The sequence below is a fragment of the Oncorhynchus mykiss genome, chromosome 21 (genome assembly GCF_013265735.2).
Source record: "Oncorhynchus mykiss isolate Arlee chromosome 21, USDA_OmykA_1.1, whole genome shotgun sequence".
Lineage (NCBI taxonomy): Eukaryota > Metazoa > Chordata > Actinopteri > Salmoniformes > Salmonidae > Oncorhynchus > Oncorhynchus mykiss.
This window is the reverse complement of record NC_048585.1, coordinates 28,971,585-29,115,763: the sequence shown is the minus strand read 5'-3', so window position 1 is coordinate 29,115,763 and position 144,179 is coordinate 28,971,585. Positions and strand designations below refer to the sequence as shown.

Sequence of the window (144,179 nt, the reverse complement as noted above, 5' to 3'; positions counted from 1 at the left end):
ACAGTCCATCATTACTTTAAGACATGAAGGTCAGTCAATCCGGAAAATGTCAAGAACTTTGAAAGTTTCTTCAAGTGCTGTCGCAAAAACCACCAAGCGCTATGATGAAACTGGCTCTCATGAGGACCGTCACAGGAAAGGAAGGGTGGGGGGGAACCTCACTGGCAAAACATTTATGTATGCCAACCCCCCCATCCCACAACCAAATATCGCCTAGGACCCCCAAAATGCTAGGGTCGGCCCAGGCAGCCCCTCAGATAACCATACCCTTCCGAGGGGCTAAGGGTATGGTTAAGAATTCTCATTTGTTGTAGAGAAATGCTGGTTAGAAAAACACTACTTCAATCCTTTCTAGCTTGGCCACTGGCCAGGTAGTGACGGCTAGCAAGGTCCTCTTTGGCATTGGCATGGCACTGCTGGCACCATGATGTGCATGTTGGTGGCTTCTTGCGGTGCCTCTACACTGGGCCCTCGGTCTGTGTTGTGCCATTGCGCTGGGAATCGGTTACTGATTCAACATCAATCAGCCTGCCTCATCGTCGGCCATATTTATCTGCACTGAGCAGACCCGTCTAAACCACAGCCTGGGAAACGGGAGGCATTACACTGAAAACAACTCCAACTGTGACCTTGGAAACACAATTTAGTCATTACAAGGTACAAGGGAAGAAAGGGACTTCTGATGAGAAACATTAGCCATGACTCAATATGGCCGACTGGAAGCTCTCTAGGACGGGAGAGGACGCTGAAATGATTTCACAAAACATGCAATTCACTTCACAGCTGATAAGGAGGAGGAGGCAACAAATAGAGAGAGAGATTGTTATTGTCCAGAGGGCCAAGCCTCCGTCTTAAAATTAGAAAGGAGAGATGAGAACGAGAGAAAGCGAGAGAGAGGGGGGGGGGGGGGCAATTTCTTGGGATAGCCTTCCAAATAAGCTTTCTAAATTCCCTTCTGCTATATGTGCCTCAGCTCTCTGGCTCCATCAATATGTGAACATCTTAAAAGGTCTTCACAGGAACACAATACAGCTAGAGCAATGGTGAATCCGCGTTTCACTTTCAAAAGGGGAAAGGAGAAAGCCTGCGAGTAACATCCATCGCAACGAGGGCGAATTCTGCAGAGATTGTGTGAAATTACGTTTGAACGGTCCACATTTCCAGAGTAAATGCAACCATCTAGGACACCATAGTGTCACAGTGAATGTATAAGCTACTACTAAAGTACTACAGGTGTGAAAGCCATTTAGAGAGTCAATGTTACGATAAAGCATCCAGTAAAATGTTAGTGTGGATGGCTGGTAAAGACAATCACAGCACACAGTTTTTAGTGTGTACATAAAGCTGAAGAGAATCGCTCGAACCCTGGCGCAGTCAGAGTCATTATTGTGACAATGACATACCTCACTCAGACAGGAGCACTATTGAATAAAAAAACAACATTTTTCCTTATGTAACCCAGAGGCGGGGTTAAAACTAGTGCACTGTTCAGGGACCAGAGACGTATTATCATTGTTGTCTCAGCCTGCGATTGGACAGACTGTAACAACTGTACCATGAGTTCTCATTGGTTCCATACACCGAGCTTCCCTTCTATTGTCTGTCTGTCAGATGGACGAGAGGATAGAGAATGTGTTTGTAAGTCATTGGGCCGGGAGCGCCAAAAATCCACACACAAGGGGACACGAGGATTAGCGGAGAGAATGAGCAGAGAGAGACTAGACAGGGACTGGGTACAGTAGGAGTCAGCCTCTCTCCTAATGTTTATTTTTTTAACCCAGGTTTCTGAGAACCAGTTTCAGAGTGGAGGGCTAAAATAGCTCTGTAGTCATTATATCTGGACACCAGGGACACAGGGGCGACATAGGACCCGTTTCCACACTTGTTTGTGTGTAACTGCTAACATAAACCTGTGAATTTGCTGCCAAAGCCGAGATGTGAAATAAACAAAGAGGAATCAGATAAGCTCGAGAGATGTTAAAATGTTTATTTGCCAAGCAGAGCACGTGTTTGTTTGTGTGTGTGTGTGTGTGTGTGTGTATAACCTCCGCGCTGCTTGAAGGTCACCCCTAGTGTTTATTGGCACTCAGTCCTTTCCCAGGCCTTCCCAACACCTCTCATACAGCAACACATAAGCATATGCTCCTTCCACAGCAACAAGGAGTGTGTGTGTGTGTGTGTGTGTGTGTGTGAGAGAGAGAGAGAGAGTGAGAGAGGGGTGGCTTGCACACCCTCCCAGTGGGACAGTGAACAACAGGAAGAGACGAGCTCCAGCTCCATGGTCCACAGAGGGGCCTAGTGCACAAAATACAACCCCAGGAGAGAACACTGTATGGGGGAGACAGGGCTAACCTTCCTCCCTAGAGACTAGATGGTGTTTACAACAATGATGGCTCTGGAATTATCATCAAATCTCATCAGCCAGTTTATCACACTGTCCCCATGTTTTATTAAGAGGGAAATAAACAGCTATGTTTCATAGGTCTTTCAGTGAAGAAATGTCAACTGTGTTCACCTTGGCCAAATATATGCACGTACGGAGACATAGCCAGCCAGCTGCAGTTCTTCCTGGGTTGCACTCAGCCTGCTACAGGATGACCCCTGAACTCAGATGACCACTGACCGCACGCAGAATACACTAAAATCATCTCTCTCAGTATAGGGCTATGAGTGAGGGGGAGAAGAGAGGGATGAAATGGAGGAGAGAAAAGACACTCAAGAGGTCAAAGGGACATGAGGTACTGTGATTAACACATAGTGACATAATCTAAGAACACTCTGCTATCCTGTCTGTCATCACTAAACAGGCAGACTGGGTGAGGTCATCAAAGAGGGTCAGTCAATGAAGTCATCACAGAGAGCCCAGAAGGTCATCCGTGTTGTTATCAGTGATGTGACCTCAGTGAGGTTTAATGATTCAGAATGGAGTAACGCTGGTGTGTGTGTGTGTGTGTGTGTGTGTGTGTGTGTGTGTGTGTGTGTGTGTGTGTGTGTGTGTGTGTGTGTGTGTGTGTGTGTGTGTGTGTGTGTCTGTCAAAAAGGAAGGCGTAGCAGGTGGCGTGGTGGCAATGGGGTGGTTTTTAAGCCAATTTCCTGCAATTCCACAAATTTGAGCTGAGAGACATTTCTGCAGTTTCAGAGCAAATTTCCTGCAATTCTACACATTTTGTCATGGCCCTGAGATAAATATATTCTGCCATGGAGCTGAGAGAAAATGTTGCCGTTTTAAAACAAATATCCTACAATACTATGTATTTTGCCATGGCTAATGTGTTATTTTTCTCAAACATTATAACAAAATCAATACTGCTGAATTCATTGTTTTTGGAATTTTAAATTATCCCAGATTGCCTAGCCTAGCTTGTATTTTGGTGATTGTTAGTTCTCAAAGATTACATTATTAAAAAAAGATATATAGGTCAATTATCTTTTCTACATACATTTTATCTGCTTTTAGTTGTTGAAGTTTACACTGAAAGCATTTTGATTATGATAATTGTTTTACCGTTTGTTCCCGCCCAAGTATTTTCTATGCAGAAAAAAAAAAATCCCTGACTGTCTGAAATCTTTATCAGTTACAGGAGTTTGATCAGGTTCCAGCCACTGTCTGCTCAGTCACCTCATCCCTCCCTCACTCTCTCTTTCTCCTCCAGTTGCAGACTACACAATCAGCCCTGACAGGCTGTTTCTGCCCCATTAGCTCTTGCCATGGGGCACTGATCTACAGCCACAACACAGATAGTCAATATGGCTGGAGCTGGGCAGACACCCACAGCGAGTGCAGTGGACTCGTCAGCAGTGACAGGCTCTGGCACGGCGACTCTTTCATCCCACTCGCTCTCTCTTCCCTCTCGCTCTTCCCACTCGCTCTCTCTTCCCTCTCGCTCTTCCCACTCGCTCTCTCTTCCCTCTCCCTTTCCAACGCACGCACACTCTTCGCACACACACACACAAAGTTGAAATGGGGAAAAGGTAGAGAAAACCAAGCAAACAGCAACCTGTAGGGGCATCAGGGGACAGGGTTGGATATGGGATTGCAATATTAATACCAGCATCAAACATTTATGGGCATTCTCTCCTCCAAGCAGAGAAGTAGAAAATGATTTGTGTGTGTGTGCGTGTGTGTGTGTTAGGGCTGCACAATTAATCGAATTCACATAAAGATCGCAAGAGATCCATGATGCATGTTATATTTTGAAACGTCACTCAGAACACTCATGCAATGTCCGCTTTTATAGTTTACTCCGTTTGTCAGTTTGCATGCTGCTCTGTTAGGACAAATGCAGTCAACAGATTGTACCAAACAGGAACGATGCTGCTTTTCACTTTGTTTCTTAATATACACTTAGAAATGTCATCGTTTTTTTTTTTAAGAAAATATTATTTTTTTGTCCATTAAAATAACATCAAATTGATCAGAAATACAGTGTAGGCACTGTTAATGTCACTCCTGTGTTCCAATGATCATTGAGCCTTTTAAAATGATAAACTTGGATTAGCTAACACAACGTGCCATTGGAACACAGGAGTGATGTTTGCTTATAATGGGCCTCTGTACGCCTATGTAGATATTCCATTAAAAATCTGCCGTTTCCAGCAACAGTAGTCATTTACAACATTAACATTGTCTATACTGTATTTCTGATCAATTTGATGTTATTTTAATGAACCCCAAAAAATTGTTTTTCTTTAAAAAAATAACGACATTTCTAAGTGACCTCAAACTTTTGAACTGTATTTTTTTATGATTCCAACAGTTGTCCCAAGTGTTTTGATCTATATTGCAAACACAATATTTGGCAAAAAAACTATTTGCAATTAGATTTTTTGCGCATATCGTGCAGCTCTAGCATGTGTGTTTGCATTGTACAGTTTACCAGTTCTACAGGAATGACAATGACTCCCTCTAAAGCAAAGCATAGCAACAAAATATGCCTATTGAGAACTGCCATAGCTCTGTATTTACAGTGCATTCGGAAAGCATTCAACCCCTGAACTCTTTCCACATTTTGTTATTCTAAAAGTGATTATATTAAATTGTCAAACACAATGACAAAGCAAAAACTGTTTTTTAGAAATGTTTGCTAATTAATATATATATATTTTTAAAGGCAAATAATCACAAGTATTCAGACCCTTTACTCTACTTTGTTGAAGCACCATTGGCAGCGATTACAGCCTCGAGTCTTCTTAGGTATGATGCTACAAGCTTGGCACACCTGTATTTGGGGCATTTCTCCCATTCTTCTCTGCAGATCCTCTCAAGCTCTATCAGGTTGGATGGGGAGCATCGCTGCACAGCTATTTTCAGGTCTCTGATGTTAGATCAGGTTCAAGTCCGGGCTCTAGCTGGGCCACTCAAGGACATTCAGAGACTTGTCCCGAAGCCACTCTTGTGTTGTCCTGGCTGTGTGCTTAGGGTCGTTTTCTTGTTGAAAGGTGAACCGGAGGTCCTGAGCGCTCTGGAGCAGGTTTTCATCAAGGATCTCTCTGTACTTTGCTCTGTTCATCTTTCCCTCGATCCTGACTAGTCTCCTAGTCCCTGCCGCTGAAAAACATCCCCACAGCATGCTGCTGCTGTCACCACGCTTCACCGTAGGGATGACGGCAGGTTTCTTCCAGATGTGACATCGGCTGTTACTGTGACCGTATTACCGCCAGACCAGCAGTCACGAGTCATGATAGCAGTCAAATTCCACGTGACCGTTTAGTCACTGTAATTAGGCTTCTATCAAGCTCTGATGCTGCTGATGGTCATTAGTAACCTACAAAACGTGCTAATTGCCTGGTACTCAACACTATATTGTCCCTCTAATCACTCTGACATTAATGCGCAAATCTAATCAGAAATCTAATCAAACACTTCATGAGAGCCCATGAGCTCATGTTGCTAGTGGTTGTATTAATTTGGGATCTATCCCATCCCAGAACTGCCCCAGACTATGTTTGTAATATTTCCTTCTCGCACAGAATATAATAGGTTGACTTTTATACTATGGGGGATAGTAGATTGACAAAGGCTAGAAGTTTTGCTGTTCGTTAGGCAAACACATCTTGTTGGCTGATGAAAAGTAAAATGTGGACAGTTCTTCCAATATCTTCAATATGTACCTCGGAATTGGATAAGGCGCGTGCAGATGCGTCCCCGATGTGTCTGTCTTCACTTGTAGCCTGTAAGAAAGACCAGATCACGTGACGGAGAGCCATTTCAGTGAGAGGTGTTGTGTCTTTGGCTATGCCGGATTAAGTGATATGACATGCTATTCTATAAAATAATTTCTCTGTAATTAATATTACCTGATTAAGCTAATCAGGTAAATGTAATTAACTAGAAAGTCGGGGCACCACAAAATAATGTTTATAGAGCTGTTATCTTCCAAATAAACTCAAAGACCTGGTAATATTTTACCTCAATAGCAGTCAATTTTTAATCGTCACTTTATTTAGTCTCATCTGAAAGTTGTAAATTCTTGGTTCACAAAACCTGGCTAACAAGTTGAATCAGCAATACAAAATTTGGTTTAATTATTTATTTACTAAATAATCACAGAATGGTCCACAGAATGGATCATACATTGATTATAAAATGTCAAAGGAAAACGTCCCTAGCGGACAGAACAGATGCTACTTAATATAATGTTTACATACCCTACATTATCCATCTCATATGGATATGTATATACTGTACTCTATCATCTACTGCATCTTTATGTAATACGTGTATCACTAGCCACTTTAAACTATGCCACTTTGTTTACATACCCTACACTACTCATCTCATATGCATATACTGTACTCGATACCATCTACTGCATCTTGCCTATGCCATTCTGTACCATCACTCATTCATATCTTTATGTACATATTCTTTATCCGTTTACACTTGTGTGTATAAGGCAGTAGTTTTGGAATTGTTAGGTTAGATTACTCATTGGTTATTACTGCATTGTTGGAACTAGAAGCACAAGCATTTCGCTACACTCGCATTAACATCTGCTAACCATGTGTCTGTGACAGATACATTTGATTTGACGGCTGGTTACACAAAGTAAGGGGGTTGGGTTTTGAATGAAAGAGCGGGAAGACTGAGGAACAAAAAGATTTTGTCTCTCTATCGTAGGCAGCTATGCTATCGTAAATACAGTATCTTATGCATTCTAAATAACCGCCCATTTAAAAAAGGAAAATGCAATAAATATTTACTATGAGCTGCGCTTCGGTAGATTGGTCGTAGATAGAAGGCGGGGTGGTCCAGCATGGATCTCTGAAGAATGTCTAGTGGTGAACTGGAACGTGGTAGAATGGATACTCTGTCCGTCCTCTCCTAGCCCACGTTTAGCGGGTGGAGAGGGTATCACTTCTTTAGTGAATAAAAGTTCAAAGTTCATACCAAGTTGCCATACTTTTATGCTCATGCTATATTCTGGCTGGTATCGTCGAAATTCATCCTGCTGGCGTGTAGGTTGTCACCTTCACGTTGCGATTCAATGCTGATTTGGTTGCGATTCAGTGCTAGGTTCGTTCAACCAGAGCCCACGCTGAGGTTGGCTTAGCTCTGTAGGTGATCTTGTCCTTTCAACGTGGGGACCGCAAGTCTGCACGTCCTTGGAACAGAAAGTTGAATTTTCGTCAACGGGTTTATATAGTGGTGAAAGAAGGGCGTGTTTCATAGTTTACAGCCAAAGTCTGTTCCCTAGGGCGGGGCCTCTGAGTGAGTAGAGTTTCTCTATGACAAACCTTTCTCTCATTTAAGAAGCTAAAATTACATTGAATCTTCACAGTTTCATATTTAAACATTTAAATTGCACAACAATTCCACGTGAATCACGTGAACTAGAATGTGTAGACTTTCCAACATACTACTAATGACAGGATGACAAACTGTAATGTCTCAGACAACAACTGATCTGAGATAATATTCATTAAGTACCCATGCATATGTTCAACTGGTGGATTACCAAAATATGGTTCCGTTTCCCACCTTTCGATGTTACCAGACTCTCTATGTTACAAAAGGCTTTACAAGAGTCAACTCCATAAAGTAGAGAGAGAAAAGGGGAAAGGTATTTATGGGGGTCATAAATCTCCCCCAACAGGCCAACATCATGACAGTGGTGCTTTGGGGCATGCAGCCGGGAGAGTAGAATAGTAATGATAATATTCAGCCCAAGGGCACAACGGTCACTGGCCGCAAGAGGCATGGTTTTTCAGGGGGGCATTACGGCCACACAAAGGGATGCCGCGGGGAAATTGGAAGCATTATCAAGTGCTTATCAAATTGCGATTGAGAAACTAATGCAGTGTGTACAGCCTGTGCAAAAAAAAACAAGCGGAGCTCATACCTTTCATGCAACTTTTTTAAAATCATCATTAGAGTCACATCAAGCAGCCTTACAATGTATTAAAAATCAAAACATATATCCAAACGTTTTTTTTAGAACAACTAAAGTTACTTTAATAACTCTAAATTAAGAATATAGGAATAGCTATTTTTTTGTTAACTGCTCAACACAGAATAGCCGTATGTGCGCACTCAAATCTTTTGGAGAAAATATCCTTCCTATTTTATTCAGCTATGTTCAATTATATTCTTCATACTATAAAATAATGCCATGAAATAGTTAAGCAAATCCTGTCTGCTAAATGAACTAGTGTAGCTCACAGCCATATGGCATAGCCACATCAGGACCTAACATAAGGACAACTCAGTATGCTATTCTGTTCTTCTGAAATAGACCACATTTTCTTTGTATAATGTTTCTTAGGACCTGTCTAAAATAAATCATGGATTTATTGTGATGGTGTAAGCTATACTAAATTGATTTATTATACTTTTTTAAAATGTAGATGTTCCAAAGGTCTGCATCAGTGGCTTGTAGGCTATGCGTGCAAGACAGGAGATGCTACATGTGTTTGTTAATTAACAGTCAATTACCATGACAGTTATTTGCTTGACAATCACCGGCTGACTACATTTCATGACCACCACAGCCCTAGATGTGATGCTTGGCATTCAGGCCAAAGAGTTTAATCTTGGTTTCATCAGACCATCAGAGAATCTTGTTCCTCATGGTCTGAGAGTCCTTTTGGAAGCCTTTTGGCAAACTCTGTCATGTGCCTTGTGGCATCCCTCTGGCCACTCTACCATAAAGGCCTGATTGGTGGAGTGCTGCAGAGATGGTTTCCCTTCTAGAGGGTTCTCCCATCTCCACAGAAGAACTCTGGAGCTCTGTCAGAGTCACCATCAGGTTCTTGGTCACCTCCCTGACCAAGGCTCTTCTGCCCCGATTGCTCAGTTTGTTATTTAATAATTTTTGGAATAAGGCTGTAACGTGGCAAAATGTGGAAAAAGTCAAGGGGTCTGAATACTTTGTGAATGCACTGTATATTCCCTACAGGCTGCATCTAATCTAACCTGGTCATGTTGCCAGATATTCTTCATGAATGAGCAAACTCCTTTGTCATTCAAAGTGTCATTAAAATCAACAAAAGAGTAAGATAAAACAAGCAAATCTGGCAACCAGGCTAGTGTGACTAATGGATTGAGGGCAATTATGTCTGTCCTATCAGACAGGTGTATAATACCTGATGATTGGCCAAAATCCCCTAGGGTTCACCTACCATTACCATAGGCACATTTGCCGAGTTCGGTCTTCAAGAGAGTGCAAACACACAGACTGGCATGGTGACAAAGAGAGGGAGAAAGACACAAAAAGGGAGAGTGTGTGTGTGTGAGTGAGAGAGAGGGCGACAGAGAGAATTTTGAATTTAAAAATCGACCTTTGGCACAATTCCGAGATGTCTTCCATCAATGCAGTGACACTGGCACCAGCGGAAAACACCCTCCGAAGAAAACCATATGTGCTCTGATGCCTCGAAGTTGAGAGAGACAGCTCCTCTTTCATTTAGCCATTTCCTGGCAAAATATAACATCATTATCCTCTGCCTGACATTGACATCCCAATTTCAGTACTGAAATCTAGCCAATCTGTGGAATGTGAATCCTAATGACTGTGTTCCAGAGCTTATGTGGAGGAAATAGCCATTACTGAACACAGGCTTGAAAGCTGCATCTTGATGGTGTCATGTCGATCTGTGGAGCTAGTGCCACTTAGGCTACAGACACACTAGAGCAGTGGGCTACAGGCCTACCAAAACCGGCCCGCGAGTGATTTTTTGGGGGGGGTAAAAAAAAAGAAAGAAAATACTGCAAAATCACCAGGAATTCAGCAAAAAAAAAACAAAAAAAAAATTACTGAAAGAATAAACATTTTGTTTTCGAAATGATCGTTTCCGGATTTGACCATATTAATGACCCAAGGCTCGTATTTCTGTGTGTTATTATAATTAAGTCTATGATTTGATATAGCAGTCTGACTGAGCGGTGGTAGGCAGCAGCAGGCTCGTAAGCATTCATTCAAACAGCACTTTACTGCGTTTGCCAGCAGCTCTTCGCAATGCTTCAAGCATTGCGCTGTTTATGACTTCAAACCTATCAACTCTCCTCTCGAGATTAGGCTGGCAATACTAAAGTATCTATTAGAACATCCAATAGTCAAAGGTATATGAAATACAAATGGTATAGCGAGAAATAGTCCTATAATAACTACATCCTAAAACTTCTTACCTGGAAATATTGAAGACTCATGTTAAAAGGAACCACCAGCTTTCAAATGTTATCATGTTCTGAGCAAGGAACTGAAACGTTAGCTTTCTTACATGGCACATATTGCACTTTTACTTTCTTCTCCAACACTTTGTTTTTGCATTATTTAAACCAAATTGAACATGTTTCATTATTTATTTGAGACACATTTTATTTTATTGATGTATTATATTAAGTTAAAAGTGTTCATTGTTCATTCAGTATTGTTGTAATTGGCATTATTACAAATATATATATAAAAATCTGCCGATTAATTGGTATTGGCTTTTTTTGGTCCTCCAATAATTGGTATCGGTGTCGGAAAATCTTAATCGGTCGACCTCTAAAAGAGAGGGGTTGATAGAGAGAATGTTGAGAGAGAAAGGTGGATACAGAGAGAAATAGAAAGTGTTAGAGCCATGCAGCCAGAGAAGAGGGAGGGAGGGTGGGCGAGGTGAGTAGGAAGGGCTATTAGTGCTCAGAGACGGAGCGAGTGAGAGTGGGAGAGGGAAAGAGGCGAGAGAGCGCAGCACAGCCAGAGAGCAGAACAGTGGTCTCTCTACTCCAGCCTGGATCCTTACACACTTCTCATTGAGACCAGTCCCGGGAAACAGACCCTGAGGACTTAACTACACCATCTTACCCATCACACACAGCCAGAGACCGACTCAGCAGCTTCTGGTCCTTTCCTCTCTCTATCTCTTCCTCCGTCACTCTACCTGGGAGAGAGTGTTCCACCTGGCTATCTATGCTGACAGTGCTATGAGGTAGAGGACGGACACACGACTACCTCAAGAGGACAAGGTAAACATCTATCACTGCACTGATTCCTCCATTCTCTGTTACAATTGCACGCTTGATATCGAATGTCAGTCTGTACACTGACGCAAATAAATGCATTTCAGATGCGTTCAAAAACAAACTCAAAATGACAACAGTAATGACTTCATTTCTTGACAAAACCACTCTCATTTTCTACCTCTGCTTAACCGTGAGGAACGGCTGTCAAAATGCCACCATACTGTACAGTATGTGCACACTAATCAGCAGAGTTCAAAAGAACAACTGGAGCAAAAAGCCTGCAGTCTTCTCACTTGCATTGTACCAACAGACAAAGAACCACCAGCCGTGTGCGCTCACTGCATGTACAGTACCATAGCGCTCTAGCACAGTCTCTGCCTGTCTGCTCCTCCAGCCTACAGTCAAACAGTAGAGAGATAACTTGACCAACAGAGCACAGTCTCATCCAAAGGGATTATATTTCCGCTCCCTCTCCTGCCTGCCCACTTACTCAACGCTCTGCTGCTAATGTTAAGCATCACTTATGAGCGCGGCGTCTCTGAAGCCTTGCTCTTAGCGCGGTGCAAACACACCGCTCTCATAACAGCCTGAGCCTTCCACTCATCTCCCACACGTAGAGACACACACGTAGACACACACACCAAATACACCTTCTCAGAGTGCTCTGTGAGCTGTCATGCGTGCAAGTGAATAACTGAAAGCCAGGGGCTTAACCTCTGTGTGCAGTGCCACGGTGTGAAATTACAGAAACCAAACCACATGCTCGGTGTCATACGGATCCCACACTGTCGTGTTCCGTGTCATACGGATCCTACACTGTCATGTTCCGTGTCATACAGATCCTACACTGTCATGTTCCGTGTCATAACGATCATACACTGTCATGTTCCGTGTCATAACGATCATACACTGTCATGTTCCATGTCATACGGATCATGCAGTGTTATATAGCACTACCACACTCGGGCCCTCTCGAGCTTCTGTTCACACACAGCCAAACAGCCACAGCAAGAGATGAAGACAGAGATGAAGACAGAGAGATGAAGAGCAAGAGAGAGAGCGAGCAAGAGGGAGAGAGCGAGCAAGAGGGAGAGAGCGAGCAAGAGGGAGAGAGCGAGCAAGAGAGAGAGAGCGAGCAAGTGAGTGAGATGACAGAGGAGGGAGGAAGCCTGCACAAAGGACCAGTTCAAAGACTGAGGGCTCATTTGTCAAACAAACGCATGACAGAGACTTCAGTATCAAGAACAGCAGATGGCCTTGAATAGCCAACGGTATAATAAGTAAGACATCCACTATGAATCAAACAAGAGATAGAACACCTCTCTCTTTATGTCTCTTCATCCCTCTCCAACCCCTTTTCTTGGGGGGGAAGATAATTTAGTCAATAAAAACCTGATTAGGGGTTATTAACAAAACACACTATAACAGACAGGCAGATCTATCACTGGGTTAACTTAACGTACAGTTACTGTTACTGATACAGCTCAACAGACTGTCTGGATAATGATCATTTGGGTCTGATATGTCATGACACACTTTCTTCTCATTCATTATCCTCCTATCATTTACGTCTCTTCCTCTCTCCATCTTTTCTTTTTGTTCTCCAGGGCGACGATTGAGGGAGGAAAAATAAACAGAAGGATGATGACGTCGTCCCCTGATTTGTCCCCCTCTCTGACTATGATAGAAAGAGAGAGAGAACGCACCAAATGCCACATAGGTGGCGGCCCAGTGTTCTAATATATTCTCCTCTATCTCTCCAAAGTAGCTAATGACCTTCCTCCCAGCCTGGTCTGAATTTGTACAAGGTGCCGCAGCACTGAGGTGATCCTGCCTCACTCCAGTGGAATTACAAGGTGTGAGGAGAAGGAAAAGGCCATTGACCTTTGCTCCGCTCTCTGGAAGGTGATGGAGGGGTGTTTCTGAAGGGTGGGGGGGGGATAAGTACAGAAGGAAGAGGGGAGGACAGTTGAGTATCAGCCAGGCACTGCTCTGCCTCTGTTAAGATCCAAGGAGGACTACAGATCAAATAACAAAGAACAACGAGCAGCTGCCTAAAAGAAACCATTCATTTAGTAAAACACGTGGATGGACGCTACAATGCACATCCTCTCCCTACCCACTGCGGACGATCAGTGAATGTGTTTCTGCGTTTAATGAATCCTCAGTGCTTCTCCCTAACCGGAATACAGTGTTTTGATTGGATGTACGAGAGCACAGACCCGTCCTCTGTGATCCATCACTGTTGTTTGCAGCCTCTGGGGTAAAACAAAATCGAGAAATGTTTTGAAGGTGGACTGCTTTTTCTCTCTCATGGTGGAGCTGAATTTGAAATAGAAAAAGGAAGGATTCAAGAAACACAGTTTCAGCTTGCTCCAACTGCACTCATCGGCACCATAATCTCTCCGTTATTTTGACAAAGGGCTGCACCGTTAGGATTAAACCTGCGCCAAGTGGAGATTCCTGCTGCTACTACATAGGTATTATGATTACCACTACTACTACAGAACTATGGTTGGAGCTTTATGATTTCCTATTGAGGCCTCAGCAAGTCGGCTCTGGCTGGTTCATGGACTCTTGAAGGGGAGACGGCACACGAGGGAGGGGTGAGTACAGTGCGTCTGCAATATGATTGCTTACGGAGCCACAAAAGGACAGTCTTTTTCGACAGTCCTTCTCTGGACAGAAAACGGTTATATCTAGACATAAAAGCAAAGCAAGGACATGAATTACTGAAATACCTAAGGACATGGACACATTTGATCAAAGTAGCCACAAAACACAACTCTAAACCTAATGTAACAACAAAACACTGACATGACTATTAGTTCCAGTCAGCAAAGAATTTAACACTTGATAAAGGTGTCAGCAATGAAGTAATAAAGGCAGAATAAAGAGTACTCATTTGTCATTCTCTTTCCACAAAGAGAAAAACTTATCATGCACAGCAGAAAAACATTTTGTTTAAAAGCACAACGGAAAGCTGCGGAAGTTGGCTCTTTGACTTATAATTGACACCTTTTGAAAGATTCCATCAAGATGACAAAACGAGTTTGTGATTGAAACTTCCACACTCGAAAAGGTTCACACGTCGGCCACATTTCACACTGAATGGAATCGCAGTGAGGTAAAAATACACTCAGACGAAGTCCCAGACACCAAAACAGACAGATGGACAGTTAAAAAGAATAGAAATAGCCTATTCTTCACTGTTGTATGCTCCCATATAACCTAGTTTCAACTTCCTGAAGATACAGGAGATGACAATGAGACACATAAGACATAGATGAGAGGAAGTCAAGAGTCATGTATGCTATACACTTTTGTGGTGAAACACAACACCTTTATCCCCCCCATATATATGTTAATGCAATCAGTCCCGGTTCTGATCTCTCTCCTTTCCCTCCGCTCTCTGTGTCACCACGTCTCTCTAGGATAATGCATACCCCTCCTGTGCTGAACTCAGAAGCCGCCATGAGCAACGTTACTGTCCTCGACACCTCGGAACCCTCTGACCTTGATATGACCCAGTCTGCCGCCCCCTACCCCGTCAGCTTCCAGGTACACCCTCACATCACGTCTATTTTCTTTACAACTTAGTTCCACGTCAGTTATCGTGATTAAAGCAGTTAGCACAGAAAATCTATTTTCACGATAAAAGCAGATTTCACGATTAAAGTCTACAGTTGAAGTGGGAAGTTTACATACACCTTAGCCAAATACATTTAATCTCAGTTTCACAATTCCTGACATATTATCCTAGTAAAAATTACATTTTAGGTAAGTTAGGATCACCACTTTATTTTAAGAATGTGAAATGTCAGAATAATAGTAGAGAGAATGATTTATTTCAGCTTGTATTTCTTTCATCACATTCCCAGTGGGTCAGAAGTTTACATACACTCAATTAGTATTTGGTAGCATTGCCTTTATATTGTTTAACTTCAAACGTTTCAGGTAGCCTTCCACAAGCTTCCCACAATAAGTTGGGTGAATTTTGGCCCATTCCTCCTGACAGAGCTGGTGTAACCGAGTCAGGTTTGTAGGCCTCCTTGCTTGCACACACTTTTTCCAGTTCTGCCCAACAAATTATCTATGGGATTGAGGTCAGGGCTTTGTGATGGCCACTCCAATACCTCGACTTTGTTGTCCTTAAGCCATTTTCCCACAACTTTGGAAGTATGCTTGGGGTTATTGTCCATTTGGAAGACCCATTTGAGACCAAGCTTTAACTTCCTGACTGATGTCTTGAGATGTTGTTCAATATATCCACATAATTCTCTTTCCTCATGATGCCATCTATTTTGTGAAGTGTTCCAGTCCCTCTTGCAGCAAAGCACCCCCACAACATGATGCTGCCACCCCCGTGCTTCACGGTTCGGATGGTGTTCTTCAGCTTGCAAATTCTTCCTCCAAACATAACGATGGTCATTAATGGCCAAACAGTTCTATTTTTGTTTCATCAGAGGACATTTCTCCAAAAAGTACCATCTTTGTCACCATGTGCAGTTGCAAACCGTAGTCTGGCTTTTTTTATGGCGGTTTTGGAGCAGTGGCTTCTTCCTTGCTGAGCGGCCTTTCAGGTTATGTCGGTATAGGACTTGTTTTACTGTGGATATAGATACTTTTGTACCTGTTTCCTCCAGCATCTTCACAAAGTCCTTTGCTGTTGTTCTGGGATTGATTTGCACTTTTCACAACAAAGTACGTTAATCTCGAAGAGACAGAACGCGTTTTCTTTTTGAGCGGTATGACAGCTGCTTGGTCCCATGGTGTTTATACTTGCGTAATATTGTTTGTACAGATGAACGTGGTATCTTCAGGCGCTTGGAAATTGCTCCCAAGGATGAACCAGACTAGTGGAGGTCTACAATTGTTTTTCTGAGGTCTTGGCTGATTTCTTTTGATTTTCCCATGATGTCAAGCCAAGAGGCACTGAGTTTGAAGGTAAGCCTTGAAATACATCCACAGGTACACCTCCAATTTACTCAAATGATGTCAATAAGCCTATCAGAAGCTTCTAAAGCCATTACATCATTTTCTGGAATTTTCCAAGCTGTTTAAAGGCACAGTCAACTTAGCGTATGTAAACCCCTGACACACTGAAATTATAAGTGAAATAATCGGTCTGTAAACAATTGTTGGAAAAATGACTTTTGTCATTCAAAGTAGATGTCCTAACCGACTTGCCAAAACTCTAGTTTGTTAACAAGAAATTTGTGGAGTGGTTGAAAAACGAGTTTCAATGACTCCAACTTAAGTGTATGTAAACTTCCGACTTAACCAATTTCATTGCGATATACAGTTTATCATGATACAAGCAGATATTACAATACTATTATTGTGATAGCATTTAGTTTTATGATAATTATACTATTATCCTCCAGGTGTCGCTGACAGGGTTCCTGCTGCTGGAGATCGTGCTGGGCCTAAGCAGTAACCTGACAGTGCTGGTCCTCTACTGCATGAAGCAGAACCTCATCACCTCCGTGTCCAACATCGTTACCATGAATCTCCACGTCCTAGACGTACTAGTGAGTGTCAGTATTTGATGTTTCCATTAGGCACGGGCCTCGGATCAGTGAAAATACAAACTTTAACCATTGGGAGGGAGAACACAAAACTGACCTGAGATCAATGTGTGGGGAAAATTCCAGTGAGTGTCTAAGATGAGATGATTGCAGTGCAATTGGTCTGTGACAAATTTCAAGATCATTCAGGAAGCAGGCCATATCTTCTGTAGAAGGAGACAAATTTAACTAATAATAATAATAATCTTTATCCGTATTTATCTCTCTGGTTCCAGGTGTGTGTGTCTTGCATCCCTCTGACTGCCGTGGTAATACTCCTCCCCCTAGAGGCTGATACAGCGCTGGTCTGCTGCTTCCACGAGGCCTGTGTCTCCTTCGCTAGCGTAGCCACTGCCTCGAACGTGCTAGCCATCACTGTCGACCGCTACGACATCTCAGTGCGTCCAGCCAACCGCATGCTAACAATGGGCCGCGCCGTGGCTCTGCTGGGCTTCATTTGGGCTATGTCCTTCTTCAGTTTCCTGGTCCCCTTCATGGAGGTGGGCTTCTTCAGCGATTTTGGCTCCGAGTTCGTCAACCAGACTGCAGTTGCCTCTGTGGTCCATACTAATGAGTACTACACAGAGCTGGGGCTGTACTACCACCTCTTGGCTCAGATCCCCATCTTCTTCTTCACAGCCGTAGTCATGCTGGTGACCTACTACAAGATACTCCAGGCACTGAACATCCGCATCGGGACGCGCTTCCAACACAACCAGCCCAAGAAGAAGCCCCGCAAGAAGAAGACCATCTCCTTGACCACCGCAACGCAGGTGGAATCTACAGATGCGTCCCAGGGCAGCGGGGCGGTCAGAGGGGGCGGAAACCCACCTGCTGTCCTGTCCATGCGGACCTCCGTCTCTGTCCTCATGGCTCTGCGCAGGGCCGTTAAACGCCACCGGGAACGGCGGGAGAGGCAGAAACGCGTCTTCAGGATGTCCCTACTCATCATCTCCACCTTCCTGCTCTGCTGGACTCCCATCACAGTCCTCAACACGGTCATCCTCAGCGCAGGGCCCTCAGACTTCACGGTCAAGTTGCGGTTGGGTTTCCTGGTCATGGCCTACGGGACAACCATCTTCCACCCGCTGCTCTACGCCTTCACCAGGCAGAAGTTCCAGAAGGTGTTGAAGAGCAAGATGAAGAGGGTGGTGTCCGTGGTGGAGGCTGAGCCCATGCCCAACAACGTGGTCATTCACAACTCCTGGATCGACCCCAAGAGGAACAACAAAAAAGTCACCTTTGAGGAGACTGAGGTCAGGCAGAAGTGTCTATCTTCCCAGGATCTGGAATCAAACAACATCGTCTGTCTTCCATGATAAGGCTATAGTGCATTGTGAAGATTGGCGCGGCTTGGGGGCAGTTAAGTCGAAAGACATACCTCTCAACAGAGGTGGCAGAGTGGGATAACTTGGAATAAGCTATTGTCCATCTTCAGAGAAAGTGGAATAAAGAGAATTTCTGAGAAGCCATTGAATATCTGCATGGCTAGAGGGAGTTGGTAGACATGAGTCTGAGCCAAGGTCAAGATAGAAAAGCTTCGGTTCAGAAGATGCAGAATAAGACCATGTGGATTATGAGGACGTGAAATAAGAATAAAATGGAATAAGCAACGGACACATACAGGGTGACAAAACATTATCAGAAACCGACTCATTTTAAAAAGGGAAACCACTTATCCAAAGCAGCAATGTAAATGAAAGTGTTTCACCTGTATAGTTACCCTAAAGGGGATAATTTATTACTATTTATTGGAAGAGGTTGATGCGGTGTCAAGGACAATTTAAACAAAGTACTGTACCTACTGCATGGTGGTGTTATAGCCCGTAACATAATTATTGTGTATAGTCAGTCATGTACAGTGTATAGAATAAATATATGTTTACAACACAAAGGAAAGATTCACCCATTTTGAATGTTATATCGTATTGTGCATCTCTGAGCTATGAACAATGATGCAAAATGCGTCATACTGTATCTCTGCCTGCTTGAATAGCCTTTTAGCTCAGATACACATGAAAACAAGTGACCCCTGGAATCGATAGAACATAGACAAATATGATATAACATTTAAAATAGGTGACTTTTTCTTTTAAGCACTAAGTATTTGTCCTTTTATAATAAATAACGTGAAAAAAAGTTTAGAGGCCATTCTGTTGGGTATTCTGGTTAAAGGGCCTTCTGTCACATATTCCCCACTTCACTATGCTTTTGTAAACTTGGCCACTAAGGCACAGATGACATCAAGTCAGTGTAGCGCCACAAATATTTACAGGTGAAATTCCACTTCCCCCTTTCCTGTCCTCTGAGAGTCTCTTTCCATGTGCCTGTTATATGTGTGATTTAGTGGAAGATAGAGGGACAGAAACAGAGGCAAGCAGCACTTTACAACCTAAGCGAGAGGCTGCAATCTGAATCACAATCACAGCATTACTAAGACATGACCTTATGATTTCAACACATAATCAGCGCCTGTAGCCTAACCATCCTGAGATGACTCCAGCTGCTCTACCGGCCGTAACACAGCTGTTATGCTACTTCTCTTATTATCTAGCCACAGGCCGGGGTGAAGAGAACAGCATGGCTGCCAAAACTGAAGCCTGCTTCCTTTCATAATCACACTGAGGCCAACCAGCAAATCAATCTGTATTTTCTGGTTGGAGTTGGAGGACACAGAGTGAGCGAGTGACTGAGGACTCGGACCTACTGCAGTCCATAGCGCTTAGCAAAGCTGGGGCAAGTGGGCGGGGAGAATTCTGAAGTGGTCTAGTCACGGGCTATGTGGTGTTGATACAACACTCGCCACAACACTTGCCCTTGCCTCTCTCCCACGCTTGATGCCTTGTGATTACCAAGGCTAGGACTGCTAGCTAAATCATAAAGGCTGACTGTGGCAGGCGATGCATCACAATCACTCTCCCTCCCCGCCGCCATCATGACACGGGAAGGTCAAGGTGGTTTACCCTATTCTATTCTGTGTCAGAGATACGGTCACGCACGCACGCACGCACGCACGCACACACACACACACCAATGCACTGTACCTAGCAATCTCTTCAGCTGAGAGAGGGCATCTAGATGCTAGGAAGGGGAGGGGATGTGAGCGAGGGGAGAAATGTCTGGACACTTAAAGAATGACTCATATTCTGTAAAGCATTCAAGGTTAAAAACATTTAGTCTAAACTGCCATTCAAGATGTCCTTGCAATGTTTGTATTGGGCAAGTGTGTGTAAAATGTACATCCCTCTCATATCTCTCGGCCGATGAGATGATAGGGTACATTTCCTTTGAGGAATTCTTTTTTTGACCTACAGTGTGTGGGGTGTGGTCATATGCCATATCAGTCAAGGCACCATGTGAGGTCAGGAAGAGAAAGGCGTAAAAAAAACTAAAAAAAATAATTAAAAAAACTCTGTGGAACATTTTGGCTGGGCGTCAACCGCCCCACTCTGTAGAGGTCAGAGTGGCTCTATGCTTTGGGTATGGTATGCAGCCAAGCTTTCTGTTTTAGAACCCTCATCGAATGGCCCTCTGAGTCTCCTAAAAATCACTCTGTCTCCATGAGCATTTTAAGAGCTGGGGCACTTTGCTGACTGTTTGCCAGCAAGCAGCACTAAAGACTAACTAAAGTTGATTGAAGATCCATCTAACTGTTCATTACAGGTTGGCTCGCTCCTCAGGCGCCATTACCAAATGAACGCAAGAACCACTTGTCTCCATTAAGTAAATGAGTAATGCATAGACAAACCAACACTTTAACACAATCTTCACAACTTGACTGATTGACTATGCCTACATAGAGGATGTGCACACTGCACAGGTTCACGAAAGTTAGATTCCAGGCTACATTTCATTGGTCGAAAACATCAAGCCTATTCTTTATATAGGCCTCGGCTATCGGTCTCTACATGAGTAGAGTGCCGAGGAGGATACATTGAACCGCTGTCCTCTCTGAAGTAGCAGAGTAATCTCGCCTGTCTAAGCGTTCAGTCTCACAGAACTCTGAGTCATCAGACCGGAGTGGAGCAGAAATCTATTCTAGAACGAAATGAAGAAAGATGAGCCTAGACAGAGGATGTCAAAACCACCAAACATTCTTCAGGAAATATAGACCTATCAGCATTGCCAGCTGGGGAGCCAAATGGAACTTACTGATAAGATTGGAACAGTTGGTTCAACCTCTCATGAATACTTCCTAGGGTGTTTGGTGACATCATCTTAATCCTGTATGTCATCCCGGGCGCTACCTGGAAAACTACTCAGAGTAGGCCTATCTGACTGAAATATCCGCCTCTGGTCCTCTGGACCACACCATTCCCCACCCTCTTAGCTCACTTACTGCACACCAGGCCCCCCTCTCTCTCTTCCATCTCTCACTCTCTCTCCTTACCTTTCCATCTATACAGTATCTCTCTCCTCTGTTCCCTCTAACAACACTCAGCCCAGGGTCGCACGTGGCTGATAAGAGGAGTGCTTTTGATCCCGGAGGCCCTGCGTTTTCTAGTGTTCTGGAGTGTTCTGTGTGACAGGGTTGTTATGTAAAAGGTTGTTGTGCATTTGTTATGTATGACCAAAAAAGGTCTAGCTCATATGAGGAGAGGTGTTTTGTGGTGCTGGGCCTCTCAATGGCTTAGCCAACTGCCAACTATACTTTGTCAATAAATTGAACACAATGAATTGTATTTCCATCCTTGTCCCCCTTTCTTCAATCTTCCCTCTCTTCTCTGTTATCCCTTCTTCCTTTCCTCCACTCCCATGTGAGTAGCCTCTGTCTGACTGACAGTCAGGACCATTGTGTCATTATAGCTGGTCTCTCGGGCTGGCTGCTGTGACTGACGGTTACCACAGTGACTGACACTTCATCCGCTCTGACTGACAGCCAGGGCTGTGGTCCCACAGCAGCGGAAACCAATAAAGCCGAGATATTAGAGGAAGACGACAGACACGACTGGATTAAAATTTGCCAAAGATAACAAATGAGACAATGCAATACCACCAAATTATTGCTCGATGACGTCATATGCAGTCACATTGAAAATACAATGAACAAACATATAAACACAACATGTAAAGTGTTGGTCCCATGTTTCATGAGCTGAAATAAAATATCCCTGAAATGTTCCATACGCACAAAAAGCTTTTCTCTCAAATGTTGTGCACACATTTGTTTACATCCCTGTTGGTGAGCATGTCTCCTTTGCCAAGATAATTAATCCACCTGACAGGTGTGGCATATCAAGAAGCTGACTAAACAGCATGATCACTACACATGTGCACCTTGTGCTGGGGACAATAAAAGGCCACTCTAAAATGGTCAGTTTTGTCACACAACACAATGCCATAGATGTCTTAAGTTTTGAGGGGGCGTGCAATAGGCATGCTGACAGCAGGAATGTCCACCAGAGCTGTTGCCAGATCATTTAATGTTAATTTCTCTACCATAAGCAACCTCAAACTTCGTTTTTAGAATTTGGCAGTACGTCCAACCGGCCTCACAACCGCAGACCACATGTATAACATCGTGTGGGCCAGCAGTATGCTGATGTCAACGTTGGTGGCGGTGGGGTTATGGTATGGGCAGGCATAAGCTACGGACAACAAACACAACTGCATTTTATCGATGGCAATTTGAATGCACAGAGATACCTTGACAGAAACCTTGAGGTCCATTCATCTGCCACCATCACTTAATGCTTCAGCATGATAATGCACGGCCAAATGTCGCAAGGATCTGTACACAATTCCTGGAAGCTGAAAATGTCCCAGTTCTGCCATGGCCTGCATACTCACCAGACACATCACCCATTGAGCATGTTTGGGATGCTCTGGATCGACATGTATGACAGAGTGTCCAGTTCCTGCCAATATCCAGCAACTTCACACAGCCATTGAAGAGGATTAGGACAACATTCCACAGGCCACAATCAACAGCCTGATCAACTCGAAGCGAAGGAGATGTGTCATACTGCATGAGGCAAATGGTGGTCACACCAGATACTGACTGGTTGTCTGATCCACACCCCTACTTTTTTTTTAAAGGTATCTGTGACTTATAGATGAATATCTGTATTCCCAGTCGTGAAATCCATAGAATTGGCGCTAATTAATTTATTTCAATTTATTGACTTCCTTCCTTATAGGATCTGTAACTCAGCCAAATCTTTGAAATTGTTGCATGTTGCGTTTACATTTTTGTTCAGTATAGTTTGTTTTCTATTATAAGTAGCAGATATCGAACGTTGTAGTAAATTTGGTCCAAGCCAAAGCCAATCCTACAACAGACGGCTACGCTACGCAGTCCAACATCAGTGCAAATAAAGGGAATAGGGATGTGGCTTTTGATTCCCTCCTCAACAACAGCAGGCTGCTCTCTCTGTGTCCCCTCCATCCCGCCACAGCATCCACTTCAATCACTTTATTACATTCGGCAGGTGGCTCTCCCCCCAGTCACCCCCCTTCTGCAGCCATCCATCCCTTGTTTACTCACTCTTGTTCTTTCTCCACCACCCATCCCCCATCGGATCACCTCGCCCTCTCCTCCTATTCAGTCTCTCCCTCTCCTCCCTCTCTCCTACCTGTTCAGTGTTCTCATCCCTGCCCAATGCTACAGGCTGACAGAAGAAAGCACTCCAAATCACATTAGGCTGGCTGTGCTGTGTGATTGTATTAGGCCAGCAGCAGTATCAAGCCTGCAATTCAGGCCTATTATAATGTCCTGGCAGTTGAAGAAAGGGGGCTGAGAGTGGATTGAAGACCGAACGGCCGGTGCGGAAAATTACTGGCTGGAGATTGATTTCTGGCTCCGTTGAAAAGCTTGCTAAAAACAGGGAAAACAACCAGGGAGGTGTCTTGAGAGTCAAGAAAGAGGGAGAGGAGGAGGTTGAGAGGAGGAGAGACAGCATTATGCCAACGAGAGAGCTTTCGTGTTCCATTCAGGCGGCAGTTCGAGCCGAGGTGGCCATTCGTTGTGTTTTGCCAGTCTCATTGTACCTACAGTAGATAATTGTATATTCAACAGGTAGGCCTAAAGTTAGCCTACCGCCTACTCTCACCCTTAAAAACAATTGTATAGTTGTAACCAGATTGGACAGGATTGGTCCTGAAACTCTCCACAATAACAATTTCTGGTATTGGCGGAGTTGGGAAATTCCCACCAACATGATCATGTGAAACCCCACATGAAGTGAACTCAACACTGAACACACTGTGTGTGTGTGTGTGTGTGTGTGTGTGTAAAAGCCATATCTTACTCTGAGCCCCTGGCGTCAGTGGTTCTTTGCTGTGTGTGTGTGTGGGCTGGCACAAAAAAAAAACCTGCCATAACCGTAAAAATAAACACAAATAATCTGGAACGAACAGCTGACTGAAGACAGGACAGCCGTGCATTCGTAACATGACAAAACTTTGTTGCTCCTTGCTGAAAAAAACAATGTGTTGTAGCAAACAAGGCAACACCCCTGACAATGCAGCAGTATCACCTCTAACCTTGGCAATTTGACTGGTATACTCATGGGTACACTCGCAATGGCTGCCTGTTATTGTGATGCAATAATTTCCATGGTAATGTAGAATGCTAATGCAAATTATGTTAACTGATGTGGTTCATACAATGGAATGTATATTTTGTGTGTCAAAAAAAAAATCACAGCACATATTGATGGTTAGACTCCTTGATTTTGCTTCCTGCTTCGCTCCTAAGGGTACACTCACAATGTTGTTGTTGCTGTCATTTAGCAGACACTTATCCAGAGTGACTTACAGTTGTGAGCACATACTTTTTTCACTCATATTGGTCCCCCGTCGTAATCAAACTCACAACCCATGCAGTCATGGGTGGAGGAGAGGAGAAAATGGGCATAAAATGAACTTTTTATTTATTTTTGCTATTCAAAAAGTTTTACAGAGACCGCGGTCATTTGGCTGACCAATTACCGTCAGCCAAAATTCCATGACAGCCACAGCCCTAGTGTGTGTGTGTGTACTAGCTCTTATAAAAGCCACATGATCCACATGCATGGAGAAACAGGAGTAGAACTAATAAATATGTACAATGTGATTTCTGAAGAGGACATTGATTTTCTCTACCACCTCTCTTTCCCTGCATTGGTTCAATGCAAAATGCAATGAGACTCTTCCTGAGAAATTCACTGGAACCCCTGTCAGGGTACTGCAGTATAATGAAGACTACTGTTAATGTTAAAAGTCCCTCCAACCACAGCATATAAATACATTTGCATGGTACTTTGCTCTGCACTTGGCAGACAGAGTACTAGATTCACCGTTCAGTCACCAGCACAGAGTGCAGAAAACAGGGACCGAATGCATCATTGTTCTCTGTTAGCCTACTTGGCTTGCGTTTGGTACAATCTGTGAGGAATGATAACGAAGGCTACATTCCAAATGGCACCCTATTCCCTGTGTAGTGCACAACTTTTGACAAGGGCCCCTAGGGAGCTGGTCAAATGTGGTGTGCTATAGGGAATAGGGTGCCATTTGGGAGACGGACAGAGATCATCACACTGCTCAACATTAAAAAACAAGATCTTATTTTGTGGTTCATTGCATACCATTCAATAGCAATCTATACATAGACTATACAATGGCCTGGTGTTCCTACTATACACAATCCCTTATCCATACATTGAATGGTAAATTGCATCCCTGAATTACTTTATAGCTCACTAGCTAAATGTAGAATATTGAGCACAACAACATCAACCCTAAGCTCTCGAAAACCCTTCTTCTCCGTATGTAAGGTTTTCAGCCATTACATTTGTCCACATTTGGCTCCATGTAAACTACAATTCTGACCATGTGTTTTAACGTTTAGAAACTTGAATAATCATCGCTTTCGCAACATTTTCCTGAAACGCATGCTAATACGCCCCTTATCTTTCATGTCAGCGAGAAATAACCTTTCAAATAATAAAAGATACACTTCCTGTTGCAGTTTTGCACAGATCCATACACTGACGAACTACACTTCCTCCACAGTTAGCTTACACAAATTAAGAGCATGCTAGACAGCTAATTAGCACAGGTGGTGGCCTGTCATCTGTGAACGAGCGCTGTAACATGGAGATATGGCCATGCGGAAACACTAACCCTAAACCCAATAAAAAGGTGGCCCAGTACATCACTGGTGCCAAGCTCCCTGCCATCCAGGACCTCTATACCAAGCAGCGTCAGAGGAAGGCCCTAAAAATTGTCAAAGACTCCAGCCACCCTAGTCATAGACTGTTCTCTCTGCTATCGCAAGGCAAGCGGTACCAGAGCGCCAAGTCTAGGTCCAAGAGGCTTCTAAACAGCTTCTACCCCCAAGCCATAAGACTCCTGAACACCTAATCAAATGGCTACCCAGACTATTTGCATTGTCCCCTCTCTTTTACACCGCTGCTACTCTCTGTTGTTATCATCTATGCATAGTCACTTTAATAACTCTACCAGTGCCCCCGCACATTGACTCTGTACTGGTACCCCCCCTTATATAGTGTCACTATTGTTACTTTACTGCTGCTCTTTAATTACTTGTTACTTTCATTTCTTATCCATATTTTTTTTAATAACATTTTTTAACTGCATTGTTGGTTAGGGGCTCGTAAGTAAGCATTTCACTGTAACGTCTACACCTGTTGTATTCGGCGCATGTGACTAATACAATTTGATTTGATTATTAGTAGTTAAAATGTGCTGTTTCTTTATATAATCAAGGACATTTGATTTGAACTCTGTCTGCCAATCATTGGTTTGATTGAAGCCAAATCCAACCGGAGTGACCTTACATACAGTGACCTTCAAGTGACTACACCAATCAGTGAAGACTATGCCAGCATTTACCAACCTAGCGTGTTAGCAGAGGCTATAGTGGGACGTAAGCAGTGTCCGAGTCAAGTCAGACAGTTCTCAAAAAACAAGGACGACCCAGGCACTATTCATATAATTAAAATGCCTTTATTACAAAACAACATGTTCAATAGAACAAAATCTTTCCAAAAATATCAAGATAAAGGCATTTTAATTATATGAAGAGCACTCATTTTTTGATTACCCTTAACCAAAAAGCTCTTTCCACCTACAGAACAAACATCTACTAACTAGTGTGTCCTTGCAGTGCTTCCTATCCTCCCTTTTATTCTATAAGTCACTCACCCAGCTCTTTGAGGCTCTGAGTGATCTCAACACCACCTACACCTTCTACAGTAGGCCTAAATGAGGGGAGTTTCACCTTAGTGTCAGTAGAATTATAGTGAATGAGCAGGGTCAATCACCCAGTTTGTTGAGGCTGATCTGGGCAGCCTTGGGGATCTCATCACCATCTACACCAGGGTTAGGCAACCCTGTTCCTGGAGTGCCGCATGTACTGGAGGATTTTGTTCCAACTACACCTGATCAACTGAGCAAACTGATCAGTTCAATGATTGCCTAAATTCAACACACCTGGCCTTCCAGGTCAGCTAAATCAAAAACATGAAGTGCCTGCGGCACTCCAGGACCAGCGTTGCCTATCCCTGATCTACACTCTCTTTACAGTAGGCCCAAATGAGGGGAGTTAACCATGTCAGTGCTACAGTACCCAGTTCGTTGAGGCTTTGAGCAGCCTTGTCAGTAGTACAGGTGAACAGGCAGTGGTCACTCACCCAGTTCGTTGAGGCTCTGGGCAGCCTTGGTGATCTCCCTGCTTCCTCCCTGGAGCTGGCCCTGCAGACGCTTGGACAGGTACAGGATCCTGATGATCCTTCGCAGCAGATCACACGCCACCTGGGAAAAATAGGAAAATATATAACCAAACAAAATATAACCCCCTCTGAACCAGTCTTTCTGAATCTCTATGAGAAGATGTGAGTGAACGTCAAAACTAATATGGAAGGACCCTCTTTTTTCGTCATAATTGATTGAAGATCACTTATTGAAAATGATCTCGAATCAATCACTGTCGACATAACCAAGTATTTATTTTCCTATTGTAGCCTATACTGTAACAATAACACCAACCATGGGCATATCAATAGTGGTAATAATAACAGTGTGTCTAGCAGCATTGTGGAGCTGTGTCTGGGGCTGAAGGACACAGAGGTCAGCAGTGTGTTTGGGCTTAGTAGTGTGTTGGATGCAGCTGAGAGCTGGGGGTCTGTCCATTCAGCCTCTGTGTGTCTGTGTCTGTGATGTCTGTGTGTCCGTCCCAAGTGTCTGTGTGTCAGACTGATTGCTTTATCTGTGGGTGGCTGAGAAGCTTCCATTTTGTGAGCGAACACTAGACTAAAAGATAAACAAAGCACTCTCCTATTCCCCCTGGATTTATAGTCTGATCATTACCGGTCTCCTTCAGACCCACCTACCCCAGTCCCACAGAGACGGACAGAATATACACACACACCCTAACACCAAGGACATGACAGTCCCTGGGAGTGAAAAGTTAAAAAAGAGGAGGCTCAGATATTGGTCCCACAGCACCACTGTCTGTCTGTCTGTATAAAATAATATTAAACATTGCAACTATTCTATTCAGAAATCACAGCACCCTCTCCTTTCACAAACCAGGCCCGTGTTAAGATCCTACCAGCCTGGCATGCCTGCCTGCTAGTAGTATCTTCTCTGCAGGATGAATGTCTGAGGTGTAGTTAACAACAATAACACTCCACACACACGACAAAGCTGAGACAGAGCATCAGAAGACAGACAGAGCGAACAAAGAGACAGAGCCATGTCAGAGGAAAGAGCCAGTTAGAATCACAGTAACCTTTCTGACTGAAGCCATATTCCATCAATATTTAATAAGCCTTCCCCTCGACTCCACAGACAACGGACCTGCAGTGTGTGGGCAGTGTGCGTAAGTTGACAGAGCCTGTAAACGCAGAGAGTCTCTATTTCGCTCTCTAATCAGGCCGCGGTTACCCAGCCTCGGACAGGACTGGGTCAGGTTGATCACAAGAACAGGTCTTATTTTAAATCACCCGATTGCTTTTTACTGATTAAAAACCACAACAGTGATGTCACGGGTTAAGATAGCATCTGCAATCGGAGAACAGGATCAAAGTAATGCTGTTTGAAAGGTTGAGAAAACGTTGTAAACCTTTAACATGGCCTTTATGTATTAAAATAGTGGAGGATTTACCAAGAAAAACAGATGAATTTTACATAACAGCTAGGATTCCTGGTTTGAAGATCGCTCAGCCTCCATAAGCACAGTTCTATAAATCATCTATATAAATATACCTTTCTCCAAAGTGGTGGTGAGTGATTCCATAACGGCAGGCATGTGCAACAAGAGTAAAAGGGGTCATATACAGTGCCTTGCAAAAGTATTCACCCCCTTCGCTACGAAGCCCCTAAATAAGATCTTGTGCAACCAATTACCTTCAAAAGTCAAATAATTACTGAAATTAAATCCAACAATATATATATATATATATATATATATATATATATATATATATATATATGGGCAACACGGACTTTCAACTCCCTCCAAAAACTTATTTTCCCACATAATTTGCAAATAAATTCATTAAAAAAGCTACAATGTGATTTTCTGGATTTTTTCCCCCTCATTTTGTCTGTCATAGTTGAAGTGTACCTATGATGAAAATTACAGGCCTCTCTCATCTTTTTAAGTGGGAGAACTTGCACAATTGGTGGCTGACTAAATACTTTTTTGCCCCACTGTATGTATGTATGTATGTATGTATGTATGTATGTATATACATACATACATACATACATACATACATATATATACATACATACATATACACACACACACGCCTATACACATTCCCATATAAAAAAGAAAATAAATGAAACTTTGAACATCCCACAGAGCAGCATTAAATCCATTCTAAAAAAAAATGAAAGAATATGGCACCAAGAGAGGGCCGCCCACCAAAACTCACAGACCAGGCAAGGAGGGCATTAATCAGAGAGGCAACAAAGAGACCAAAGATAACTCTGGAGGAGCTGCAATGCTCCACAGTGGATGTTGGAGTATCTGTCCATAGAACTACTAAGCCATACACTCCACAGAGCTGGGCTTTACAGAAGAGTGGTCAGAAAAAAGCCATTGCTTGAAGAAAAAAATAAACAAACATGTTTGGTGTTCGCCAAAAGGCATGTGGGAGACTCCCCAAACATATGGAAGAAGGCATCTGACCAGATGAGACTAAAAATGGTCATCAAGGAAAACGCTACGTCTGGCACAAACCCAACCTCTCTCACATGACCCCGAGAACACCAGCCACAGTGAAGCATGGTGGTGGCAGCATCATGCTATGGGGGTGTTTTTCATCTGCAAGGACTGGGAAACTGGTCAGAATTGAAGGAATAATGGATGGCGCTAAATACAGGGAAATTCTTGAGGGAAACCTGTTTCAGTCTTCCAGAGATTTGAGACTGGGATGGAGGTTAACCTTCCAGCAGGACAATGACCCAAGCATACTGCTAAAGCAACACTTGAGTGGTTTAAAGGGAAACATGTAAATGTCTTGGAATGGCCTAGTCAAAGCCCAGACCTCAATCGAATTGAGAATCTGTGGTGTGACTTAAAGATTGCTGTAAACCAGCAGAACCCATCCAACTTGAAGGAGCTGGAGCAGGTTTGCCTTGAAGAATGGGCAAAAATCCCAGTGGCTAAATGTGCCAAGCTTATAGAGACATACCCCAAGAGACTTGCAGCTGTAATTGTTGCAAAGGTGGCTCTACAAAGTATTGACTTGGGGGGGGTGAATAGTTATGCACGTTTTAGTTTTCCGTTTTTTTGTCTTAGTTCTTGTTTGTTTCACAATAAAAAATGTGTTGCATCTTCAAAGTGGTAGGCATGTTGTGTAAATCAAATGATACAAACCCCACAAAAACCAATTTTAATTCCAGGTTGCAAGGCAACAAAATAGGAAAAATGCCCAAGGGGGTGAATACTTTCGCAAGCCACTGTAATATTTGTGGTATTTAACGGTCAAATAAATGTCAATGGGTAGATCGAAGCTTGCATAAAAACATATCATTGTTGTAAACCATTGAGTACAGGGCACTCATATCATTACAGCATGATAGACACTGACACCGGCTATAGCTACATTGTATTGACAGGTTAGAAGAGGACACCCCCAGAGCCATATACAGCTATATAGATCTCTATATGGCTCTGGGTTATTGTCATCTTTACAATTTAAAACAGGAGGATCCTGGAAACTGTCCAAGATGCATTAGGCGACCTTGACAATATGTACAGCACCTAACTTGACGTACCTATCTTGAAAATGGGGAGTGAGACAATAAAAACCCAAGCAAATACTGTCTATACATTTCACTACCTCAGAAACATGGAAATAAAGTCCAGTGCAGAAGTAGAGATAATGCCAGAGTGCTGATAACAATAGAGAGGAAATCTTCCCCCCTGCTATTGAGCCTCAGTCCACAGCCATACAACAATACAAAACCCATCAACACAACAGATAGTATTATGCCTCTCAAACACAAGGAGATGGATGGATACCTGCAATCTGGCGAGCTGGGCAGTCCTGGCTACAATCTTATTGTAGGGGTCAACGATCTTTGTCCTTATCCTACGAGAGAAAACAAATAGAAGGTTGAGTGCTGTTATTAGAGGTCTGATTTTTGAGGGTCTCTGAACACAAGGGTCATATTTTGCCTTGATCATTCCCTGTGATGATGTGTTATGGTCTGTTATAGGTTTGGAGTAGGTAGATAATGCACCTAACCACTAGGTAAGATGTTGCTTCATCACCATAATGGTTGAGATTGGGGTTATGTTAATCTGGTCCGAGATCAGTTGTTAACCTACCTGTCCACAGCACCCTGCAGAGCAGCAATCCTGGTCTGCATCATCTGCAGGACCCCTGAGAAACAACACACAAACATCTCACTCAATTTATTGACATAAAAATTATATGATTGGCTTTTATGTAATGATGGAAGAGTATAAGATGCTTTGTGAACTTTCTAAATGTATGCACTCAGCTGACTGTATCCTTGGTATTAAACACTTGAAACTTCTCTTGAGCTTTTGGTCTCAATTCCTTATTGCAAAGAGGTTGCAATAGCATTTGTCTTTTTAACAATAATACAACATTATTCTCTGTTCAAATAGAACACAATCACTTCAAAACTGAGACACTCGCTGACATTTTTTACAATCGTGTGACAGCAGCGCCCCTTATGGAATGTCAACAGCACTACAATGACAGCATATATTCCAGCATAGGGGTTCTCAAACCTTTTGGGGCTGGGGACCCCTTTTGTGATAGCAAATTGATCAGGAACCCCCTCATAATCAGAACACAAAAAAATGGTCTACACTGAGTTTAACTGTGACGTCTGCAGTGCATAGCCAGACTAATCTAGTCTTGTGCCAGGGGAAAGAACATTTAAAAGGGCCGCCATGGGGCAGAGATTTTTTGTTGCAGCTTTCAAGCTAAATACTGCAATTTAATACATTATGCCACAAACTTTAAATTACATTTACGTAAAAAAACTATATACAGTACCAGTCAAAAGTTAGGGTTTTCTTTACTTTAACTATTTTCTACATTGTAGAACAACAGTGAAGACATCAAAACTATGAAATAACACATATGGAATCATGTATTAACCAAATAAGTGTTAAGCAAATCAAAATATATTTTATATTTCATATTCTTCAAATTAGCGACCCATTGCATTGATGACAGCTTTGCACACTCTTGGCATTCTCTCAACCAGATTCATGAGGTAGTCACCTGGAATGGTTTTCAATTAACAGGTGTGCCTTATTAAAAGTTTGTTTGTGGAATTTCTTTCCTTAATGCGTTTGAGCCAATCAGTTGTTTTGTGACAAGGATAGACCACAATCAGAAGATAGCCCTATTTGGTAAAAGGCCAAGTCCATATTATGGCAAGCTCAAATAAGAGAAACGACAAGTGCAGTTGCAAAAACCATCAAGTGCTATGATGAAACTGGCTCTCACAAGGACCGCCACAGGAAAGGAAGACCCAGAGTTACATCTGCTGCAGAGGATACATTCATTAGAGTTACCAGCCTCAGAAATTGCAGCCCAAATAAATGCTTCACAGAGTTCAAGTAACAGACACATCTCAACATCAACTGTTCAGAGGAGACTGTGTGAATCAGGCCTTCATGGTTGAATTTCTGCAAAGAAACCACTACTAAAGGACACCATTAAGAAGAAGAGACTTGCTTGGGCCAAGAAGCATGAGCAATGGACATTAGACTGATGGAAATCTGTCCTTTGGTCTGATAAGTAAAAATTTGAGATTTTTGGTTCCAACCGCTGTGGCTTTGTGAAACACAGAGTAGGTGAAAGGATGATCTCCGCATGTGTGGTTCGCACCGTGAAGCATGCTGGAGGTGTTTTGCTGGTGACACTGTCTGTGATTTATTTAGAGTTCAAGGTATTACTTAACAAGCATGGCTACCACAGCATTCCGAAGCGATACGCCATCCCATCTGGTTTGCTCTTAGTGGGACTATCATTTGTTTTTCAACAGGACAATAATCCAACACACCTCCAGACTGTGTAAGGGCTATTTGAACAAGAAGGAGAGTGATGGAGTGCTGCATCAGATGACCTGGCCTTCACAATCACCCAACCTCAACCTATTTGAGATGGTTTGGGATGAGTTGGATCGCAGAGTGAAGGAAAAGCAGCCAACAAGTGCTCAGCATATGTGGGAACTCCTTCAAGACTGTTGGAAAAGCATTCCAGGTGAAGATGGTTGAGAGAATGGTTCAGAGAATGCCAAAGCTGCCATCAAGGCAGCATACCACCCTGCATCCCACTGCTGGCTTACTTCTGAAGATAAGCAGGGTTGGTCCTGGGCAGTCCCTGGATGGGAGACCAGGTGGTGTTGGAGGGCCAAAAAAATATGGCAGTGATTGGGGACATAACCCTGTGTAGGGTGCTGTCTTTCGGATGGGACGTTAAACGAGTGTCCTGACTCTCTGTGGTCACTAAAGATTCCCAATCTGTCCCTCGTATGGTTACCTAATCATCCCTAGTTTACAATTGGCTCATTCCTCTCCCCAGGTCGTTGCTGTAAATGAGAATGTGTTCTCAGTCAACTTACCTGGTAAAATAAGGGTTAATAAATAAAAGACAAAGGGTGGCTTCTTTGATGAATATAAAATATATTTTGATTTGTTTAACACTTTTTTGTTACTACACGATTCCATGTGTTATTTCATTGTTTTGATGTTTTCACTATTATTCTACAATGTAGTAAATCTTTTTTTTTTATAAAAAAAATTGAATGAGTAGGTTTGTCCAAACTTTTGACTGGTACTGTATATACTTGGTGGAGTACTGTGGATATCAATATCCCTGTGAGCCTCCCAGGCCCATGTTGTCCAGGATTACATTTTAGATGAATAATATTATATTTTATCCACAGTACTTGTATTGTATTACACAGGGATCAGTGGCTTTTGGACATGGATCCCTTGGCCAAAAGCCCCTAGGGGCCCGCAGACCCCAGTTGAAAACCCCTGTTCCAAAAAGTCAGAAGTGCCATGATGATGACAAAAACAAATATGTGCTAAAGGTGTGTTACCTTCCAAAGACTCAATCCCAGTAGCTTGAGCAAGTAACTCCTCATGCCTGGCTACAACCTGACAGGAGAAATAAATACCACAGTCAGGAAGTCATTCAACACATAAAGGAAAAGTGTCTTTCCTACAGAAAATGTATACATACCAGCCATCAGTATAGAACAAACTGACTGGCTGATTAAACTAATAATCTATATAGATATGTCACTATGGGTCTCACATGTGTGAGATACAGTTGTGTGTGACAGATGATAGGTGTCACGTATACCTGGCTGTGGAGCTCCTTGTCCAGCTGACTGATGCCCTGAGCCAGCTTGGCCAGCTGTTCTGCGATGACAGCATGGTGGATGGCCTGGGCTGTGTACGTCTTCACGTCAAAGTCCTCTATGAGAAAATCAGCATAGCATTCTGGAGAAGAGGTGGATAAAAAGGAACAATTTATTAGCCATCCACTTCCTGGATTATGTATTACCCATGGTAAAGCAACAATATGGCCACACACATTAAACTACAAACGTATTTCCAAAGACACTTTTATCACAAGTAAAGAATATTGAAAAACATAAACGATTATGACGCCTTGATGTCAGTCAATGATGGACTGCCCCGTCAACTCGGTAGCTTTCATTCCTGAACGACTACGGAGCTGATACACCTAGCTGAATAAAACAAACCATACACCTACATGAAGTAGAACTGATTGACAGAAAAGTATTGAAAATACATGTTAGAATACAGAATTTTACCATCACTTAACAGCAAATTCGTTGAAGCTCCTCCACTACCCTCCATGTTTTCCACGTCATCACACGATGACGTATAATTTCAGCGACAGGAAATGAACCAAACCAAACATTTTATTCTTCAAAAGAAAATATCAAACGATCTGTATTTGGTACCAAAGTTCATTGTGATAACGTTATTTATTTATACTTATTAGGTTCAAAGTTCAAAAATGAAAAGTTGTTCGGTGGACACGCCCACTAACGATACTGCGTGTTATTGTTTGCATTCGGGTGTTTGTGAACTTTATCTTGCTATCTTAATTACATAAAATATGAACGTTATCGAGTCACATCAACGTTAGAATAGGCCATAAACTGTATGCACCAAACTATTTCGACTGTGGAAAGAAAAGCATTTCCATGGCTAATAAGCTAGCCAACTGGTTAACTAACTTCAGTGATTAAAAACATATGGTCTATGAAAAGGACGACCACCAACATGATGGACATGTTTGAGTAAGGGAAGTTCTGAAAATCTGTGCTCCTATGGTCCGGTAATAAAAGTAAGATGATCTGATCTTTGGACATTTTCAATTACTTGTTCAGCGGTTGGGATTTGTGCGGATAGCTGAAGTAGGTTGAGCAATAGCTATATCTCATCGTTTATTTTCCTGCTTTTCCAGGCTGGCATTCAGGTCACTGGTGAGGAAATTTGACTGTGACATTTGCTTCACTCCAATGATAGTTGCTCCTGACTTTATGTGTTCTGTCAAAGCCAGAGACAGTTAATTTACAAACAATGAAGGTAATATGAGATCACTTTTTTTCTAAAAGGAAATATTAGATGCCTCTCGAAATATAGGGACTTGGTGTCTGCAGTCATTGGATGTGTGAAGACTGTCAATTTTGGTGTCAATTAAATCCAACTTTATTGCTCAATGTATCTCTCAGCTGACCATCCTCTGATCGTGCAGTTTGCTGCCAGTGATGCCCAGACCCTGGCTGATGCAGCCTGTGTGGTCTCACCCTTCTCTGATGGAGTGGACCTCAACTGTGGCTGTCCCCAGCGGTGGGCCATGTCGGAAGGCTACGGTGCATGCCTTCTCAACAAACCTGAGCCTGTCAAAGACATGGTTTGACATGTCAGGAACCAAGTAGACAATCCTAACTACACAGCCTCCATCAAAATAAGGTAAGAGTGATCATATCACCAAATATAATTGTTTCACTTTTGCTTCCAAGACAAAAGAGCCTGTAACAGCTGTATTTTGCAAGCAACCTAAGTGTCATCAGAAGTTCCTTTTCCAGTCGTTGTTTCCGCTCTCTTTTCCCAGAATTCACAAGGACCTGTGATGTACGGTGGACCTGTGTCAGAAGGCAGAGGCGGCAGGGGTGTCCTGGATAACGGTCCATGGTCGTACCACCACCAGCGGTCCACTTTGACGCTATCAAGACCATCAAGGACAGCCTGTCAGTCCCTGTCATCGCCAACAGAGACATAAAGACCCACCGAGATGTGGAGACCACACATCAGCTCACTTGAGTTGATGGTCAGTTCAATTAGTGCAAATTTCAATTGATCCCTATTCCCAATGTTGTGCACTACTTTTGACCAGACTCCAAAGGCAGTCACACAGGGCTCTGGTCAAAAGTAGTGCACTGTGTATGGGAATAGGGTGTCATATGAGAGTTATTTCCTTGGGAAAGATGCTCTTGAAATGGCTTCATATTAAATCAATTTATATAGGCCAAAGTGATCCACAATGACAGGCTGTGCAGTTCTATGAAAATAAACCACAACATGGGGGGGGTTCTGGGAGGCACTATCATGGCTTATTTTTATAGAACTGCATAGCCCACTGTTTACTCCTTATCATAAACACTATCTTCTTTTCATCTGCATTTATTCTGTAACCTCTCATTCCCTCCAGGGAAATCATTCTCTGTTTATTGTGTCATCTTAACATATATTAATGGTAAATACTTAGAAGGGTAGCTAGAGGTTCCATGCAAATAAATAATTAGAGAAAATATAGAATATCTCTACAGGATCTGTATAGTTATATGGCTCACTCAAGACACTTCCCCTCCCACCCCACATGTCCTGTCTTGTAGGTGTGATGGCAGGCCGGGGGCTGTTGTCCAACCCGGCCATGTTCACTGGCTACAATGAGACCCCTCTTGAGTGTGTGTGGGACTGGGTGGACCTCACCACAAACCAGGGGACCCCCTTCACCTGCTTCCACCAGCACCTCATCTACATGCTGGAGAGGGTCAGCTCCCAGCCCGAGAGGAAGGTGATCAACTCCCTGCAAAGCAGCGCCGCAGTCATAGACTACCTCCACAACACATATGGCTCCAAAGACAGAAGGCCTATCATAAACACAGGCTAGGTATATTTTAATGTGTATGTTATTAATTTTATTTTCTATGGAATAAAATATTTTATTTACTATATTACCTTTTATTTTTTTATTCTGATAGTCCAGGTGTGCAGTGTGCATGCACATAATGTGTTTACCTGCAAAAAAAAAATGAAGGTCACATCAGATTCACTTCAACATGTCCAGTCAGACACGACTAGAACGTACAAACAAAACCAAACACATTACACCTAATTTCATCATATTTGAACTGTCCATGATGTGTACAGTATGGGATTTACAACATATGGCAGAACCTTATTGGTTCTCCTCAGTAGAGAATAAGCCAGTAAGCGAACAGATAAAACCTTCTGTATAACGTCATTCAAATGGGACCCAAAAAAAGTGACAGCAAAAAAAGAAGCGTAAAACAACTGTCTCCAAATTTAAGTTTGCCTTTCATCCTCCAGTTTCTTTGTTCGGATGCCGTAAAGTAAGTTACATACTTTGCATAATTATTAAGAGGCTGAACTTGGCTCCTCGTATGTGTAGTTACTTACTATGTATTTCACAAAAGTGCTAACGTTAGCTAGTAACGTTACCAGTTAACTAAATAGCTATCGTGTCCTGCCTTAAAATATTGCCAGCTACCTGGCTGATGTCACCGCATGAGGCAAAGTCTTTAGCAATACCGTTAAACTTAGCTAGCTACTATTTCTATTAGGCGTAGCTACTATTTCTATGATATAAGGACATGTTACACACTGAATGAAACAGCATACACTTAGTGCTGCTGGGTGTTATTAACCAAGCATGGGAACATAGTAACGTTACGTATCTTGCTAGGATAAGAGGCTTATCTCTGAAACAGGAACTACATTGTTGTTCTTAATACATTTGCATTGGTGGTTTCACAGTTAGCTGAAATATGTCCAGAGGAAACTAGCTAGCTACGTAGCAAGTTGAATCTTTCTCTTGTTGACATCAACAATTACACCAGTCCTTTTCCATTCTGGCAAAACAACCTAACGTTACTGCCAGACTGTGAAAATAACCTTCGTTGCTAAGAATGTTTCATATTTTACAGACTGTATTGTTAGAGATGACGTTGCAATGGACTGCAGTTGCCCTCTTCCTCTATGTGGAAATAGGTGTACTCCTCATCCTCTGTCTACCCTTCGTCTCAGCCACCAGGTAGGAATGAGCCCTAACCAATCCTGATACTGCAACAACCCAGTAAGCGAAATTATGTTGACATTTTGTCTAAAATACGTATTTTCCAGACATTGAAGTCGGGTTGATTTTCAGTTCTGAATGAAAGTTGAAAATACGTAATTTGCAGATGTTAAAAATACATGTTTTTTTGGTCACGGTCCGAATACCAGGACGCATACTCAGAGCATTCGCCGACCAGCTGGCAAGTGTCAAACTGACATTTTCAACCATACCCACATGTTTCAAGCAGACCACCATAGTCCCTGTGCCCATGAACGCCAAGGTAACCTGCCTAAATGACTTCCGCCACAGTAGCACTCACATCTGTAGCCAATGTTAGGTTCTAGTTATTAGAGTAAGAACCAGACGGACACTGTGAAAGCTTAAAGCTTAAACCAAGTTTATTCCTGCCAAAGGATCTAACAGCTGAATTGACAGAAACATGTTTACAATAGTGGTGATATTTGTACAACCGTTTGGGTGGAGTCTCCTCCTTCTCGCAAAACATAGTTTCCTGCCTAGCAATAAAGATACAAAGTGATATGGGCAATAAATGGTTCCTCTTCCCTTAACATGACCTGACCCCCTTCACCACTAATCCATGGCTCGCTCACCTTATTAATGTTGCCACATGTGATCGTTTTCCCTGCACTCAGCACATTCCAAGCTTAATTGCACACACCATACACCTTCCTCCTACAGATAACCATTAACTTCTGGTGTAGACCCTCTAAACCTAAGCACTCAATATTTCAATAGGATACCTGATAATTAACCCTATCCCAAGTTAAGGAGTTAGGAGCCAGAATCCATCACCATGAACATCTTGAAAAAGCTGGTCATGGCTCAAATCAACACCATCATCCCAGAAACCTTGGACCCACTCTAATTTGCATACCGCCCCAACAGATCCACAGGTGATGCAATCTCTATTGAACTCCACACTGCCCTTTCCCACCTGGACAAAAGGAACACCTAGGTGAGAATACAACAATATTACCTTACAGTGTAATGCTTATTTACGAGCCCCTGACCAACAGTTCAGTGTTAAAAAATACGGATAAGAATAAGAGAAGTTTAAAAATAAAAAAAAGTAATTAAAGAGCAGCAGTAAAAAATAACAATATATACAGGGGGGTGCCAGTACAGAGTCAATGTGCAGGGACACCGGTTAGTTGAGGTAGTTTGTACATGTAGGTAGAGTTAATTAAAGTGACTGCATAGATGACAACAGAGAGTGGCCGTGGTGTGGAGGGGGGGGGGGGCAATGCAAATAGTCTGGCTAGCCATTTGACTAGATGTACAGGAGTCTTATGGCTTGGGGTAGAAGCTGTTTAGAAGCCTCTTGGACCTAGACTTAGCGCTCCGGTACTGCTTGCCGTGTGGTAGCAGAGAGAACCGTCTACGACTAGGGTGGCTGGAGTCTTTGACAAGTTTTAGGGCCTTCCTCTGACACCGCCTGGTATAAAGGTCCTGGATGGCAGGGAGCTTGGCCCCAGTGATGTACTGGGCCGTACGCACTACCCTCTGTAGTGTCTTGCGGTCGGATCCCGAGCAGTTGCCATACCAGGCAGTGAGATAACCAGTCAGGATGCTCTCGATGGCGCAGCTGTAGAGCCTTTTGAGGATCTGAGGACCCATGCCAAATCTTTTCAGTCTCCTGAGGGGGAATAGGTTTTGTCGTGCCTGCTTCACGACTCTCATGGTGTGCTTGGATCATGTTAGTTCGTTGGCGATGTGGACACCAAGGAACTTGAAGTTTTCAACCTTCTCCACTGCAGCCCTGTCGATGAGAATGGGGGCGTGCTCGCTCATCTTGATCACGTTGAGGGAGAGGTCGTTGTCCTGGCACCACACGGCCAGGTCTCTGACCACCTCCCTATAGGCTGTCTTGTTGTCGGTGATCAGGCCGACCGACCAGTGCTATGGGTCGGTAGTCATTTAGGCAGGTTACCTTAGTGTTCTTGGGCACAGGCACTATGCTAGTCTGCTCAGACAGGGAGATGTTGTAAATGTCAGTGAAGATACTTGCTAGGTCAGCACATTCTCGCCGTACACGTCCTGGTAATCTGTCTGGCCCTGCGGCCTTGTGAATGTATTTTATTACCCCTTTTTTTCTCCTCAATTTCGTGGTATCCAATTGGTAGTAGTTGGAGTCTTGTCTCATCGCTGCAACTCCCATACGGACTCGGGAGAGGCGACGGTTAAGAGCCATGCGTCCTACAAAACACAACCAAACCTAGCTGCCAGTACACCTTCTTGACACAACGCACATCCAACCCAGAAGCCAGCCACACCAATGTGTCGTACACCTGGCAACCTGGCCCTCCACAGAAGTCGCTAGTGCGCGATGAGACAAAGATATCCCTGCCGGCCAAACCCTCCCTAACCCGGAAGATGCTGGGCCAATTGTGCATCGCTGGCTGCGACAGAGCCTGGGCTCGAACCCAGAGTCTCTGGTGGCACAGTGCGATGCAGTGCCTTAGACCACTGCGCCACCCAGGAGGCATTGTTCTTGTGAATGTTGACCTGTTAAAGGGTCTTACATCAGCTGCGGCTGCGTGATCAGACAGTCTTCCAGTACAGCTGGTGCTCTCATGCATGTTTCAGTGTTATTTGCCTCAAAGTGAGCATAGAAGTAGTTTAGCTCATCTGGTAGGCTCGTGTCACTGGGCAGCTCTCGGCTGTGCTTCCCTTTGTAGTCTGTAATGGTTTGCAGGCCCTGACACATCCGACGATGTGGATGTCAGAGCCGGTGTAGTATATCTTGATCTTAGTCCTGTATTGACGCTTTGCCTGTTTGACTTTGCTTTATAAATACATTTGATTTGATTTGACGGTTCGTAGGGATTTCTTATAAGCTTCCGGGCTAGAGTCCCGCTCCTTGAAAGCGGCAGCTCTAGCCTTTAGTTCAGTGTGGATGCTGCCTGTAAGCCATGGCTTCTGGCTGGGGTATGGTCACTGTGGGGACGACGTCATCGATGCACTTATTGATGAAGCCAATGACAGATGTGGTGTACTCCTCACTGCCATTGGAGGAGTCCCGGAACATAGTCCAGTCTGTGCTAGCAAAACATTCCTGTAGTTTAGCATCTGCTTCATCTGACTACTTTTTTATTGATCTAGTCACTGGTGCTTCCTGCTTTAATTTTTGCTTCTAAGCAGGAATCAGGAGGATGGATTTATGGTCAGATTTGCCAAATGTAGGGCGAGGGAGATTTTTGTATGCGTGTCTGTGTGTGGAGTATAGGTGGTCCAGAGTTCTTTTCCCTCTGGTTGCACATTTAACATGTGATAGAAATTTGGTAAAACTCAGCCTCCTCTTCACGCATATCACAGGGCTCGTTCCCCAGGGAGCTGTATATCCTCGGGCTCATCAGAGTCGTGAAAGGAAAAAAAGGATTCTGCTAGTCTGTGGTGAGTAATCGCAGTCCTGATGTCTAGAAGTTATTTTCGGTCATAAGAGACGGTAGCGGCAACATTATGTACCCTCTGCAACTGGATCCTGGACTTCTTGACGGGCTGCCCCTCAACACAGGGGCCCCTCAGGAGTGTGTGCTTATTCCCCTCCTGTACTCTCTGTTAACCTACAACTGCGTGGCCACGACTCCGACATCGAGTTTGCAGACGGCACGACGGTGGTAGGCCTGATCAACAACGACAATGAGACCACCTATAGGGAGGAGGTCAGAGACCTGGCAGTGTGTTGCCAGGACAACAACCTCTTCCTCAAGGTGAGCAAGACAAAGGAGATGATCGTGGACTATAGGATAATGAGGGCCAAGCACGCCCCCATTCAACGCTGTAGTGGAACGGGTCGAGAACTTCAAGTTCCTTGGTGTCTACAACACTTAAGAACCTATCATGGTCCAAACACACCAACACAGTCGTGAAGAAGGTACGACAACAACTCTTCCCCCTCAGGAGGCTGAAAAGATTTGGCATGGGTCCCTCAGATCCTCAAAGTTCTACAGCTGCACCATTGAGAGCATCCTGACTTGTTGCATCACCACTTGGTATGGCAACGGCTCTGCATCCGACCGCAAGGTGCTACAAAAGGTAGTGCGTACAGCACTTCACTGGGGCCAAGCTTTCTGCCATCCAGGACCTATATACCAGGTGGTGTCGGAGGAAGGCCCTAAAAATTGTTAAAGACGCCAGCCACCCAAGTCAGACTGTCCTCTATGCTACCGCACGGCAAGTGGTACGGTAAGTCTGGGACCAAAAGGCTCCTTAACAGGTTCTACCCCAAAGCCACAAGACTGCTAAACAGTTAATCAAATGCCAACCTGACTATTTGCACTGACCCCCATATTTTATTCTTATTTGTGCTTTTTGCTAGGACTCTCTTGCACAGGCTCAATGCACACTCACTGGACTCTAACCACACACTCACACATGCTACACTGACACCCCAACACGGACACACAGACAAAACATACACATGCATATTACAACACACACACACACACACATTCATATTCCTTCACACTCTTCACATACGCTGCTGCTACTCTCTGTTTATTATCTATGCATAGTCACTTTACCCCTACCTACATGTACATATTACTTCAACTAATCCGTACCCCTGCACATTGACTCGGTACCGGTACCCCTTGTATATAGCCTCGTTATTGTTATTTTGTTACTTTTTTTCATTTAGTTTATTTAGCAAATGTCTTACTTTTTAAAACTCTGCATTGTTGGTTAAGCATTTCACGGTAAGGTCTACCTACACCTGTTCATCCCAAATGTGTTTGATGGGGTTGAGGTCAGGGATCTGTGCAGGCCAGTCAAATTATTCCACACCAATCGCGACAAACAATTTATGTTTGTACCTCGCTTTGTGCATTGGGGCATTGTCATGCTGAAACAGGAAAGGGCCTTCCCCAAACTGTTGCCACAGAGTTGGAAGCACGGATTGTCATTGTATGCTGTAGTGTTAAGATTTAACAAGAATAGACTGACGAGTTTCAGGAGGAAGGTCTTTGTTTCTGGCCATTTTGAGCCAGTAATCGAACTCACAAATACTGATGCTCCAGATACTCAACTAGTCTAAAGAGGGACAGTTTTATTGCTTCTTTAATTAGAACACAGTTTTTAGCTGTGCTAACATAATTGCAAAAGGGTTTTCTAATGATCAATTAGACTTTTAAAATTATAAACTTGGATTAGCTAACACAACGTGCCATTGGAACACAGTGATGGTTGCTGATAATGGGCCTCTGTAGAAATTCCATAAAAAACCTGCCACAATAGTCATTTACAACATTAGCAATGTCTACACTGTATTTCTGATCAATTTGATGATATTTTAATGGACAAAAAATGTCCTTTAAAAAAACAAGGACATTTCGAAGTGACCCCAAACTTTTGAACGGTAGTGTAGAACATTTACCGTTAATTCCTATAATTTCTAATCTATAATGTTTGTTTGGTAATGGTAATTTCTGTTAATTCATTCGATCTATTATTGTTCTAGTTTTACCGTTCTCACTGTCAAAGTGGACACGTTTGCAGAGCGCACAACCTATGCTACTATTGTGATAACTCATAATAAACTCATTTGTTTTTGTCAATTAAGACTTTGTCTTTTGTTTGGAGTGCTACTGTCAATGTTGAGTAAGGACGGTCACGCGTCATGAAGGCAGTCAAATTCCATTTGACCATTTGGTCACGGTAATTAGGCTACTCCAAGCTCTGATGCTGCTGATGGTCATTCGTAGTCTAACAAACATGCTAACTGTTTCAAAACAGGTGCATAATAATGTTTCACTCTAAATGAAAACAAAATTGCACACTAAATTTAGTATATGTAAAGACAAGATTAAATCAAGAATACTCTGACAATTTTAGCTGCTTATCACTTGTGAATTATCACTTGTGAATGATGCCCAGCTTAAGGCAAGAAAAAAATACCTTTTTTATTTATTTTTTATCATAGTTGCAAACCTCATGTAGCCTTGGTCATATGTTTTGATAAGGTTTGTATCACAACTAAAGGGGCCAAATAATTTTTAATCAAGCACATTAATCTGCTTCACAAGGGGTGCAGAGCCTAACTGCCATACATAAGCAGCGCTTGAGTTTCAAGTTTGGGGAAGATAATTTTTTTTTTAAATGGTGGAAATTATAATAATTGCCCTAACCCGTACAGCGCTAGACAAATTGTGCGCCGCCCTATGGGACTCCCGGTCACGGCCGGTTGTGATAAAGCCCGGGATTGAACCTGGGTCTGTAGTGATGCTCCTAACACTGCAATGCAGTGCCTTAGACCGCTGCACCACTCGGGAGCCAATGCCACAGAGTTCTTAGCAAATCTTGTCTGCTAAATGAACTAGTGTAGCCCACAGAGACATGGCATAGCCAGATCAGGACCTCCCTTTTGATAACCACGCAGCGTGAAGGGAAAATGTAATGCTTTGATCGAGTGGAAACGTCATAAAATAGGCCTACCTGGTGAGTTCTTAGCAAATCTTGTCTGCTAAATGAACTAGTGTAGCCCACAGAGACATGGCATAGCCAGATCAGGACCTCCCTTTTGATAACCACGCAGCGTGAAGGGAAAATGTAATGCTTTGATCGAGTGGAAACGTCATAAAATAGGCCTACCTGGTGAGCTCTTATCCCTTGCGCAAATAGTCTACAGATGTCTGTCACGAGCTCACTGGCATGGCGAACTCTAAGAATATTTTAGTTTGCTAGTGTGAGAACTTCTGGTTGAACCCAAGTTGATAGTTGATACAATGTTTCAAGTTCATTGCAGACAGGCCATGCGTAGCCAATGTGATTTATTGGATATTTATTTTTGTCAGGATATTTTCTACCTACAGGTTGCCATGTTTTATTTGTTGACTTTATGTAGGCTAATTTTACAAAGTTGATAATGGCAATACAGTTACTTTTTTTGGTTTGTATCATTTTCATTTAGATTTTGATAGAATTTTGATTCACCACATGTCAATGATTGAGATACGAAGACATTATTATAAATTAAATAAAACCGTTCAACTAAAATGTGCATCTGAAAACCATAACCCGGCACACAGATCAGTAAAATTGTAAGAAATTGGCATTCCACTCGTGTTGCATATTACCGGCAACTTCAGGAAAGTAGAAACCCAGCAGGAGAAGGAGGAGGATGGTCGGGTCACGTTAATAAGTTTTAATTATCTTGATCTCTGGCTCCATCTTGAGTCATTTGTGTCTTATTTAATTAAATAGTTTGCTTGAAGCGTCAGACAAGCATCTAGATTTTTATTAAAACACACAGGGTGTGTCTATAAATGGAAAATACACGTTTTTAAATTTCTACCAATTGATTGGTAGAAAGAACGGAGGACTTTCGGTCGACAAGTTGTTTTTATTTTTGTCGGGGACAGCCCTAAGCTGCATCCAGGGATTTTTTATTAGACATTGATTTGCTTTTGCAGTGTTCTGAGTCTCAGCATTATGTTTTTGTGCTCTTTTGCAGATGGCAGAGTATCTTCCAGCTAAGAATATGGAACAAAATGGCCAGGTTTTGGAATAAATTCTTCCTCGCCATGATCATAATCCTTATAGTCCTCTTCCTCGGTAAGATGATGCCAGAAAGTGTCATGGTTTAATTTACTCACAGATCATAATCACTCTCAATAATGACAATCTCATACAATGCTTTTGCAATCTCCATGTCTTACCATGTTTAACCATGTCGTACCACACCTGCACACCCTTCTGTCCTCCTATAGATGCTGTGCGTGAGGTGAGGAAGTATTCGGGGGCGGGAAACAGCAAGGATGCTAATCTGCATCCCAACATGTTTGACAACCTCCACATGAAGCTGTTCAGAGCCCAGAGGAACCTCTACATCTCTGGCTTTACCCTCTTCCTCTGGCTGTAAGTCCTGGATCGGTCTGTCCATCACTCACCCATTGACATACTGAATCTTCACTGTGTCGTCTTCACATTGGGATGGATACTGGTGAAAACCAGCCAGTGCATGGATTGTCATAATCTTAGAGATGTCTTTATTCATTACAATGACCATAACACCCTGGTCGTATTCAGGAGGGCACATCGTAGCAAAATGTTTAAGCAACAGAAATCAAAAAAATATGTTCAGATGGACAAGTTCAGGTGGCAGCTCTGTTGGATTTTTTAAAAATCAGTATTGAACACAATCTATGTCTGTTTCCCTACAGAGTGCTGAGGCGGGTGATCACTCTGATCAACCAGCTGGCGACGGCGTCTAGCACCACGGCCTCTCTGCAGACCAAGGCAGAGAGTGATAACCAAACTGCCAAGAAATACATGGAGGACAACGAGCTACTGAAACAGGTGAAGTCATACCCAGTATCACTGCCCTTTCTGCACCTGAGCCCATATTTAAAAGGGTCTCAAAAAGAAGAGGAGCGCTGATCTAAGATAAGGCTCCCCTTGTCCACAGAAACAAATTCATTTAGATGTAAGGCGAAATGGATGTTATATCAGAACTACTACTCAGAGATATGGGTCTTCATCCACACTAAAAGTAACTAAAATAATTTTTGGTATTACATAAGGTTGAGAGGTGTGATTAATGGTTAATGTGTTTTCTTTCAGACTCTGATGGATGGGAAGGGGAACAAGGCCACAGCAGAGGGAAACGAGCTGCTGAAAAAAGAGATGGAGAAACTGAGAGGAGAACTGAAGGGCTCAGGGGAAGGTGAGGAAGATACACAGACAATACTTTTGTGACAGACTGAATAATAGAATCAAAAATCCAATAATACTGAAATCATTTTAAAATGTACAACTACAATACAATAACCAACCAAATGAAATCAGACCATAATGAAAGTAAAACAAACATGGGCTTCAATTACTGTTCAAGAATGTGCACTTTGACCCATAGCATGTCACCTTTTAGAGAGATTGGATGATATGCATGGGAATTGGATGATAATGGGAATGCTTTGGGTTAATGTTTTACCTAGCCTTGAAAAAGTCCCAATCCGAGATGGAAGCTATGAAGAAACAATCCGATGGACTGACCAAAGAATACGACCGACTGCTGAAAGAACACCAGGTAACCCCAGACCAGCTCGCATACAGTATCTACAATTAGCCTACAGTGCCTTCAGAAAGTATTCACACCCCTTGACTTTTTCCAAATGTTGTTGTGTTACATTTTGCCAATGGCCTACACACAATACCCCATAATGTCAAAGTGGAAACATGTTTTTTTGAAATTTGTACAAATTAATGAAAAATAAAAAGCTGAAATGTCTTGAGTCAATATGTATTCAACCCCTAATAAGTTCAGGGATGAACATTTGCTTAACAAATCGCATAATAAGTTGCATGGACTCTGTGCAATAAGTGTTTAACATGATTTTGAAGGACTACCTCCTCTCTGTACCGCACAAATACAAATAATTGTAAGATCCCTCCGTTGAGCAGTGAATTTCTAACACAGATTCAACCACAAAAACCAGGAAGGTTTTCCAATGCCTTGCAAAGAAGGGCACCTATTGGTAGATAGGTAAAATTACAATAAAAAAAGCAGACATTGAATATCCCTTTGAGCATGGTGAAGTTATTAATTACACTTTGGATGGTTTATCAATACACCGTCACTACAAAGGTTCAGGCGTCCTTCCTAGCTCCGTTGCCAGAGAGTGAGGAAACTGCTCTGGGACCGCCATGAGGCCAATAGTGACTTTAAAACAGTTTAAGTTTAATGGCTGTGACAGGGTAACTGAGGATGGATCATTAACATTCTAGTTACTCCACAATATTAACCTAATTGACATAGTGAAAAGATGGAAGCATGAACATATTTTTTTTTTTCAATATCCCAAAACATGCATCCTGTTTGCAATAAGGCACTAAAGTAATACTGCAAAAAATGTGGCAAAGCAAATATATTTTTGTCCTGGATGCAAAGTGTTATGTTTGGGGAAAATCCAATGCAACACATGACTGAGTACCACTCTCCATATTTTGGGGCATTGTGGTGGCTGCATCATGTTATGGGTATGCTAGTAATTTTTAAAGACTGGAGTTTTTCATCATAAAAAATAAATGGGATGGAGCTAAGCACTGGCAAAATATTACAGGAAAACCTAGTTCAGTCTCCTTTCCACCAGATACTGGGAGAATTCACCTTTCAGCAGGACAATAACCTAAAACAAAAGGCCACATCTTCACTGGAGTTGTTTACCAAGACGATAGTGAATGGTCCTAAGTGGCCGAGTTACAGTTTTGACTTAAATCTACTTGAAAATCTATGGCAAGACCTGAAAATTGTCTAGCAATGATCAACAAAATTTGACAGAGCTTTAAGAGTTTTGAAAAGCATAATGGGCAAATACTTCTCAATCCAGGTGTGGAAAGCTCTTAGATTCTTAGATTCACAGCTGTAATCTCTACCAAAGGCTCTTACAAAGTATTGACTCAGGGGTGTGAGTACTCATGAAAATGAGATTTCTGTATTTAATTTTCAACAAATTGTGCAAAAAAATTCTAAAAACACGTTTTCACTTTGTCGGAATCGTGTATAGATAAGTGAGACTTTTTTTATTTAATCCATTTTGAATTCAGGCTGTGACAACATGTAGAATAAATCAAGAGGGATGAATAATTTCTGAAGGCACTGTACATGTTTGATTTGATATTACTGCTCACCCTGCCTTGTTCAAAGCTGTCATGACTTAGATGCTGTATATTACTACCCTGCTCAAATGTAGACGGAATATTTCAGCTCTGACTTTAGTACTACTACTGTACATTTAACTCTACCACTTTACACATATACTGTATATATTGTTTTTTACAGAATCTTCAAGAGTGTGGAGACAAAAAGGATGATTGATCGGGGTTATGACTACAGCTGTCAGAACGTTTACAGATTGTACCAAGGAACCAGAAAATAACACTGTCACGCACGCTATCATTTTCCTTTGACATACTGAAGCACTCTGCATGACGTCACCAAAATAACCCTCCAAAGCACCACTGAGCTGGCAAACATTAGATAAAAAGCACCTGAGCACGTTTGTAATAGAATAGCTACTACACCAGCATAGAAATAGTATTTGCTGACATTTGGAGAATTTCACAGTTGTGAATGAATGCCTGCATGCATGGGTGTACAAGCTTCAGATTACAGTGGTCTTCTACTGTGAATGTATTTTTGATGTAATGGGCTTGCTATGCTGTTTTTTCCCTGTATATGGCAAGAGTACCACCGTTGCGTTCTTATCCATTTTGTTTCACCTTAGCAGTTAGGCGTATTACAGATTGAGTTGTATGTATTTTGTAAAACAAAATTAGCATTGAATTAGTGGTAGAGAAGCTATATTGAGTTATTGAATATTTGATATCAATGGTGACGTTCTGTTTTCATTCCTCTTAGATGTGAAGGGTTTGTGAATATTACACAGGGTCTTGATTTTCTGTTTTGTAATAAGGATACTGAAACGGAAAAGTCTGAGCAAATTCATCTTTCCTCTTCTCACTCAGACTCTCTGTATTGACTATCCCAGCCCAGGGGTTGGGTTGGGTAGACCGGGTCAGCACTTGGAATGGGTAATTGACCAACAAACTTCCTCCAGCCCCCATCCCCTAAGTACTTATCTCCTATAGGGCCCCAGTACTGTACTGACTGAATAAGTGCCTTTCAGACCACTGTAGAGATTTTCTCATTGCGAGTACAAAAATCTGCTTTGAGTAAGAAAGTGTTGCAATATTCCAGTATTGCTCACTATTAGTTGTTTTTGTTGCGAAATAAAAAAAAAATAGTTTGGAAAAATTGTCTCCACATACCAACATGTTATCCCATATTAAAAATGTTTTACTGTTGTAAATGTAACACAAGTTATTCTGTTTTAAACGAAGAAATGCAACTATTTTTTTAATCGAGTGAGAAATGCCATCCATTTCATTAGCTTCACAAAACAAAGTGATTCATATACGTTTTTTTCCTTGGTATCGCTTGCAAAATCAACAAACTCAGCCAGCAAAAAAAGAAACGTCCTCTTTGTCAACTGTGTATATTTTCAGCAAACTTAACATGTGTAAGTATTTGTATGAACAAAAAGATTCAACAACTGAGACATAAACTGAACAAGTTCCACAGACATGTGACTAACAGAAATTGAATAATGTGTCCCTAAACAAAGGAGGGGTCAAAATCAAAAGTTAGTCCGTATCGGGTGTGACCACCAGCTGCATTAAGTACTGCAGTGCATCTCCTCATGGACTGCACCAGATTTGCCAGTTCTTGCTGTGAGATGTTACCCTACTCTTCCACCAAGACGTCTGCAAGTTCCCGGACATTTCGTTGGGGGAATGGGCCTAGCCCACCCTCTGATCCAACAGGTCCCAGACGTGCTCAATGGGATTGAGATCCGGGCTCTTCGCTGGCCATGGCAGAACACTGACATTCCTGTCTTGTAGGAAATCATGGACAGAATGAGCAGTATGGCTGGTGGCATTGTCATGCTGGAGGGTCATGTCAGGATGAGCCTGCAGGAAGGGAACCACATGAGGGAGGAGGATGTCTTCCCTGTAACGCACAGGGTTGAGATTGCCTGCAATGACAACAAGCTCAGTTAGATGATGCTGTGACACATCGCGCCAGACCATGACAGATCCTCCAAATCAATCCCGCTCCAGAGTACAGTCCTCGGTGTAACACTCATTCCTTCGACGATAAACGCAAAACCGACGATCTCCCCTGGTGAGACAACCACAACTCGCCAGTGAAGAGCACTTTTTAACCAGTCCTGTCTGGTCCAGCGACGGTGGGTTTGTGGCCATAGGTGACGTTGTTGCCGGTGAGGTTCTGCCTTACAACAGGCCTACAAGCCCTCAGTCCATCTTCTCAGCCTATTGTGGACAGTCTGAGTACTGATGGAGGGATTGTGCGTTCCTAGTGTAACTCGGGCAGTTGTTGCCATCCTGTACCTGTCCTTCGGATGTACCGATCCTTTGCAGGTGTTTACACGTGGTCTGCCGCTGCGAGGACGATCAGCTGTCCGTCCTGTCTTCCCTGTAGCGCTGTCTTAGGCGTCTCACAGTACGGCCATTGCAATTTATTGTCCTGGCCACATCTGCAGACCTCATGCCTCCTTGCAGCATGCCTAAAGCACGTTCACGCAGATAAGCAGGGACCCTGGGCATCTTTCTTTTGGTGTCAGTAGAAAGGCCTCTTTAGTGTCCTGAGTTTTCATAACTGTGAACTTAATTGCCTTCCATCTGTAAGCTGTTAGTGTCTTAATGACCGTTCCACAGGTGCATATCCATGAATTGTTTATGGTTCATTGAACACGCATGAGAAAGTGTTTAAACCCTTTACAATGAAGATCTGTGAAGTTATTTAGATTTTTACAAATTATCTTTGAAAGACTGTCCTGAAAAAGAGATTTCTTTTTTTGCTGAGTTTATAAATTTGGCCCACCAACCCCAGTGATTGAAATTGGATTTATTACCAGTATGCAATACTGCCACCTATTGGATTTGATCAGAACTGAAATAAGAAAGCTCCTGCTACACACCAAAGGCAGAGAACAGCTATGATAAGCTGGCACAGTGGCATCTCCTGTGGTACAACAGTCACACAGACATGAACAGTAGCCCCGTTTATACCTGCTGCCAACATGTAATTTGCCCTGATCTTATTCTGATTGTGCCCTTAGTTTTAGACAGGTTTAAACGATTAAAAGGCGCATTATGATCAGATTTTACGCAGCGAATTCTCCAGTGTTAAATCAATAGTGTTAACTGTAACAATGGACAAATCAAATTGTATTTGTCACATGCACCCAATACAATACCGTGAAATGCTTACTTACAAATTCCTAACCAACAATGCAGTTCAAGAAATAGTTAAGAAAATATTGACTAAATAAATTAAAGTAAAAAATAAAATCAAAGTTAACACAATAACAAGGCTATATACTGGGGGTACCAGTACTGAGTCAATGTACAGGGGTGCAGGTTAGTCAAGGTCATTTGTACATGTAGGTAGGGATAAAGTGACAATGCATAGATAATAACAGCAAGTAGCAGCAGTGTAAAAACAAAGGAGGGGGGTTGGCCATTTGTAGTCCATGTGGCCATTTGATTAATTGTTCAGCACTCTTATGGCTTGGAGTAGAAGCTGTTAAGGAGCCTTTTGGACCTAGACTTGGTGCTCCGATACCGCCTACAGTGCGGTCGCAGAGAGAACAGTCTATGACTTGGGTGACTGGAGTCTTTGACAATTTTTCGGGCATTCCTGACACCGTCTAGTATATACAGTGCCTTGCGAAAGTATTCGGCCCCATTGACTTTGCGACCTTTTGCCACATTTCAGGCTTCAAACATAAAGATATACAACTGTATTTTTTTGTGAAGAATCAACAACAAGTGGGACACAATCATGAAGTGGAACGACATTTATTGGATATTTCAAACTTTTTTAACAAATCAAAAACTGAAAAATTGGGCGTGCAAAATTATTCAGCCCCTTTACTTTCAGTGCAGCAAACTCTCTCCAGAAGTTCAGTGAGGATCTCTGAATGATCCAATGTTGACCTAAATGACTAATGATGATAAATACAATCCACCTGTGTGTAATCAAGTCTCCGTATAAATGCACCTGCACTGTGATAGTCTCAGAGGTCCGTTAAAAGCGCAGAGAGCATCATGAAGAACAAGGAACACACCAGGCAGGTCCGAGATACTGTTGTGAAGAAGTTTAAAGCCGGATTTGGATACAAAAAGATTTCCCAAGCTTTAAACATCCCAAGGAGCACTGTGCAAGCGATAATATCGAAATGGAAGGAGTATCAGACCACTGCAAATCTACCAAGACCTGGCCGTCCCTCTAAACTTTCAGCTCATACAAGGAGAAGACTGATCAGAGATGCAGCCAAGAGGCCCATGATCACTCTGGATGAACTGCAGAGATCTACAGCTGAGGTGGGAGACTCTGTCCATAGGACAACAATCAGTCGTATATTGCACAAATCTGGCCTTTATGGAAGAGTGGCAAGAAGAAAGCCATTTCTTAAAGATATCCATAAAAGGTGTTGTTTAAAGTTTGCCACAAGACACCTGGGAGACACACCAAACAAGTGGAAGAAGGTGCTCTGGTCAGATGAAACCAAAATTGAACTTTTTGGCAACAATGCAAAACGTTATGTTTGGCGTAAAAGCAACACAGCTCATCACCCTGACCACACCATCCCCACTGTCAAACATGGTGGTGGCAGCATCATGGTTTGGGCCTGCCTTTCTTCAGCAGCGACAGGGAAGATGGTTTAAAATTGATGGGAAGATGGATGGAGCCAAATACAGGACCACTCTGGAAGAAAACCTGATGGAGTCTGCAAAAGACCTGAGACTGGGACGGAGATTTGTCTTCCAACAAGACAATGATCCAAAACATAAAGAAAAATCTACAATGGAATGGTTCAAAAATAAACATATCCAGGTGTTAGAATGGCCAAGTCAAAGTCCAGACCTGAATCCAATCGAGAATCTGTGGAAAGAACTGAAAACTGCTGTTCACAAATGCTCTCCATCCAACCTCACTGAGCTCGAGCTGTTTTGCAAGGAGGAATGGGAAAACATTTCAGTCTCTCGATGTGCAAAACTGATAGAGACATACCCCAAGCGACTTACAGCTGTAATCGCAGCAAAAGGTGGCGCTACAAAGTATTAACTTAAGGGGGCTGAATAATTTTGCACGCCCAATTTTTCAGTTTTTGATTTGTTAAAAAAGTTTGAAATATCCAATAAATGTCGTTCCACTTCATGATTGTGTCCCACTTGTTGTTGATTCTTCACAAAAAAATACAGTTTTATATCTTTATGTTTGAAGCCTGAAATGTGGCAAAAGGTCGCAAAGTTCAAGGGGGCCAAATACTTTCGCAAGGCACTGTAGGTCCTGGATGGCAGGAAGCTTGGCCCCAGTAATGTACTGAGCCATACACACTACTAGAGGTCGACCGATTATGATTTTTCAACGCCGATACAGATTATTGGAGGACCAAAAAAAGCTGATACCAGTTAATCGGCCGATTTTCTCTTCTTTTTTCCCTTTTTTGTTTGTAATAATGACAATTACAACAATACTGAATGAACACTTATTTTAACTTAATATAATACATCAATAAAATCAATTTAGCCTCAAATAAATAATGAAATGTTCAATTTGGTTTAAATAATGCAAAAACAAAATGTTGGAGCAGAAAGTAAAAGTGCGATGTGTGCCATGTAAGAAAGCTAAAGTCTAAGTTCCTTGCTCAGAACATGAGAAAGCTGGTGGTTCCTTTTAACATGAGTCTTCAATATTCCCAGGTAAGAAGTTTTAGGCTGTAGTTATTATAGGAATTATAGGACTATTTCTCTCTATACCATTTGTATTTCATTAACCTTTGACTATTGGATGTTCTTATAGGCACTTTAGTATTGCCAGTGTAAGTATAGCTTCCGTCCCTCTCCTCGCTCCTACCTGGGCTCGAACCAGGAACACAATGACAACAGCCACCCTCGAAGCAGCGTTACCCATGCAGAGCAAGGGGAACAACTACTCCAAGTCTCAGAGCGAGTGATGTTTGAAACGCTATTAGCGCGCACCCCGCTAACTAGCTAACCATTTCACATCGGTTACACGAGCCTAATCTCAGGAGTTGAAAGGCTTGAAGTCATAAACAGCTGCTGGCAAACGCACGAAAGTGCTGTTTGAATGAATGCTTACGAGTCTGCTGCTGCCTACCATCGCTCAGTTACACTGCTCTATCAAATCATAGACTTAGTCATAACATGATAACACACAGAAATACCATTAATAATATGGTCAGATCTGGAAACTATCATCTCGAAAACAAGACGTTTATTCTTTCAGTGAAATACGGAACCGTTCCGTATTTTATCTAACAGGTGGCATCCATAAGTCTAAATATTCCTGTTACATTGCACAACCTTCAATGTTATGTCATAAATTCTGGCAAATTAGGCGGCCCAAACTGTTGCATATACACTGACTCTGCGTTCTATGAACGCAAGAGAAGTGACACAATTTCACCTGGTTAATATTGCCTGCTAACCTGGATTTCTTTTAGCGATTAATCGGTCAACCTCCGCCTTACGGTTGGATGCCGAGCGATTTCCATACCAGGCGGTGATGCAACCGGTCAGAATGCTCTTGCTGGTGCAGCTGTTGAACTTTTTGAGGATCTGGGGGACCCATGGCAAATCTTTTCAGTCTCCTCTTCACAATTGTATTGGTGTGTTTGGACCATGATAGTTTGTTGGTGATGTGGAAACCTAGGAACTTGAATCTCTCGACCCGCTCTGCTGCAGCCCCATCGATGTTAATGGGGGCCTGTTTGGCCCTCCTTTTCCTGTAGTCCACGATCAGCTCCTTTGTCTTGCTAACATTGAGGGAGAGGTTGTTGTCCTGGCACCACACTGCTAGGTCTCTGACCTCCTCACTATAGGCTATCTCATCGTTGTCGCTGATCAGGCCTACCACTGTCAAACTTAATGAGAGTGTTGGAGTCGTGCTTGGCCACACAGTCGTGGATGAACAGAAAATATAGGAGAGGACTAAGCATGCACCCCTGAGTGGCCCCAGTGTTCAGCGTGGCAGATGTGTTGTTGCCTACCCTTACCACCTGGGGGCTCCAGTTGCAGAGGGAGGTGTTTAGACCCAGGGTCCTTAGCTTAGTGATGAGCTTTGTGGGCATTATGGTGTTGAACGCTGAGCTGTAGTCAATGAACAGCATTCTCACATAGGTGTTCCTTTTGTCCAGGTGGGAAAGGGCAGTGTGGAGTGCAATAGAGATTGCATCATCTGTGGATCTGTTGGGGCGGTATGCAAATTGGAATGGGTCTAGGGTTTCTGGGATGATGGTGTTGATATGAGCCATGACAAGCCTTTGAAAGCACTTCATGGCTACTGGCGTGAGTGCTACGGAGTGGTAGTCATTTAGGAAGGTTACCTTCGCTTTCTTGGGCACAGGGACTATGGTGATCTGATTGGTTGAAAATGTCAGTGAAGACACTTGCCAGTTGATCAGCGCATGCTCTAAGTACACGTTCTGGTAATCCGTCTGGCCCCATGGACTCATGGTTTAAAGGTTAAATCAGGCCCGCAGGTTACATTATGCTGGCTTGCAAAATGATGTGTAATTCCAATTGGAATCTACCAGGTGATAACGGTCCATGGTCGGACTGCAGAGGAGTGCCACAGAGGTCATTGCCAACTGAGACGTAAAGAGCATTCGAGATGTGGAAACCACTCACCAGCTCACTGGAGTTCATTTTCAGTTACATTTGTGCAAATCACAATTGATTCCTTTTCCCAATATTGTGTACGGCTTGTGACCACAGACTCCAAAGGCAGTCACACAGGAATCTGGTCAAAAATAGTGCACTCTGTATGGGAATAGGGTGTCATATGAGACAGATACTTAGTAACTAGAGATGTGTAGTTATTTCCTTGGGAAAGATGCTCTTGAAATGGCTTCATATTTATTTCCTTTATATAGGCCAAAGTGATCAACAATGACCAGCTGTGCAGTTCTATGAAAATAAACTACAACATGGGGGGTTTCCTGGGAGCCACTGTCATTATTCATTTTCACAGAACTTCATAGCCGTCTTTATTATAAACACTTCAGCATTTCATCTGCATTTAGTCTGTAACCTCTCATTCCCTCCAGGGAACTCATTCTGTTTGTGTAATCTTAACAGATATGAATTGTAAATAATTAAAAGGGTAGCTAGAGGTTCCATGCGCATGAATAATTTGAGAAAATATAGAATATACAGGATCTTTATTGTTAAATGGCTCACTTAAGGCACTTCCTCTCCCACCTCACATGCCCTGTCTTGTAGGTGTGATGGCAGGCCGGGGGCTGTTGTCCAACCCGGCCATGTTCGCTGGCTACAATGAGACCCCTCTTGAGTGTGTGTGGGACTGGATGGACCTCGCCACAAACTAGGGGACCCCCTTCACCTGCTTCCACCAGCACCTCATCTACATGCTGGAGAGGGTCAGCTCCCAGCCCGAGAGGAAGGTGATCAACTCCCTGCAAAGCAGCGCCGCAGTCATAGACTACCTCCACAACACATATGGCTCCCCAGACAGAAGGCCTATCATAAACACAGGCTAGGTATATTTTATTGTGCATGTTATTAATTTTATTTTCTATGGAATAAAAGTGTTTGTTTATTATTTCTCATTCTGATAGTTGTGGTGTGCATATGTCTCCCTCTACCAGTGGTATAAAGTACTTAAGTAGTACTTTAAAGTATTATTTAGGGGTATCTGTACTTCACTATTTATATTTGACTAATTTTACTTCACTACATTCCTAAAGAAAATGGCAGACTCGCTAAACACACATGCTTTGATTGGAAATTATGATTTTTTTGGACTGTGCCCATGGCTATCTGTAAATGTAATAAAATAAAAATGGTGCCATTTGGTTTTCTTAATGTAAAGATTCTGAAATGATTTATACTTTAGTATTTTTAAAACCAAATACTTCTACTCAAGTAGTATTTTACTGGGTGGCTTTCATTTTTACTTCAGTCATTTTCTATTGTATCTTTACTTTTACTCATGTCACGAACCGGCTCAAAGTTAGTAACAAAAAGGGACACATAAGGAGATAAGGAATAACAAAATATATTTATCAACTAAAGTAAACTAAATATAATTAACAATGGTGTGTGTAGTCAGTGGCAAGGTGCTCCATCATGCTGGAAAGGGCATTGTTCGTCACCAAACTGTTCCTGGATGGTTGGGAGAAGTTGCCTTTGGAGGATGTGTTGGTACCATTCTTTATTCATGGCTGTGATCTTAGGCAAAATTGTGAGTGAGCCACTCCCTTGGCTGAGAAGCAACTTCACACATGAATGGTCTCAGGATGCTTTACTGTTGCCATGACATAGGACTGATGGTAGCGCTCACCTTGTCTTCACCAGACAAGCATTTTTCCGGATGCCCCAAACAATCGGAAAAGGGGATTCATCAGAGAAAATGACTTTACCCCAGTACTCAGCAGTCCAATTCCTGTACCCTTTGCAGAATATAAGTCTGTCCCTGATGTTTTTCCTGGAGAGAAGTGGCTTCGTTGCTGCCCTTCTTGACACCAGGCCATCCTCCAAAAGTATTCGCCTCACTGTGCGTACACCTGCCTGCTGCCATTCCTGAGCAAGCTCTGTACTGGTGGTGCCCTGATCCCGCAGCTGAATCAACTTTAGGAGATGATCCTGGCGCTTGCTGGACTTTCTTGGGCGCCCTGAGGCCTTCTTCACAACAATTGAACCGCTCTCCTTGAAGTTCTTCATGATCCGATAAATGGTTGATTTAGGTGCAATCTTACTGGCATCCTTGCCTGTGAAGCCCTTTTTGCGCAAAGCAATGATGACAGCACGTGTTTGCTTGCAGGTAACCATGGATGACAGCGGAAGAACAATGATTCCAAGCACCACCCTCCTTTTGAAGCTTCCAGTCTGTTATTCGAACTCAATCAGCATGACAGAGTGATCTCCAGCCTTGTCCTCGTCAACACTCACACCTGCGTTAACGAGAGAGTCACTGACATGATGTCAGCTGGTCCTTTTGTGGCAGAGCTGAAATGCAGTGGAAATGTTTTTTGGGGATTCAGTTCATTTGCATGGCAAAGATGTACTTTGTAATTAATGACAATTAATCTAATCACTATTGATAACATTCTGGAGTATATGCAAATTGCCATCATACAAACTGAGGCAGCAGACTTTGCGAAAATTCATATTTGTGTCATTCTCAAAACTTTTGGCCACGACTGTACTCTCCAACACAGCACACAACCAACTATCCACCGCAGTGGCAAGTTTACCAAACAAATAAAGGCAACCAGTACTGGGCAGAGGAACCTCTTCGTCTCTGGCTTTTCCCTTTTCCTCTGGCTCTAAGTCTGTGAGCTCTGGTCTGTCCTCCCATTGACATACTGAGTCTGGTGAAAACCAGCCAGTGCATGGATCGTCATAATCATAGAGATTCCTTTATTCATTGCAATGACCATAACACTGGTCGTGTTCAGTAGGGGACACCGTAGCAAAATGTTTAGAAAAATGGAAAACAAAGAATGTGTTCAGATGGACAAGTTCAAGTTGCAGCACTCTGTTTAAGATTTGTTTTAAATCTCATTATTGAACACCATCTCTGTGTGTGTTGTTTCCCTACAGAGTACTGTGGCGGGGGATCACTCTGATCAACCAGCTGGCGACGGCGTCTAGCACCACGGCCTCTCTGCAGACCAAGGCAGAGAGTGATAACCAAACTGCCAAGAAATACATGGAGGACAACGAGCTACTGAAACAGGTGAAGTCATACCCAGTATCACTGCCCTTTCTGCACCTGAGCCCATATTTAAAAGGGTCTCAAAAAGAAGAGGAGCGCTGATCTAAGATAAGGCCCCCCTGGTCTGTGAAAACGTATTCATTTTGATCTAAAAGGCGAAACGGAGATATGGGCCTTCATCCACACAATAAGTAACGAAACTAATTTTGGTACTGTATATGGTTGAGAGGTGTGATTAATGGTTAATGTGTTTTTCAGGCTCTGATGGATGGGAAGGGGAACAAGGCCACAGCAGAGGGAAACAAGCTGCTGAGAAAAGAGATGGAGAAACTGAGAGGAGAACTGAAGGGCTCAGGGGAAGGTGAGGAAGATACACAATACTTTTGTGACCGACTGAATAATACAACCAATAATACTTTAATAAAGTGAAAATGTACAACTAAAATACAATAACCAACAAAATGAAATCAGACCATAATGACAGTAAAACAAACATGGGCTTCAATTACTGTTCAAGAATGTGCACTTTGACCCATAGCATGTCACCTTTTAGAGAGATTGGATGATATGCATGGGAATTGGATGATAATGGGAATGCTTTGGGGTTAATGTTTTACCTAGCCTTGAAAAAGTCTCAATCCGAGATGGAAGCTATGAAGAAACAATCCGATGGACTGACCAAAGAATACGACCGACTGCTGAAAGAACACCAGGTAACCCCAGACCAGCTCACATACAGTATCTACAATAGCCTACATATTACTGCTCACCCTGCCTTGTTCAAAGCTGTCAGGACTTAGATGCTGTATATTACTACCCTGCTCAAATGTAGACAGAATACTACAGCTCTGACTTTAGTACTACTACTGTACATTTACCACTTCACATATATAATGTATATATTGTTTTTTCCAGAATCTTCAAGAGTGTGGAGACAAAAAGGATGATTGATCGGGGTTATGACTACAGCTGTCAGAACGTTTACAGATTGTACCAAGAAACCAGAAAAAAAACACTGTCACGCACGCTATCATTTTCCTTTGACATACTGAAGCACTCTGCATGACGTCACCAAAATAACCCTCCAAAGCACCACTGAGCTGGCAAACATGAGATAAAAAGCACCTGAGCACGTTTGTAATAGAAGAGCTACTACACCAGCATAGAAAGTGTTTTTCTATTATTTTCAGACTGTTGGAGAATGGATGGCAGTCCAAGCTTCAGATTACAGTGGTCTTCTACTTTTAATGTGTTTTTGATGTAATGGCAGGACCACCATTGCATTCATATCAATGATGTCTATATTCCAGTTTTTTACCTTAGCAACTATACAGATTGAATTGTACGTTTTTTGTAAAACAAAATGAGCATTCAGGTCATTGGGGTAGGGAAGCTATATTTAAGCAATGGTGATGTTTTGTTTCCATTCCTCTGGAGATATTCTACGTATTTAGATCTTAAGTGGTTTGTGAATATTACACAGGGTCAGGATTCGGCTAGATTGAAAGTAAACAAGAAAATGGTGCCATCTGTTTTGCTTGATATAAGGAATTTGAAATGATTTATACTTTTACTTTTGATACTTAAGTATATTTTAAGCCAAATACTTTTACTCAAGTAGAATTGTACTGGGTGACTGTTACTTGAGTCATTTTCTATTAAGGTATCTTTACTTTTATTCAAGCATGACAGTTGGGTACTTTTTCCACCACTGAGAGATTCCTATTCCCTCTTTTCACTCTCAGACCCCCTGTAGTGTGTCACACACACACAATCGAAGATTGTATAGACTAATAAAACCAGAGTATGACTATCCCAGTCCAGGGGTTTGGTTGGGTAGATGGTGAGCTTGAGTCGGTAAAAATGCCGAAAAAAAGGGAGGTGGTTTGTTAAAGAATAATGGTAGAAAGTGTAAGCAGAGTGAGCTGAAGACAGGAGAAGAAATGGAAGTGAATGATGGTGAAGTATTGGAGGTTGTTGTTTAACTAGCTAATGTTAGCTGGCTGGCTTGGTGTGTGATCTTGCACGCTGTTTACCTAGCTAGCTACATGTTGTAAGCTAAAGTGTACAACACCCATTAATATGGCCGGTGTCAGTAAACGTTGGCAAAAAAGCCAGCTGAGCTGGTTTGGCTGCTTTCATGTTATCCAGAGGTAAACAAATCATCGGCCAGAGCTGACGCTCTGAATACGAGATGGATGGGGTTAAAGCTTAAGAGGGTGTGAACGATCCTGAATGTGTGTAGACAAAGAGCTCTTCACTAGAAACCAAAACATTCAAAGGCCATTTTCTCAAAAGTGAGTTTACAAGTTTATCAACTTTCAAAGCAGAATTACATTCCCATTGTTCCTCAAAAATGCAGTTTATGATACACCATGTTGTAGCTCTGAGTCTACTTTTATCCAATGTAAATAAATACAATTTCAAATGTTGCCACATAAGAACAAATCCAGCAGATGAGTCCCTTATATTATCATGGCAGCACATCTAACATCTTAGGTGAAGGAGTCAAAACAGCCCAATTCTCACGCCATAGAGCAGGCTGACCACTACATTTGAATATACTCAATAAACACGAAATAACGAAATAACTTGGTTGTACTCATATTTTAAAATATTTGATTGGTACTTGAATATAAACAAAAGAGAGTCCTTTGGCAGGAGAGACGCGGGATTGAAGGGGGAATGCAATTAAACACTGGAGGCATCCTAGTTTGAACTTTACTCCGTTTGTTACCTGCAGTCTTGCGAGAAATATATTTGACAGTGATAAACAAGAAATGGTGTAAAAAAACATGTACACTAAATATTAATCCATTCAGTCGTAGAATTTTACATCTTTATTTCACAATAACAGTAAGGAATTCATAGCAGATTACTCATATTTCAAGCATAATAAAATATTTTGTCTAATCACACATTCATTTCGGAGAATCTGTCGTACACCCGACCGTAGAGAAGGTGCAGGAGATACTGTAATGGAATAAAGTCTCTGAACACTCAGGACCAATGCATACATTTATTTTATTAGGTTAATCTTTCAGACGCAAGACCTTCATCAGAGCATACACAAACACACAATGACAATGGCCACATATAGCCTACGCGTCAATACAATCAGACATGATGAGCAACGCCCGCGTTAAAACAGCACTAGGAGGCACATTAGTAATCAGCAAGAAAAAGTATAACTTAAGTTACAGCGTATATATATTTTTTGTTCCAGTACATATTTTACATAATTATTTTTACATAGTAAAAAAAACAAACACAAAACCCCCCATATATATATATATATAAAATCATCTTTGAAAGACAGGGTTCTGTTTTTGCTGTGTGTGTATGTATATATATATATATATAAATTATATATATATAAATTGGATGCAGTCTAGAATTCCAAATAACTTCACAGACTTTCATTGTAAAAGGTTTAAACACTGTTTCCCATGCTTGTTCAATGAACCATAAACAATTAATGAACATGCACCTGTGGAATGGTCGTTAAGACACTAACAGCTTACAGATGGTAGGCAATTAAGGTCACAGTTATGAAAACTTAGGACACTAAAGAGGCCTTTCTACTGACTCTGAAAAACACCAAAAGAAAGATGCCCAGGGTCCCTGCCCATGAATGTGCCTTAGGCATGCTGCAAGGAGGCATGGGGACTGCAGATGTGGCCAGGGCAATAAATTGCAATGTCCGTACTGTGAGAAGCCTAAGACAGCACTACAGGGAGACAGGACGGACAGATGATCGGCCTCGCAGTGGCAGACCACGTGTAACAACACCTGCACAAGATCGGTACATCCGAACATCACACCTGCGGGACAGGTACAGGATGGCAACAACAACTGCCCGAGTTACACCAGGAACGTACAATCCCTCCACCAGTGCTCAGACTGTCCGCAATAGGCTGAGAGAGGCTGGAAATAGTAGGCCTGTTGTAAGGCAGTTCCTCACCAGACATCACTGGTAACAAAGTCACCTATGGCCAAAAATCCACCGTCGCTGGACCAGACAGGACTGGCAAAAAGTGCTCTTCACTGACGAGTCGCGGTTTTGTCTCACCAGGGGTGATCATCGGATTCGCGTTTATCGTCGAAGGAATGAGCGTTACACCGAGGCCTGTACTCTGGAGCGGGATCAATTTGGAGGTGGAGGGTTCGTCATGGTCTGGGGCGGTGTGTCACAGCATCATCGGACTGAGCTTGTTGTTATTGCAGGCAATCTCAACGCTGTGCGTTACAGGGAAGACATCCTCCTCCCTCATGTGGTACCCTTCCTGCAGGCTCATCATGACATTACCCTCCAGCATGACAATGCCACCAGCCATACTGTTCGTTCTGTGCGTGATTTCATGCAAGACAGGAATGTCCGCGTTCTGCCATGGCCAGCGAAGAGCCCGGATCGCAATCCCATTGAGCACGTCTGGGACCTGTTGGATCGGAGGGTGAGGGCTAGGGCCATTCACCCAAGAAATGTCCAGGAACTTGCCCGGTGCCTTGGTGAAATAGTGGGGTAACATCTTACAGGAATAACTGGAAAATCTGGTGCAGTCCATGAGGAGATGCACTGCAATACTTAATGCAGCTGGTGGCCACACCAGATGCTGACTGTTACTTTTGATTTTGACCCACCCCCCTTTGTTCAGGGACACATTATTCCATTTCTGTTAGTCACATGTCTGTGGAACTTCTTCAGTTTATGTCTCAGTTTTTGAATCTTGTTATATTTATACAAATATTTACATATGTTAACTTTGCTGAAAATAAACGCAGTTAACAGTGAGAGGAATTTTCTTTTTTTGCTGAGTTTATATATTCTATGACTGACGTTAAAGTCACCCAGTAAAATACTACTTCAGTAAAACTATTTGATTTTAAATATATTTTTTTGTATCAAAAGTATGAGCTCCCGAGTGGTGCAGCGGTCTAACACCGTACACAAACAGCTTGCTGTTGCTAGCTAATTTGTCCTGGGATATAAACATTGAGTTGTTATTTTACCTGAAATGCACAAGGTCCTCTACTCCGATAACTAATCCACACATAAAACGGTCAACCGAATCGTTTCTAGTCATCTCTCCTCCTTCCAGCCTTTTTCTTCTTTGGACTTTATATGGCGATTGTCATAGTTACCACTACGGCCGACTGAACTCAACTCAATCACCCATGTGGGTATAACCAATTTTTATTTATTTATTTATTTCACCTTTATTTAACCAGGTAGGCAAGTTGAGAACAAGTTCTCATTTACAATTGCGACCTGGCCAAGATAAAGCAAAGCAGTTCGACACATACAACGACACAGAGTTACACATGGAGTAAAACAAACATACAGTCAATAATACAGTATAAACCAGTCTATATACGATGTGAGCAAATGAGGTGAGATAAGGGAGGTAAAGGCAAAAAGGCCATGGTGGCAAAGTAAATACAATATAGCAAGTAAAACACTGGAATGGTAGATTTGCAATGGGAGAATGTGCAAAGTAGAAATAAAAATAATGGGGTGCAAAGGAGCAAAATAAATAAATTAATTAAATACAGTAGGGAAAGAGGTAGTTGTTTGGGCTAAATTATAGGTGGACTATGTACAGGTGCAGTAATCTGTGAGCTGCTCTGACAGTTGGTGCTTAAAGCTAGTGAGGGAGATAAGTGTTTCCAGTTTCAGAGATTTTTGTAGTTCGTTCCAGTCATTGGCAGCAGAGAACTGGAAAGAGAGGCGGCCAAAGAAAGAATTGGTTTTGGGGGTGACTAGAGAGATATACCTGCTGGAGCGTGTGCAGCAGGTGGGAGATGCAATGGTGACCAGCGAGCTGAGATAAGGGGGAACTTTACCTAGCAGGGTCTTGTAGATGAAATGGAGCCAGTGGGTTTGGCGACGAGTATGAAGCGAGGGCCAGCCAACGAGAACGTACAGGTCGCAATGGTGGGTAGTATATAGGGTTTTGGTGACAAAACGGATTGCACTGTGATAGACTGCATCCAATTTGTTGAGTAGGGTATTGGAGGCTATTTTGTAAATGATTTTGTAAAAACACTTATCTCCCTCATTAGCTTTAAGCACCAACTGTCAGAGCAGCTCACAGATTACTGCACCTGTACATAGCCCAAACAACTACCTCTCCCCCTACTGTATTTATTTATTTTGCTCCTTTGCACCCCATTATTTCGCTCTCTACTTTGCACATTCTTCCACTTCAAATCTACCATTCCATGTTTTACTTGCTATATTACCTCCCTTATCTCACCTCATTTGCTCACATTGTATATAGACTTATTTTTCTAATGTGTTATTGACTGTATGTTTGTTTTACTCCATGTGTAACTGTGTTGTTGTATGTGTCGAACTGCTTTGCTTTATCTTGGCCAGGTTGCAATTGTAAATGAGAACTTGTTCTCAACTAGCCTACCTGGTTAAATAAAGTTTTTAATTTTTTTTTTTATATAAATACAGAAGAAAGTCATTTTTGGTAAAATACCAAACCCATATTATGGCAAGAACAGCTCCAATAAGCAAAGAGAAATGACAGTCCATCATTCCTTTAATAAGACATGAAGGTCAGTCAATCCGGAAAATGTCAAGAACTTTGAAAGTTTCTTCAAGTGCTGTCGCAAAAACCACCAAGCGCTATGATGAAACTGGCTCTCATGAGGACCGCCACAGGAAAGGAAGACCCAGGGTTACCTCTGCTGCAGAGGATAAGTTCATTAGAGTTAACTGCAACTCAGATTGCAGCATAAATAAATGCTTCACAGAGTTCAAGTAACAGACACATCTCAAAGTCAACTGTTCGGAGGATATTGCGTGAATCAGGCATTCGTGGGCGAATTGCTGCAAAGAAACCACTACTAAAGGACACCAATAAGAAGAAGAGACATGCTTGGGACAAGAAGCACGAGCAATGGACATTAGACAGGTGGAAATCTGTCCATTGGTCTAATGAGTCCAATTTGAGATTTTTGGTTCCAAGGGCCATGTCTTTGTGACACGGATGATCTCTGCATGTGTGGTTCCCAACGTGAAGCAAGGAGGAGGAGGTGTAATGGTGCTTTGCTGGTGACACTGTTGGTGATTTATTTAGCATTCAAGGCACACTTAACCAGCATGGCTACCACAGCATTCTGCAGCGATACATCATCCCATCTTTGTGGGGCTATCATTTGTTTTTTAGAGGACAATGACCCAAAACACACCTCCAGGCTGTGTAAGGGCTATTTGACCAAGAAGGAGAGTGATGGTACTGCATCAGATGACCTGGCCTCCACAATCACCCAACCTCAACCCAATTGAGATGGTTTGGGTTAAGTTGGACAGCAGATTGAAGGAAAAATATGCCAACAAATGCTCAGCATATGTGGGAACTCGAGCATTCCTCGTGAAACTGGTTGAGAGAATGCCAAAATATATTTTGATTTGTATAACACTTTTTGGATTACTATGTGATTTCACAATTTTGATGTCTTCACTGAAATTCTACAATGTAGAAAATAGTAAATAATGTAGAAAAACCATTGAATAAGTAGGTATATATATATAGGTAATGAGTGGAGAACAGGAGGGCTTCTTAAAGAAAAACTAACAGGTCTGTGAGAGCCGGAATTCTTACTGGTTGGTAGGTGATCAAATACTTATGTCATGCAAAAAAATGCAAATGAATTACTTAAAAATCATACAATGTGATTTTCTGGATTTTTGTTTTAGATTCAGTCTCTCACAGTTGATAAAAATTACAGACCTCTATATGCTTTGTAAGTAGGAAAACCTGCAAAATCGGCAGTGTATCAAATACTTGTTCTCCCCACTGTATATATTTTACCTTAGCAGCTAGGCATATCACAGATTTGAGTTTTTTTATGTTTTGTTAAACAAAATTAGAATTGAGTTGATATGGGTAGAGAAGCTATATTGAGTGATTTTTGTTGTTGAATATTTGATATCAATGCCGATGTTCTGTTTTCAGTCCTCTGAAGATATTCTATGTATTTAGATGTTAAGGGATTTGTGAATATTACACAGGGTCGGTCTAGGTTGAAAATCCAATGTGGGGTCATGATTTTCTGTTTTGTAATAAGGTTCCCGAGTGGGCTCCCGAGTGGCGCACCGGTCTATGGTACTGCATCTCAGTGCTTGAGGCGTCACTACAGACCCTGGTTTGAATCTAGGCTGTATCACAACCAGCCGTGATTGGGAGTACCATAGGGCGGCGCATAATTGGCCCAGCGTCGTCTGGGTCTGGCCGGTGTAGGCCGTCATTGTAAATAAGAATTTGTTCTTAACTGACTTGCCTAGTTATATAAAGTTTAAATTAATAAAATAAGGATTTTCAAACAGTTACAAGTGGGAGAAGATTCCTATTCCCTCTTCTCACTCTCAGACCCCCTGTAGTGTGTCACATACAACTGTGAAGATTGTATAGACTAATACAACCAGAGAGTATGACTGTCTCAGCCCAGGGGTTTGGTTGGGTGGACTGGGTCTGCACTTGAAGTGGGATTGACCAACAAGTCCTACTCTAGCCCCCATGCCTTAAGCACTTATCTCCTCCAAGTACTGTACATTCAATTCCAATACTAGGGGACAGAAGCTTCCCTGACAGTATAAGTGGCTTTCAGACCACTGTAGATACATTTTCTCATTGCAAGTACAAAAATATGCTTTGAGTAAGAAAGTGTTGCAATATTTCAGTATGGCTCACTATTAATGTAATTATTATTATTTATTTATTTTTGTCGGGGGGGGGGGGGGGGGTTCTCCCCCTTCAATCATGTCATCCCATATTAAAAATGTTTTATTATTGTATAACATTTACAAGATATTCTCTTTGTTTAATCGAAGAAATACCCCCCCAAAAATTAAGCGAGTGAGAAATGACATCCATTTAATTTAATTTGCTTCACAAAACAAAGCGATTCAAAATAAAAGTTTCTTGGTATCTCTTGCCAAATCAACATATATTTGGTCCACCAACCCAAGTGATTGAAATATTCACCGGTATAATATAAAGACATGTTTATTCACTAATTTAGGAACAACCTGAGAATTGACCATGGTGTTTTTGTTCAGAGATTTTGGCACATTAAGGGCTCTATTCAATCAGTATTGCGGAAATTCAGCGTCAGTGTGTTTCAAATATAAAGGCAATATTCCAACTGTAGTGGCGACTGCATTCATGGTAAACGCTGCTCAATCGGAAATGACCTTTACATTTCTCTCGCGCAATTGTAAAGCTTCAGCGATACCGATTAAATAGAGCCCTAAAACTTTCAAACGTACGTACACAACTTATACACACTCAGACAGACTGACCAATAAATTATGCAAATGTGCTTTACTTCTCATAATGAATATGGCACCTACAGTGGATAGTCACTGATGGTAGACAGTGTAGTGGTCCAGTGGTTGTGCATTTTATATCTATAATGATCTTTGAGTTGTTAATTGTATCACACTTCATTGTAATAATACTGACATTTTCAAGTCTGAGATGGATTTACTACCAGTATGCAATACTGCCACCTAGTGGATTTGATCAGAACTGAAATAGGAACACTCCTGCTACACACCTTAGGCAGAGAACAGCTACGGTAAACTGGCACAGTGGCATCTCCTGTAGCATAACAGTCACACAGACATGATGAACAGTAGCCCTGTTTATACCTGGTGCTAATGTGTCCCTTGTCCTGATTTTGTCGACATTCTGATTGTGCCCACATTTTTAGACCGGTGTAGACAATTAAAAGGTGTATTGTGATCAGATCTTACACAGCAAATTCTCCAGTGTTAAATCAACACTGAGAATGTTACAGGCCTCCAGGGTGGCGCAGTGGTTAAGGTCGCTGTACTGCAGCGCCAGCTGTGCCATCAGAGTCCCTGGGTTCGTGCCCAGGCTCTGTTGTAACCGGCCGCGACCGGGAGGTCCGTGGGGCGACGCACAATTGGCCTAGCGTCGTCCGGGTGTCTCATCGCGCACCAGCGACTCCTGTGGCGGGCCGGGCGCAGTGCGCGCTAGCCAAGGTTGCCAGGTGCACGGTGTAGCCTCCGACACATTGGTGCGGCTGGCTTCCGGGTTGGATGCGCGCTGTGTTAAGAAGCAGTACGGCTGGTTGGGTTGTGTTTCGGAGGACGCATGACATTCAGCCTTCGTCTCTCCCGAGCCCGTACGGGAGTTGTAGCAATGAGACAAGATAGTAGATACTACAACAATTGGATACCACAAAATTGGGGAGAAAAAGGGGTAAATTAAAAAATATATATATATATAAAAAAAGAGAATGTTACATTTTACACTGGTGCAATGTCTATACCGGTCCACACTTTTCAGTGTTAAATTAACACACTGCTGATGTGTAAAGCATTATTTGCATATTTCCCAGAGTGCCTTGCCTATGACTATTTCTTAGTGACAGAGAGATGGTTGTTGCATTCAACTGATTTCAGTCCTGTAGCCTTCACAAAGTGAGATCTTAAGTTAATTATGTTATCATTTAAATTGAATTGTTTAACCATAAATCAGATGCCATAAACTTGTGATTTACACAGAAAATCAGGCCTGCAGGTCACATAATGCTGTGATGTGTAATTCCTATTGTAATCCAGCCAGAGTGGGGATAGCCAACATTTGGAATTTTTGTTCACCGATTACTGGTTTGGGAAGGATAAGAGATGAGACAACCTAAAGAATTGAAACTGGAACAACCATTTCAGTGCCGGGTACAATAAGTCCAAGTAACATATTTGATTAGTTTAGAAAAATGCATGTTATATTTGAGTTGAATAAAACTATTTAATCAATAAATGTACATGCAAAAACAGAGATATCGAAACAAACAATTCCAACAAATCTACCTGCAGTAGAGCATGCTGGGAAATATGATACTGATGGGTGTGGTTTTGGTTTACCACTGGTTATTAATTAATACCAACAGCGGGTTTCTTTTAAACCACTGAGTGTTAAATTTACCACCTGAATCAACACTACAAATGTTAAACAGAAATATCAACACTAGGTAACACTAACCAATTTGCTGTGTATAAGTGTAAACAGACAAAATCAGGACAATATCAGCACGAAGGGTGCATGTTAGAACCAGGTATAAACAGGACTATTGAGATCACAATTTGGCAATGTTACAGTAGAGAAACGCAGAATGTCTGACATTCTCTTTCAACAGATTGAAGCTGTCTAACAATATTATAATGTAGACTACCTTGAGAGTTGTTACAAAAATACTCAGTGAGCGAAACTGGACTCTTGCTGCAGTAAAAACACTTAACCAATGGTTAACAAATCCAATGAAATACTTTCTTTGTACCAACAACAAAGATGACATTCTATGTAATTACATTTGTGGTTTTGTAAAATACAGCAGGTACATCTATGAAATACTTCAGTTATATCAAAAACATATACAGCTGAAGTCGGAAGTTTACATACACTTACAGTGCCTTGCGAAAGTATTCGGCCCCCCTTGAACTTTGCGACCTTTTGCCACATTTCAGGCTTCAAACATAAAGATATAAAACTGTATTTTTTTGTGAAGAATCAACAACAAGTGGGACACAATCATGAAGTGGAATGACATTTATTGGATATTTCAAACTTTTTTAACAAATCAAAAACTGAAAAATTGGGCGCGCAAAATTATTCAGCCCCCTTAAGTTAATAGTTTGTAGCGCCACCTTTTGCTGCAATTACAGCTGTAAGTCGCTTGGGGTATGTCTCTATCAGTTTTGCACATCGAGAGACTGACATTTTTTCCCATTCCTCCTTGCAAAACAGCTCGAGCTCAGTGAGGTTGGATGGAGAGCATTTGTGAACAGCAGTTTTCAGTTCTTTCCACAGATTCTCGATTGGATTCAGGTGTGGACTTTGACTTGGCCATTCTAACACCTGGATATGTTTATTTTTTAATCATTCCATTGTAGATTTTGCTTTATGTTTTGGATCATTGTCTTGTTGGAAGACAAATCTCCGTCCCAGTCTCAGGTCTTTTGCAGACTCCATCAGGTTTTCTTCCAAAATGGTCCTGTATTTGGCTCCATCCATCTTCCCATCAATTTTAACCATCTTCCCTGTCCCTGCTGAAGAAAAGCAGGCCCAAACCATGATGCTGCCACCACCATGTTTGACAGTGGGGATGGTGTGTTCAGCTGTGTGCCTTTTACGCCAAACATAACGTTTTGCATTGTTGCCAAAAAGTTCAATTTTGCTTTCATCTGACCAGAGCACCTTCTTCCACATGTTTGGTGTGTCTACCAGGTGGCTTGTGGCAAACTTTAAACAACACTTTTTATGGATATCTTTAAGAAATGGCTTTCTTCTTGCCACTCTTTCATAAAGGCCAGATTTGTGCAATATACGACTGATTGTTGTCCTATGGACAGAGTCTCCCACCTAAGCTGTAGATCTCTGCAGTTCATCCAGAGTGATCATGGGCCTCTTGGCTGCATCTCTGATCAGTCTTCTCCTTGTATGAGCTGAAAGTTTAGAGGGACGGCCAGGTCTTGGTAGATTTGCAGTGGTCTGATACTCCTTCCATTTCAATATTATCGCTTGCACAGTGCTCCCTGGGATGTTTAAAGCTTGGGAAATCTTTTTGTATCCGAATCCGGCTTTAAACTTCTTCACAACAGTATCTCGGACCTGCCTGGTGTGTTCCTTGTTCTTCATGATGCTCTCTGCGCTTTTAACGGACCTCTGAGACTATCACAGTGCAGGTGCATTTATACGGAGACTTGATTACACACAGGTGGATTGTATTTATCATCATTAGTCATTTAGGTCAACATTGGATCATTCAGAGATCCTCACTGAACTTCTGGAGAGAGTTTGCTGCACTGAAAGTAAAGGGGATGAATAATTTTGCACACCCAATTTTTCAGTTTTTGATTTGTTAAAAAAGTTTGAAATATCCAATAAATGTCGTTCCACTTCATGATTGTGTCCCACTTGTTGTTGATTCTTCACAAAAAAATACAGTTTTATATCTTTATGTTTGAAGCCTGAAATGTGGCAAAAGGTCGCAAAGTTCAAGGGGGCCGAATACTTTCGCAAGGCACTGTAGGTCGGAGTCATTAAAACTTGTTTTTCAACCACAAACTATAGGTTTGGCAAGTCGGTTAGGACATCTGCTTTGTGCATGACACAAATAATCTTTCCAGCAATTGTTTACAGACAGATGATTTCACTTATAATTGACTGTATCACAATTCCAGTGGGTCAGAAGTGTACATACACGGGGGCCTCATGGGTGGCGCAGTGGTTAAGGGCGCTGTACTGCAGCGCCAGCTGTGCCATCAGAGTCCCTGGGTTCGCGCCCAGGCTCTGTCGTAACCGGCCGCGACCGGGAGGTCCGTGGGGCGACGCACAATTGGCCTAGCGTCTTCCGGGTTAGGGAGGGATTGGTCGGTAGGGATCTCCTTGTCTCATCGCGCACCAGCGACTCCTGTGGCGGGCCGGGCGCAGTGCGCGCTGGCCAAGGTTGCCAGGTTAGGATGCGCGCTGTGTTAAGAAGCAGTACGGCTGGTTGGGTTGTGTATCGGAGGACGCATGACATTCAGCCTTCGTCTCTCCCGAGCCCGTACGGGAGTTGTAGCAATGAGACAAGATAGTAGCTACTACAACAAAAAAAAGAAGTGTACATACACTAAGTTGACAGCTCGGGAAATTCCAGAAAATGATGTCATGGTTTTAGAAGCTTCTGATAGGCTAATTGAGTCAATTGGAGGTACCTGTGGATGTATTTCAAAGCCTACCTTCAAACTCAGGCTTGACATCATGGGAAAATCAAAAGAAATCAAGACCTCAGAAAAACAATTGTAGACCTCCACAGGTTCATCCTTGGGAGCAATTTCCAAACGCCTAATCCAAAACCACCATAAGAAGCCACTGCTCCAAAACCACCATAAAAAAGCCTGCACATGGGGACACATTTTCGGTCTGATGAAACAAAAATAGAACTGTTTGGCCATAATGACCATCGTTATGTTATGGTTTACAACTGCACATGGGGACAAAGATCATACTTTTCGGTCTGATGAAACAAAAATAGAACTGTTTGGCCATAATGACCATCGTTATGTTTGGAGGACAAAGGGGGAGGCTTGGAAGCCGAAGAACACCATCCCAACCGTGAAGCACGGGGGTGGCAGCATCATGTTGTGGGGGTGCTTTGCTGCAGGAAGGACTTCACAAAATAGATGGAAAATTATGTGGATGGAAAATTGTGGATATATTGAAGCAACATCTCAAGACATCATACAGGAAGTTAAAGCTTGGGTCTTCCAAGTGGACAATGACCCCAAGCATACTTACAAAGTTGTGGCAAAATGGCTTAAGGACAACAAAGTCAAGGTACTGGAGTGGCCATCACAAAGCCCTGACCTCAATCCTATAGAAAATTTGTGGGCAGAACTGAAAAGTTGTGGGCAGAACCCGACTCAGTTACACCAGCTCTGTCAGGAGGAATGGGACAAAGTTCACTCAACTTATTGTGGGAAGCTTGTGGAAGGCTACCCAAAATGTTTGACCCAAGTTAAACAATTTAAAGGCAACTTCTGACCCATTGGGAATGTGATGAAATAAATAAAAGCTGAAATAAATCATTCTACTATTATTCTGACATTTCACATTCATAAAATAAAGTGCTGACCTAAGACAGTGAATCTTTACTAGGATTAAATGTCAGGAATTGTAGAAAAACTGAGTTTAAATGTATTTGGCTAAGGTGTATGTAAACTTCCGACTTCAACTGTATATTTTTAAATATACATAACCTAGACAGGTCCAGTACAAATACATAATTTATGTTCTATGAGATGAGATGGTCAGGCACAGCCCGTTGTTGGTTCCTGCAAATCTAGTGTTTGTGTGTGTCTGAGACGTGAGGGATCAGGGGAGATTGTCTCAAACTGTCACAGCCGTGTCTCTCTCTCTGTGTTGTTGTAGTCTGTTGTGGAAGTCTGTAGCGATTGGTCCGAGTTGGAGGCTAGGACCTCCTCTTTCCTGAGTGCCTCCAGTTCTGCTCCGCCATTGGCCACTTGGTGGGCGCTGCATTCCTCTCTCCGCAGGTGTTGTTTGAGCAGCACGAATCCCAGTATACACAGCAGAAAGGAAACTGTCCTCAGGCCCATAGTCAGACCCAGGTAAGCTATCCTGAGGAGAGAGAGACCAGGGGATACACACACTCAGAGACTTGACATTACACTGGTCCTTCCAAATGGCAAGTCTACTGGGGTTGCCTTCAATATTGTCTTGAAAATCAATGTTCAGCATCTGATGTTATAGAGGGTACGCCTCGCCAACATTATCACTTTGAAGTAAGTGTGTTGTCTATGTGCGTTTGTGTTGTGTATCAGGCTTGACCAGGGCCCTGTTTCAGAAAGCAGGTTTAGTGAAAACTCAGTTAGTTGACTCAGAGTTGAAGGAAACTCTGCGTTTACGGTTTCACAAAGCCAGTTCAGCTTAACTCTGAGTCAGTTACTATGGCAACATACTCCGTGAAGCTAACCTGCTCACTGGCAGGTTTTCTTCAACTAACCCAGAGTTTCTCCTCTTTAGCTGAAGCCTGCAGACTGAAGGAGGTGTCAGACATGGCGAGTCCTTTTCTTGAAGAGCCAGTTGTTATTGAAGCACAAACACTCTGCAGAAATCTCCGTCAGGAGAGGTTGATCAGACCCCGCTTGGATGTTTTATCATTCCCTGATGATTATCTATCTGTGGGCTTTTCCATTTTTCTGCACAATCGATCATTCATCTGAACAATATTCTCAGCCCTCATATCGTTCATATGACACATCGTGGACATGCTCTCAGTTCGGAACAAATTCATTGTGTTGCACTTTGCCAACGGGAGTTTTCTATATAACATCGGTGACGCTGAGCATATTTCCAAGGCAACCGTCTGTCAGGCTGTCAGAAATGTGACTCTTGCAGTGAAACGTTTACTGTACACGTTTGTGGTGTTCCCAAGCCACAGACCCACAAGACTCATCAAAGAAGAATTCCACAGAATTGCCGGTATCAGTCTAAGCAATTATTTATTTAGTTAGTATGAAGCTTTGAGACTTGAAGCACTAATCAGTTAAGTTTATATATTTGAGGGTTTCCAGGTGTGATTGGCTGCATAGATGACACTCATTCCTATCACAGCTCCTTCAGTAAAATGAAGGAGATTATGTGAATAGGAAGTTTTACAGCAGCATTAAATGGGCAGGTAGGCCTAAATAGTAGCCTTTAGCATTCCAAATGAAAGATACTTCACAATACATCTACTGCAGCTAATTACTCTTCTGCACTGTGAAGATCACATGTGATGCAGCCCACATCATCAGCAACGTAGAAGCAAAGTGGCCTGGGTCTGTGCATGACTCGCAATTTAATTTGTGGGTGTACATTGAGCGCTAGATTTGCCCGTGGGGAGTCATATAAAGCTATTGAAGGGAGTCATATAAAGCTATTGAAGGGAGTTATATAAAGCTATTGAAGGGAGTTATATAAAGCTATTGAAGGGAGTCATATAAAGCTATTGAAGGGAGTTATATAAAGCTATTGAAGGGAGTTATTTAAAGCTATTGAAGGGAGTCATATAAAGCTATTGAAGGGAGTTATATAAAGCTATTGAAGGGAGTTATATAAAGCTATTGAAGGGAGTCATATAAAGCTATTGAAGGGAGTTATTTAAAGCTATTGAAGGGAGTTATATAAAGCTATTGAAGGGAGTTATATAAAGCTATTGAAGGGAGTTATATAAAGCTATTGAAGGGAGTTATTTAAAGCTATTGAAGGGAGTCATATAAAGCTATTGAAGGGAGTTATATAAAGCTATTGAAGGGAGTTATATAAAGCTATTGAAGGGAGTCATATAAAGCTATTGAAGGGAGTTATTTAAAGCTATTGAAGGGAGTTATTTAAAGCTATTGAAGGGAGTTATATAAAGCTATTGAAGGGAGTCATATAAAGCTATTGAAGGGAGTTATTTAAAGCTATTGAAGGGAGTTATATAAAGCTATTGAAGGGAGTCATATAAAGCTATTGAAGGGAGTTATTTAAAGCTATTGAAGGGAGTTATATGAAACTATTGAAGGGAGTTATATAAAGCTATTGAAGGGAGTTATATAAAGCTATTGAAGGGAGTCATATAAAGCTATTGAAGGGAGTTATATAAAGCTATTGAAGGGAGTTATTTAAAGCTATTGAAGGGAGTCATATAAAGCTATTGAAGGGAGTTATTTAAAGCTATTGAAGGGAGTTATTTAAAGCTATTGAAGGGAGTTATTTAAAGCTATTGAAGGGAGTCATATAAAGCTATTGAAGGGAGTTATTTAAAGCTATTGAAGGGAGTCATATAAAGCTATTGAAGGGAGTTATATAAAGCTATTGAAGGGAGTTATTTAAAGCTATTGAAGGGAGTTATATAAAGCTATTGAAGGGAGTTATATAAAGCTATTGAAGGGAGTTATATAAAGCTATTGAAGGGAGTCATATAAAGCTATTGAAGGGAGTTATATAAAGCTATTGAAGGGAGTTATTTAAAGCTATTGAAGGGAGTCATATAAAGCTATTGAAGGGAGTTATTTAAAGCTATTGAAGGGAGTTATTTAAAGCTATTGAAGGGAGTTATTTAAAGCTATTGAAGGGAGTTATATAAAGCTATTGAAGGGAGTTATTTAAAGCTATTGAAGGGAGTTATTTAAAGCTAGTGTCAAATAAAGACTATATGCCTTTCTTTTTTATGAAGTCTTTTTTATTTCCTGCAAGTAAAAATGCAGTACAGTAGTTCATATTTGTTATGTTGTTCAAACAAGTAAAATTCTCCACCTGTGGGCACCTCACCCACCTTTAACTGATGTTCTACCTGTGGGCACCTCACCACCTTTAACTGATGTTCTACCTGTGGGCAGCTCACCCACCTTTAACTGATGTTCTACCTGTGGGCACCTCACCACCTTTAACTGATGTTCTACCTGTGGACACCTCACTCACCTTTAACTGATGTTCTACCTGTGGGCACCTCTCCACCTTTAACTGATGTTCTACCTGTGGGCACCTCTCCACCTTTAACTGATGTTCTACCTGTGGACACCTCACCACCTTTAACTGATGTTCTACCTGTGGGCACCTCACCCACCTTTAACTGAGCACCTCACCCACCTTTAACTGATGTTCTACCTGTGGGCACCTCTCCACCTTTAACTGATGTTCTACCTGTGGACACCTCACCATCTTTAACTGATGTTCTACCTGTGGGCACCTCACCACCTTTAACTGATGTTCTACCTGTGGGCACCTCACTCACCTTTAACTGATGTTCTACCTGTGGGCACCTCTCCACCTTTAACTGATGTTCTACCTGTGGGCACCTCTCCACCTTTAACTGATGTTCTACCTGTGGGCACCTCTCCACCTTTAACTGATGTTCTACCTGTGGGCACCTCACCATCTTTAACTGATGTTCTACCTGTGGACACCTCACCACCTTTAACTGATGTTCTACCTGTGGGCACCTCTCCACCTTTAACTGATGTTCTACCTGTGGGCACCTCACCACCTTTAACTGATGTTCTACCTGTGGACACCTCTCCACCTTTAACTGATGTTCTACCTGTAGACACCTCACCATCTTTAACTGATGTTCTACCTGTGGGCACCTCACCACCTTTAACTGATGTTCTACCTGTGGGCACCTCACCACCTTTAACTGATGTTCTACCTGTGGACACCTCACCACCTTTAACTGATGTTCTACCTGTGGGCACCTCACCACCTTTAACTGATGTTCTACCTGTGGGCACCTCACCACCTTTAACTGATGTTCTACCTGTGGGCACCTCACCACCTTTAACTGATGTTCTACCTGTGGACACCTCACCACCTTTAACTGATGTTCTACCTGTGGGCACCTCACCACCTTTAACTGATGTTCTACCTGTGGACACCTCACCACCTTTAACTGATGTTCTACCTGTGGGCACCTCACCACCTTTAACTGATGTTCTACCTGTGGGCACCTCACCATCTTTAACTGATGTTCTACCTGTGGACACCTCACCACCTTTAACTGATGTTCTACCTGTGGGCACCTCACCATCTTTAACTGATGTTCTACCTGTGGGCACCTCACCACCTTTAACTGATGTTCTACCTGTGGGCACCTCACCACCTTTAACTGATGTTCTACCTGTGGGCACCTCTCCACCTTTAACTGATGTTCTACCTGTGGACACCTCACCATCTTTAACTGATGTTCTACCTGTGGGCACCTCACCACCTTTAACTGATGTTCTACCTGTGGGCACCTCACTCACCTTTAACTGATGTTCTACCTGTGGGCACCTCTCCACCTTTAACTGATGTTCTACCTGTGGGCACCTCACTCACCTTTAACTGATGTTCTACCTGTGGGCACCTCACCACCTTTAACTGATGTTCTACCTGTGGGCACCTCACCACCTTTAACTGATGTTCTACCTGTGGGCACCTCTCCACCTTTAACTGATGTTCTACCTGTGGACACCTCACCATCTTTAACTGATGTTCTACCTGTGGGCACCTCACCACCTTTAACTGATGTTCTACCTGTGGGCACCTCACTCACCTTTAACTGATGTTCTACCTGTGGGCACCTCTCCACCTTTAACTGATGTTCTACCTGTGGGCACCTCTCCACCTTTAACTGATGTTCTACCTGTGGGCACCTCTCCACCTTTAACTGATGTTCTACCTGTGGGCACCTCACCATCTTTAACTGATGTTCTACCTGTGGACACCTCACCACCTTTAACTGATGTTCTACCTGTGGGCACCTCTCCACCTTTAACTGATGTTCTACCTGTGGGCACCTCTCCACCTTTAACTGATGTTCTACCTGTGGGCACCTCACCACCTTTAACTGATGTTCTACCTGTGGGCACCTCACCACCTTTAACTGATGTTCTACCTGTGGGCACCTCACCACCTTTAACTGATGTTCTACCTGTGGACACCTCACCACCTTTAACTGATGTTCTACCTGTGGGCACCTCACCACCTTTAACTGATGTTCTACCTGTGGACACCTCACCACCTTTAACTGATGTTCTACCTGTGGGCACCTCACCACCTTTAACTGATGTTCTACCTGTGGGCACCTCTCCACCTTTAACTGATGTTCTACCTGTGGGCACCTCTCCACCTTTAACTGATGTTCTACCTGTGGGCACCTCACCACCTTTAACTGATGTTCTACCTGTGGGCACCTCTCCACCTTTAACTGATGTTCTACCTGTGGGCACCTCACCACCTTTAACTGATGTTCTACCTGTGGGCACCTCTCCACCTTTAACTGATGTTCTACCTGTGGGCACCTCTCCACCTTTAACTGATGTTCTACCTGTGGGCACCTCACCACCTTTAACTGATGTTCTACCTGTGGGCACCTCTCCACCTTTAACTGATGTTCTACCTGTGGGCACCTCACCACCTTTAACTGATGTTCTACCTGTGGGCACCTCTCCACCTTTAACTGATGTTCTACCTGTGGGCACCTCACCACCTTTAACTGATGTTCTACCTGTGGGCACCTCACCACCTTTAACTGATGTTCTACCTGTGGGCACCTCTCCACCTTTAACTGATGTTCTACCTGTGGACACCTCACCATCTTTAACTGATGTTCTACCTGTGGGCACCTCACCACCTTTAACTGATGTTCTACCTGTGGGCACCTCACTCACCTTTAACTGATGTTCTACCTGTGGGCACCTCTCCACCTTTAACTGATGTTCTACCTGTGGGCACCTCTCCACCTTTAACTGATGTTCTACCTGTGGGCACCTCTCCACCTTTAACTGATGTTCTACCTGTGGGCACCTCACCATCTTTAACTGATGTTCTACCTGTGGACACCTCACCACCTTTAACTGATGTTCTACCTGTGGGCACCTCTCCACCTTTAACTGATGTTCTACCTGTGGGCACCTCTCCACCTTTAACTGATGTTCTACCTGTGGGCACCTCACCACCTTTAACTGATGTTCTACCTGTGGGCACCTCACCACCTTTAACTGATGTTCTACCTGTGGGCACCTCACCACCTTTAACTGATGTTCTACCTGTGGACACCTCACCACCTTTAACTGATGTTCTACCTGTGGGCACCTCACCACCTTTAACTGATGTTCTACCTGTGGACACCTCACCACCTTTAACTGATGTTCTACCTGTGGGCACCTCACCACCTTTAACTGATGTTCTACCTGTGGGCACCTCTCCACCTTTAACTGATGTTCTACCTGTGGGCACCTCTCCACCTTTAACTGATGTTCTACCTGTGGGCACCTCACCACCTTTAACTGATGTTCTACCTGTGGGCACCTCTCCACCTTTAACTGATGTTCTACCTGTGGGCACCTCACCACCTTTAACTGATGTTCTACCTGTGGGCACCTCTCCACCTTTAACTGATGTTCTACCTGTGGGCACCTCTCCACCTTTAACTGATGTTCTACCTGTGGGCACCTCACCACCTTTAACTGATGTTCTACCTGTGGGCACCTCTCCACCTTTAACTGATGTTCTACCTGTGGGCACCTCTCCACCTTTAACTGATGCTCCAGCAGTTGTATTTCATTTTTTTTTATCTGCAGCCTTGTGGTCAATTTCTAAATGACATTTTTCCATTTGTTTCTCTAAGTACACCTTGTACTGCTGTTTCACAGGGAGCTATAGGAACAGGAGGCTCGAGCCCTTTTTTCTCCTGTTGCCATGATGAATCATGTTATCTGCGTTCCATTGAGGGCTTTTTATATCCTCGTGCTTTTACTCAGGGTTAACTTAACTCAGAGTTGATTGAACTAATTGTTATCACCTGTTCTGAAACCGAAAACTATTGACAGCTCAGAGTTAGTCAACCCAGAGTTCAGGTTTAAATTCAGAGTTTGTTTGACCTGCTTTCTGAAACAGGGCCCAGTAGTGTGTATGTGTGTATTACCTGTATGCTGTAGTGTTGTATATCCGACAGGCTCCTCTCCCTCCGCATCTCTTCTGGCCCCACTTCAGACACGTGGTGTCGATGACCGCCCCAAAGTAGATGGGCGCTGGGATGCCCGCTGTTATAACACAAATACACACAAAATGATCTACCAGTAATACGGAGGTGGCTAATCTTGGTCATGGAAAAGGGCAGTTTGTGCAGAAATGTGTTCCAACCCAGAGCTAACACACCTGATTCACAAGTAATACTTTTGGATTTTGTTCAGGGTTTTAATCCTAATAGAAGCTGATTAGTGGAGAAATGTGTGACTTGGAAACAAACTGGCTGCAGCTAGTTTTATATCAGTGTTGCTAAGCTGCAGAGCGCTGGCTGTGGGACTGGTATGGCTTGATCAGACAGGAGTAGGAGGAAGTTGCCCCTAGACGCTGATCTAAGGTCAGTTTTAGTGCCCCCCATCTGTTAACATTTTGGGTAGTAAACTGATCCTAGATCTGTGATCTGACAGTATTGACTCACCAAGTGTACGTGTGGACAGAGTATGGAACCCCAGAGCTAAGGACTTCAGTTGAGGCTTGATACACCTGCATGGGAGAACACCATCATCAACTTGAACTTGAACATAACTATGAATACAGATAATAGACATAGATCTGAAGATATTATACATGAAATGAAAGCATCCACAATTGAGTTATGGTTCATTATTAAGTTTGCATACTCAAGACAGCTTTAAAGGTCAACTCAAAAGACTATTGTTGTTGACATACAGTTAGCTGACTTATGACATTCTCTGACGTAGCCAGTGAGTACCAAAGAGTGAGTACTACTGGCTTCCGTTGGTAGAGCAAGGTAGTTCACCATCAGAAAGGTCTGCCCTTACTACCTTGCTATTCAGCTGTTCTCTCAAGACCCAGAGCAAAAACAGAAGAAGCAGACCCAACTCAGACAACTAAGACGCTCTAAAAATATCAAAACAAAAAGCAAATAGGACACTGCCAGTAACTTAATTTGTCCCAGTAAGCGCAACACATTTCATCGGGGTCAGCTGATCGAGCTTTGGGCAGATCTGCTGGATTTTTGGTGTGTGTGCGTGTGTGTGTATGATTTTGTCTGTGTGTGTGTACATTTGCTAATTAAGGACTAGTTTTAGCCAGTAACAGTATTGCTCCAAATCACATTCTACATTTCTGATATACAGTGAAATCCTCTATTGCTGACTTTCCTGTAACCTCTGTGAAGTATGCCGTGGGATAAAGGTTTAAATCAAATGTACATAAAGTGTACTGAATCTGTTTACTACTATAGCCCTGAATAGACACACAGGGAGAGAGCAGGAAGAACAATGAGCTGACTCATAAAAACTTCTCTCTCAGTCCAGTCAGACCACGAATCTAGAAGACGTAATTCAATCATCTGAAAACGCTATTTGACCGTCTCCTCGCCCTCTATAAAGTCTGTTGCAACCTTATTTACAATGACGGCCTAGGAACAGTGGGTTAACTGCCTTGTTCAGGGGCAGAACGACAGATTTTTACCTTGTCAGCTTAGGGATTCGTTCTAGCAACCTTTCGGTTAACGGCCCAACGCGCTAACCGCTAGACTACCTGCCACCCTGCCGTCATAATACACATAAAACCTAGCGGTCAAACAGGGAAATGGTTCCAATCGTTTTTCCCCATTGGGGATTTTAGAAACACTTAAAATGAAGGCTGTGTTTCGTGTAGGCTTACCCTGGCATATCGTTTTAATATCTGTAAATCTCTCTAAGACAAGGTGACTTTTATCAATATATTTGCCTGTATTTAACGCCCAAAAAGGAAATGCTAATTAGCTGTTAATGGTGGGAAAACGATTGGAACCAATTCCCTGTTCGACGAATATTATGACTCTATAGAGGCTCTCTCTATTTACATTTTCTTCTTCTCAATTGGCAGATCCCTCCTGATGACCCGGTTGGACATGACTCCAGCCAATAAAGTTGGAAGTCCCACACAGTTGACTACATTAAAATGGTGGAAGTCCTCAATGGCACTGCCCATGCTAATATGGCCTTTTGACCTCTAGAGGCCTCTATCATTCTCTATGGTTGCAAACACGGTCCTTTAAGGCCGGATTTCAATCTGATCGTGATTTGTCTGCTATGCAGCTTTTAACCTGTTGGATCTCTAGGGGCGCTATTTCATTTTTGGATAAAAAACGTTCCCGTTTTAAGCGCGATATTTTGTCACGAAAAGATGCTCGACTATGCATATTCTTGACAGTTTTTGAAAGAAAACTGCTATGCAGCTTTTAAAGGCAATGTTTCCGCGTTCGTCGTAAACACTGCATATGTCAGCTCAATCAAAAATGATCACGAAATGGTGCATTGTAGACAAAGCGCAGTTGAATTGAATCCCGGCCTAAGTCTAATACACAGACCACATTCAACTTCTGTCAGCCACTCTGTCACCCATTGTGAGCCCATTTCACAGGTTAGCTTTTCTTCAGTGGTGTAAAGTACTTAAGTAAAAATAATTTAAAGTATTACTTAAGTCGTTTTTGGGGGAAATGGTACTTTACTATTAATATTTTGACAACTTTTACTTCACTACATTCGTAAAGAAAATAATGTACTTTTTACTCCATTTCCCTGACAATCAAAGGACAGGAAAATGGTCAAATGCAAGCACAGGCCTCCCGGGTGGCGCAGTGGTCCCGGGTGGTGCAGTGGTCCCGGGTGGTGCAGTGCTAGCTGTGCCGCGACTGGGAGGTCCATGGGGCAACGCACAATTGGCCTAGCGCCGTCCGGGTTAGGGAGGATTTGGCCGGTAGGGATATCCTTGGCTCATCGCGCACTAGCGACTCCTGTGGCGGGCCGGGCGCAGTGCGCGTTGACCAGGTCGCTAGGTGCACGGTGTTTCCTCCGACACATTGGTGGACGCATGGCTCTCAACCTTCGTCTCTCCCGAGCCCGTACGGGAGTTGTAGCGATGAGAAAGACAGTAACTACTACTAATTGGATACTACGAGAAAATTAAAGCACCTATCAAGAGAACACGTAGTCATCCCTTCTGGCCTGGCGGATTCACTAAACACAAATGTATTGTTTTGTAAATAATGTCTGAGTGTTGGAGTGTGCCCCTGGCTACCCATACATTTTAAAAACAAGAAAATGGTGCCGTCTGCTTTGCTTAATATAAGGAATTTTAAATGATTTATACTTTTACTTTGGATGCTTATATTTTAGCAATTACAATTACTTTTGATACTTAACTATATTTCAAACCAAATACTTTTAGATTTTTACTCAAGTAGTATTTTACTGGCTGACTTTGACCTTTACTTGATTAATTGTCTATTAAGGTATCTATACTTTTACTCAAGTATGACAATTGGGTACTTTTTCCACCACTGGTTTCTCAGTAGCCATGGTTACACCTTGCATTAACATGTGGTTGTCATCATCCGATCAAGATGATCCGATCACTATCTGATCGAGATCTGTTGCGTCTACACATGGTAATATCTGTCTCTTATCTGCCCACTTCGTCCCTACTGTGATCAGATTCCCTGGTCCCTCCCTGTATGCAAATGAATCCAACCTGCCTTGGACCTCCCATTATGACACAAGCTGTATTAAATCGACAGAAAACAGCACGCTTTTATAGTCAATAGTTTTAGACTCATCATTACAGCCTACTTTGGTTATCCAACGATTTAAGGCATAATAGACTTACTGTCCCGATAACTATTCAGAGAATCTTTCCAATCCCTAAAAACGTCCCCACACAAACAAGCTGAGTGTCTGGATGTATGTACAAAATACAATTATCGCACAATATAAATAAAAATGACACTTAGGCCCTAATGCACACAGTAAAAACAGAAACAGGTTAAGTTACAGAGTAAGCTACAAAGTGCATCTCTGAATTCCTTGGCCTTTCTGTTGCCTAAGAAGTTTTCAAATATTAGAACCCCTTTTCTCTTATTCAGGATAATATCCCTTCATAAATATCTTTATTTCTATATGCCATTTTAATCAGAGCTGGACGCGGTATTGGACTGTGGTGTGCCATTTGGCACTTGGTTTCTAAAGACTGGCTGGTGTGTTTTTTTTAAGAGGCCGGGGCAACCGTGACATTGGCCAAATCTATACACTTTCATTGTTCGAATTCATTTACACCAAGGATATTCGTACAAGATGCGTCTTCGACTACCTCCGGAGGCAATCACAACCAGATCATAATGCGTATTTTGATTGTCTACACCTGTCGACCAATGTGGGCACAATCAGAATGTGGCATGATCAGGACAACGGACGCATGTTAGAACCAGGTACAAATGGGGCTTCTGATTATTTCCCCTTTAAGATGCCTTGTCGTAGTCCCAGATTTCTTTGTGCTTTCTTGCCAACTGCTATGACCATCCTTTCTTGTTTGAGTGTATGTGTGGGTGTATGTGTGTGTGTCACTGACCTGATGAGGACCATGTAGCCTGGCGTGCCACCCAGGGAGATGATAAAGGAAGTGATGACAGAAAGAGCCAGGAAGTAAGGGAAGACACGGTCACAGTCGTCTCTGTGAGGACAGTGGCCTACACTGGCTGTCAGGTTACCACTGCTCAGCCCTGCTGCCACCACACAGCTACAGTTAGAGAACACCTGCAGAGGCACACACACACAGAGACACGCACACACACAAAAGTTATCCATAAACCCACCAGGGTGCGAGTCAATTCCGACTGCAATCGTACTGAAATTAAAATGGAATTGACCCCACCCTGTTGCTCACAAGTTTATGAATCAATAATATGATTTATCAGTTTGCATCTCAAATGGCACCCTATTCCCTATATAGTGTACTACTTTTAAACAGAGCCCAAAAGTAGTACACTATATAGGGAAGGGGGTGCCATTTTGGGATGCAGCCTCAGTGCTGGCAATGATCCTCATCTCACCGTGTTCTTCCCTGATCCTGTGGAGGTCTGGCAGCCAGCCAGGCAGGGAGAGACGTACGTGATGCCGTTTTCTCCACAGACAGGGTCCCAGTCTCTGCCTGAACAAACACAGTCGGAGTTACAGGCTGAGAATACTGAGCGCTCCTCATACGATACACCACCCACCCTGAGAGCGAGAAAGAAAGAAAGAGGGGGAGAAATAAAGAGAACGAGAGAGAGAGAAAGAGAGAAAGGGAAAAGTGGGGTTGCTATTACAGTTTTTTTGGTCATTGGTCAAAACCGAAGTCACATTGTCAAAACTCTTCACACAGTCAGCGAAACAGAAGTGTATGTGGACCAAACTGTGAATCATTTTTCATTGTTTTCACACAAAATGCATTAAATGACCACATTCTCCGAAATCCACAAACTCTTTTCTCATTCATACTCCACACCCTGCAAAACTACATATTTGCAGCACATGTTTTCAAATGCTAACATACTATTTCCAAAACTGTTACAAACACATTCAAAACAGAAGGATGAAAAATGTTGTGCATTTCTGCAGTAACCAGATTAAAACATAAAAAATCTCAGAAGACTATTTCATCATTCCAAACACAGCTGATTGCAATTTCAGCCTGAAGCCTACCCAAGTGTCCAGTTTTTAGTCTCGTTACCAAACAGACAAAAGAGGGCTGCTTTGGAATGATTTAGTTCGGAAACATGGCTCAAGGAAGACAGGTTGGTGGGGAAAGAAGAGTGGCAGGGAGAGGGAGAATGTGTGGAGGACAAAGGAGAGGAAGACCCAAGAGCGGTGGTCTCTGATGAGATAAGGGCCACAATTATTGACCATGTTGTAAACCATGGTCTCTCTTTGAGAGAGGCAACCAAGTCTGCAACCAAATCTGCAGCATTCAACAGTTGCATCAATAGTACGAATTTTCCGGCAAAACAACAGGTGAGTCGTGCATTGTTCAATAATAATTGAACTACATATTACAGTAGAATACAGTATGTTCACATTTTTACATGTATTGACATTTTGAAATATATTGATTATTTTGTGTTGCTGGCAGTTGAACACTGCTTCATCCTTATGATTCTCTAGGACTCTGGCAATTGTCGTTGTGCTGACCGTATTCACATTCCCAAAAGTGATATTGTCTGCCAGCAACACAAAATACCCTTTGAGAGAAATGAGAGAAATGGTGAACGTGTGAAAGAACTCCAGTATCAATATGTCCAGGTAAGATGTCTGTTGAATAACCAAACAGGGTACATACACAACTAAGCATAATGTAAAGTACTGTAAAACTGTGGGTTTACTGTATTTTAGAGAGTAATGGAGATGGAAGCCAGGCAAACTGCACATCCATTCATCTTTGTGGATGAAGTTGGATTCAACCTGGCAAAAACACACCCCAGGGGAAGAAATGTGATTGGACAGAGAGCAACCGTGGATGTCCCTGGTCAGAGAGCAACTGTGGATGTCCCTGGACAGAGAGCAACCCTGGATGTCCCAGGCCAGAGAGGAGCTAACATCACAATGTGTGCAGCACTGTCCAATGATGGTTTGTTGTTACACAAACCACTCATTGGCCCCTACAATACAGAGGCTCATTTATTTTCTGGATGACATGCATAATCGACTTGTGGAGAGAGGGGCCAGAAACTCCCCTACCTTCGTTGTTGTGTGGGATAATGCAGCATTCCACCACTCTGCTGCAGTCGGACTGGTTTGTTGCACATCCCAGGATGTCAGTACTATTCCTGCCTCCATACTCCCCCTTCCTAAACCCCTTAGAGGAGTTTTTCTCTGCGTGGAGGTGGAAGGTTTATAACCACCATCCAGATCACCAGATGTCCTTACTGGATGCCATGAATGTGGGGTGTGGAGACACTTCTCCTGACGACTGCCAGGGTTGGATTAGACATTCCAGAAGATACTTCCCAAGATGCATCGCCAGAGAAGACATAAGATGTGATGTTGATGAGAACTTGTGGCCAAATGCATGAGAGAGGGAGAACTAGAACCCACACAGTACTGTCCAGTATGAGTGATTATACTATACATGTTGATGAGAACTAGAACCCACACAGTACTACTGTACAGTATGAGTGATTATACTATACATGTTGATGAGAACTAGAACCCACACAGTACTGTGCAGTATGAGTGATTTTACTATACATGTTGATGAGAACTAGAACCCACACAGTACTGTGCAGTATGAGTGATTTTACTATACATGTTGATGAGAACTAGAACCCTTACAGTACTGTACAGTATGAGTGATTATACTATACATGTTGATGAGAACTAGAACCCTCACAGTACTGTGCAGTATGAGTGATTTTACTATACATGTTGATGAGAACTAGAACCCTTACAGTACTGTACAGTATGAGTGATTATACTATACATGTTGATGAGAACTAGAACCCTCACAGTACTGTGCAGTATGAGTGATTTTACTATACATGTTGATGAGAACTAGAACCCTCACAGTACTGTACAGTATGAGTGATTATACTATACATGTTGATGAGAACTAGAACCCTCTCAGTACTGTGCAGTATGAGTGATTATACTATACATGTTGATGAGAACTAGAACCCTCACAGTACTGTACAGTATGTGTGATTATACTATACATGTTGATGAGAACTAGAACCCTCACAGTACTGTACAGTATGTGTGATTATACTATACATGTTGATGAGAACTAGAACCCTCACAGTACTGTACAGTATGAGTGATTATACTATACATGTTGATGAGAACTAGAACCCTCACAGTACTGTGAAGTATGAGTGATTTTACTATACATGTTGATGAGAACTAGAACCCTCACAGTACTGTACAGTATGAGTGATTATACTATACATGTTGATGAGAACTAGAACCCTCACAGTACTGTGCAGTATGAGTGATTTTACTATACATGTTGATGAGAACTAGAACCCTCACAGTACTGTGCAGTATGAGTGATTATACTATACATGTTGATGAGAACTAGAACCCTCACAGTACTGTGCAGTATGAGTGATTTTACTATACATGTTGATGAGAACTAGAACCCTCACAGTACTGTACAGTATGTGTGATTATACTATACATGTTGATGAGAACTAGAACCCTCACAGTACTGTACAGTATGTGTGATTATACTATACATGTTGATGAGAACTAGAACCCTCACAGTACTGTGCAGTATGAGTGATTATACTATACATGTTGATGAGAACTAGAACCCTCACAGTACTGTGCAGTATGAGTGATTATACTATACATGTTGATGAGAACTAGAACCCTCACAGTACTGTGCAGTATGAGTGATTATACTATACATGTTGATGAGAACTAGAACCCTCACAGTACTGTGCAGTATGAGTGATTATACTATTGTTTTTTTGTAATTATTATTGCAGCCCTGAAATTTCAGGATTTTTTTATTTATTTTTTTTAACTTATTTTTCACAAGTAAACTACCACATGCAAAGATATAGAAAACAATAAAGGCTATTGCAGCAATTTTCTGCATCTGATTCATTCTTGTTACATTGACTGTCCTAAAGTATAAGTGAAAAGGTGTTATTTATGTTATAAAAATCATTCAAACTTCAAAGAGAAGTTAATTTAGGTGATGCTCCCTGTTGGTGTTTTTTAGGTCAGTGTGTTATGAGTGACAATATATGCTTTCTGAGTGAGAATTATTGCCAGTTATGGTCAAACAAGCTTATTTTGAGACATGAATGAAGTGGTTTGAGTGAGTTTGAGGTAAGCTTAACTGTTTGGCTAAAATGCATGTTGGTAATGTTGACTGTGAGGAGTTTTGAAAAAGTGGCTTCAGCATTGACCGACGCTTGTTAGCAATTTTAAAAAACGACTAGATTTTAATTTATAGTGCTTTTCTTTATACAGAATCTAATGGATACAGACATGACTTGACCTCTGCCTGCTCAGATACAGAAGGTGTGATGTGTATTTAATCAAATGCATAATACATAATATAAATGCAACAAGTGTTGGTCCCATGTTTCATGACCTGAAATAAAAGATCTCAGAAATGTTCCATCTGCACAAAAAGCATATTTCTCAAATGCTGTGCACAAATTTGTAAGCATTTTATCATTTGTCAAGATAGTCCACCCCCCTGACAGGTGTGGCATATCAAGAAGCTGATTAAACTGCATGATCATTACACAGATGCACTTTGTGCTAGGGATAATAAAAGGCCACTCTAAAATTTGCAGTTCTGTCACCCAACACAATGCCACAGGTGACCTCAAGTTTTGAGGGAGCATGCACTTGGCATGCTGACTGCAGGAATGTCCACCAAAGCTGTTGCCTGAGTTCTAATATAGAGATCTAATGTTAATTTCTCTACCACATCCTTGGGGCGGCAGGTAGCCTAGTGGTTAGAGTGTTGGACTAGTAACCGAAATGTTGCAAGATCGAATCCCTGAGCTGACGAGAAAAAAATCTGTTATTCTACCCCTGAACAAGGCAGTTAACCCACTGCTCCTAGGCTGTCATTGAAAATAAGAATTTGTTCTTAACTGTCTTGCCTAGTTAAATAAATGAGAGAATTTGGCAGTATGTCCATCTCGCCTCATCACCGCAGGCTATGTGTAACCACGCCAGCCCAAGAACTCCACATCTGGCTTCTTCACCTGTGGGATTGTCTGAGACCAGCCACTCGGACAGCTGATGAAACAGGAGTATTTCTGTCTGTAATAAAGCCCTTTTGTGGGGAAAAACCCATTCTGATTGGTTGTGGGTGGGCCTATGGCTGCGCCCCTGCCCAGTCATGTGAAATCCATAGATGAGGGCCTAATAAATGTATTTCAATTGACTGATTTTCATATATGAACTGTAACTCAGCAAAATCGCTTAAATTGTTGCATGTTACGTTTACCGATTCAATTAATGTTATCAACCAAATTCAGTGTCGGTTCTGATATTGACATTAGCAGCAAACAGCCTTGACAGAACCCCTGATTTGCTATTCTAGACCACATCTCTCCAGTGTTAGAGGTATGCTGTCCTCTAGGAGCAATTATTAGCATACACACTCCAACATGTTACCTGTTTGTGGTGCTGAGGAATAGAACATTTACAGAGGGTAAATACTGTATGTACTTAAGGGCAACTTCTACCCAGAGCTCTGTGTGTGTGTGTGTGTGTGTGTGTGTGTGTGTGTGTGTCCCACCTGTTGTAGGGCAGCGTGATCCCAGCCACTTTGACGTTCTCGCAGCTCATGACGAAGAAGAAGAGGGATAGGAAGTAGCCTATCAGAGAGGTGCCGAACGCAAACTTGGCTGCTCCCATGATGCTCAGCTTCAGCCTCTTCATGAGCAGGCCGCCAGTGAAAATTCCCAACGCCACGGCAGGGATGTTGATTGTACCTGGAACAAACACACAAACAACACACACTCTGTAAACATTAAGACATGGGTCTCATTCTTTAGAAATATTCTTAGTTCCTAGTCATGGAGGATTTAGGCCAGGACTAAGGTCTTGACGATAGGTTCGATGGGACTGAAACACCATGTAAACCAGCCAAAGCCCTAAACCAGGCATAGACTTTCACACAATACCATACTGTAGCTTTTTGCTACCTTTCATATCACAGTAGCTAAAAGTCTACCTTTTATGCCAGTACTATTCCACCACCCAATACAGCCCTATACATACAGTACAGCAGAGTAGAACCAGTCCATACCGCCTGAGACTCAGCCTTTGATATAGTTGACAGTAGAGAGAACACACAGTAGCGCTGTCCAACTCCCACTCAAAGACCAAAGCTCTTGGTCTTTTTCATACATCAATGTACAGATATCATATTCTATCTGTCCCTTCTATTACTGTAGTTAGGCTAGATATTGCATTACCTTTCATACACAACATGCAATGGTCAGGTCAATAGTGTAACATGAGGCCTATTTAGATCAGCATTCACATTTGAGGGTTGAATCATAACACATTGTATAGCTCAATAAAACAGCACCTTGGATCTCCTACTGCTTGATCTAGTATTAACAATACTGTATGCATGTGCTTTTCTATGCATGTGCTTTTCTATGCATGCGCTTTTCTATGCATAAAGCGAGTCCTTTTAAGTTTCACATCTAAATTGAACAAGCTCATGCAGGAGATGAATCAAGGCCAGTGTTGGGGGTAAGGCATTACAAAGTTATGGGTTAGAGCACTCCGATTACTTTTCTGTGGTAACGAGTTACTTAACAGGTAGATTTTTCCATTGAATTAAATCAGTTACTTAATTACGTTTTCAAATAAGCAAGTCATTATTTTTACAATATCATTTCCTTTTTTTGTTTTGTTTCTAGCTAGTGAGATGGCAGAGACAATTATAGCCTTTACATCGTGGAAGAATTCACATTACATTGAATTGGTAGGGGAAAAGGACAGGAACGTCACAGTAAAATGCTAACTCTGCCTCGGGGTTAAGAGCCTGTCAGCTGCAAAGAACTTCACTTTACATATCAAGAAGCACCTTCAGACTTTTTCCTTGTGCGTTATAACGTTAAATCGATACTTTGGAGGAAAGCAGTGAAATATATCAACAAGGTGTGATTGAAGGTCAGCTGTTTTATTTTGACTTTGAGTCATGAATGTTGTAATGTGCACACCTTGACCTTTTGAAAAGGCAACGCTCCTGTAACTTCTATGAAAATAATTCAACTAGTTGGTATCTAGACAATCTGGTTGTTGTGGTTCATAAATTGCATGTTTGGAAAGGGCTATTGCTCGTCTTAACTTGTGTGTTTTCATTTCGCTCTGCCAAGTTTGTATCTGTGTGTAAAACAGATTGTTAGCCAGTTATACTTGTATTGGAGCTCTCCTTTTACTGTGCCCAGTTAGTTTTATGCCTTCGCAAAGTATTCATACCCCTTGACTTTTTACACATTTCATTGTGTTACAGCCTGAATCGTAGAAGGATTCAATTGAGATTTTTGACACACACACACACACACACACACACACACACACACACACACACACACACACACACACACACACACACACACACACACACACACACAAACAAACAAAACCCCATAATTTCAAAGAAGAATGTGTGTTTTTTTTAACTAATTAAAATCAAAAGCAGAAATGTCTTGACTCAATAGGTATTCAACACCTTTGTTATGGCAAGCCTAAATAAGTTACGGAGAAATGCACCTAGTCACTACAATGCACCTGTATCAATGCACCTAGTCACTACAAAGATACAGGTGTCTTTCCTAACTCAGCTGCCGGAGAGGAAGGAAACCGCTCAGGGATTTTACCATGATGCCAATGTTGACTTTAAAACAGTTAGAGTTTAATGGCTGTGATAGGAGAAAAGTGAGGATGGATCAACAACATTGTAGCTAATTCACAATACCAACCTAAATTACAGAATGAAAAGAAGGAAGCCTGTACAGAATTAAAATGTTCAAATAATCAAATTGCTAAATAATGTGGCAACGAAATGAACTTTATGTCCTGAATACAAAGTGTTATTTTTGGGGCAAATCACATCACTGAGTATCACTCTTCATATTTTTAAGCATGGTGGTGGTTGCATCATGTTATGGGTACCGTACGCATGTCATCAGCAAGGACTAGGGAGTTTTTTAGGATTAAAAGAAATGGACTAAAGCTAAGCACAGGCAAAATCCTAGAGGAAAACCTGGTTCAGTCTGCTTTCCAACAGACACTGGCAGACAAATTCACCTTTCAGCAGGACAATAACCTAAAACACAAGGCCAAATGTACACTGGAGATGCTTACTAAAACGACATTGAAGGTTCCTGAGTGGCCTAGTTACAGTTTTGACTTAAATCGTCTTGAAAATCTTTGGTAAGACTTGAAAATAGCTGTCTAGCAATGATCAACAACCAACTTAAAAGATCTTGAAACATTTTTTAAAGAATAATGTGCAAATATTCTACAATCCAGATGTGCAAAGCTCTTAGAGACGTACCCAGAAAGACTCACAGCTGTAATCGCTGCCAAAGGTGATGCTAACATGAATTGACTGAGTGATGTGAATAATTACAGTATGTGGGTTAGATATTTCTCTATTACATTTCAATACATTTGAAACATTTTCTAAAAACATGTTTTCACTTTGTCATTATGGGGTATTGTGTGTAGATGGGTAAGAAATGTTTTTATTGAATCACTTTGAATTTCGGCTGTAACACATCAAAATGTGGAAACCAGTGGAGGCTGCTGAGGAGAGGACAGCTCATAATAATGGATGTAATTGAGCGAATGGCATGGCATCAAACACATATAAACCATTTTTGACGGTAGCCAATGGGCCAGGATGCCAGGGATCAGCAACATGTGGTCCGCAGGCCTAAACCTTACAGTGAGTGATTTTCTGGGGGTAAAAAAAAACACTGTAAAATCCCAAGGAATTCAGATAAAACAGAGTTTAATTTAATCTGTTCTTAAGTACCCCCCCCCCCCCCCCAAAAAAAGTGATTGTCTCTCAATGTAATAAAGGTATGAAATTATTGTTATTTTCAAATACAACCTATTTGTATGCTTAGTTGTGGTCAATTTGCAGTGTAAAAATTATTCTAATTATGTTTTTTATTTCACCTTTATTTAACCAGGTAAGCTAGTTGAGAACAAGTTCTCATTTACAACTGAGACATGGCCAAGATAAAGCAAAGCAGTGCGACACAAACAACAACACAGAGTTACACATGGAATAAACAAGTGTACAGTCAATAACACAATAGAAAAAAGAAAGTCTATATACAGTGTGTGCAAATGGCGTGAGGAGGTAAGGCAATACGTAGGCCATAGTAGCAAAGTAATTACAATTTAGCAGATTAACACTGGAGTGATAGATGAGCAGATGATGTGCAAGTAGTGATACTGGTGTGCAAAAGAGCAGAAAAGTAAATAAAAACAGTATGGGGATGAGGTAGGTAGATTGGAAGGGCTATTTACATATGGACTATATACAGCTGCAGCGGTCGGTTAGCTGCTCAGATAGCTGATGTTTAAAGTTAGTGAGGGAAATATAAGTCTCCAGCTTCAGCGATTTTTGCAATTCCTTCCAGTCAGTGGCAGCAGAGAACTGTAAGGAAAGGCGGCCAAAGTATGTGTTGGCTTTGTGGATGACCCGTGAGATATACCTGCTGGAGCGCGTGCTACAGGTGGGTGTTGTTATCGTGACCAGTGAGCTGAGATAAGGTGGAGCTTTACCTAGCTTAGACTTATAGATGACCTGGACCTGGAGCCAGTGGGTCTGGCGACAAATATGTAGCGAGGGCCAGCCGACTAGAGCATACAGGTCGTAGGCTGTCATTGTAAATACAAATTTGTTCTTTACTGACTTGCCTAGTTAAATAAAGTTGACATTTTTTTATTAAAATGTTCCCCCGATCATCCATTCCTGCAAAAATAGTCCCGTGGCTTAGTTGCCTACCCTTGCACTAGGCCTATCAGTCGTCAGAGTCAAGCCATTCTAAAGTAGTGTGCATAAAGCTAATTCTGATAGACCATTAAAGGTCCAACGCATATGTTTTATCTCAATATCAAATCATGTCTGGGTAACAATTAAGTACCTTACTCTGATAGTTTTGTTTCTTTTTGACTATTTTAATTAAAAACAATCTTAGTAAAGACCAATTTCTCAAGCAAGAATTTACCTAAGACTGTCTGGGAGTGGTCTGAGCGGGGAGGGGAAAACTGAAAACGAATTGTTTTGGCAGAGGTTTGGAACTCTCTTTCTTATTGGTCTATTAACTATTTTATGGTGATGTCACCAGGCAGGCCAAAACTCCATCCCACCAAAACAGGCTGAAATTTCAGGTGTTCTTTTCAAACAGCTCTTACACTAAAAGGGCATTATCATAATTTTCACAATTTCACAGTATTATTCCAACCTCAGTGTGAAAATATATATAAAACACAGGAAAAACATGTTCTTGACTGCACTGGGCCTATAAGAATGACCAAGGCATCTTCAGAGGTCCTTTTGTTTTTGGTAACGCAGAAGTAATGTAACCAGTTACTTTCCATAGTAAGTAATGTTGTAACATAAGTTACTTTTAAAAGTAACGTTCCCCAACACTGATCAAGCCATATAAGCTATATGATTGGCCAACGTTACGTACCCATCAGGAAATTGGCTTTTGATGCGGACTGTCCGTAATGTTGCTCTATGTACTTGGGCTTGTAGGTTACCATGCCGATGAGAGAGTTCAGCTGAACGATGGTCACACACAGGTAGATGAAGTACACTGGGTTCCCCAGGAGGGTTTTCAACGTTGGTATGAAATCTAGATTAAAAACCATCAACAAAACATCATCAGTTGTCATGGGCATTTTTGTCTACCTTTTTCCATACTATGGTCATTTCATCCAAAGCAACCTGAATTTAACATACAATTTTACCTGAACAGACTTTGAAAAGCCTTTTTAAACTCCAATCACAATCTAAACCAGAAAATATTCTAACTTTATCCCCATTCAACAAAATACCTTTGGCCATCTCCAGAAAGCCAGCTGGCTCGTCGGCTTGGTACTTATGCTCCAGTAGAGGGGGGTCTTTGATGAAGCTAGTACGCTCCGGGGTGCACTGGGCTGGGCCTCGGTCTGACGGGATGGGCAGGGAACGGGGCAGGAACCAAAAGGGGATGGCTGAAAGCAGGGTGATTACCCCAGCAATAAGGTAACCTAACCACCAGGCCCCCACCCAGCGAGCATCACCGGGGCTTATGGTGATACTCTCTATACAGCGAAGGGAGACACAGAATTTGATTTATTACAATCCCCATTAGCCGACGCCAAGGGTGACAGCTAGTCTTACTGGGGTTCGAAATAACGAAAAATACATTACAGACAAAAGACTTTACAATTTACATACATTTAAAAACATTAACATGTAGTGTGTGTGTCCATCTATCAGTTACAAATACATGTCAGTACATACATATAACAAGAGAACTCTCTATACAGGGAGGACAAGCACAGAGAGAGAGCTGTGACTGTTGGGGACAAAATACATTATGAGAATAACTGAGTACACTAGTAACGTTCCTAGCAACAAGTCTTACTGGAGAGAATAACAAGCACAGCACAGCTGCTTTTTGTGCATATCTTAACCATCTCTCCTGCTTCAAATTGGTTACTCAAATTAGGTAGCTGACGTCACTGAGCAGTGTTCTGGAGCACACTAGTTAATTTAGCCCGATAACCTAGAATCTAGAAGCATGCGCATATATAACACTTATTGAACACAGTCAGTGAGTGCACTCTAGGAACGACAATGAACTTAACTCAGAGCCCTGTTTGTTAGTCTAGTAGTAACAGAACAGAGGTGAATGCCCTGTCGCTGTCTAAACTGGAGAACTGACTAGTCCGAAAGTGTGTAGGCGGCCTAGACAGAATACTCGGTAGATACCGGTTACTCACCCATGTTGACAAATCCAATGTCCACATATATTTTGGCACACAGGGATCCCAGTAAATAGCCAAACACAGGACCAATGACTGCTATGGTCTGAACGCAGCCTGAAATATGAAAGACGCACACGCATGCACAAACACACAGAGCAATTGATTTATTATACTAACCAGAGACAGTTCCATGTCAACAATAAGACAGTTGTTGAGTGATTTTTAAAAAGGTCAAAGAGAAGCTTCTGCTTATATGGACCGTTCATCCATTCATGCTATCACAACAAGGTCAAGGTAGATTCAATCAGATCCAGCGTTAACCGGTGATAGCAGACACCCGCATAGAGGATGTTATGGCGGTGTGGTTAGAGCCGTCAAATCAGTGATTAGCTGCTCTTGCGCTCATTGTCAAAGCCACACCCACTCCACTTGTGTTAGAAGTTCAGAAGGAGAAAGTGTAGGCTATATAGAAATAACTACGCACAAATTGAAAAATCATTCAATGAAATAATGACATTTTTTTATTATACTAATCGAGATCACATTCCAGTGTTTCAAAAAATGGCTGCATAGCATTTCTGTTAATGCAAGCGTGTAGCGCCCAACGCAGGAGATGAGAAGCAGGTACAAGGAGTGAATCATTTATTATAGACTGACATACAACGGAACAAGAACAGCGTCTGGACATGAACACGACACAACAAACGAGGCTACTACAGGGAACAACACAGAGGAGCAGACATATAGAGCGTTGGAACGGAAGGTCCTGTGTGGTAATATAGACCGTCATGGTTGCTAGCTACCATGACAAAGATCCGCCGCAAGTACCGTTGAGGACAGTGCCAGTGGTGTCTCTCTATCACACGTGAAGGATCTTTTAAACAAACAAAAAAGAGACCTATTAGCAGTTGTTACTACAACAAGAAAATAGTTTCAAGTGTTTCGTCCAAATACTTGTGGATTCTACTAATAAAAGAATGGACGACCTGACCAGAGAGGTCCAGGACCTAAAGAAGAGTTTGCAGTTCTCCCTGGGTCAGCTCGACGAGTTGAAAACAGGAGAATGGCAAGATGACAGCAATCTGTAACTCATTGAGAGAAGACATCAGTTCTGTGTGTGAATCCATGATAACAACTATAGATAAATCAGACTATCTCGAGGGGCAATCAAGGCTAAACAACATGGTTGTGGACGGAATTGCAGAACCTCCACATGAGACCTGGATGAAGTCTGAGGACAAAGTGAGGGAAATGATCTTTGAGAAATTGAAGATGGACCACAGGACGATTGAGGTGGAGTGCGCCCACAGGACTGGAAAACCCACCACCGGCCCAGGTGATAGGCCCAGGCCGATAGTGGTTAAGTTCCTGAGGTTCAAGGACAAGGTAGCTGTTCTGGAAAGAGCCAAGAACTTGAGAGGAACGTATATCTTCCTCAACGAGGACTATCCTGAAGCTGTGCGCCAGAAGAGGAAAGAACTGAACCCAGCCATGAAAGCTTCCAGAGTGCGTTGGGACATTGCGTACATCCGCTACGACAGGCTCATTGTCCACCCTCCCTCCCAGAAGCCTGGAAGGGATGAGAGAGCCAAGCCTATGGCTTTGTAGCCTCAACCCCGTAGCACACACAAACCGATTGATTAATGGACTGCTGAATGTATTTTTTTTCTCTTGCTTTGTCCGCCCTGTTCAATATTATGTCTATCTCTGATAAGCTACCCAAGAAACGGCTGAAAATAGCCCATATTAATATATGTAGCCTTAGAAATAAGGTTAATGAAATCAATAACTTGCTAACATCAGATAACAGCCATATATAAGCCATTTCTGAGACTCACTTAGATAATTCATTTGATACATCAGTAGCAATACAAGGATATAACATTTATAGAAGAGACAGAAATGCTTATGGGGAGGAGTTGCTGTATATATTCAGAGCCATATCCCTGACATGCTTAGAGAAGATCTTACGTCAAGTGTTATTGAAGTGTTGTGGTTTCAGGTTCAGTTGGCACATCTAAATCCTTTTCTTTTGGGGTGTTGCTATAGGCCACCAAGTTCTAGCAGTTGGTTCCTAAATAATATGTGTGAAACGCTTGATAGTGTATGTGAAGTAAACAGAGAGGTCTACTTTCTTGGAGACCTGAATATTGACTGGTTTTCATCAAGCTGTCCGCTCAAGAGGAAGCTTATTAGTATAACCAGTGCCTGTAATCTGGTTCAGGTTATTAATCAACCTACCAGGGTGTTTACAAACACTACAGGAACAAGATCATCCACATGTATCGATCCCATTTTTACTAATGCTACAGATCTTTGTTCTAAAGCTGTATCCGACCCATTGGATGCAGTGATCACAATATAGTGGCTATATCCAGGAAAGCCAAGGTTCCAACAACTGGACCTAAAATAGTGTATAAGAGATCATGCAAAATATTTTGCTGTGACTCTTAAGTGGATGATGTAAAAAATAGTTGTTGGTCTAATGTGATTAATGAGGAACATCCAGGCGCTGTTAAGGCTCCATGAATTGATGAGGAATTGAAACACTGTATGGTTGAAAGAGACGGGGCAAAAGGAGTAGCTAATAAGTCTAGCTGTATATCTGACTGGCTTACTTACTGCAAATTGAGAAGTGATGTGACTAAACTCAACAAAAAGAAGAAACTGTATTATGAAGCCAAAATCAATTATATAAAGAATTATATAAAAAAAACTTTGGAGTACTTTAAATGAAATTATGGGCAGAAAGACAAATTCAACTCCATCTTTCATCGAATCAGATTGCTTATTCCTCACAAAACCAATTGATGTGGCCAATTATTTTAATAATTATTTCATTTGCAAAGTGGGCAAATTTAGGCAGGAAATGCCCACAACAAACAGTGAGCAATTATATTCATGTATGAAAAAACTAATAATGAAAGAAAAGCAGTGCAAGTTTGAATTTTGTTAAGTTAGTATGGGAGAGGTGGAAAGATTTACCAATCAATAATGACAAACCACCTGACATTGACAACTTAAGAGAGAAAGCTACTGAGGATGCTAGCTGACTCTATAGCCACTCCTATCTGTTATATTTTTAATCTGAGTTTAGAGGAAAGTCTTTGTCCTCAGGTCTGGAAGGAAGCCAAAGTAATTCTGCTATCCAAAAGAGGTAAAGCGGACTGGTTCAAACAGCAGACCTATAAGCTTGCTGCCAGCTCTTAGCAAACTGTTGGGAAAAAAATGTGTTTCACCAAATACAATGCTATTTCTCTGTAAACAAATCAACAACAGACTTTCAGCATGCTTTTAGAGAAGGGCACTCAACGTGTACTGCACTGACACAAATGACTGATGATTGGTTGAAAGAAATTGATAATAAGAAGATTGTGGGAGCTGATTTCAGTGCAACCTTTGATATTATTGACCATAACCTGTTGTTGAAAAAAAACTTAGGGCTAGGCCCCTTTAAAAAAAAAAAAAATTCCACATGAATGACGTGCCCAAAGTAAACTGCCTGTTGCTCAGGCAATGAAGCCAGGATATGCATATAATTGGTACCATTGGAAAGAAAATACGTTGGAGTTAGTTTGTAGGAATGTTAAAATAATGTAGGAGAATATAACACAATAGATATGGTAGGAGAAAATCCAAAGAAAAACCAACCAGATTCTTTTTTGAGAGACCATCCTCTAAGAAAGGCAAGTAAATACTGTAAATGAGCTCCCTGGATGCAATTCCTATGGCTTCCACAGGGTGTTAGCAGTCTATGTTCAAGGTTTCAGGCTTGTAACTTCAAAAACTAACAAGAAATATCGGGGACACAGTCTTGGAAATTCATGTTTGCGCGCGCCATGAAGACAGGACGCACCTGCTAAAATCAGTTTCCTATTGAACATACTTCCTTCCGTAAAAAATATTATAGTTTGATTACATTTAGGGTATCTGAGGAGTAAATAGAAATGTATTTTGACTTGTTGAAACTGAGATTTTTGGATTCCTTTCGCTACATGTTGAACGAGTGGATTACTTAAATCGATGGTGCCAGCTAAACAGACTTTTTGGGATATAAAGAAGGATTTTATCTAACAAAACGACACTACATGTTATAGCTGGGACGCTTTGGATAACAAATCAGAGGAAGATTTTCAAAAAGTGAGTGAATATTTAATCTCTATTTGTGAATTTATGAAACCTGTGACGTTAGAAAAATATTTTGATATGGGGCGCCGTCCTCAAACAATTGCATGTTTTCGTTGTAATAGCTACTGTAAATCGGACAGTGCAGTTAGATTAACACAAATTTAAGCTTTCAACCGATATATCACACTTATATGTACCTAAATGTTTAATATCCATAATGTTTATGATTATTTATATGAATTGCGCACCCCCCAGTTTCACAGGAAGTTGCCCCGCTAGCGAGACGCCTAGCCCTAAATTAAGTGCTATGGCTTTTCAACCTCTGCCATATCGTGGATCCAGAGATATCTATCTAATAGGTTTTCTTTAATGGAAGCATCTCTAATGTCAAACATGTAAAGTGTGGTGTACCGCAGAGCAGCTCTCTAGGCCCTCTACTCTTTTCTATTTTTTACCAATGACCTGCCACTGGCATTAAACAAAGCATGTGTGTCAATGTATGCTGATGATTCAACCATATACACATCAGCATCCACAGCTAATGAAGCCACTAAAACACATAACAAAGAGTTGCAGTCTGTTTTGGAATGGGTGGCCAGTAATAAACTGGTCCTGAACATCTCTAAAACTAAGAGCATTTTATTTGCTACAAATCATTCCTTAAGTGCCAGACCTCAGCTGAATCTGGTAATGAATGGTGTGGCTGTTGAACAAGTTGAGGAGACTAAATTACTTGGCGTTACCTTAGATTGTAAACTGTCATGGTCAAAACATATAAATTCAATGGATGTAAAGATGGGGAGAGGTCTGGCCGTAATAAAGAGATGCTCTGCTTTTTTGACACCACACTCCAAAAAGCAAGTTCTGCAGGCTGTAGTATTGTCTAATCTTGATTAATGTCCAGTCCGTGTGGTCCAGTGCTGCAAGGAAAGACCTAGTTAAGCTGCAGTTGGCCCAGAACAGAGTGGAACGTTTTGCTCTTAATTGTAATTAGAGGGCTAATATCAATACTATGCATGCCAGTCTCTGTAGACTAAGAGTTGAGGAGAGACTGACTGCATCACTTCTTCTTTTTTATAAGAAACATTCATGTGTTGAAAATCCAAAATTGTTTGCATAGTAAAATTACACACAGCTCTGACACACACACTTATCCCACCAGACATGCCACCAGGGGTCTTTTCATAGTCCCCAGATCCAGAACAAATTCAAGGAAATGTACAGTATTATACAGAGCCCTTATTGCATGAAACTTCCTTCTATCTCATATTACTCAAATAAACAGCAAACCTGGTTTCAAAAAACAGATAAAGCAACACCTTGTGGCACAACGCCTCACCTCTATTTGACCTAGATAGTTTGTGTGTATGCATTGATATGTAGGCTGTGTGGCTTTTTTTTTAATGTATGTAGTTCTGTCTTTGACCTGTTCTTGTCTAACGATGTTCTGTATTATGTTTCATGTTTTGTATACCCCAGGAAGAGGAGCTGCTGCTTTTGCAACAGCTAATGGGGATCTTTATAAAATACAAAATACATACAGTTGAAGTCGGAGGTTTACATACACCTTAGCCAAATACATTTAAACTCAGTTTTTCACCATTCCTGACATTTAATCCTAGTAAAAAAAATCCCTGTCTTAGGTCAGTTAGGATCACCACTTTATTTTAAGAATGTGAAATGTCAGAATAATAGTAGAGAGAATTATTTATATCAGCTTTGATTTCTTTCATCACATTCCCAGTGGGTCAAAAATTGACATACACTCAATTAGTATTTGGTATCATTGCCATTAAATTGTTGAACTTGGGTCAAACAATTTGTGTAGCCTTCCACAAGCATCCCACAATAAGTTGGGTGAATTTTGGCCCATTCCTTCTGACAGAGCTGGTGTAACCGAGTCAGGTTTGTAGGCCTCCTTGCTCACACACGCTTTTTCAGGTCACCTCACTAATGTTCTATAGGATTGATGTCAGGGCTTTGTGATGGCCACACCAATACCTTGACTTTGTTGTCCTTAAGCCATTTTGCCACAAATGGCTTGCAAGCCTCCCACTTTTTCCTCCAAACACTACAATGGTCATTATGGCCAAACAGTTAGATTTTGTTTCATCAGACCAGAGAACATTTCTCCAAAAAGTACGATCTTTGTCTCCATGTGCAGTTGCAAACTGTAGTCTGGCTTTTTTATGGTGGTTTTGGAGCAGTTGCTTCTTCCTTGCGGAGTGGCCTTTCAGGTTATGTCGATATAGGACTCATTTTACTGTGAATATAGATATTTTTGTACAGGTTTCCTCCAGCATCTTCACAAGGTTCTTCGCTGTTGTTCTGGGCTTGATTTGCACTTTTCGCACCAAAGTACGTTCATCTCTAGGAGACAGAACACGTCTCCTTCCTGAGCAGTATGACGGCTGCGTGGTCCCATGGAGTTTATACTTGCGTACTACTGTTTGTACAGATTAATGTGATACCTTCAGGCGTTTGGAAATTGCTCCCAAGGATGAACCAGACTTGTGGAGGTCTACAACTATTTTTCTGAGGTCTTGGCTGATTTCTTTAGATTTTCCAGTGATGTCAAGCAAAGAGGCACTGAGTTTGAAGGTAGGCCTTGAAATACATCCACAGATACACCTCCAATTGACTCAAATTATGTCAATTAGTTAACAACAAGAAATTTGTGGATTGGTTGAAAAATGAGTTTTAATGACTCCAATCTAAGTGTACGTAAAGTTCGGACTTCAACTGTATATGCAGGGGCAATCAACAAAGAGAGGGAGTTCAGGTCCAATGAGTGCAGCAGCGCGTAATGACGGTAAGAGCAGCGCGTAATGACGGTAAGAGCAGCGCGTAATGACGGTAACAGCAGCACGTAATGACGGTAACAGCAGCGCATAATGACGGTAACAGCAGCGTGTAATGACGGTAACAGCAGCGCGTAATGACGGTAACAGCAGCGCGTAATGACGGTAACAGCAGCGCGTAATGACGGTAACAGCAGCGCGTAATGACAGTAACAGATGTGTGTAATGACGGTAACAGATGCGTATAATGATGGGTAGCATGGAGCTAGGGGGAGCGGGAGCAGGCGTGACAGAGCGACTCTGTGCAGCCAATGACAATGCCTGCTTTACGTGTTAAGCTGGGAGTCACTTGTGGATTTGACAGCTCTAATGGAGTTCCACCTCCCACACAGTATTAAGCATCAGCTATCCGGATGTTGGCTAAAGCGTATCTGATTGAATCGGGCCCTTAGTGAATCGGGCCCTTAATGAATCAGACTGAAAGGCAGTTTATTCAGACCGTCGGATCGACTTAACATATTGTACTTCAAATCATGCATAGTGACATTATCTAAAATGTGTTTGCATTTCCAATGGGTCTATTACCAATGTAAAATGCAGCATTTTCCTCCCTGGCGAAATCATCTATATACGAGATCCCAAGGGGCTGCACTGGAGTCTCCCCGATCCCTCGTAAGACGTTCCCCAGGAACACATAGATCCACATGGAGAGGTTGGACTCTCCTTCACAACCTACTGGGAAGGGGGAGAGAGAGAATAGATACAGCACTGAGCACGTGAATTCGCGTGTCCATGAGTACATGTGTGTGTGTGTTGGTTTGTGTTTGCATGGTTGAATGCATGTATGCACATGAGCTTGTCTGTGTCTGTGTCTGTGTCTGTGTCTGTGTGTGTGTGTGTGTGTGTGTGTGTGTGTGTGTGTGTGTGTGTGTGAGACACACCTGTCCCTGTGCTTGGTGCCTCAGAAAGCGGGTCACCCGAAGCTTGCGAGGAGGGTGACAACAGGCGCGCTGGACATGGAGAGAGGTTATTGGTTGAATTCACTGACGATCGGATTGACGTTTCGAACTTATAGCTGCGTACAAAACACCAATGCGACTGTTTAGCGAAGGGAGGGGAGAAAGCACCACGTTATACAGTTAGAGAGGACAGAGACAAAGCAGAACATGAGTGCTTTGGATATGCAATGAAACATTTAGGAAACACCGTTTTATACATTCAAGCGCATCATGTTACACACAATACTTAACGAAGAAGCTTTCTTGGCTTCACCTGTAAAATACAAACAATTGACGACTGAAGTGTTTTTCAGAAAAACATCCCACAGCTGTAAAATTGCATATAGTAAAACTTCTCTTGGCATTCAGTAAAAAGAGACTCCATACAGTGCAGCATATATTCTTTAAGATTCCACATGTTCCCATCTTGTGGGAGGGATAAAACTGATAAAACTGATCAAACGTTCATGACCAAGCCAAGCTAATGGGAACGCATGATAACACACAGCAATGCTTCATCTCACAAACGATGATACACAATATAGAAGATATGTGCAAAATTCAGTATATTAACATATCACTACAGAGTCACAGTGATATCTGTCCTTTACCAGACTTTGTCCAAACACACAGAAATACAGTGCATTCAGAAAGTATTTAGACCCCTTGACTTTTCCCAAATGTGGTTATTTTACAGCCTTATATATCAAACTACACACATTATCCCATAATGACAAAACAAAAACAGGTTTTTAGAAATCTTTGCAAATGTAAATATTTTTTGGGACTGAAATAACACATTTACATAGTATTCAGACCTTTTGCTATGAGACTCGAAACTGAGCTCAGGTGTATCCTGAATACTTGCGTCTGAATACTTTCTGAATGCACTGTAGACTGACATTTCCTTTAAATAGAGGATCACTGGAAACGTGATTCAGAACAGAATACACACACACACACACACACACACACACACACACGCGCACAGGCACAGGCCCACACTTACACACATATCCAGATAAGCTTTAGCTTACTGTATCACAAGTGCATTCAAAAAAGCAAATCGCTACACCTGCAATAACATCTGCTAAATTTGGATTTGAAAAGGAAGCTGGAAACCCAAGCATTGTAAGTTAATCCTCCTTCAAATTAAAAGTCAGTAAAACCTCACCGTCCGATGAGGAAGTGTGGCAGAGCGATGATGAATGTTCCCACTGCCATCAGTACACAGCCCATGGCTATGATCTTGGGCCGATGCAGCTTTGCACCAAAGTAACTCACGAATGCTATCACCAACAGGTTACCTGGTAGGGGGACAGACAGACACAGAATTAGTGTGTTCTAAGTTGCCATTTCAGTTCTCAAATTGACAAATCTGATGAATCGAGATTCAATTCACAAATTGGAAAAGTAAAATGCATTTTCACATAAGAGTTTTTCTGTTTACAACTCTATTTCGATTCCATTCCTGAATGGATTCTTGAATTGTCGAGTTGACATGGAACTGACCCCAGCTCTGACACAATGGTCTGCTTGAATTAATTCTCAATCACAATGCCTAATTCCTCTCATTGATGTAAGTGTGTTGTCATGGTGAGTTTCAACATAGTGGCACCGTTGGTTTCCTAATTCCCACTATAGAGTGATTACTCATGAAACCCAGACAAAAAAAAGGACATTGTTGACATATATTTGACATTTGTATCTAAAAGCATAATTTAGAAATAATTCATCAAAGTTGGTATATTTCTGACATTTTAGCCTCCCTTAAGACTGTAGATGTTACAAAGCAAAAATTGGTGCCATGTGAAGCTTTACCGCTTGCTCTGTAATATGAGTAGTATTCTGATTGCAGTATACAAAAATGTATCGGCAAATGTTCCAATATATTGTTGAAAATAATATACAGTGCATTTGGAAAGAATTCAGATCCATTGACTTTTCCCACATTTTGTTAGGTTACAGCCTTATTCTAAAATGTATTAAATTGTCTTTTTCCTCATCAAACTACACACAATACCCCATAATAACAAAGCAAAAACTATTTTTTACTCAGTACTTTGTTGACACACCTTTGGCAGCGATTACAGAATCAATTCTTCTTGGGTATGACACTACAAGCTTGGCACGCCTGTATTTGGGGAGTTTCTCCCATTCTTCTATGCATATCCTCTCAAATTATTTCAGGTTGGATGGGGAGCATTGCTGCACAGCTATTTTCGGGTCTCTCCAGAGATGTTCAATCAGGTTCAAGTCCGGGCTCTGGCTGAGCCACTCAAGGACATTCAGAGACTTGTCCAGAAGCCACTCCTGCATTGTCTTGGCTGTGTGCTTAGAGTCGTTGTCCTGTTGGAAGGTGAACCTTCGCCCCAGTCTGAGGTCCTGAGTACTCTGGAGCAGGTTTTCATCAAGGATCTCTCTGTACTTTGCTCAGTTCACCTTTGCGTCGATCCTGACTAATCTTTTTTTTATTTAATCAATTTTAGAATAAGGCTGTAATATAACAAAATGCGGGGTCTGTACTCTACGGGCATATCAAAGTTCCAGAGTTGGATCTCTGCTAGTTTTAAAGTTATGGCCCATTTAATAAAGAGAAAATGGCAAAGTAGGCAATGTAACCAACACAGCCCTCCTTTTACTTATAGGGTGACCACTTGGAATCCATTTTCACATTCACTCTGTTGGTAATGCTTACAAATTGAATCATAAGAAAAGAAGAACCCTCCTAATCGAATGACCAAGGGCCAATTGAATGACTGTGCCGTGGCCTGGATAGAGAGAGAGGAGGGTTGGGGGTTGGGGTAGAGTGAGAGAGAGAGGGGGGGGGGGGGTGTGAGTGAGTGAATGAGTGAGAAAGGGGGGAAGTAGAGAGAGGGAAACAGAGGGGGGGAGAGAGAGAGAGAGAGAGAGAGAGAGAGAGAGAGAGAGAGAGAGAGAATGTGGGTAGTGGAGGAGAGTGGTGGGCAATAAAAACTTTAATGAGGTAAATAAAAAGCAGTCATTTCATGATGGAACCAATTGTTGTTTTTCAAGGATGGATGGATGACGTCCATTCCTTAAGGACCTCCAGCCGCTCTCATTATTAAGGGGAGTGAGTAGGCTATTCTCCAAGGGTGCTGGATTTGGGAAGTACCACTTCAGAAACCTGCTGTAGAATGCCTAAACTTCTGAACTCCAGAAATAACTGCTCTCTGACTAAGGCAAACCTAGCACTTGGAAATGCCAGATAATGACACTTTAATTGTGCCCCTTCGTTAGTTTAAAATACTGCTTAAGGAAAATAACTGTTTTGATTGTGCTATTATGCTGAAAACACCTGAACTGATGATCTCTGACTGTAAATGTGTTGATTTTTTCCTTCATCCATTTAGAATACTGTGTGGACTAGAATAACTGCTTTGTTTGTTGTTCAGAGTACATCCTGCTATTATTGAGTGGTTAAATACAGAAAGGACTTTGAGGCTAGTCTATGGAGCTCTCCTGAGATGCTTCAGCACTTTTCTCTCTCCCTGTGGCTGGGGGCATTGGAGCCATGGCAAGAGGCACACAGCAAATCCTACAGCAGGCTTCTCCTGGTTTCCATCTACTCTACACAGAAAGGCTCGAGGCGAGCGGAAGAGTGGAAAAAAAAGATAACGAATGTAAAATAAACTTTGTCCGTAAAATGTACATAGGAGGTCTGGAGGTGTGTTTTGGGTCATTGTCCTGTCAAAAAACAAATGATAGACCCACTAAGAGCAAACCAGATGGGATGGCTGCAGAATGCTGTGGTAGCCATGCTGATTAAGTGTGCTGAAGTGTGTTGAATTCTAAATAAATCACTGAGTGTCACCAGCAAAGCACCCTCCACACAATCACACCCCCTCCTCAATGCTTCATGGTGGGAATCACACATGCGGAGATCATCTGTTCACCTACTCTGCATCTCAGAAAGACACGGCGGTTGGAACCAAAAATCTCAAATTTGGACTCATCAGACCAAAGGACAGATTTCCACCAGTCTAATGTCCATTGCTCATGTTTCTTGTCCCAATCAAGTCTCTTCTTATTATCGGTGTCCTTTAGTAGTGGTTTCTTTGCAGCAATTCGACCATGAAGGCCTGATTCACACAGTCTCCTTTGAATAGTTGATGTTGAGATGTGAATGTTACTTGAACTCTGTGAAGCATTTATTTCGGCTGCAATTTCTGAGGCTGGTAACTTGAATGAACGTATCTTCTGCAGCAGAGGTAACTCTGGGTCTTCCTGTCCTGTGGCGGTCCTCATGAGAGCCAGTTTCATCATAGCGCTTGATGGTTTTTGCGACTGACATTTTCCGGATTGACTGACCTTCATGTCTTAAAGTAATGATGGATTGTCGTTTCTCTTTCCTTATTTGAGCTGTTCTTGCCATAATATGGACTTAGTCTTTTACCAAATAGGGCTATCTTCTGTATACCACCCCTACCTTGTCACAAAACAACTGATTGGCTCAAACGCATTAAGAAGGAAAAAAATTCCACAAATTAACTTTTAACAAGGTGCACCTGTTAATTGAAATGCATTCCAGGTACGCCTCATGAAGAGTGTGCAAAGCTGTCCTCAAGCCAAAGGATGGTTACTTTGAAGAATCTCAAATATAAAATATATTTGTATTTGTTAAACACTTTTTTGGTTACTACATGATTCCATATGTGTTATTTAATAATTTTGATGTCTTCACTATTATTTTAAATAGTAAAAGAGTGAGTAGGTGTGTCCAAACTTTTGACTGGTACTGTATTTAAAAATATATATATTATATATACATTACCCAAACAATATATGGGGGATTGGAAATTAGGCAGACAATTACATTGATGGAAGCCACAAGCTGATCTTATTGTTTTTGTTGCCAAGCTGAGTGTAGGGCAGCATGGTAAAAAAAATGCAGTACTTATTGCTCATCTGATATTTCTTAATTTCTAGTTTTTTGGGGGCTAGAAACATAAGCATTTCACTGCACATGCGATAACATCTGCAAATATGTGTATGCGATTTGACAGTTTCTCAAAGAAGGCACAATGGTAAGTTTGATAAGATTTCTGTAGAGGTGTAGGCAGAATGTGTTTCAGTGACTTTCAAACCAAAAAAAATGCATGCCGCCTATAGCGAGTGCCAAACACTGGCCGCACATTCTGCAAGATTGATTGTCTATTCAAACAATTTAAAAGTACAGTCTTCAGCCAACACTTCTAATCAAAAGACAAATTGTTGTTCGATATCTTGTTTATCAGTAAATTATGGTGTTTAGATCTCTTGCCTTAGAATAGACTCTGAGATTAAATAGACTATGATGTCGCCCTCTTACCTCACAGCATTACTGTGGCCTACCCATAATGTCAAATATTTTAAGTAGGCTACCGTTCTATATACACTTTTCAGCATGGTGCGCTATTGAATGAACGATAGATAAATGGTAGTCTAATATTTGTTCTGTAGCGGGAATAAACCAGTCATGTCAGAAAAGGAGAGACGCCGTACAATATGATTATGATTTAGGCTTATATAATAAAAGTAAAATAATTATATTAAGCTACATGCTGCTATGCAATCTTCTTACCAACAGCAAATGCATCTGTTTTATCATTAGGCCCACATGATGTTTTTATTATTCCCGTGCATCAAACACCATTTCCCCCATAAGAACAATATTTGCTTGCAATACAACTGATCAACCACTAGAAGTTGTGCGTACAAATGGTCTGAGCTGTACTTGGAGATACGCACACTTTCCCGCAAGATGGATAAATACCAACCTTTGTGGGAAATCTGGAGCATACAAGGTTTAGAGTTTTTTGTGCACACACACACACATTTGATAAATGAGGCCCTGATGACTTCCTAGAAGGCCTAGGTGACCCATTCATTCATTCACATCTCTTCTCTTTCACAACAACATGGATAGAACGGAAGCCCAAAATAGCCCTGGGGATGAGGACGAGGTGAGGACATGGGGATGGAGACCTGTGACGCAGACACTTACTTACCTATCTCAAAGCTCCCGTCGATGACGCCTGTTAGGTAACTGGGGATGTCAAAGCGCCTCTCCAGCTGGGTTATTGTGCTCTTCATGTAGCTGCCAGACAAGGCCTTGGCAAAGTAGGCAAACGATAGGGCCACAAGGAACATCTGAAGAGCACGAGGGGAGGAAGAAAGGAGAGGGAGGTGGCAGAAAGTGAGAGATAAATGAAAGGGGATGGGGGGGGAAGAGATATTGCTTATTAATAATTAATACATATCAGATTGTACTCGGATTGTATCCAGAGTTTCATTGTCAGAGAGAGGGAGAGTTACCCTTGTGTTGCTCTGATGTACACCATGGCTGTACTTTTCATTGGCTCATTAGCCTATTTTAGCTCCTGCTATCACATTTCCTATTTAATATTCTAACTACATCATAGAAGCACAGAGAGGAGGATAGAAGAGGGAAAGGAAACGGGGGGATGGAGGCTGATAGGGAAGGCAAAGTGTATCTGTAACTACAGGGTATTGAGGAAGACAGGGACAAAGAGAGGATTAAGAGTCTACGTCAGACTTAAGACGGCTCCTTATGTGAGAGAACGGTGACTCAACCCTAGCAACTGATGAAAAAAGGATTGATTTTGACTAGGAGAAGGAACTTATACATTATGGATTGGCCTTCAGTCTTAGGGGGGAAAAGGTGCTATATAGAACCTAAAAAGGATCTTCGGCTGTCCCCATACGATAACCTACACGGATCCCAAAACGTTTTTTTCCTAGAACCCAAAAGGGTTCTACCTGGAACCAACAAGGGTTCTTTATGGAACCCAAAATGGTTCTACCTGGAACCCAAAAGGCTTTTACCTGGAACCAAAAAGAGTGAAGAACCCAGTGTAGGTCTCAGTCTGTTTCTGTTCTCTTTATGGAACTGTTGTGCCAAACATGTTTGGCGTGACAATTAGTGACAAGGTGTTGGCAAGATAGCACAGGCAGATTGGGGTCTAGGCTAGGAAAGATGAGCTCTAGTATTCATTGCATCAGTCTTCCCACTCTGGGCCACTCACGACTAGCAACACCTACTCATTGTGAGAGATTAGGTTTGTCTTCTCACAGCGGCACGTCCACATTCCCATGGGTTTTTCCACATCAAAGACTAGCCCAGGAAACTACACGGTACACAAATATAAACGCAACATGTTGGTCCATTGTTTATAAGCTGAAATAAAATCTCTTAGAAATTGTCCATACGCACAAAAAGCTTATTTTTCTCAAATTCTGTGCATAAATCTGTTTACATTCGTGAGCATTTCTCCTTTGTCAAGATAATCCATCCACCTGACAGGTGTGGCATATCAAGAAGCTGATTAAACATCATGATAATTACACAGATGCACCTTGTGCTGGGGACAATAAAAGGCCACTCTAAAATGTTCAGTTTGGTCACACAACATAATGCCAGAGATGTCTAAAGTTTTGAGTGAGCGTGCAAATCGGCATGCTGACTGCAGGAATGTCCACCAGAGCTGTTGCTAGAGAATGTAATGTTCATTTAGAGAATTTGGCAGTATGTTCCACCGGCCTCACAACCACAGACCATGTGTATGGCGTCGTGTGAGGGAGCGATTTTTCTGCTGTCAATATTGTGAACAGAGAACTGTGGAGTTATGGTATGGGCAGGTATAAGTTATGGACAATGATCAAAATTGCATTTTAGCAATGGCAATTTGAATGCACAAAAATACCGTGACGATATCCTGAGGCCCATTGTGTACCAGAAAGTACTCATTCGAGTCACATACTTTCCTGTTAAATAATCTACCAATACCAGTGGAAACAGTACGACGATATGCTAACGAGTAGAATATTGTGGTATTTATCATAGCATTACAGTTCAAACCAACACCATAGAACCGTGAGCCAGACCGGCGGGCTAACTAACAATCCTGAGAAACTGACCTTTTTCAACTTTGAACATACTTTAACAAACAGTCTTATTTTAAGAGGCTTAGACACCATTGTTTCATGTAGCTTTAATCCTGAAGAATAACAAGCTGCTACTCTCTGATCTCTGGATACAAATCCTTTGTGTCAGGGGAAAGGACGTTTTTAGGCGATTACAAGGCCCACTCCTTGATTTAAAAAAACAACAAATTGCTACCCCTGGCTGCCAATTGGTTTGCTATAAAGCTGTGGGATGGGGTTTCAAAATCGGTTGAAGACTCAGTGTTAATTTCGTCAACTAAAATAGTGACTAAAATATTCATCAAACACCTTTTTTTTCAGTGCCAGTTGACGAGACAATGACTGACTAAATAGAGCCAGAAAAACTAGAAGTAAACTAAAATGATTTTTCATTTCAGTTTACTAAAACGAGACAAAATTATCTCTGTGACTAACATCTGGCTACTAAGTGTGGACTGGATAAGAGTTTTTGGAGAGATTGAGAGCTTTTGAATAATAATCACAATTAATATTAGCAGCACAGATGCTCAGCTCTGTTAAGCAGTGGGAAGGATGTGTCACACCCAGCAAACACAGCCTACATCAAGCTGGTGAGCTGCCGGGGAGAAAGCGATGAGAGTGGGCAGAAGTGCAGACAGGCTCCGCTCCGGCTCCATTTATACACAAGGCGCAGGTGACTCTCTTGCTTCACTTTAGCTAACCAGTCACCACCATTTAGCTACCCTTTGCCTGGTTAAGAAACACACACTGCTTTATGAAATAAAAAATCAATAGCAGCATTGAGTTTAATAGTAAAACAACAGTATTTTCTCTCCCTTGAGCAGGCTATAGAAAAGTAGGCTCTTTGAATTTGTAGTATTGCTGTCCACTTTCACACTTCATTTCATATTCCTGAGAGAAAATGGCTTGATCGGCCACCTCAGCCCTTAGCTACTGTTCAAAGGACATGAACCATATTTCTTTCCCTTTATTTAACTAGGCAAGTCAGTTAAGAACAAATTCTTATTTTCAATGACGACCTAGGAACAGTGGGTTAACTGCCTGTTCAGGGGCAGAACGACAGATATAGTACCTTGTCAGCTCGGGGATTTGAACTTGCAACCTTCCGGTTACTAGTCCAACGCTCTAACCACTAGGCTACCCTGCCGCCCCACTGCTACATTTTTTCTGTCCACTACGCTATATCTGACTGGGTAAATAACTTTATTTTGAGTTAATGTGGACCCAGTGGCTCAGACTTGAACACTTGGACCAGGACTCAGACTTCAGCCATAGCGACTCATGACTCGGACTTGATCCGTAGCTTACGCCTGCCCATACCATAACCCCACACCACCACAATGGCGCACTCTGTTCACAACATTGACATCAGAAAACCACCCGCCCACACAATGCCATACACGTGGTCTGCGGTTGTGAGGCCGGTTGGACATACTGCTAAATTCTCTAAAATGACATTGGAGGTGGCTTATGGTAGAGAAATTAACATTCAATTCTCTGGCGGACATTCCTGCAGTCACCATGCCAATTGCACACTCCCTCAAAACTTGAGACATCTGTTGCATTCTGTTGTGTGACAAAACTGCACATTTTAGAGTAGCCTTTTATTGTCCCCAGCACTAATATGAGTCTAATATATTAGTATTTGTTGCCTACTCCATACATTTTTACGAAACAGTATGTTCTAAATTGTATGTAGTATGATAAGTACACAGTGTGCAGTTTTAGTAATAGTAATAGGCAAGACAGATTTCGTACACGGCTATGGACGGTCAGCCTTTGCATCCACTGTGTCTATGAATTTGAGAGTGGCTCCAACATTTCCCCAGGCCCATTCCCTCAGCTTGCCTATCAAAATGGCAGTTTTTATCAAAGAGATCCAGAAAGAACCATCTAACTTGTTCCTAATGTGCTCTGTTGAGAGAGCAACGTCAGTCACTTTTCCTGTTTCACTATGGCAACAATGTTCGTTGGCAGGTATTGGATTGACTGACATACTTTCCAGAGTGCTTCAGGAGAAAACAACAGAAATACATCACCCGGGAGGGTAGAACTGAACTAATATCCTTGGGATATGGACCACTACATTATTGGCTCTCTCCGGATATATTGTCCCCGTCCATACAGTCAGCGGGGTTCTCCGTTCATCGTGGGGACAGGAAGAAGGAACTTTCCGGTAAACACAGATGTGGAGGAGTATGTCTCATGATGAACAACATGGTGTGATTGTGGTAACGTACAGGAATACCCAATCTGGAATACCTCATCATCAAATTCCGACCACATCAGCTCCCAAGATAATTTTTGTGGGTTATATTCACTGCCTTGTATATTCCTCCCCCTGAAACAGCAGGGAGCAGGTCTCGAACCCTCCACCTTCTAGCCCGAGGTCCGGCGCGCTATCGACTGTGCCGCAAAAGCATGCTCGAGCGGCAGAGTCGATTTTCGCACTTATAAACCCAGGGTCGTTACACTACTCCCTCCTTTCAAAGAGCGCGTCCTCGAGCTAGCTTGCGACTCTACGTCTTACAGGAACGCGCTCACCGGCCAAGCACACGCACTGTCGTGGATGCAAGGTCCAATCCCACTTCTGACACCAATGTAATGAAACAGCGGGTAGCAGGTCTCGAACCCTCCACCTTCTACCACCTTCTAGCCCGAGGTCCGGCGCGCTATCGTTTTTCTCATTTTGTCTGTCATAGTTGAAATGTACCTATGATGAAAATTACGGGCGTCTCTCGTCTTTTTAAGTCGGAGAACTTGCACAACTGGTAGCTGACTAAATACTTTTTTGCCCCACTGTAGCTAGGTAGCTACAATAATTATTAGCTCGCTAACTAGCTCCATAGCTAGATATGTAGATATATTATGTTTTTTTTATTTATCTGTGATAGCTACGATTCCTAAAAATAGTATGCATGCTGGCTGTTGATTGCACCCTGAAGCCTTGTACAATTTCCTTCCATTCATGATTCCTTTTTTTGTGCTGAAGGGTAATCGTTACTTGGGGAAGACGAGGACGAAGAGGATGAGATTGAAATGGAGGAGCCGGAGGAAGTTGAGAAGCCACCACATGATGCTGATGCCTCTCAGCCAAGCTTTTGGAAGGTAAATGTAACTTATTCCCGGTATGGGACCTCCTATTTGCACATGCACTTCTTTAGAATCCCCATTCATTTAATTAGATTTCAATGGGTCTAATAGTCAAGATTTGTCATTTAAGTTTTACAATGTATTAGGCTACCTTTTAATGTGGCATAAACACAACCAGTCATGATGTTTACATTGGATTGTCATTACTTCAAGAGGCTCATGTAGGCTACCTGCGCACAGTACTCAGCGAAAATGATTCTTAAGCCTCGTTTAGATATTTTTCTGCCTCTAATTTCTGACATTTGGTAGGCTATTTGTCAGTCAAATTATCTATAATTAGATACATGTTGCTTCTCTTCTGTCAATACTTGATGCTCATCTAGAATACTACATAAAGCCTTGTTAACCAGAATGATGTCATAAATCGATAGAATGATCAATGCATCATCAACAATCTAGTTGACATCGGTAAAGTCTTCCCTTTCATTTCTGATTCTCTCACAGAGCAAGGACATTCAGGGACCAGGGGACCAAATTACATCACTTGGACCAGTTTTAATAAAATGAAAAGCTGTGAAAACGATCCAACATGTTTCTGATATTATTTCAGTTCGTCTTGGATGCATACAGTTAGCTTTTATGCCGCTGAAAGAAACAGCACGTTTTGGATACAGGTCCTTAAGTGCGCATTCGCATTCTCTCAAGATGCTGAAAGAAAGAAATCATATTTACTGTCAGTAACACTAAAATCTACAGTTGTGAATATTATAATAGGCTACATGTGAGGCCTACAGTCAGTGTCCAGACTTAAGTTACTATTCCGACTATTAGGCTATTCCAAATATTAGGCTAATCATTCTGGCATCTATACAGTGCAATTTGATAAGCGCAAAAGAAACATCACTTACAAAACACCAAAAAGCATTATGAATGACATTCATTAGGCCCAAACAAATCTTATAACCTATATTGATGCGTAGACTGCTGTCAGCGCACGTCTCAGGCTCGACCACTCATCTCTGCCTTGGCAAAAATGGCTCTTTATCATCAAACCACACCGCATTTTGGAGAGCATTCCACAAGTTTTCAAGTCTATTCGCAAATGTTTCATGCAACTGACATGCAGTAATAACAAATAGTGTAATAGCCTACAGTTGTCTTCTAATCTATGTTTTAATTATTGTGATAGGCTCATGTTCTACCTGTACAGCGTACCCCCACTATTTATTTTGACGATACGCCGTATTGGACCATTCCGGCTAACTTTCACCCCTGCCTATACATAAATGAGGTATATATTTTTGTAAATACTCTCTTCTCTCCCCAGGACACTGTGGTGGACTGTCAGCTCTCAGACCTTTGTGAGGAGGACGACACTATGGACATGTCACCTGAGCTCCAGAGTGACAAGGATAGGCAGGGGCTGGAGAGATTGAACAACATGCTACTGAGGCTGTAAACAGGGCCGAGGGACAATCACACCCTTACAGGACACATGCATAGATGCCATACATAGCTAGGTATACATGCCATACATAGCTAGGTACTAGTAAAGTGTATGCTAGTCTTCACCCAGCTCAGATTGTCACTGGTCATTTCCCCGATCTTGAATGATTTTTAATTCTGACTCTTCGAGTATTAGGCTATAGGCCTAGAGGAACTTATGTAAGAAGAAACTGTTAAAGACCATCATTGTTATTTTAGTGTATTCCTTATTCTCATAATATTTTGTAATTCCAGTTCAATTTTGATGACAATATCCCTGAGATGAATGTTGTATAAAATGCCATGGTTATGAAAGGATGATGTAACTTGCACCTTGTTTTCAGGTTTGAATAAGACAATGTACCCCTTTATCCTTATTCTTTCAATAAAGTTAGTTTTATTAATATCATATTATTTGTGTATGTCTTTATCAAATGTAAGATTATATGCCATTTGTAATATGTTTTAATGCATATACAGTGGATGCGGAAAGTATTCAGACCCATTGACTTTTTGGGTCTGTTACGTTACAACCTTATTTTACAATTTATTAAAATGTTGTTTTTTCTCTCTCATCAATCTACACACAATACTCCATAATGACAAAGCAAAAACAGGTTTTCAGAATTTTTGCAAATGCATAAAAAAAACGGAAATATCACATTTACATAAGTATTCAGACCCTTTACTAAGTACTTTTGTTGAAGCACCTTTGGCAGTGATAACATCCTCAAATCTTCTTGGGAATGACGCCACAAGCTTGGGACACCTGTATTTGTGGAGTTTCTCCCATTCTTCTCTGCAGATCCTCTCAAGCTCTGTCAGATTGGATGGGGGGGGGGGGACTTTCAAGTCACTCCAGAGATGTTCGATTGGATTTAAATCCGGGCTCTGGCTGGGCCTCTGAAGGACATTCAGAGACTTGTCCAGGAGCCAATACTGCATTGTCTTGGCTGTATGCTTACGGTCGTTGTCCTGTTGGAAGGTGAACCTTCACCCCCCTGAGCGCTCTGGAACAGGTTTTCATCAAGGATCTCTGTACTTTGCTCGGTTCATCTTTCCCTCAATCCTAATTAGTCTTCCAGTCCCCGCCGCTGAGAAACATTCCCACAGCATGATGCTGCCAATACCATCCTTCACAGTTGGGATTGTACCAGGTTTCCTCCAGACGTCACGCTTGGCATTCAGGCCAGAGTTCAATCTTGGTTTCATCAGACCAGATAATCTTGTTTCTCAAGGTCTGAGACTCTTTAAGTGCCTTTTGGCAAACTCCAAGCGGGCTGTCATGTGCCTTTCACTGAGGAGTGGCTTCCGTCTGGCAACTCTATCATAAAGGCCTGATTGGTGGAGTGCTGCAGAGATGGTTGTCTTTCTGCAAGGTTCTCCCATCTCCACAGAGGAACTAGCTCTGTCAGAGTGACCATTGGGTTCTTGGTCACCTCACTGACCAAGGCCCTTCTCCCCCGATTGCTCATTTTGGCCGGAAAGCCAGCTCTAGGAAGAGTTCCAAACTTATTCCATTTAAGAATGATGGAGGCCACCGTGTTCTTGGGGACCTTCAATACAGCTGCCATTTTTTGGTACCCTTCCCCAGATCTGTGCCTCGACGCAATCCTGTCTCGCAATTCTACAGACAATTCCTTCAACCTCATGGCTTGGTTTTTGCTCTGACATGCACTGTCAACAGTGGGACCTTCTATAGACAGGTGTGTGCCTTTCCAAATCCTGTTCAATCAATTGAATTTACCAGAGGTGGACTCCAATCAAGTTGAAGAAACATCTCAATGGAAACAAGAGCTAAATGTTTCGTCTCATAGCAAAAGGTCTGAATACTTACAGTACCAGTCAAAAGTTTGGGCACACCTACTCATTCAAGGGTTTTTCTTTATATTTACTATTTTCTACATTGTAGAATAATAGTGAAGACATCAAAACTATTAAATAACAGATATGGAATCATGTTGTAACCAAACAAGTGTTAAACAAATCAAAATATATTTCATATTTGAGATTCTTTGCCTTGATGACAGCTTTGCACACTTGACATTCTCTCAACCAGCTTCACCTGGAATGCTTTTCCAACAGTATTGAAGGATTTCCCACATATGCTGAGTACTTGTTGGCTGCTTTTCCTTCACTCTGCGGTCAAACTCATCTCAATTTGTTGGAGGTCGGGTGATTGTGGAGGCCAGGTCATCTGATGCAGCATTCCATCACTCTCCTTCGTGGTCAAATAGCCCTTACACAGCATGGAGGTGCGTTGGGCCATTGTCCTGTTGAAACACAAATTATAGTCCCACTAAGCACAAACCAGATGGAATGGCGTATCATTGTGTAAAACGTGCCTTGAATTCTAAATATATCACATACATTGTCACCAGCAAAGCACCCCCACACCTCCTCCTCCATGCTTCACGGTGGGAACTCCATAAAAATAAAAATAAATATCACATTTGGACTTATCAGACCAAAGGACAGATTTCCACCAGTCTAATGTCCATTGCTCGTGTTTCTTGGCCCAAGAAAGTCTCTTCTTATTATTGGTGTCCTTTAGTTGTGGTTTCTTTGCAGCAATTTGACCATGACGGCCTGATTCATGCAGTCTCCTCTGAACAATTGATGTTGAGATGTGTCTGTTACTTGAAGTCTGTGAAGCATTTATTTGTATCGCAAATTCCGAGGCTGGTAGCTATAATGAACTTATCCTCTACAGCAGAGGTAACTCTGGATCTTCCTTTCCTGTGGTGGTCCTCATGAGAGCCAGTTTTATCATAGTGCTTGATGGTTTCTGTGACAGCACTTGAAGAAACATTCAAAGTTCTTGACATTTTCCGGATCGACTGACCTTCATGTCTTCAAGTAATGATAGACTGTCGTTTCTATTTGCTTATTTGAGCTGTTCTTGCCATAATATGGACTTTGTCTTTTACCACCCCTACCTTGTCACAACACAACTGATTGACTCAAACGCATTAAGAAGGAAATAAAATCTCCAAATGGACTTTCAACAAGGCGCACCTGTTAATTGAAATGCATTCCAGGTGACTACCTTATGAAGCTGGTTGAGAGAATGCCAAGAGACGGATTACCCCAGATGTGCACTCAGACCATGCACGGCCCAACTGGCAAATGTCTTCATGGACATTTTCAACCTCTCCCTGACTGAGTCTGTAATACCTACATGTTTCCAGCAGACCACTGTGCCCAAGAAAGCGAAGGTAACCTGCCTAGATGACTACCCCCCGTAGCACTCGGTAGCCATGAAGTGCTTTATAAGGCTGGTCATTGCTCACATCAACACCATCATCCCAGAAACGCTAGACCCAATTCGAAGGGTCGTTCAGGTTAGTAAGGGTTTGGCCAGCTGGAATGTCCTTGTCCCATTGCGCTCTAGTGACTCCTTGTGGCGGCCGGGCGCATGCACGCTGACTTCGGTCGCCACCTGTACGTTGTTTCCTCCGATACATTGGTGCGGCTGGCTTCTGGATTAAGCTAGCAGTGTGTTAAGAAGCAGTGTGGCTTGGCAGGGTCGTGGTTCAGAGGACGCATGGCTCTTGACCTTCGCCTCTTCTGAGTCCGTATGGGAGTTGCAGCGATGGGACAAGACTAACTACCAATTGGATATCATGAATTTGGGGAGAAAAAGACAAAAAGTAACCAATTATTATTATTAAAAAAGGAAAAAGGCTGCTCTCGCTGCTACCACACAGCAAGCAGTAAGGCAGGTAGCCTAGTGGTTAGAGCATTAGGCCAGTAACCGAAAGGTAAAAAAATCTGTCATTCTGCCCCTGAACAAGGCAGTTAACCCATTGTTCCGAGGCTGTCGTTGATTGACTGTAACTTTGTCAAATAAGCACTAATCGGAGAAATCCCTTATCTGTCGCACAATTTTGCTGCTAACCTTGTGCAACAGCAAGCCTTTTCCTTTTGGACAAAAATGGCAAGAATATGGAGAGTTATGAAGTTATGAAAACTGTATGTTTTGCAAATGTTGAACTTACAATATGGCTACTAATACTATAAAAGCTAAATCAAAGTCCAAGTATACAGATTTGACGATATTCTTGTAGAAAAATGTAATTTCAATGTGAATGCGTCCTTCACGATTTGCCCAAATTACCTGGGTGACTTCACACTAAATGTCATGTAACTTGCTCATACTTCAAGTTATCAGTCTGAAATGTTGCACATACACTGCTGCTCTCTTGTGGACACCATCAGAATTACAGATGGTGCTAGAGAAAAAAAAATGTTTTTTTCTTTGTATTTTCTTCTACCAGATCTATTGTGTTATATTCTCCTACATTCAATTCACATTTCCACAAATTTCAAAGTGTTTCCTTTAAAATGGTACCAAGATTATGCATATCCTTGCTTCAGGGCCTGAGCTACAGGCAGTTAGATTTGGGTATGTCATTTTAGGCAAACATTTTAAAAAAAGGGGGCTATCCCTAATACCCTGACTACACCACTCGCGTAGTCTGCGCGAGCGTTGCAAAATAAATTTAGAAATCTATATTATTCTATTATTGCACCCACACTGCTCGTGCTCGTCAACGAGCGTCTGCGTTGCCAAGGGCTAAAGTAGAAGTCAGTTCTATTTGTGACGCAGATCGCGATGCAGATCGCTGTGCCTCACCCATCTCCTCATTGGTTTATAGAAGGAGATACCCACGTGCCATCTCCTCATTGGTTATACCCACGTGGGTGTTTGAAAGACGAACTGTGTTGTTGGTCGTTGTGGTAATACTATGAAGGTTTAGGTGCCAATCACCATATAAGTTCAAAGAAGAAAAAGCCTAGAATGAGGAGAGATGACTAGAAACGATTCGGTTGACCGTTTTATGTGTGGATTAATTGTCGGAGTAGAGGACCTTGGGCATTTCTGGTAAAATAACAACTCAATGTTTATATCCCAGGACAAATTAGCTAGCAACAACAAGCTAGCTAAATGGGACAAATTAGCTAGCAACAACAAGCTATCTAAATAGGACAAATAAGCTAGCAAGTGCAAGCCATCTAGCTAAATTGCCAAAAATGTGTAATGCTTTTCGACCTGTCAGAGTTTGTTTTGATATTTTAACCTGCATGTCGTGATCACGTTTGGTGTAGGGGGACAAAACAAATTTATGCACGATGGCGCGCGTGCGCAGCCGGTTTGGGTTCCGTGTAAGAGTTTATTAATAGCTTGTTAGTAAGCACTTCATGGTAAGGTCTACCTACACCTGTTGTATTCGGCACATGACCAATAACATTTGATTTGATCATGGACCAGCAAGCTGCCTGCTTTAACAACCTTTTCTCTCCGCCAAGCTGGCCAGCTCTGCAGCCCATTCCCAGTGTGCTCTCCCGAGCACATTTTCCAAACATCCACGGCCCTGCTTTTCCAAACATACCAGCGCATCTCCCAGCCACATGCCCCACTCCTTGGTGGATCCGTGAGGCCGTGCCGCCAACCAACGATTCCTGGCTATTCAACCATCGCTGGTACAGTAATTCATTTTCAATTGTATACATTCTTAATTTCCATTCACCTTAAGAGCAATTGATAAAAGCTGATTGCCAATCTTTATTGTGCCACAGTCCATGGACTGTGGCACAATAAAGATTGGCAATCAGCTTTTATCAATTGCTCTTAAGGTGAATGGAAATTAAGAATGTATGACGGCAGGCCACACCGTATCATATTGCAACAGTTCGTTGCAAATTCACCATATTGGCCACATCTAATCATCGTGCAGACCGGCCTTCTCACTCTAGAAATGTTATTGCATGGTGTCCGTCCAGCCATGATTGTTCGGACTTATGTTGCTTTCTCCCTCGTGCCCCCACAACCACCTCCACCCATGTTGCTACCACATGATGACACCACGCACCCGAGGGCCACCATGATGACATCCCCAAGATCACCAACTAGGCTTCCAAGCCTCAGATCAGGCCTCAAAGACTTCGACCTAAGCCCCTAAACCAGCTCCGGACCTGGCTTCTCTCCCAGCCTCAGATTATGACTTGGCATCCGACACAACCTGCTCTCTGCCACCACCACAGTGTCTCCTCCCCCAAGAACCTCACATTCCCACCTACTCAGCCAGTTTTGTGCTCACCGCCACCACAGTGGTTTGGCGCCTGGACATCCCAGCTGCGACGCTGTCCCAGTTAGTGAACCGACTGTCTCACGGTTCCAGTCTACACTGCCGACCGCTCTGGCCTCCCGGCTACAGCCACTATTAGCTCTCCCCCTCTCAGGTCCAGCTGGCCCCTTTTCCACTGCTACAGCAGTGGCTCACCCCCTCTCTCTGTCAGTGATGACCTCTCTCCACCTCATGACCAGCCAGTGCATGACTGTTTCTCCCACAGTGACACACCCTCCCTCTCCACCAGTGACAAACTCCATCTTCGCCTCTGGTCCCACTCGTTCTGTGACCGCTACACTTGCAGTGCCTCACCTTCTCTGCCAGCGACGACTGCTCAGCCAGCTATATATGCCTTCTGCTCCTGCTCCTCCAGCTGTGGCATTTGCCCCTATTCCTCACAGCTGTGACCTCTCAGTTCAGTGAGCCGATTGCCTCAATGTTCCAGTTTACACTGCTGTCCGCAGCCCAGCCCTGCCCTCTTGCTCTCCATTCCCTCTTGACGGCAGACCTGGTTCTTCCTCCACCCAACACCCTCCACTTCAATTCAATTTGCATCCAGTCTTTTCCTCACTTCGCCAGTAGATCCTAACGGCAGCGTCTCTCCCCCTCTCTCTGCAAGTGAGGACCTCTCCTCAGCTCAGGTCTGTTCAGCCCTATGAATGCTGCTCCAGCAAAGGCTCACCCACTCTCTGCCGACCACTCCCCACTTAAGGTCCCTCCGGCTGCCTCCCTGGCCTTCTTGTAATTACAAAGGTGTCATCTGCTCAGCACACCCTTCTCGCCGCTAGGATTTGGATCACTACTCCATGGTCATGGATCTGGCCGTTCGTTTTGGTGGCGCTACAATCTACGAATGCCATTGCCTGCTTTTGATTGCCACTGCCTCCAGGCTTCTGCAGTGATATGTCAGCACATACTCGGGGACTCTTGACAGGTCTACGGGCGCCTCTTCACCACAGGTGTCCATCGCTGCGATCTCCGCGGTTGTTCATCCCACCCTGCCGGTATCCCGTCTGCCCCGACACCAGAGGCCCCTGAGACATTCTGCACACTGTCTCTGCTCCACTCCACCCCCTCTTCCTTCCTCTGGACAATGCTCGGCCTTGGCTTCCTCCTCTGTGGTGAGGGGAAAGCAGTCATCCCCCATGCTCCAACGACCTGGTTACTAAGTTTGCCTTCAGCACTCCAGTGGTGGCTCACCCCCTCTGCCCATGACAACTTCTCTTCACCGCTGGTCCCGTGACTGCCACCCCAGCAGTGCCTCACTTTCCCGCCATGAACTCCCACATCTCAGCCAGTTGCGTGCCAACTGATCTTGCAGCGATTCGGCCCCCGGTTTTACCAGCTACTAGATGTGAACCAATTGCCTCTGTTCAATTATTCAGGTGCCGGCCACCGCCCGCCCTCATCACCAGCCAATCACTATTGACATCCTGTCTGACTGCATCCAGATGCTGAGATTAAGTTACGTCTCTTTCGCAGTCTCTCTACGCTGGGATTGAGGTTTATTTTTCATTTCCTGTTAGGAGTTTACATCCTACATTTTCTACCTACATCCCTTCTCAGCATGTCAGACATCCCCGTCCTTGACAAATATACCTTTAACATCAAACACAATAAACCAATAATTTTGACAGAACCACAACAGTGTACCTGATCCGGCTAACATCTACCCTCAGCCCTTACCAACCACTCACTTACTTCCAACAGCTCAGACAATATCAACATGCCTCTCCCTCCGATTCACTGTTCATCACCAAATCTGGTTCCATTCCCATCTGAGACAAATACTATCACTGTATGGCTATCCTGCCGATCAATTCTCAGGACTTATCCTTCCATGTCGGAGCTGCATCCATGGCAACTTCGACATAGCATCCCAGACCATACAACTCCTCGCACGCTGGTCCTCTCAAGTCTCTCATTCCTACATCTGCTCTGACATCAACATCAGGAGAGCACACAACATGCTCATCTCTCAGAACATGCATTAACTCAAGCACTATTTTCTAGTCCCTGCCTCCTTTCACGGACACCATCTACCTCAAGCACCGACTCCTACCCAACCAGCCAAAAAAATAGTTTTTTTTCCCTTGCCAAAGTTGCTTCTGGTTGCTCTTCTGGGGTCTAAGGTTGAGTCATTCCGTGGGCATCTCGTCCATACGCTGTACTACCTCAGATATATTGCCAACCATTCAGCACCTGCAGTCTAGAACAACTCACTTCCTGTCCAGGGTCTGACTAATTTGGAGTGCTTGTTTTGGGGATTGCATCACTACAGCAGGCTAAATACCATGGCCTGTTGTCTACAATCCAACCTTTACAGAGTCCCCCCCCCCCCCGGATTTTTTTTTTAATGTCATTTCAATGTCAATTTTCCAATGGTCCTTAAACTCGTGCAACCCCTCTCTTTTTCGCATGGTTCTGCATGCCATGGAAAAGTCCCATCCCAAATCGGAAAGAAAGGCTATCGAGGCCTAATGACATTAAACAACATGGTTAGCTAACAGGGTAGGAGAAACATGTAACATCCACACATGGTCTCACTGACTCACTTGGTCAAATGAGCTGGAACATCCCTTGTCAGGTGACAGAGTTCAGTGTGGCTGCTCTTCCTGCCACAATAGATATAGTATACCTAGGGAAAGTTCCAGGTAGAAGTTGCCCTATAGGATCAGCTTTACCCCCCCACTAAATACTAACCTTAACAGGAGCGGAGGCATGCAGAGAGGAGAGGTGGAGAGGGGGAAGGAGGCAGAGAGTAGAGGAGAGATAGGACTCCATTCAATCTGTATGGCTGAAGTGGTACCAATTGCGTGATTAAAATGTAAAGGATATTTCCAATTGCGCCGACATGAATGCAGTCTCGGCTAATGCGGGAACATGGCCTTTATATTTAAATCACGCTGTAACACTGAACTTCCGTAATACGGATTGAATAGAGCCCTTAAGCGAGTCAGAGAAAGTCAGAGGCAAAGAGAATCAGAGCGCAGCAGAGGGAGGCCTAGAGATTCTGATCGTACCTTGAGGCTGGAGCAGGAGGAGCGTTGCTCCCTCGTAGAGGAGCTGCCTCCATTCTCTGTTGTCCCTCTCTCCTTGGCCACCGGCTCCATCCTACACAGATGGCTCTCGTTTTCCTTGGGCAAAGTTCCCCTAATGAAATTTCTTGGCATTGATGCATGCAACCCTGCAAATAGATAATTCAAGCATGTGACCCAGATCTCTTCCTATCCAGAAAATAAGTGTGTTTGCAGCAGCATTGCTCCAGTCCGAAGGCTAGGAAGGCCAGTGGATTAAATTAGTTTGAAGAGTTTTTAGGACTGCTTCCAGGAATGTATTGATGAATCATTCATTCAACCAAAGAGCCTTATACATGAGAACTATGTGATCTAGACGCAACCTGTCCAGAACACCCACCCACCTCTCTCTCTAACACTCACTCACTTGCGCAGACACTCTCTTTATCTCATCCATTTCCCCCTTTTTCTCTCTCCCGCACTCTCCCCTCCTTCTCCCCCTTCCCTGTCTCTCAGGCAGCCTACAACCTTATGAATAGTAAATAGCTTCCCCTCATCACACTCAAATGATCCAATCCAGATAGAAATATACTGTAGCTGCAAGCAGCCATGCTGGGGATCAAGCTTTAGCCCTGCAGTGTAACCATCAGAACAAATTGGACACATCATTCTTGGATGAGCTACAATATACAGTGGGGAGAACAAGTATTTGATAACCTGCAAAATCGGCAGTGTTTCCTACTTACAAAGCATGTAGAGGTCTGTAATTTTTATCATAGGTACACTTCAACTGTGAGAGACGGAATCTAAAACAAATATCCAGAAAATCACATTGTATGATTAAGTAATTAATTTGCATTTTATTGCATGACATAAGTATTTGATCATCCACCAACCAGTAAGAATTCTGGCTCTCACAGACCTGTTAGTTTTTCTTTAAGAAGCCCTCCTGTTCTCCACTCATTACCTGTATTAACTGCACCTGTTTGAACTTGTTACCTGTATAAAAAAGACACCTGTCCACACACTCAATCAAACAGACTCCAACCTCTCCACAATGGCCAAGAGAGCTGTGTAAGGACATCAGGGGTACAATTGTAGAGGCTACAGGACAATAGGCAAGCAGCTTGGTGAGAAGGCAACAACTGTTGGCGCAATTATTAGAAAATGGAAGAAGTTCAAGATGACGTTCAATCACCCTCGGTCTGGGGCTCCATGCAAGACCTCACCTCGTGGGGTATCAATGATCATGAGGAAGGTGAGGAATCAGCCCAGAACTACACAGCAGGACCTGGTCAATGACCTGAAGAGAGCTGGGACCACAGTCTCAAAGAAAACCATTAATAACACACTACGCAGTCATTGATTAAAATCCTGCAGTGCACGCAAGGTCCCCTTGCTCAAGTCAGCATATGTCCAGGCCCGTCTGAAGTTTGTCAATGACCATCTGGATGATCCAGAGGAGGAATGGGAGAAGGTCATGTGGTCCGATCAGACAAAAATAGAGCTTTTTGGACTAAACTCCACTCGCCGTGTTTGGAGGAAGAAGGATGAGTACAACCACAAGAACACCATCCCAACTGTGAAGCATGGAGGTGGAGACATCATTTGGCAGGGTAGCCTAGTGGTTAGAGCATTGGACTAGTAACTGGAAGGTTGCAAGTTCAAACCCCTGAGCTGACAAGGTACAAATCTGTCGTTCTGCCCCTGAACAGGCAGGATTTGTTCTTAACTGACTTGCCTAGTTAAATAAAGGTTAAATATATATATATATATATATATATATATATATATATATATATATATATATATATATATATATATATTTGGGGATGCTTTTCTGCAAAGGGGACAGGACGACTGCACCGTATTGAGGGGAGGATGGATGGGGCCATGTATCGCGAGATCTTGGCCAACAACCTCCTTCCCTCAGTAAGAGCATTGAAGATGGGTCGTGGCTGGATCTTCAAGCAGGACAACGACCCGAAACACACAGCCAGGGCAACTAAGGAGTGGCTCCGTAAGAAGCATCTCAAAGGTTTCTGTACCAAATATTAAGTTCTGCTTTTCTGATGTATCAAATACTTATGTCATGCAACAAAATGCTAATTAATTATTTAAAAATCATACAATGTGATTTTCTGGATTTTTGTTTTAGATTCCGTCTCTCACAGTTGAAGTGAGAACCTATGATAAAAAATTACAGGCCTTTACATGCTTTGTAAGTAGGAAAACCTGCAAAATCGGCAGTGTATCAAATACTTGTTCACCACATTGTGTGTGTGTGTGTATGTGTATGTGTATGTGTATGTGTATGTATATATATATATATACACACACACACACATACATACATACACACATACAAAAGTATGTGGGCACCCCTTCAAATTAGTGGATTCAGCTATTTCAGTCACACCCGTTGCTGACAGGTGTATAACATCGAGCACACAGCCATGCAATCTCCATAGACAAACATTTGGCAGTAGAATGGCCTTACTCAGTGACTTCCAACATTGCACCGTCATGGGATGCCACCTTTCCAACAAGTCAGTTCGTCAAATTTCTGCCCTGCTAGAGCTACCCCGGGCAACTGTAAGTGCTGTTATTGTGAAGTGGAAACGTCTAGGAGCAGGTCAACCGCAAAGTGGTAGGCCACACAAGCTCACAAAGAGTAAAAATCATCTGTCCTCATTGCTACACTCACTACCGAGTTCCAAACTGGAAGCAATGTCAGCACAATAACTGTTCATCAGGAGCTTCATGAAATGGGTTTCCATGGCCGAGCAGCCTCACACAAGATCCTCATGTGCAATGCCAAGCGTTGGCTGGAGTGGTGTAAAGCTCGCCGCCATTGGACTCTGGAGCAGTGGAAACGTGTTCTCTGGAGTGATGAATAATACTTAACCATTTGGCAGTCCAACGGACTAAGCTGGGTTTTGCAGATGCCAGGAGAATGGTCATGTAGTGTACTTCTGTACTTCTTACCACGTTTCCCAAATAACAGAACTCAAAATCAAGCAAGATCATCTAATATGCTTTTGATATATTTTGGACCATTTAGTCTTCTACTCGAGAACCACTTGACCGATCAGCACCAAAATATTCCAAGACTATAGTCCAAACAAATCAAATCCAAGTTTATTTGTCACGTGCGCCGAATCCAAAAAACATAGGCGTTTTAAGCCACCAACACCACCATGAGGCCAAACAGAACCAAACTCTACAGACTCACATCGCTGAGCATGTGTGCCAAAAATGTGTGCCAAATTCCATGACTTTGTCAAACAAATCAAGAGATATAAATATATGGTGGATCAGATTGTTCTTGCATATGTTGAGTCTTGACAGTGTTGGGTACATGTGTATCACGTTTTATTTCAATACGAATAACCATGTCTGATTTATATGCATGTATGTGTCAGGTCACACCCACTTGAATGTTTACTGGTCAGTACCTGCCATGTTGTTTGAGATGCTAGCCTGGGAACACATGCGTTGTGAGACCTTGGTCCATAGATGCCATGTGTCAAGCTGAATGTAGATTGGTCATTCGGTGCCAGAGGAGTAGCGTTTCAAGTGTATTTAATCAAATTCCAAATGGCGGAAAATTCTTCATGGCGGACCTTCTGGGCAAATTTGTTATTTGTGAGTAGAGGGACCTATGTACATCATTTCAGGAGTCTAGCTCAAACGGGTTGAGGGGCGTGAGCTTTCAAAGTATGCATTTTAAAATGCTTGTTATAACGCCACCATGTGGCCAATTGGCCTGGCATTGCATGAGAGGGTGTGACCCGTTAACCATCATGCAAGGTTGCAACCTCCTGGGCCTGACGATCTCACAGGAATCTGCTTTTTATTCACACATTTTTCAGAAGAAGGGAGTTTATAATCAACGCAACAAATACAGTAATGTTTCACCCAGCTTCGCTGCTTGAACCCCTAATTAGAGTGGACCAAGTAATAACCCACCCTACCTCAGAGGAAAAGCACAATGCTGAAAGACTGATAACCAATTACTGTTGGGTCACTACAGCCATCCCACCTCACTCTGTGACCAAATACCACACATATTGCATCCTTAATGAAATCAAATAAGGCTTTATATCATGTCTCATTATCTTGTCCATTATCTGGGATGTAACATGGTCATTATCTGATATTTACATTAGCTGATGAAAATTGACATGGGGCCGGGGAGCGAGAGCGAGACCTCCCCATTAGTCATGTGAGAGCGCTATGCTGCATACAGCAGGGTAAGTAGCTGCAGGGTGTCACTCAGCAGGCGATCAGAGCCGAGTGTTGATTGCAAAAGGCTTGTCTCTCTATGACTCACCTAGAGAACAAAACATTAACACAATAACAACAGCCGATAAGAAAACGAATTCACTGGTAAGGCCTACAGTGCTTACTTACAGGTCCTGATACAGACCTGGATAAACAGTCTGTATTTGAAGCCGTGGCCCACATTGAGTGAATTACTCAGGTTAGTCATGAAATGAAATCTTTCCAGCAGGGCTTTAATAAAGAAAAACAATATTCTACTTGTTGAGCAGGAGGGAGAAGAGACGCCAGCACACCACGAGTGCAATGCTGGCTAGCCTGGAAGGTAATTCTCAAAGGAGGAAGATCATAGAGACAAACATAAATTGATTCACACCATGGTAACCTGTTACAGCTACCCTCCAATCCAATCTCTATCTGACTAACTACAGACCACAGAACTCCATAGACTGGAGCTCATGGCTGCTTTACCAGATGGGCAGTTCCAGAACACTCCTGTCTCCAAGGATAAGCTTATTATAGTCACCAATTTAGTAGAGCCACAGTGTTGTTACAATATGATACATTAAGTCTGATTCCCGTTGAATGAGATCTTATTGAGTTATAGGAACTAGGACCTTTTTGACAATATTTCCGCCTGGATCTCTGCATGCATAACACTGAGTCAGGATAAAACGCTGCGGATTATTCCCTTATCGACAAAGGAATCAGAATTAAACAGGATCAGTAGCCTAAATTCTTTAATCATATTTGAGAAACCAGAACAGAAATGCTGCGGTTACTTATTTTCTTCACTGTAACTGGTACGGGGATTAATCAGTAGCCTAGCTGTCATTATTACTCTCCTTGGGAAATAATCACATTGACCACCTATTGATTTTTTCCTGCAGATGAACAAACCTGCTATGTAAACCAAAAAGATGTAAGCACAACGTGTAGGGCACAACATGCGCTCATAAATCTTTCCATTATATATATTTTTTTTTATGCATGGTCATGGGAACGACTTTGTGTGCATTTGCTCACAACAAATTGGCCAGTGTTACCTAGTGTTGATTTTTCAGTAACATTTCTAGTGTTGATTCAGGAGTTAAATTAACTGTAAGAGTGTTATTTTACAGTATTGTAAAATAACTCCAGTGTTGGTGTTAATAACTAGTGTTGAGTGTGAGAGTGTGATTGTGTCAGTTTTACTCTGTGGAGAGAAAAACGGTCTCATCAAAACCAAGCCCATCATCAGATTTTCCAGCACGCTATACTGCAGCTACACATTTTGGGGATTTTTTTTTAGTATCTCGGTTTTTGCATTTACAGTGATTGATTGATTGATTGGATTAATCTTATGCTACACAAAGATATCACATTTTTCTAAACTAATCCAGTCAGATAGTTAGATTTATTGCTCCCATTACTGAAACAGTTGTTCCAGTTTCAATGTTTTAGGAAGTCTCATCACAATGTCCCTAAACTTAAGTCATTCTGAATGCAGGTTGTGGGAGAATAAAAATACCAACTGTTGGATGGCCTAACACGCTGACCAAACCAGACGAAAGCGTGCGCCGTCGCGCGCATGTTGATTTTGTACCCCCACACCAGACACGATAAGGACACGCAGGCTCAAATATCCAAACAAACTCTGAACCAATTATATTAATTTGGTGTTGCTAGCTAATTTGTCCTGTGATATAAACATTGGGTTGTTATTTTACCTGAAATGCACAGTTCGTTCACTCGAAAAGGCAAAGCACACTGGAAAATTATATTGGAGGCGTGGTTTAGTGGGGGTGTGGCTTTCAATTCTTTGTTTTTAGCCACCTGCGAATGGAAGTGTTGTACCAGTTTAAGTGGTCTATGGTTATGTTAATTGAAAGTTTGAGCATGTCCACCGCCAGTCCTAAAGTCTTTGTAAATGCTAACATAACAGCTTTTGGCATTAAAGATGTATAAATATTATTGTAACGTCCTTAATCCAAAACTAGTGATCTTGCCAAGAGGTACGGACGGACCTCTTCATGTAACGGTTAAAAATACTGCATAATGTACCCCCATTAATGCAAACTATATTCACTTCCTACTGTTAAAAAGACATAGAGGTGTTATTGCTTTACACTAACAGTGTTAATTCCCTAACTGAGAAAGTGTAACAGCACCAAGCAGTGTTAATTTAACACTGTAAAGTGTGGACTCGTACGGACATTTACCAATGTCAGTGTTGATTTAACACTGGGGCGGCAGGGTAGCCTAGTGGTTAGAGCGTTGGACTAGTAACCGGAAGGTTGCGAGTTCAAACCCCCGAGCTGACAAGGTACAAATCTGTCGTTCTGCCCCTGAACAGGCAGTTAACCCACTGTTCCCAGGCCGTCATTGAAAATAAGAATTTGTTCCTGCCTGGTTACTTTATACTTGCCTGGTTAAATAAAGGTAAAATAAATTTAAAAAATAAAAACACTGGGGAATTTGCTGAGCTGTAATGTCAGGGAATCCCTAGCCATTACCATAAACTACTGTATTTAAACTCTTCCGAACGCATAATTTAGAAATCTCAGCAACAGCTGAGGTGGCGGTTATGTAACAGGTTCGTAATACCGATTTTACAAACTGAACATTTTGGACAGCAGAATAGTTTAAAGAGCAATTGGGAAAGAAGAAGATTGGGCATAATTTCTCATAATCTCAGTGGTCCCTATAAGCTTGGGGCTGCCATTAATTTGACAGTATCTTACAGGCGAAATATTTAGGGTTTTTCATATTACAGTACACATACTGTATTTATATTATCAAAACAAGTACTGTGTGATGACACATGGTACAATACTGTAAAATTGTCTGTATTATACAGTAAAAAAGTAAATGCTACCGTAATTGGAATTAATGAATGGATGAATTAATAAAATGAATTGAGGGGAGAGGTTTGTATTTTACTGTAATTACAAGGGATTGGTGCAAGCAGGTTGGCTGCTTGATAAAGTGTTTACACATTACAACATATTAATGAATATTAGTTTTTTTAATATCACTTGCACTTGTAGATGCTTAAACTGGCACTGACTACACTGCAAAACAGACCAAAAGGACAAGGAAAAATGCTCAACCATTTATGGTTTAAGACTTGCTGCCACTCTAATCTGCCCCCTCCCTATACAGTGCTTTGGAAAGCATTCACGCCCCTTGACTTTTCCACATTGTGCTGTGTTACAGCCTGAAATTAAAATAGATTCCATTTAGATTTGTCACTGGCCTAAACACAATAAATCAAATCGTATTTGTGAAATGCGCTGAATAAAACTGGTGTAGACCTTACCGTGAAATGCTTACTTACAAGCCCTTAACGAACAAAGCAAGCAAGAAAAATAGTAACACAATAAAATAACAATAACATGGCTACATAAAAGGAGTACTGGTACCGAGTCAATATGCAGGGGTTTGGGTTAGTCGAGCTAATTGAGGTAATATGTACAGTGCATTAAATTAATGACATTTTTGCAAATGTATTAAAATGTTAAACTGAAACATCACATTTGCATAAGTATTCAGACGCTTTACTCAGTACTTTGTTGAAGCACCTTTGGCAGTGATTACAGCCTCGATTCTTCTTGTGTATAACGCTACAAGCTTGGCACACTTGTATTTGGGGACTTTCTCCCATTCTTCTCTGCAGATCCTCTCAACTTCTGTCAGGTTGGATGGGGAGCGTCACTGCACGACTATTTTCAGGTCTCTCCAGAGATGTTTGATTGGTTCAAGTCTGGGCTCTGGCTGGGCCACTCAAGGACATTCAGAGACTTGTCCCGAAACCACTCCTGCGTTGTCTTGGCTGTGTGCTTAGGGTAGCTTAGCATCCGATTCATCAGACCACTTCCGTATTGAGCGCGTCACTGGTACTTCCTGATTGAGTTTTTGCTCGTAAGTAGGAATCAGGAGGATAAAGTTATGGTCAGATTTGCTAAATGGGCAATGGAGAGGAGAGCTTTGTACGCATCTCTGTGTGTGGAGTAAAGGTGATCTAGTGTTTGTTTTCCTCAGTTGCACATGTGACATGCTGGTAGAAATTCAGAAAAACGGATTTCTGTTTTCCTGCATTAAAGTCCCCGGCCACAAGAACCGCCACCTTTGGATAAGCATTTTCTTGTTTGCTTATGGCCTTATACAGCTCGTTGAGTGGGGTCTTAGTGCCAGCATCGATTCGTGGTGGTAAATAGACAACTACGAAGAATATAGATGAAAACTCTTTTGGTAAATAGTGTAGTCTACAGATTATCGTGAGGTACTCGAACGCAGGAGAGCAAAACCTTTAGACCTAGAGATTGCGCACCAGCTGTTGTTGATAAAGAGACACACACCACCCCCCCTGATCTTACTCGAGGCTGCTATTCTGTCTAGCTGATCCACAGAAAACCCAGCTAACTGTATATTATCAATGTCCTTGCTCAGCCACAACTCCGTGAAATATAGGATATTACAGTTTTTAATATCCCGCTGATAGGATAGTCTCAAATGAGCTCATCCAGTTTATTCTCCAGTGATTGCACGTTTGCCAGTAGAACGGAGGTAAAGGCGAATAATCCACTCCCCGACACAGTCAGCTCTTCATACGATTGACGGGGATTTGAGCCTGGTCCCGGGAAGAGCTGTATATCCTTCGCATCAGACTCATTAAAGAAAAAAATCATTGTCCAATTCTAAGTGAGTAATCACTACTTTCAGTCATAGTAAACAATGGCGGAAACATTATGTACCAAAAAAGTTCAAAACAGTGCCCCAAAAAAATGTAACACACAAAATAGCACAATTGGTCAGGAGCCCATAAAATGGTGGCCATCCCCTCTGGCACCAATGTTAACTGACACCAGTTTTGACTTAAAGTGGCTTGAAAATCTATGGCAAGACTTGAAAATGGCTGTTTAGCAATGATCAACAACCAACTTGACAGAGCTTGAAGAATATTAAAAAAATATTGTACAATCTAGGTGTGCAAAGATTAGAGATTTACCCATTAAGACTCACAGCTGTAATTGCTGCCAAAGGTGATTCTAACATGCATTGAATACTTATGTAAGCAATATATTAGTGTTTTATTTTTAATCATTTTTTTACAAATGTTTGCATTTTTTTTCCACTTTGAAATGACAGAATATTTGGTGTGGATCATTGACCAAAAAAAAAAAAAATCACAATTAAATAAATACATTTCTAAGGGTGTGAATCTAAGGGTGTGAATACTTTCTGAAGGCACTGTACATTTTGAATTGATGAAGCACTTTAAATACATAAGAGTTAAATTGTTGCAGCATCCTCACCCAGGAGTGCAACAAATATAGTCTTACAAAGCACACCTCAAAATATGTTAATGAGCCAAATGCTCTAACCACTTGCTGCTATATATGGTAGGGCAATGTATTCCGTGGGGTGGATTACAGTACCATTCGAAATACAGCAATCTCCCACAATGCACCATCATTTACAGTATGTTGCACAGTGAAAAATATCAGATTTTTTTTACTGTTGATAATACCTCAAATTACTGTATAAATTATAGTTTTCTGTTACAGTGTAGGTAGGCAGGTTCCTCACTTAAATTCACTGTGAATCTTTGATGCATAAATAGCTAAAACTACATGATTTGTGATGGGTACGAGTCATAGCTTTCCAAACACTGAATTCAAAAAACACTCAGACTGCAAGTAGCCTAAATAAATAAACGCTAACTAAAATATAATTGTCTTCCTGGTCGACCTATCTGACAGCTTCGGTCTAGTCCAGCTGTGATGCTCAGTATAAGTAAAGCGTCACTACAAAAGCTATCAAACACTTGTGTAGGAGAAAAAAAATGTTGAGTCACTTACCAAGTCGACCATGAAACAATCGCCCTAAATTTCCCAATGTGGTAATACAACAACCTATGACAAAAACGCGCGTAATATTCCCGGTGGCAGAGAGTTTGGACAGCGCAGAGTGCGCGGCAGATGTCTCGAGCTCAGGGGAAACTTCTCATATGAATGAAGGGCAGTAAAGCCACCGGTTATTAAAGGTCATAGAAGAAGGTATTTCTCAAAAGTTCTTCTTCCCGCCTCTTGTCATCATCACAGTTCCAATTATCTCAATATTTGACCTCTATCAGACCGAGTTTTCACAACATTCTCGCTGAGAAATTAAACAGTTTGGAACCTAAATCTGTTTGTGCAACCCTACACTGATTGTAGAATTTAGCTCACGCACGTGATAACACTTGAAAGAGAGAGGAGAGCGCGGTATGGTGATATATGTTTCCTAGTTCCAGAATTGATTCGCTCCAACGCAAAGCTTCTCGATGGACAAAAAGGCTAACGAAAATTAAACACCGTGCCGTTTTGTTTTGAATTTGTTAACCGTTATTAGGTTGTGATTGAAAAGAGGTAAAGTCGTTCATTTTCAAAGGGGCGTTGCGGTGTTGGGCATGATCTTTTCACACAAATGTAATACCAAAACATGTTCTAAGAATCATAAATCATGTCAAACACTATTTAGCATGTGACGTCTGCAATGCAAGTTTGATGTCAGTGAGAGAAACAATAAGGCAAACAGATGTTATTGTGTGTAGAATTGTTACATAGAATTGTCACATAACAAGGCATAATACACCATAACAATTCTACTTATATAAAGTAGCCTAGTCCATATTATAATCTGGGTGGTTTGAGCCCTGAATGCTGATTGGCTGACAGCCATGGTATATTTAAGCAATAAGGCACAGGGGTGTGGTATATGGCCAATATATCATGGCTAAGGGCTGTTCTTAGGCATGATGCTTTGGCCATATACCACAAACCCCTGAGGTTGTAATCAGTAATGTAACTTTTGGATTACCCAAACTCAAGTAACGCAATCTGATTACTTTGTTAGTTTTGGATTACTTTCCCATTAAGAATCAAAATCACCTTTATTCGCCAAGTACATTTACATACACTCAGAATTTTACTTGGTGATATGGTGCTGCTAGTGATAGACAACATTTAGAGACATACAATTGTCCGGTATATGTCTCATCCCAAATCCTGATATTACCAGGTTCTGACCACTAGATGATGCTGTTCCTGCTATTATCCCCCAACGTTAAAGGGATAGTTCCCCCACATTATGAAATTACATTGGTTTCCTTGCCATGTAAGCAGTCTATTGACAAGTGTATGGCAACAACCCATGCTTTGGTTTTGTTGGCCACTATTTCAAATGCTAACTGTTTAGCATTTGTGGCACAAATCCTATACAAGTCAATGGTACCTACAGTGCATTCGGGAAGTATTCAGACCCCTTGACCTTTTCCACATTTTATTAGGTTACAGCCTCATTGTAAAATGTATAAAATATTCCCCCCCCCCCCCCCCCCCCCATCGATCTACAGACAACACCCCATAATGACAAAGCCAAAAACAACTTTTTAGACATTTTTGCTAATTCATAAAAAATTCTAACTGAAATATCATATTTAGATAAGTATTCAGACCCTTTCCTCAGCACCTTGTTGAAGCACCTTTGGCAGCGATTACAGCTGTGAGGCTTCTTGGGTATGACTCTACAAGCTTGGCACACCTGTATTTGGGGAGTTTCTCCCATTCTTCTCTGCAGATCCTCTCAAGCTCTGTCAGGTTGGATGGGGAACGTTGCAGCACAGCTATTTTCAGGTCTCTCAAGAAATGTTTGATCAGGTTCAAGGCCGGGCTCTGGCTGGGCCACTCAAGGACATTCAGAGACTTGTCCCGAAGCCACTCCTGTGTTTTCTTGGCTGTGTGTTTAGGTTAGTTGTCCTGTTGGAAGGTGAACCTTCACCCCCAGTGTGTGGTCCTGAGCACTCTGGATGAGGTTTTCATTAAGGATCTCTCTGTACTTTGCTCTGTTAATCTTTCCCTCGATCCTGACTAGTCTCCCAGTCCCTGCCGCTGAAAAACATCCCCACACCATGATGCTGCCACCACTATGCTTCACCGTAGAGATGGTGCCAGGTTTCCTCCAGACGTGACGCTTAGCATTCAGGCCAAAGAGTTCAATCTTGGTTTCATCAGACCAGAGAATCTTGTTTTGCATAGTCTGAGAATCTTTAGGTGCTTTTTGGCAAACTCCAAGCGGACTGTCATGTGCCTTTTACTGAGGATTGGCTTCCGTCTGGCCGCTCTACCATAAAGGCCTGATTGGTGGAGTGCTGCAGAGATTGTTGTCCTTTTGGAAGGTTCTCCCATCTCCACAGAGGAACTCTAGAGCTCTGTCAGAGTGACCATCGGGTTTTTGGTCACCTCCCTAACCAAGGCCCTTCTCCCCCGATTGCTCAGTTTGGCCGGGCGGCCACCTGTAGGAAGTGTCTTGATGGTTCCAAACTTCTTCCATTTAAGAATGATGGAGGCAACTGTGTTCTTGGGGACCTTCAATGCTGCAGAAATGTTTTGGTACCCTTCCCCAGATCTGTGCCTCGACACAATCCTTTGTTGGAGCTCTAAGGACAATTCCTTTGATCTCATGGCTTGGTTTTTGCTCTGACGGGCACTGTCAACAGTGGGACCTTATATAGACAGGTGTGTGCCTTTCCAAATCATGTCCAATCAATTGAATTTACCACAGTTGGACTCCAATCAAGTTGAAGAATCATCTCACGAATGGTCAATGGAAACAGGATGCACCTGAGCTCAATTTAGAGTCTCATAGCAAAGGGTCTGAATACTTATGTAAATAAAGTGTTTCTGTTTTTTATTTTTAATAAATTTGCACACGTTTCTAAAACCTGTTTTTGCTTTGTCATTATTGGGTATTGTGTGTAGATTGCTGAGGAAATATTTGTACTTAATCCTTTTTAGAATAAGGCGGTGATGTAACAAAATGTGGCACTGTATATTAGCATTTTCAAGCTTCATGTTCAAATCATCATGAAAGTATCTAAAAATTGATTGTGTAACTCAATCATGTTACTCATAGATGATTTGGAAATGAATCAAAACAATGCTAATAAAGGTATCATTGACTTGCATTGGACAAAGTGGCCAGAGAAAACCAAAGCATGGGTTGCTGTCATACCTTGTCCATAGACTGCTTGCAGGGTAAGGAAACCAATATGTCATTTTGTAATTTGGGTGAACAATCCCTAATAGCAGGAACAGCACCAATCTGACATGGTGGGTGTCATGGCTTGCTGAAATGACATGGAACAACCCAGTAGCTTACAGACAGCATGGTATATTAGAAGTTGGATGTGTGTCATTATGTAATGTGTGCCATTATGTAATGATAGACAGTAAAATACAGTAAAATTGACTGTATTATACTGTAAAAATAAAAATAAAAGTACATGCAACCATAATCAGAATGAATTAATTAATGGCCATTTATTGAGGGGAGAGGTTTATTTTTCACAGTATTTTACTGTAATTAGAAGGGATTGGTGCACACAGGTTGGCTGGTAGGTAAAGTGTTTACACATTACAGTATATGAATGAATATTTGGTGATTTATATCACTTGCACTTCTAGAGGTCATAACAAAGGATTCCAAACTGGCAGCTACTACAGGGCAAAAACAGACCAAAAGGACATGGAAAAATGCTCAATCATTTAAGATTTAAGACTTGCTGCCACTCCAATCTGTCCCCTACACAAATTGATGGGGGGCGCCATAATCACATACGAGTTAAATTGGTACAGCATTCTCACTCATGGGTGCAACAAATACAGTGTATCCTCTTACAAGACACTCCTCAAAATATGTTAATGAGCCAGAAACAACAACACCATGCACCTAGTGGTCGAAACGTTTTTGGTGCTCTAAAGATACAGTACTGTATTCTGTGGGGTGGTATTACAGTACCATCGCAAATACAGCAATTCTTACCCCGTCCACAACTTTTCCCACAACGCACCAACATTTACAGAATGCTGCAGTAAAATGTTTCAGGATATTTTACTGTTAATAATACCCCAAATTACTATATCAGTTACAGTTATCCATTACATTGTAATCAGATTACATGTAATCAGTTACTCCCCAATCCACACACATCTTTGTTTTACTATCCTTGTGGGGACCAAAAAATCATATTTTCCCTAACCCTAATTGTAACCCTAAACCTAACCCTTTAAAGGTGTGTATCAATTTAACCTTTTTATTTCTTGCTGATGTGAAAGATAAGGTCCTTATTCTTCCAAAACCGTACCGCAAGCGTTGCATGTTAATGTTCAGACCTTGTGTTGGGGCTTTAACAAAACTTTGTACAAAAGACTTTGTCCAATATAATGGAACGGAGACTCACGATCAAGGGCCAATTAAAAATTTGAAGCAACAGCAAGCTAGGTAAATGTCCATGAATGTTTCATGTGTGTTTCAACCTGGCCCAAATTAATAGTTCGTTCACAATTATTTTTTGTATTTTAACCTGCGTGTCATGAGAACATCTGGAGGGGATAGGCAAAAATCAACATGCGCACGATTTGGTCAGAGACGGTTTGGTCAAGGTGTAAGCCTAAAGTAGTTGTTTTCCTCATGGGAACCATGAAATGTCCCCACTTGTCAGAATTGTCCTTGCGAAGACTTCTGGTCCCCACAATGATAGTAAAACCACACACACACACACACACACACACACACACACACACACACACACACACACACACACACACACACACACACACACACACACACACACACACACACACACACGCAGGTCAAATGGTGTTTCCTGTGTTGTCGATATGTTATGCCTTATCATTAAACTGATTTGCAATGCACTGCACATTCATGGAATGACCCTAAATGTAATTCACCCCAGTATTCTAAAGGACATGTAGGGCTTACTCATGCTGGAGATAAATTACATTCCTAAATTTTGACTCAATGAGACGTGTCTGGAAAATGTGTCCACAAAGCAACTCTGACGTCAATGGGACCAAGCTGTAGAAAATGTGAAATAGATAAAGGTTCTAAATAGGCCTAGATATTTTTTTCAGCGTGAACAGAAGCAGTATTCATCTCCTGGTCATTAATCTGCAGTCATCTGCATCAGATCTAGCCATGTCTTGAAAATATCCCCTACATGGTTCTATTTCTACCAACACTAGACCAAAAGACTGTCTCTGAATTGTGCTGAAGGGTGCTATACCAGATGCTCTATAGGCTTAGTATTTACACCTCAATCACACCTACAGAGTCATTGTATTTTGGTACATCAGAAAACTCTTCATCAGAAAAGTTTTAGCCAATCAGTTGTGTTGAGACAAGGTATGGATGGTATAGAGAAGACGGCCCTGTTTGGTAAAATACCAAGTCCATGTTATGGCAGGAAACAGCTCAGATAAGTAAATAGAAACAACCGTCCATCATTACTTTAAGACATGGTCACTCAATGCAGAACATTTTAAGTACTTTGAAATGTTCTTCAAATGCAGTCGCAGAAACCATCAAGCGCTGTGATGAAACTGGGTCTCGTGAGGTGCGCCACAGGAAAAGAAGATCCAGAGTTACCTCTGCTGCCGAAGATAAGTTAATTAGAGTTATCAGCCTCAGAAATTGCAGCCCAAATAAATGCTTCACAGAGTTCAAGTAACAAACACATCTCAACATCAACTGTTCAGAAGAGACTGCGTGAATCAGGCCTTCATGGTCAAATTGCTGCAAAGAAACCACTACCAAAGGACACCAATAAGAAGAATATATTTACTTGGGCCAAGAAACACGAGCAATGGACATTAGACTGGTGGAAATCTGTTCTTTGGTCTGATGAGTCCAAATTTTAGATTTTTGGTTCCCAACCG

At 42.2% G+C, this 144,179-nt stretch overlaps 5 protein-coding genes, 1 long non-coding RNA gene and 1 pseudogene across 8 annotated transcripts in view; 5 read left to right on the top strand and 2 right to left on the bottom strand.

Annotated features, from left to right (window-relative positions):
- cog5 (component of oligomeric golgi complex 5) overlaps window positions 1-35,460 on the bottom strand; it is an 87,968-nt gene extending 52,508 nt beyond the window's left edge. Inside the window, exons 1-6 of the mRNA XM_021577402.2 lie at window positions 35,320-35,460; window positions 34,842-34,981; window positions 34,576-34,633; window positions 31,811-31,865; window positions 31,502-31,571; window positions 27,654-27,774 (exon numbers count right to left, since the gene is read on the bottom strand). Coding sequence (XP_021433077.1) covers window positions 27,654-27,774; window positions 31,502-31,571; window positions 31,811-31,865; window positions 34,576-34,633; window positions 34,842-34,981; window positions 35,320-35,365 — 490 coding nt within the window. The 5' untranslated portion in view covers window positions 35,366-35,460. The remainder of the gene's footprint in view (window positions 1-27,653; window positions 27,775-31,501; window positions 31,572-31,810; window positions 31,866-34,575; window positions 34,634-34,841; window positions 34,982-35,319) is intronic.
- Window positions 11,117-21,693, top strand: LOC110500194 (G-protein coupled receptor 22). The gene is made up of 5 exons (XM_021577403.2): window positions 11,117-11,449; window positions 13,054-14,052; window positions 14,881-15,007; window positions 16,834-16,980; window positions 17,253-21,693. The coding sequence occupies exons 3-5, from the start codon at window positions 14,885-14,887 to the stop codon at window positions 18,333-18,335; spliced, it is 1,353 nt and encodes a 450-aa protein (XP_021433078.1). The 5' UTR covers window positions 11,117-11,449; window positions 13,054-14,052; window positions 14,881-14,884; the 3' UTR covers window positions 18,336-21,693.
- Window positions 35,461-35,776: 316 nt separating the features above from the next.
- On the top strand, window positions 35,777-37,691 carry LOC110500195 (annotated as a pseudogene).
- Window positions 37,554-49,771, top strand: bcap29 (B cell receptor associated protein 29). Of its 2 annotated transcripts, none has more exons than XM_036957580.1 (8): window positions 37,554-37,691; window positions 38,749-38,855; window positions 46,351-46,451; window positions 46,607-46,754; window positions 47,060-47,195; window positions 47,460-47,562; window positions 47,834-47,925; window positions 49,678-49,771. In XM_036957580.1, the coding sequence occupies exons 2-8, from the start codon at window positions 38,764-38,766 to the stop codon at window positions 49,711-49,713; spliced, it is 708 nt and encodes a 235-aa protein (XP_036813475.1). In that variant the 5' UTR covers window positions 37,554-37,691; window positions 38,749-38,763; the 3' UTR covers window positions 49,714-49,771. The 2 variants fall into 2 exon arrangements, with proteins under 2 accessions (XP_036813475.1, XP_021433080.2); XM_021577405.2 differs by lacking the exon at window positions 37,554-37,691 and adding an exon at window positions 37,997-38,154.
- Window positions 49,772-57,739: 7,968 nt separating this feature from the next.
- Window positions 57,740-61,197, top strand: LOC110500925 (B-cell receptor-associated protein 29-like). Its single transcript, XM_036956502.1, has 5 exons — window positions 57,740-57,804; window positions 60,078-60,213; window positions 60,451-60,553; window positions 60,814-60,905; window positions 61,108-61,197. The coding sequence occupies exons 1-5, from the start codon at window positions 57,740-57,742 to the stop codon at window positions 61,141-61,143; spliced, it is 432 nt and encodes a 143-aa protein (XP_036812397.1). The 3' UTR covers window positions 61,144-61,197.
- A 13,659-nt stretch (window positions 61,198-74,856) lies between these two features.
- Window positions 74,857-138,382, bottom strand: LOC110501054 (solute carrier organic anion transporter family member 1C1). Of its 2 annotated transcripts, none has more exons than XM_036957578.1 (15): window positions 138,261-138,382; window positions 128,140-128,303; window positions 112,469-112,610; window positions 107,632-107,764; window positions 106,401-106,534; window positions 106,045-106,194; window positions 98,546-98,644; window positions 97,613-97,861; window positions 97,246-97,410; window positions 92,307-92,502; window positions 87,109-87,274; window positions 86,628-86,812; window positions 82,690-82,754; window positions 82,171-82,288; window positions 74,857-75,356 (listed from the first exon to the last, which is right to left on the bottom strand). In XM_036957578.1, the coding sequence occupies exons 2-15, from the start codon at window positions 128,287-128,289 to the stop codon at window positions 75,116-75,118; spliced, it is 2,193 nt and encodes a 730-aa protein (XP_036813473.1). In that variant the 5' UTR covers window positions 128,290-128,303; window positions 138,261-138,382; the 3' UTR covers window positions 74,857-75,115. The 2 variants fall into 2 exon arrangements, with proteins under 2 accessions (XP_036813473.1, XP_036813474.1); XM_036957579.1 differs by having other exon boundaries at window positions 106,045-106,191.
- Window positions 87,821-89,202, top strand: LOC118942917. Its single transcript, XR_005038571.1, has 3 exons — window positions 87,821-88,048; window positions 88,199-88,336; window positions 88,427-89,202. It is a non-coding gene; the product is annotated as an uncharacterized LOC118942917 (long non-coding RNA).
- Window positions 138,383-144,179: the final 5,797 nt, after the last annotated feature.

Bases quoted from the DNA above. Each gene is read 5' to 3' on its own strand.
- bcap29 (XM_036957580.1), top strand. From the start codon at position 38,764: ATGACGTTGCAATGGACTGCAGTTGCCCTCTTCCTCTATGTGGAAATA. The intron at 46,452-46,606 runs GTAAGATGATGC...GTCCTCCTATAG, and splicing joins CCTTATAGTCCTCTTCCTCG to ATGCTGTGCGTGAGGTGAGG. The intron at 47,196-47,459 runs GTGAAGTCATAC...GTTTTCTTTCAG, and splicing joins ACAACGAGCTACTGAAACAG to ACTCTGATGGATGGGAAGGG.
- LOC110501054 (XM_036957578.1), bottom strand. From the start codon at position 128,289: ATGCCAAGAAATTTCATTAGGGGAACTTTGCCCAAGGAAAACGAGAGC. The intron at 112,611-128,139 runs GTACGATCAGAA...CGTGCTCTTCAG, and splicing joins CCTCCTGCTCCAGCCTCAAG to ATGTTCCTTGTGGCCCTATC. The intron at 92,503-97,245 runs GTACGTAACGTT...TGTTTGTTCCAG, and splicing joins AAAAGCCAATTTCCTGATGG to GTACAATCAACATCCCTGCC.
- LOC110500925 (XM_036956502.1), top strand. From the start codon at position 57,740: ATGGCAGGCCGGGGGCTGTTGTCCAACCCGGCCATGTTCGCTGGCTAC. The intron at 57,805-60,077 runs GTGTGTGTGGGA...GTTTCCCTACAG, and splicing joins TACAATGAGACCCCTCTTGA to AGTACTGTGGCGGGGGATCA. The intron at 60,214-60,450 runs GTGAAGTCATAC...TGTGTTTTTCAG, and splicing joins ACAACGAGCTACTGAAACAG to GCTCTGATGGATGGGAAGGG.
- LOC110500194 (XM_021577403.2), top strand. From the start codon at position 14,885: ATGCATACCCCTCCTGTGCTGAACTCAGAAGCCGCCATGAGCAACGTT. The intron at 15,008-16,833 runs GTACACCCTCAC...ATTATCCTCCAG, and splicing joins CCTACCCCGTCAGCTTCCAG to GTGTCGCTGACAGGGTTCCT. The intron at 16,981-17,252 runs GTGAGTGTCAGT...CTCTGGTTCCAG, and splicing joins TCCACGTCCTAGACGTACTA to GTGTGTGTGTCTTGCATCCC.